The sequence below is a fragment of the Phyllobates terribilis genome, unplaced genomic scaffold (genome assembly GCF_046119375.1).
Source record: "Phyllobates terribilis strain yellow unplaced genomic scaffold, ASM4611937v1 Scaffold_46__1_contigs__length_10046794, whole genome shotgun sequence".
Classification (NCBI taxonomy): domain Eukaryota; kingdom Metazoa; phylum Chordata; class Amphibia; order Anura; family Dendrobatidae; genus Phyllobates; species Phyllobates terribilis.
The window spans coordinates 2,687,314-2,831,492 of record NW_027362806.1 but is presented as its reverse complement, the minus strand read 5'-3'; positions in this window follow the sequence as shown (position 1 = coordinate 2,831,492).

Here is a 144,179-nt window from a genome sequence, read left to right as displayed (position 1 = left end):
TTCTTGCCATAATACAAATTCTAACAGTCTATTTAGTAGGACTATCAGCTGTGTATCCACCAGACTTCTGCACAACACAGCTGATGATCCGAACCCCATTTATAAGGCAAGAACTCCCACTTATTAAACCTGACAGGGCACACCTGTGAAGTGAAAACCATTTCCGGTGACTACCTCTTGAAGCTCATCAAGAGAATGCCAAGAGTGTGCAAAGCAGTCATCAAAGCAAAAGGTGGCTACTTTGAAGAACCTAGAATATAAGACATATTTTCAGTTGTTTCACACTTTTTTTGTTAAGTATATAATTTCACATGTGTTAATTCATAGTTTTGATGCCTTCAGTGTGAATGTACAATTTTCATAGTCATGAAAATACAGAAAAATCTTTGAATGAGAAGGTGTGTCCAAACTTTTGGTCTGTACTGTATATTAGATGATGACCCCACAGACCCTTTACACAGCATTATGTTTCCACAGCTCCTTGTATACAGTATGATTCCCTCATTGTTCCCTAAATACAGTATGATGTGCTCACAGCTCCATATACACCGTATGATGTCTCCACACATGCAGATACACAATATGATACCTATACACAATATGATGCCCCTACATCTCCCTATACACAATATGATGCCCCTACATCTCCCTCCATCTGAACAAGTCTCTCCAGCTTCAGAAAGATTATGGACGCATCACATTTTTTTTTACGGACAGGGAAAAAAGTGCCCTATTTTTATGGACTGTCCAAGAATTTCTGGACAGTTGGCTACCCTGCTATTAGTTCCACTGGGGTGGCAGCCTAGGTGGATGCTGGAAGCACAACCGTCTCTCCCTAAGATTCGGAGAGGGAAGGCCACCGATTCCTGACCCTTGCTGTGGCCTTTTCGTTGAGAGGGATGGTTTATTGAGGGCCCATATATACACACAGTCATGGCCGGAAGTGTTTAGCAACCTTGAGATTGTTCCAGAAAGTGAAGTATTTCTCCCAGAAAATTATTACAATTACACATGTTTTGTTATACATTTGTTATAATATTTATTTCCTTTGTGTGTATTGAAACAGCACAAAAAAATGGGAAAAAAAGGCAAATTGGACATAATTTCACACAAAACTCCAAAAATGGGCCGGACAAAATTGTTGGCACTTTTCCAAAATTGTGGAAAAACAACTTTGCTTCAAGCATGTGATGCTCGTTAAAACTCACCTGTGGCAAGTAACAGTCGTGGGTAATATGAAAGTCATACCTGAGACCAGATAAAAAGTGGAGAAGATAGATAGATATGAGATTGATAGATAGATAGATATGAGATAGATAGATGGATATGTGGCACCCCAGGGGTCTGGTTACCACTGTAATAGAAATATTATGTCTGAGAGCAAGTGGGAGGTTTCCTGGTTCGGAGCCCTTAAACATGCAACACCTCCTGTCCCAGACCAGATAGGGGAGGAACCTGCCCTATATAAACTGGATCTGGGGCGGGGTTAGTGAAGTCAGAGCCTGGAGTTAGTTCCAGACACAGGGAAAGTAACAGCGAGGAGCTCTGTAGGAGCAGGAGCTGAAGACCAGGGACTTGAGCTAAGCGGAGTTCGTCCTGGCAGAAGACTCTGAGAACCGGACACAGGAGTCCGAGGTTGCGGGGACTTATATATACCCAGCAGCAGAAACCCGCCGGCAGGGGATTTCAAGTCCTCTGGCCATAGAAGCCCGGAGGCTCAGTCACGAGCAAGGGACCAGCACTGCAATCGAGGAGCGGGGGCTATCAGAAGGCCCCAAGTCACCAGCCATACAGGTGAGCACCACACGGAACACTCAGGGACGTGGGCTACTTCCACTCGCTTACAGCAAGGTAGCCAGGAAGAGTGCAGATAGTCGGGGAGGCCTACAACTCCACCTGGCCAGGGGAACTCCAGTTTGCTCACAGACTGACCAGGCCTCTTATGCTAGCCAGTACTCCCGGGAGGGTCTGCCTTATCACCATCAGTAAAGACCCTGAACTGCACTGCAAAGCCTCTGAGTCGTTCCTGCTGCGCTCGTGTACCATCACTCCTATCATCCACACTCACTAGCCTGAGGCTATACTCCTCCCGTGGGGAGTTATACTACACTCTGCTGCCCTCACAACATCAGCCTCAGAGGTCTGCTCAGCAGCGGCGGTTCTTATTGACCGCAATCCACGGGTGGCGTAGTCGGACATTGCATTATACTGATACAGAGACTGCCACAATATTGGTCTGGCCACCCTGAGCCACGGGACCAGGTCGCCACAACTACTCCCAGCATTGCCCTGAAGTCCGGTCCCGGGTGCCCCATGGCCCAGGGGGCGCGTCATATAGATAATAGATAGATGATAGATAGTCCTATGATATGAGATAGAGGTCGTTATAGACAGGTTTATACACTCTCTCCCGAAGTCGGTAAAATCCTGGGTTGCCCAGGGAGATCCCTATAATGCTGATGACTTTATGGGGTTGGTGGAAAGATACCAGGCGGTTGAGAGTCCGTTGGGAAAACAAGGGGTCGTAGCCTCTCAATACTGGGGTTCCCAAAAGGTGGCGGACACCCAAAAGAAGGGAGCTAGCGCCACACCTGGGGGGCATCCTAGAGTTCAGGAGGGGTCTGAGTTGCTGCCCAAGGTCCCACCCCATAATATAGTGTGTTGGAGATGTCATACCCCTGGCCATATTGCCTCCCGGTGTCCCATAACCTCTGAACCAATGGACTGTAACATGGGCCGGCGTTGCTCTTATTTTGCCTACCCCGCCTGCAGCGCGGTTCGTCAACATGGCGAGGGCCCTCAGGCATGCTCAGTGTCAGTTAACGGGGCACAAGTCTCTGGACTATTGGTCTCAGGAAGTTTGGTGACCCTGATAAGGGCCACACTCCCTCATCGGCTGGTTTCTGGGAAGGTGGTGGGTGTCCGGTGTATCAATGGGGACGCTAAGAACTATCCTGTGGCCCAGGTGGATGTAAACACAGACTGTGGCACCACATCTCATGAAGTGGCGGTCGTTAAGGACCTATTGCATCCCATAATAATTGGACGTTACTTTGCATTATTCTGGGAAATGTGGGGGAAAGCGGGGACACCTGGTTGCTTGGACGACAGCCAGATCGCCCCTAAGGAAACTTACCCGCAGAACATAGTAGATGAGTTTCCCATGTGTGTGCTGGTGGGCAATGAGGGTGAAGTAGCATCCCCTGAGTCCAATATCCCTGAGCTTTAGGTGTCCGAGGGAAACTTTGGAACTGCCCAACTCAGGGATTTAACTCTGAAAGGGGCCTTTGAAAATGTTACTGTGTTAAATGGGGTGCCTCAGGAACCGGGGGCTGACACTCGGTTCCCTCATTTTGCTGTGAATGGGGATTTGCTGTACAGAATAACCAAGCCAAGGGGTGAGGTAATAGAACAGTTGCTGGTGCCAGGGCCCTATAGACGCAGGGTGTTAGACATGGCTCATTCTCATGTGTTGGGTGGTCACCTGGGTGCAGACAAGATTCAAGAACGGATCCTCCAAAGATTCTACTGGCCAGGTTGCTATAGAGAAATATAGAGTTATTGTCGTTCCTGCCCCACATGCCAGATAACCTCCCCAGTGGCCCACTTCCGCAGTCCCCTAGTGCCACTACCAGTCATCGAGGTTCCATTCGAACGCATAGCAATGGATCTAGTGGGGCCTCTGGTCAAGTCCGCCCAAGTGCATCAGTATATCCTGGTGGTATTAGATTATGCTACATGGTATCTGGAGGCCGTACCACTACGAAACTCCTCCACCAGGTGTATAGCCCGGGAGTTAGACCACATGTTTTCAAGAACTGGGTTGCCTAACGAGATCCTAACAGACCAAGGAACTCCATTTATGTCGAAGGTCATGAGGGAATTGTGCAAGACACTGCAGATTGCACAACTGAGAACCTCCGTGTACTCTCCCCAGACGGACGGACTGGTAGAGAGGTTTAACAAAACCTTGAAAGCAATGTTGAGGAAAGCAGTGGAAAAGGATGGCCGAGACTGGGACTATATGTTGTTCGCCATGAGGGAAGTTCCCAAAGCTTCCACAGGTTTCTCCCCGTTTGAACCACTCTATGGACGACACCCTCAGGACTCCTGGAGGTGGAGAAAGAGTCCTGGGAAGCTGAGACCACTCCCTATAGGAGAGTGGTGGAGCACGTTGCCCAGATGCAAGAGAGGATTGCCCATGTGATGCCCATTGTGAGGGAGCACCTCCTTAAGGCACAAGAGGCACAGTCCAGGGTGTATAATAGGTCGGCCAGGGTGAGATCGTTCAACCCAGGAGATCGAGTGCTTGTGCTAGTCCCACAGTGGAGACAAGTTCATGGCCAAGTGGCAGGGCCCCTATGAGGTGGTAGAGAAAGTGGGGGAAGTCAACTTTAAGATCCACCAACCAGGGAAGAGGAAGCCCTACCAAATTTACCATGTTAACTTGATTAAGCCATGGCAAGATAGAGAGCCTGCGGAAGCTCCCTGTTTAATGGCTGAGGCTGAGGCCGATGTGAAAGAGGTCAAGGTGGCAGAGTCACTGTCACATGCCCAAAAGCAACAGTGCAAAGAGTTGTTACAGCGAAATAAAGACATGTTTTCGGAGTTGCCAGGACTCACTCAGGTCATAGAGCATGAGGTTCTCACAGAGCCTCATGTTCGCGTCAATCTAAAACCATACCGGATCCCCGAAGCCCGCAGAGAGGTGATCTCTAAAGAAGTAAGGCGGATGCTAAACCTGGGAGTCATTGAAGAGTCCAAAAGTGGATGGTCCAGTCCTATAGTCTTAGTGCCGAAACCAGATGGGGAATGGCGGTTTTGCAACGACTATAGGAAGCTGAACGAGGTCTCAAAGTTCGACGCCTACCCAATGCCTAGGGTAGATGAGCTTATCGAAAGGCTAGGACCCGCTCGGTACATCACCACTCTGGACCTCACCAAAGGATATTGGCAAATTCCCCTGTCCAAAGAGGCTAAGGAGAAGACAGCCTTCTCGACGCCAATACGTCAGGATGCCGTTTGGGTTGAAGGGAGCTCCGGCCACCTTCCAGAGAGCCATGGACCGGATCTTAGCACCCCACAAACAGTATGCAGCGGCCTACCTAGATGCCATCGTCATATTTAGCCAGGACTGGGAAAGTCATCTGGACAAAGTTCAAGCCATACTTGATGCCCTAAGGAAGGCGGGCTTTACTATCAACCCGAAGAAATGTGCCATGGGGATGGAGGAAGCCAAGTACCTAGGGTACGTGGTTGGTAGAGGGGAAATAAAACCACAAATAAATAAGGTCGAGGCGATCTTGAACTGGCCACAGCCCCTCTAGAAGAAGCAGGTCATGGCGTTTCTAGGCATTGTGGGCTACTATCGAAGATTTGTCCCTAACTTTGCCCTGATAGCAGCCCCACTGATGGATCTTCTGAAAGGGATGAAGTCAGCTATGGCCAAGTGGTCCCCGGAAGCAGAAGCGACCTGCCAGGAATTGAAACTGGTCCTCTGTAAACAACCAGTCTTGGTGGCACCCAGCTTCTCCAAGGAGTTTGTGGTCCAGATGGATGCATCGGATGTCGGGCTGGGAGCAGTCTTGTCCCAGGAGATTAACGGAGAAGAACACCCTGTAAAATACCTCAGTCTGAAGCTCTCCGCTTGTGAGAAGGACTACTCCATTGTAGAAAAAGAATGTTTGGCCATTAAGTGGGCGTTAAACACTCTGAGGTATTACCTATTAGGTAGAAGGTTCAGGTTAGTGTCAGACCGTGCCCCATTGAGGTGGATGCGAGAAAAGAAGGGAAACAATGCCAGAGTGACTAGGTGGTTCCTGGCTCTACAAGATTTTAGTTTCCGGGTAGAGCATAGGCCTGGGAAACAACATGGGAATGCCGCTGCCTTGTCAAGGGTTTATTGTATGGTGACAGAAGGTGCCAAGCCCTACGGCTTTGGACAGAGGGGGGGTGTATGTAAGGTTGCTGCCGGACAGATCGTGGACGGGAGGTATGTGTCCTCGAAGTGCCATGCTTCGGTGATGTAGGATCCGGAGAAGCAGGCTCCAGCACACATAGTGCTGAGAGGAATTTAATGGGTCCGGATTACAGGGCCGGGTTTTATGAGCAGCTGAAAGAGCACCTGTGGCACCTAACAGGTGTTGGCAATAACTAAATCACACTTGCAGCCAGTTAACATGGATTAAAGTTGACTCAACTTCTGTCCTGTGTCCTTGTGTGTACCACATTGAGCATGGAGAAAAGAAAGAAGACCAAAGAACTGTTTGCGGACTTGTGAAACCAAATTGTGAGGAAGCATGAGCAATCTGAAGGCTACAAGTCCGTCTCCAAAGACCTGAATGTTCCTGTGTCTTCCGTGCGCAGTGTCATCAAGAAGTTTAAAGCCCATGGCACTGTGGCTAACCTCCCTACATGTGGACGGAAAAGAAAAATTGACGAGAGATTTCAACGCAAGATTGTGCGGATGGAGGATAAAGAACCTCGACTAACATCCAAACAAGTTCAAGCTGCCCTGCAGTCCGAGGCTACAACAGTGTCAACCCGTACTATCCGTCGGCGTCTGAATGAAAAGGGACTGTATGGTAGGATACCCAGGAAGACCCCACTTCTTACCCCGAGACATAAAAAAGCCAGGCTGGAGTTTGCCAAAACTTACCTGATAAAGCCTAAAACTGGAAGTGCATTGAGGTGAAGGTGAAGAGGTATTGGGAATCCTGCAGAAAATACCTGTGTGAATTGCGTGAAGAGGTATTGGGAATCCTGCAGAAAATACCTGTGTGAATTGCGTGAAGAGGTATTGGGAATCCTGCAGAAAATACCTGTGTGAATTGCGGTGAGTGCTGCATTGTGATCTGCTGAGTGCTTTTCTACCTGTTTAGATTTATTGGGCTTTTTAAAATCTATTTTCTCACTACAGTTTTAGTTTCTTAGTTTACTACCTGTGTATTTAAGGGTTAACTACATTGCACTAAAATCCTGAGGTGTAGATTTACTCACAAGGGGTTAATTAAGGGGAAGGGGTCATAATTAAGGGTTTATAAGGGGCAGCTGGTTGGGCATAAAGTCCTTTGGAAGTGCATTGAGGTGAAGGGTACATTGCTGGAAAAGGAAAAAAAAAAAAAAAAAACCACTTTAAATCTCTTAGTTTGCGAGTGTGAACGAGCTGCGTGTGTCCGGAGCGTAAGTGCGAACGAAAGTAAGTGTGTGACTTGTTTTTCAGTGAAGAGGTATTGGGAATCCTGCAGAAAATACCTGTGTGAATTGCGGTGAGTGCTGCATTGTGATCTGCTGAGTGCTTTTCTACCTGTTTAGATTTATTGGGCTATTAAAAATCTATTTTCTCACTACAGTTTTAGTTTCTTAGTTTACTACCTGTGTATTTAAGGGTTAACTACATTTCACTAAAATCCTGAGGTGTAGATTTACTCACAAGGGGTTAATTAAGGGGAAGGGGTCATAATTAAGGGTTTATAAGGGGCAGCTGGTTGGGCATCAAGTCCTTTGGAAGTGCATTGAGGTGAAGGGTACATTGCTGGAAAAGGAAAAAAAAAACAACAAAAAAAAAACACTTTAAATCTCTTAGTTTGCGAGTGTGAACGAGCTGCGTGTGTCCGGAGCGTAAGTGCGAACGAAAGTAAGTGTGTGACTTGTTTTTCAGTGACTTTGGATTCAGGGAGTTTGGAAGGGAGGACTTAGGACTGAATTGCTGACTGTATTTCATTCTTTCTTTACTTTACTTTTTACTTAATTAATCCACCTGACCTACTTAGCTGATTCCCCCGTCCATGCTTGATACTTAATTGATCCCCCGTCCATACTTAACTGATCCCCCGCCGATATCTAATTGATACACTTGCACATCCCTAATTGATCCCCGTCCATACACCTATATATAAATAATTGTGTTTTGTACTTGTATATATATACTGACTGTATCCCCATATTTAGAATGACGTCCATGTTGGACGGAGCCGTGCAGTGTACATCTTGCGCAATGTATGCATTCCGTGAGCACCCGCTCGAGGATCCATACTGCTGCGAGAGATGTGAGCATATCGTGCACTTGGAAGCCCAAATTCTGGATCTAAGTGCTCAGATAGCGGTACTGAGGAGCATCGACAACATAGAACGGAGTTTGCTGCTCACCGAGCAGACACTCAATGGGTCAATACTGGGGGTGGAGCATAGAGGGGAAGTGCAGGCTGAACAGGCAGGGAGCTGGATAACAGTAAGGAGGGATAGAGGGAAGAAGTATAGGAAGGCTGGTTCAGAACCGGCATTATTGGAGCACGACAGATCCTCTGACCGCCGGGGGAGTGTATGCTCCAGTAATGAGGGGGAGGGGGGAAGTGTAGGGCAGGCAAGACAGGTTCTGGTAGTGGGTGACTCTATTATTAGGGGGACAGACAGGGCAATCTGTCACAAAGACCGGGATCGCCGAACGGTGTGCTGCCTCCCTGGCGCTCGAGTCCGGCACATCGCGGATCGGGTTGACAGGTTACTGGGTGGGGCTGGCGAAGACCCAGCGGTCATGGTCCACATCGGCACCAATGACAAAGTGAGTGGTAGATGGAGGGTCCTTAAAAATTATTTCAGGGACCTAGGTAGGAAGCTTAGGGCAAGGACCTCCAAGGTAGTTTTCTCAGAAATACTACCAATCCCGCGAGCCACACAGGAGCGCCAACAGGAGGTTAGGGAGGTGAATAAGTGGCTAAAAAGTTGGTGCAAGGCAGAAGGGTTTGGGTTCATGGAGAACTGGGCCGACTTCGCGGTCGGCTACAGGCTCTACCGTAGGGACGGGCTGCACCTCAATGGGGAGGGTGCAGCGGTGCTGGGGAAGAAGATGGCTAATAGGTTGGAGGAGTTTTTAAACTAGAGACGGGGGGGGGAAACCAAGGAAATAGGTGGGATGTGAGGCAAGCAAGGGGGAAGGGGAGAAGTGAATATAATGAGGGTGGAGAGGGGGGTGGGGATAGTACAGTTAGATCGTTAGAGAAGAATAGGATGCTAAATAACCACAAAGTTTTATCTTGCATGCTGACCAACGCAAGAAGCCTGACCAATAAGGCGGATGAGCTGCGGGCGCTTATATGGGAGGAGAGGTATGACATCGTAGGTATAACAGAGACTTGGCTAGACGATAGCTACGACTGGGCGGTAAATTTATTAGATTATAGTTTATTTAGAAGGGACCGGAAACAGGGGAAAGGCGGAGGAGTCTGCTTATATGTAAAGTCATGTCTAAAACCCAGACTAAGGGAAGATATAGGAGAGGGAGAAGAGGGGGTCGAGTCCATGTGGGTAGAGATAGAGGGAACTAAAAATAATAATAAAATATTACTGGGGGTCTGCTATAAGCCACCCAATATAACAGAGGAGAATGAGAAACTGCTATTAGGACAAATAGACAAAGTAGCAAAACATAATGAAGTGATTGTAATGGGGGATTTCAACTACCCGGATATTGACTGGGAAACAGAAACCTGTAGATCTCAGAAAGGAAAAAGGTTCTTGACAAATATTAAGGATAATTATCTCTCCCAACTAGTGCAGGAACCAACGAGAGGGAAGGCCGTGTTAGACTTAATATTGACTAATAGGCCTGATAGAATAACTGAGGTACAGATAGGGGGGCACCTAGGTAATAGCGACCATAATATTATCGACTTCAAAATGCCCTTCAGTAGGGTTATCAATAAGGGAACAACAAAAACATTAAACTTTAGGAGGGCGAAGTTTGATCAGCTGAAAGAAAGCCTTCAACTTATTGACTGGGACAAAGTTCTTAATCAAAGGAATACGAATAGTAAATGGGAAACCTTCAAAAGAATTCTGAATACTCAGTGCGAGAGGTATATACCGTATGGGAATAAAAGGGCCAGAAATAAGAGGAAACCAATATGGTTGAACAAGAACGTAAAAGGGGCGTTAAATAGCAAAAAAGAGGCATTCAAGAGATTAAAACAGGAAAACAGTAAGGAGGCACTAATGTGTTACAAGGAAAAAACGAGAACCTGCAAAAAACAAATAAAAATAGCGAAGGAGGAAACAGAGAGACGTATTGCTAGGGAAAGTAGATCAAATCCCAAACTGTTCTTTACGTATATAAATAGTAAAAGGATTAAATCGGATAATATTGGACCGATAAAAAGTGAGGAAGGCAAAATCATAGAGAAAGATGAGGATAAAGCTAATCTATTAAATAATTTTTTTTCGACAACTTTCACAAAGGAAATCGAACTAACAGGAGAAATGAGAAGTGACAAACTTAATCCTCCACTAAGTATGACAAATCTAACCCAAGCTGGGGTACAGAAACGCCTCAGTAACATTAAAATAAACAAATCACCAGGACCTGATGGCATACACCCACGGGTACTAAGGGAACTAAGTAATGTGATAGACAGACCGTTATATCTTATATTTAAGGACTCTGTTGAGACTGGGTCTGTGCCACTTGATTGGCGACAGGCGAATGTAGTGCCAATATTCAAAAAGGGAGCGAAAAGTGACGCCGGAAACTATCGGCCGGTGAGTCTGACGTCCGTTGTGGGCAAAATTTTTGAAAGCTTCATTAAAGAGGCAATTATGGAGCATCTTGATGCTAATAATCTTTTAATCCCGAACCAACATGGATTCATGAGGAATCGCTCCTGCCAAACAAACCTGATTGACTTCTACGAGGAGGTTAGCTCTCGAGTAGATCAGGGGGAACCAGTGGATGTCGTGTATCTCGACTTCTCAAAAGCTTTCGATAGCGTGCCACATAATAGGTTGGTATACAAAATGAGAATGATGGGGCTGGGGGAAAATGTCTGCAAGTGGGTAGCTAACTGGCTAAGGGATAGAAGGCAGAGGGTGGTTATAAATGGAATATACTCAGATTGGGTAAGCGTCACTAGTGGGGTACCACAGGGGTCTGTACTAGGCCCAATGTTATTTAATATCTTTATTAACGACATAGTCAACGGGATAAATAGTAAAATATCAATATTTGCAGATGACACAAAGTTATGTAAAACAATTAATACAAAAGAGGATAGTGAAGACCTACAGAGGGATTTGGATAAGCTGGGTAGGTGGAGCATTAAATGGCAAATGAGGTTTAACGAGGAGAAATGTAAGGTCATACATATGGGAAGGAAAAATGGAAGTCACCAGTACTCACTGAATGGGAAATCATTGGGGAATTCAGAGATGGAGAAGGACTTGGGCATCTTGATTGATGGCAAACTAAATTGGAGTGCCCAAAGTCAGGCCGCTGCTGTAAGGGCAAACAGGGTAATGGGATGTATCAGAAGAGGTATAGCTGCAAAGGATGAGAACATTGTTCTTCCACTGTACAAAGCACTGGTCAGACCACACTTGGAATACTGTGCTCAGTTATGGGCCCCAATATATAGAAAGGATATAAATGAGCTTGAAAAGGTACAAAGGAGGGCAACAAAATTAATAAAGGGAATGGAGGGACTGCAATACCCAGAGAGGTTGGCAAAACTAGGACTATTCAGCCTGGAAAAGAGAAGGTTGAGGGGGGACATAATAAATGTGTATAAATATGTTAGGGGACAGTATAGAGACCTTGCCAGGGATTTGTTCAAAAGGAGGGATATTACGGTAACAAGAGGGCATTCACTAAGACTGGAAGAGAAAAGGTTTCAGCACCAGCATAGGAAGGGGTTCTTTACGGTAAGAGCAGTGAGAATATGGAATTCACTGAGTGAGGAGACGGTAATGTCAGATTCACTAAACCAGTTCAAGTGGGGACTGGATGCATTTCTAGATACCAGGCAGATTTCAGCATATACTTAAAAATAAAATAAAATAGTAAGTTGATACAGGGATTTATTCTGACTGCTGGTTTCAGAGTCAGGAGGGAATTTTTCCTCAGGTGAAGATTGGCCAAATCATTTGGGGTTTTTGCCCTCCTCTGGATCAACTTTAGCAATTACAGAACTAACAGGTCGAACTTGATGGACGCAAGTCTTTATTCGGCTTTACTAACTATGTTTACAAACTATGTTACTATGTTTTGGAAGAATGTTCTCTGGTCAGATGAGACAAAAGTCGAGCTTTTTGGGAAAAACCATCAACATAGAGTGTACAGGAAAAAAAAAGAGGCATTCAAAGAAAAGAACATGGTCCCTACAGTCAAACATGGCGGAGGTTCCCTGATGTTTTGGGGTTGCTTTGCTGCCTCTGGCACTGGACTGCTTGACCGTGTGCATGGCATTATGAAGTCTGAAGACTACCAACAAATTTTGCAGCATAATGTAGGGCCCAGTGTGAGAAAGCTGGGTCGCCCTTAGAGGTCATGGGTCTTCCAGCAGGACAATGACCCAAAACACACTTCCAAAAGCACTATAAAATGGTTTTAGAGAAAGCACTGGAGACTTCTAAGGTGGCCAGCAATGAGTCCAGACCTGAATCCCATAGAACACCTGTGGAGAGATCACAAAATGGCAGTTTGGAGAAGGCACCCTTCAAATATCAGGGACCTGGAGCAGTTTGCCAAAGAAGAATGGTCTACGATTCCAGCAGAGCATTGTAAGAAACTCATTGATGGTTACCGGAAGCGGTTGTTCGCAGTTATTTTGGCTAAAGGTTGTGCAACCAAGTATTAGGCTGAGGGTGCCAATACTTTTGTCTGGCCCATTTTTGGAGTTTTGTGTGAAATGATCAAGGTTTTGATTTTTGCTTCATTCTCTTTTGTATTTTTTCCTTGCAAGCAAATTAAATGAAGATAATAATACCAAAGAATTTGTGATTGCAATCATTTTCAGGAAGAAACTGAGTATTATCTGTCAGAATTGCAGGGGTGCCAATACTTTTGGCCACCACTGTAATAAGTGAGCTGTCATTTATTCATAAGACGTTCTATTCTTCAGAGCTGAGACTGTAAAATAAAAAGTGAAGAATAAAATATCTGATGACTGTTCTTTCACTGTGAGTAAGAAACAGATAATAAAATTAAAGGAAAAAATAACTGAGGGGAGAACCCTGCAGGTTTATTGTCCTTCTATAGCTGTATGGTGGCAGGATGGTGACACTGCTGGAGTCCTGGTGAGGATCTGCATGATATTCATTTCTGTTGACTTTTTATTGCCAACATATTCTGCAGTGATGTACATATAGTCCCTGCCCACAATGCGGTACACATGAGGGACAATTTCATATTAAGCCAAGTAACCTATGATGTCAAGGTCTCATATTTACAAGGTGCTTATTGGCAATCTGAGCCGGCGAATGGCTCTGTGTCCGTATATTCGCTATATACTGCCCGCAATATCTTGTAGAAAGCTCACAGTGACTAAAATGTATAAATAGTTCTCTTTGGAGAATTTAATTAGATCCATTCATACCTTACCTTATAATGAGGACTTAAAGGGCTTTTATAACTAGGTAAAACAAGCTTTACGGGACTGTCCAGGACTTATATATTAATGACCGATTTTAGGATAAGTCATCAACAGGGAGGGACTGGGCTGGCGGGGTACCCTTCTGCAGAGGAGAGGGGGAGAAGAGAATGAAAAAATAAAAAAACCTGCGGTTTTAAGGGGCACGGGCCTTTTAAAAGCGCAGGCACAGTGTATGCAGGGACGCGCGCACGCGGCGTTCATTACCTGAACCGCCGCGACACACGTCCCACTGAAGCAGCTGAAGCTGCGCGTCTCCCTTCCCCGGCCGGCGTATGACGTCATCGTCATGCGCCTGCAGTGAAGGAGGTGCGCAACTCAGCCGCCGGAGAAGGAGGACACCGCACGGGAGAGCAGGAAGGTAAGAGGTGTCTGTGTGTGTGTCTGTGTGTATATGGGTGGATGCAGAATGGGATGGGCCCCCACAAGGGGGGAGCTGGATGGACACACAAGGGGGAACCCTGGCTGGACCCACAAGGGGGAGCCCTGGCTGGACACACAAGGGGAAGCCCTGACTGGACACACAAGAGGGAACCCTGGCTGGACACACAAGGGGGAACCCTGGCTGGACACACAAGGGGGAACACTGGCTGGACACACAAGGGTGAGAGCCTGGCTGGACACACAAGGGGGAACCCTGGCTGGACACACAAGGGGGGGAGCCTGGCTGGACACATAAGGGGGAGCCTGGCTGGACACATGGGAAAGGGTGGGCAGGATGGCTATATGGTGGGGCAGGCTGGACACATGGAGGCCAGGATGGATATGTGAGGGGGATGGATATATGGGGGGCCGGATATATGGGGGGCGGGGCAGGCTGGACACATGATGGCCAGGATGGATATGTGAGGGGCAGGCTGGACACATGGGGGGCTAGGATAGGTATGTGGGGGGGCAGGCTCGATACACGTGGGCTAGGATAAATATATGGAGGGGCCACGCTGGACATATGGGGGCCAGTATGGATATATGGGGGGGTGTCAGGATGGATATATGCATGGGGGAAGGGCAGGATGGATATATGAGGGGGCAGGCTGGACACATGGAGGCCAGGATGGATATATGGGGGGCAGGCTGGAAACATGGAGGCCAGGATGGATATGTAGGGGGGGCATGCTGGACACATGGAGGCCAGGATGGATATATGGGGGGGCAGGCTTGACACATGGGGCTTTAGGACAGATATATGGGAGGGGGCAGGCTGGACACATGGAGGCCAGGACAGATATATGGGGGGGCAGGCTGGAAACATGGAGGCCAGGATGGATATGTGGGGGGGCAGGCTGGACACATGGAGGCCAGGATGGATATATGGGGGGAACAGGAGGGCCACATGGGGGACTAGGATGGGTATATGGGAGGGGGCAGGCTCGATACACGTGGGCTAGGATAAATATATGGAGGGGTCACACTGGACATATGGGGGCCAGAAGGGATATATGGGGGGTGTCAGGATGGATATATGCAGGGAAGGGGGGGCCAGGATGGATATATGGGGGTGCCAGGCTGAACAAGGGACTTAATTACTGTTTGGTGCCAGATTGAGGAACATACTTTATTAGTTTATGGTGGCCAGTGAGGAACATTATTATTTTAGAGTCCAGTTAGAGACATTATTACTTCTGTAATATAATTTACTTTTTAGGAAATTGTTTTCCATGGGATAGGACAAAAGCGGGCTCCTGTTACTGTGCAGGGCGGCACTATATCGCTTTTTTTCTTCAACTGGTGTAGTGTAGAAGTCGGGGGGTGGAGTGGGAATATTCCCTAGAAGAGATCAGTTATTGATAACTGTGTGTTATTTTCTGCAGAGATGATTCCTGGCTGGAAGAAGTGATGGCCGTCTGTGCCAGATGAAGAAGAAAAGCGAAGATGAAGGACTTCACCTAGAGACGTCACTGGTGAGTCAGTGTATTACATGTGACTCGCCCCCTGGGCCGTGGGGCACTCGGATCCGTGCAATAGGGAGACGATGGGGGTAGTAGTGGCGACCCGGTTCTGTGGCTCAGGGTGGTCAGGCCAATGGTAGTCTGCTATGTTCTGCTGATAATGTCCGACTACGCCACCCGTGGATTGCGGTTATTAGGAACCGCCGCTGCATGCAGACCGCTGGGGCTGATGAGGTGTGCAGCTAGGGTAGTGTGACTCTCCACGGGAAGAGTGCGGCCCCAGGGCAGTATAATGGATGTTGGGAGTGATGGTAGTGGGAGTCCCAGTGCTGATTGTGCTGGAGGAGCAAGGAGCACACAGACAACAGGTTGCAGTCCAGGGTCTTTACTAAACAGGTAAACTGACCCACAAACAGTCCCGGCTAGGAGGGGACCTGGATGTCTGAGAGCAACGGGGAAATTGGCCCTGGTCAGGGTGAGGGTGTAGGCCTACCGTGCTTTCTGCGCTCCTTCTGGCTATCTCCTCCTGATAGGGTAACAGCCCACGTTTCCGAGCTTTCCGTGTTTTCTCGCCTGTATGGCCTGCGACGTGGGTTCCTTTCTGCTCCCAGCCTTATATGGCTTTACTGGTCCCTTCTGTTGTGGCAGGGCCTCCAGGCTTCTTAGGCCAAGGAATATACAGTCCCTTGCGGACTGGTTCTCTGCTGGGGGATGTGGAATCCTTCCAGCCTCAGACACCAAAGTCTGGTAGATTAAGTCTGTTATCTGCCAAGACAGGCTTGCTTCGCCTCTTGTCTCTGGCTTGTGGCTCTCCTCCTGCCACACTTCCTCTTAGGTGCAGTGCAACTGTCTGTCCCTGCTCTGCTGAGACACGTCTCAGTCCTGAGACAGGTCATCTGGGTTCTCTCTAACCCTGCCCCCAGCACCAGCTTTTATAGGGGCAGCCTGCTCCCCCTACTGGCCTGAGACAGGAGGCATTGCATGCTAATGTTCCCCTGACTAGAGAACCTCCCCCCTGCTCTCAGACACAGCTTTAATTACACTTGTGGCATCCAGGCCAGGGTGACACATTCCCCCCTAGTGAAATTTAGTACTCCGGGACTAAACAGTAAACAAAGACAATATGCATAACAATAAAACATTAATAGACAGACGACGCACAAATTGAGTTCTTAAGGTCACAGTGTGGCCTGTGACCGGGTGTCCATATCACCAGCACAACGGGGAGCCTTAACCAGGTGGGGGTCTGTCCTACCCCAAGTCCTTCACAGTCTTAGTTCATTCCTGGGTTAGGCTCTGAACGCAGTCCATACAAGGTCCCGGTTATAAAAAGTCCATAACCTGTGAGTCCTTACGGTAGCTGCAAGAAACTGAAACAGAGTATTACCAAACATGCATGTAACTTTGCAAACAATTCAACATTTGGCAACAGGGTTATTTACAATTTTAGTACACTCTATATTCTCCAGCGAGCGGGTATCTGTCCCTTTGTGCTCCTGGTTGACCTACGTAGCCCACTGTCTGGTGGTGGACTGACTTGGCTTTCCCCACTAGCGTTAGGGGTGCAGCTACCAGCTGGGTGTACAGGTAGGGCAGGCAGCTGTCTGCGGGTCCTTTGGCTTACCGCAGGCATGGCAGGCTCACTGTCAGCAGAGGGTTGACTCTCCTGGGCTGCTGGTACAGGCTCTTCTGCCTCTGGAACTGCTTGCTCCTCTTCACCTTCCGGCTCTGGTGTTGGTTGTTGCTGTGCCGGTTGCAGGAAATGCAGGACAGGTACCACTATGGCATCATTTATGCGAGTCCAGGACTGAGGGAACTCTCCGAGAACGGTGCTGATCATTTCTTCTTTGTCCTCTGCGGGTTCAAGGTCACTCTGATCCTCTTCTGCACTACGGAGTTGCTCAGGGCACCTTTTGAGATGGTCTCTGGAGACGACACTAGTGGTTTCTCCTCCGTCCTTGGTGATTACGCACACCTTTGGGTTGTCGTGGTCAGACTGCAGTACGGTGTAGGGTTCCCTTTCCCACTGGTCGTCCAACTTATGTAGCCTTCTTTTTCGCTTTAGGACTTGCTCACCAGGTTCTAGGGGACTAGCAGGGGCGTGTTGATTGAAGAGTCTTTCTTGCTTCTCTCTCACCTGGGCCAGGCTCTTCTCCACACTCTCCTGTACCTTCTTGTACTGCAGTTGCCTTTCCGTATCCCAGTCCGCATCCGGGGAGGTGTCCTCAGGTATTAGGACTCCCATCTCCAGGTCTACGGGCAGCTTTCCTGGTCTAGCTCGCATCAGGTAAGCCGGGGTGCAGTTTGTAGCATTCACCGGGATATTGTTGTATAGGTCTATCAGGTCCGGCAGTTTTTCTGGCCACAGGCTGCGTTCCTCCAGGGGCAACGTCTTCAGGAGATCAATGACTATATTGTTCATCTTCTCACACATCCCGTTGGTTTGGGGGTGGTAAGGCGTTGTACGAATCTTCTTACAGCCATAGAGGTTGCAGAACTCCTGGAAGATTTCAGCCTCGAACGCTGGACCCTGGTCTGTCAGGACCTGTTCCGGATACCCGTGTGGACGGCAGAAATATTGCTGGAAGGCTCTGGCCGCTGTTTGGGCTGTCAAGTCCTTTACCGGGACCACCACTAGAAAACGGGAATAGTGGTCCACGATTGTCAGGGCATAGATGTATCCTGACCGGCTGGGAGCCAATTTGACGTGGTCCAGAGCTACCAGCTCAAGAGGCTGCGTGGTGACGATGGGCCTCAAGGGTGTCTTCTGGCTGGCACGGTCCTTCCTCCTTAGGTGACAAGGGCCACAGTCTCTGCACCATTTTTCTACAGCTCCTCTCATGCCGACCCAAAAGAATCTTCCTCTTAGTAGGAACTCCAGTTTCTTCCAACCGAAGTGTCCTGCTCTGTCATGGTAAGCCCCCAGGACCATAGCTGCATCCCTCCTTGGGACCACGACTTGCCAGGTCAGCTCGTGCGTCCGGTGGTTGACAATCCTTCTGCACAACTTGCCTTCGTAGAGGAACAGCTTGCTCTTCTCCTTCCATAGCTGCTTGGCTTCCTCTGGGGCATCTGGATCTAAGCGGGCGTCTTCCCGGGTCAGCAGATCTTTCACCAGGCGGACTGCAGGGTCACTATCTTGGGTCTCGGCCCAGCTGTGGTGAGGTAGGGGATTCATCATCACAGTTGTTAGATCCTCCTCCTTCACGCAGTGAGAGTGTTGAGCGGCTCCATACCGGTGAAACGCGGGCAGTTCTACCTCCTCCAGCTCTTCTGGGTCTTCGTCACCTTCAGGTAAGTGAGGCATCCTTGATAGGGCGTCCGCGTTGGCGTTGGTTTTGCCTGCCCGGTACTTGATCACGAAGTCATAGTTGGAGAGACGGGCCATCCACCGCTGTTCCAGGGCACCCAGTCTTGCATTGTCCAGGTGTGTCAACGGGTTGTTGTCCGTGTACACGGTGAACTTTGCGGAGGCCAGGTAATGCTTGAAGCGTTCCGTCACGGCCCACACCACCGCCAAGAATTCTAGCTTGAAGGAGCTGTAATTCTCCGGGTTCCTTTCAGTGGGCCTCAGCTTCCGGCTGGCGTATGCGATCACCTGTTATCTGCCCTGTTGGTTTTGGGACAATACGGCTCCCAGTCCCACATTACTGGCATCTGTGTGGAGAATGAAAGGCTGGCCATAATCAGGGTAGGCCAGGATCTCATCCCCTGTGAGGGCCATCTTTAGCTGGCGGAAGGACTCCTCTTCCGGTTTATCCCACTTGAAGGGCGGCTTTTGCCTCCTGGACTTAGACTGTCCGATCAGGAGGTCCTGCATAGGAGCTGCCATCTTGGTGAACCCGGGGATGAATCTTCGGTAGTAGCCTACCAACCCGAGAAACTGTCTCACCTCTTTGATGTTCGAGGGGCTTGGCCAGCTCTTGATTGCCGTGACCTTGTCAGGGTCGGGGGCCACTCCTTCCGCGCTTACCACGTGCCCTAGGTACTGGACCTTTGGTTTCAGCAGGTGACACTTCGATGGTTTCACCTTCAGGCCATAGCCTGCCAGGGCTTCGAACACCTCGGCCAGGTGCTTCAGATGGTCCTCGTAGGTCTTCGAATAGACGATCACGTCGTCCAGGTAAAGGAGGACCGTCTCGAAGTTTCGGTGCCCTAGGCAGCATTCCATCAGCCGCTGGAAGGTCCCTGGTGCGTTGCAGAGCCCGAAAGGCATGCAGTTGAATTCGCTCAGTCCCATCGGGGTGGTGAAGGCGGTCTTCTCCTTGTCAGCCTCTGCCACAGGAACCTGCCAGTACCCGCTAGTAAGGTCCAAAGTAGAAAAGAAGTTAGCTGATTTTAGTGCGGCTAAAGACTCCTCTATTCTAGGCAGAAGATATGCGTCTTTGTGAGTGATACGGTTGATTTGTCTATAGTCGACGCACATTCTCATGGTGCCGTCTTTCTTTTTGACCAGAACCAAGGGGGCTGCCCAGGGGCTACAGCTGTCTCTAATAACCCCAGCTTCTTTCATCTCTCTTAGCATGCCCCTTGCGTTCTGATAATGTGCAGGGGGTACAGGTCTGTGCCTCTCTTTTATCGGTGGGTGGCTCCCTGTGGGGATGTGGTGTTCTATCCCCTTTACTCTGCCGAAGTCTAGCGGGTGCTTACTAAAGACTCTCTCGTACTCCTGTACCACCCAGTAGACTCCTTGTTTTTGGTGCAGGGGAGTGGAGTCAGCACCCACGTGGAGTTTCTGGCACCAGTCCTCCTTTTGTTTCTGGGAGCCATTACTCTCCGCCTGTGGAGATGGAGGCAAAGGTTCCACGGCCCTGATAGCTTTGTGTTCGACCACAAACAGCTTGGCAAGTGTAGCGTACCTGGGTAAGTGTACCTCCCTCTCCCCAATGTTGAGGATGCGGACGGGCACCCTCCCATGACGGACATCAACCACCCCCCGGGCTGTCAAAATGGTGGGCCTGCTGTCTGAGTACACGGGTTCTACCATGTCTTGGTAGTCTCTACCTCTCAACCTGATTGCAGTCCGACACCAGATCATCATTTCACTTTTGGGAGGCATGGAAATGGGGAATGGGTCACTCAGTCTTACGCTACCGATCTCACCACCAGACAGTTCTACCTGCTGCCGTCTCATCAGGGCCTTTATCTCCTTGTTGAGGATTCTCTGTTGGCTGGAACTAGCATTCACCGCCACCTGTTGTAAGATTACAATTACCTCTGAAAGACAATTTTCAATCACGTTAGTACCCACAGTTATTTTAGGGTGACTTTCATAACGGTCAATGTCCACAATAATCACTCCCTGTGCCGGTAGTTCAACTTTACCAATCTTAATGGTCATCTCCTTTAACCCCATCTGCGGCACGGGTAAGCCATTACTGGCGATGATGCTCAAGTTACCGTCTGGATACCGTGTGATATCAGCATCAGTCCAATACTGCTTAAAAAGTACATAAGGGATAGTGGTTACTTGTGACCCAGTATCCAGCAAGGCGCTCATGGGGATACCGTCCAGCACCACGGGTAAAAGCGGGCGCCCCCCAACGTACTTATTACGCCAATTGTAAGGGCCTGGTGATCTTATGCCTGGGGGTTGGCCCTCTGCCCCAGGTTGGACCCGTTTAAATTACAGTACCTGGAAATGTGTCCGGGCTGGTTGCATCGACGGCAAATGGGCTGTCCATCCTCTGCGTAGCGGTCTGTGGGCCTCCCTCGGAACGACGGGATCCTCCTCTGTCGACGCCATGGGACATTCTCCGGACTTGAAGCCAGCTCGATGGGTCTTGACGGGTCCACTTGCAACGCCTGGACGGTCCTGGTCAACGCCGCGACGCTCCTGGTCAGCTCCTGGACTTGGTGGTGCAGATCTTTCGACGGGGCTTGGTTCAGGGCCTGTGCATCAGCCTCCACGGAGTCCATAGAGGAGGGCGCCGCCTCCTGGTGGTAAGTGATAGCAGGGCGCCGGGGGTTTATAGCGCTACTGGTTGCAGATTCACGGAGCACCCTTATGGCCCTGTCCTTAAATTGGGCAAAGGTCAGGTCGGGGTTCTGAAAGAACATGAGGCGCAGTTGGGCCCTGTGGGCGCTAGACAGCAGACCTTCTATGAATTGTTCTGTTAGCAGCTTATCCGTTTCCTGCACACTGCCAGGGTCAGTTTGTTGAATAGCCCTCAAGGCTTCCTGCAGATTTAGGGCATAGTCTCTGATGCTGTCCTGTGCCCGCTGCTTACATCCATAGAACCTCATTTTAATCTCAGCGGAGGTACGTGTGTCAAAGGTACCCCGCAGCCGGGCCAGAATACCCTTCACAGTCCTTTTCTCCTCAGTGGGCCATGATTTTACCTCCCGCTGGGCTGCGCCAGTTAACTGCCCTGTTAATATGCTGACCTTCTGTTCCTCTGTCAGGGGGTAAACGTGGAACAAACTGTATAGCCTTTCCTTGAAGTCAGTTAGGGCATGGGGCTCCCCTGAGTATTTGGGCAGCCAGGCCGCTCCAGGGATGTAGGGCAAGGAAAAGGGCATCACCGCTGCTGCAGCTGCATTGGTGGTAGTGGGCGCCTCTGTGTCCGTCATCTTCCTCCCCCCCTAGTTACGCGTGGCCTACCTTCCGACGATCCTCTTCTGTAGGCCGCGGCTCCGCTGCTGCTGCTATGGACGAGGACCTGGCGTCGCGTCCTGATGACGTCAGCGTCGCTCTCTCTCCCTTCCAGGACCTTGCGCAGCGTCGGTGCGTGGGGCGGAGCTTCGGATCTCGCGCGGTTTTGACGTCCACGCCCATCTTCTTCCCGCGCGGCGTCCTGAAGATGGCGTCCGATGGCGGGAAGCAGCTGCGGATGGTGGGAAGGCGGCAGAAGACGGCGGGAAACGGTCCAAGATGGCGTCCGATGGCGGGAATCGGCTCCGGATGGCGGGAAACGACTCCGGACGGCGGGAAACTTTGCCACAGGTAAGTTACAAAAGTCTTTTTCAGGCACGCAGTACCCGGTGGTTGCGGGCACGAAATCCTGCCGACTACGCCAAAGCTGACTCGCCCCCTGGGCCGTGGGGCACTCGGATCCGGGCAATAGGGAGACGATGGGGGTAGTAGTGGCGACCCGGTTCCGTGGCTCAGGGTGGTCAGGCCAATGGTAGTCTGCTATGTTCTGCTGATAATGTCCGACTACGCCACCCGTGGATTGCGGTTATTAGGAACCGCCGCTGCATGCAGACCGCTGGGGCTGATGAGGTGTGCATCTAGGGTAGTGTGACTCTCCACGGGAAGAGTGCGGCCCCAGGGCAGCATAATGGATGTTGGGAGTGATGGTAGTGGGAGTCCCAGTGCTGATAGTGCTGGAGGAGCAAGGAGCACACAGACAACAGGTTGCAGTCCAGGGTCTTTACTAAACAGGTAAACTGACCCACAAACAGTCCCGGCTAGGAGGGGACCTGGATGTCTGAGAGCAACGGGGAAATTGGCCCTGGTCAGGGTGAGGGTGTAGGCCTACCGTGCTTTCTGCGCTCCTTCTGGCTATCTCCTCCTGATAGGGTAACAGCCCACGTTTCCGAGCTTTCCGTGTTTTCTCGCCTGTATGGCCTGCGACGTGGGTTCCTTTCTGCTCCCAGCCTTGTATGGCTTTACTGGTCCCTTCTGTTGTTGCAGAGCCTCCAGGCTTCTTAGGCCAAGGAATATACAGTCCCTTGCGGACTGGTTCTCTGCTGGGGGATGTGGAATCCTTCCAGCCTCAGACACCAAACTCTGGTAGATTAAGTCTGTTATCTGCCAAGACAGGCTCTCTTCGCCTCTTGTCTCTGGCTTGTGGCTCTCCTCCTGCCACACTTCCTCTTAGGTGCAGTGCAACTGTCTGTCCCTGCTCTGCTGAGACACGTCTCAGTCCTGAGACAGGTCATCTGGGTTCTCTCTAACCCTGACCTCAGCACCAGCTTTTATAGGGGCAGCCTGCTCCCCCTACTGGCCTGAGACAGGAGGCATTGCATGCTAATGTTCCCCTGACTAGAGAACCTCCCCCCTGCTCTCAGACACAGCTTTAATTACACTTGTGGCATCCAGGCCAGGGTGACACACATGTACACTTACACTACACACGTGGTCAAAACTGTTGGTACCCCTCGTTTAATGAAAGAAAAACCCACAATGGTCACAGAAATAACTTGAATCTGACAAAAGTAATAATAAATTAAAAATCTATGAAAATGAACAAATGAAAGTCAGACATTGCTTTTCTGCTTCCACAGAATAAAAAAAATAAAATAAACTGATGAAACAGGCCTGGACAGAAATGATGGTTCTTCTTAACTTTATATTTTGCTGAACAACCTTTTGAGGCAATCACTGCAATCAAACGACTCCTGTAACTGTCAATGAGACTTCTGCACCTCTCCACAGGTATTTTGGCCACTCCTCATGAGCAAACTGCTCCAGTTGTCTCATGGTTGAAGGTTGCCTTTTCCAGACGGCATGTTTCAGCTCTTTCCAAAGATGCTCAATAGGATTTAGGTCAGGGCTCATAGAAGGTCACTTCAGAATAGTCCAATGTTTTCCTCTTAGCCATTGTTGGGTGTTTTTAGCTGTGTGTTTTGGGTCATAATACTGTTGCAAGACCCATGACCTGCGACTGAGACCACGCTTTCTGACACTGAGCAGCACATTTCTCTCTAGAATCCCTTGATAGTCTTGAGATTTCATTGTACCCTGCACAGATTCAAGACACCCTGTGCCAGATGCGGCAGACCAGCCCCAAAACATAAAAGAGACTCCTCCATGTTTCACAGTAGGGACAGTGTTCTTATCTTGATATGCTTCATTTTTCCATCTGTGAACATAGATCTGATGTGCCTTGCCAAAAACTTCCATTTTTGTCTCATCTGTCCATAGGGCATTCTCCTAAAAGCTTTGTGACTTGTGAACATGTAGTTTGGCAAATTCCAGTCTGGCTTTTTTATGATTTTTTTTCAACAATGGTGTACTCCTTGGTCGTCTCCCATGAAGTCCACTTTAGATCAAACAACGACGGATGGTGCGATCTGACACTGATGTTCCTTGAGCTTGAAGTTCACCTTTAATCTCTTTAGAAGTTTTCCTGGGCTCTTTTGTTACCATTCATATTATTCGTCTCTTTGATTTGTTATCAATTTTCCTCCTGCGGCCACGTCCAGGGAGGTTGGCTACAGTCCCATGGATCTTAAATTTCTGAATAATATGTGCAACTGTAGTTACAGGAACATCAAGCTGCTTGGAGATGGTCTTATAACCTTTACCTTTAACATGCTTGTCTATAATTTTCTTTCTAATCTCCTGAGACAACTCTTTCCTTTGCTTCCTTTGGTCCATGTTGAGTGTGGTACACACCATGTCACCAAACAGCACAGTGAGTATCTGTAGCCCTATATACAGGCCCACTGACTGATTACAAGATTGTAGACACCTGTGATGCTAATTAGTGGACACAACTTGATTTAACATGTCCCTTTTGTCACATTATTTTCAGGGGTACCATCATTTCTGTCCAGGCCTATTTCAAGAGTTTAATTTTTTTTAAATTCTGTGGAAGCAGGGTTGAAAAGCAATGTCTGTCTTTCATTTGTTCATTTTCATCGATTTTTAATTTATTATTACTTTTGTCAGATTCAAGTTTTTTCTGTGACCATTGTGGGTTTTTCTTTCATTAAACGAGGGGTACCAACAATTTTGACCACGTGTGTATATAGTATATACAGAGCTCCTGTGTATGTCACTGGTGATCACTGTATTACCTATACACTATATACAGAGCTCCTGTCTATAATGTCACTGGTGATCACTGTGTTACCTGTACACTGACACTATATACAGAGCTCCTGTGTATAATGTCGCTGGTGGTAATAACAGTGTTATTAATTTTGTGGTTTTGTATTCATGATCAGTACTGTAGTATTTGGTCACCTTGGGGTGGTAATATATGGTCTGGTCATAGTTTGGCCATATTTGTTCCTTGTATGTGGTATTATTCAGTCACTATGTAGTGGTAATATGTGATCTAGTCAAGGTGTGGCGATATTTGTCCCTTTTGTATGTGGTATTATTGGTGTTGATATAGTGGACTGTGCTGTGTATGGCGGTCATTTTGTTCTCGCTGATCTTAACTAGGAAAAGATTTTTTTCCATTAGGCCACAGCCCCACCATCAGTATTTGGTCAGTATTTTTCTCAGGAGTGGGTGCCGAAACCAGGAATGGTTGATAAATGCAGAATTGGTGACTTGTTTCTATTATACCTTTTCTCTGATTGTTCATCACCTGTTTTGGCTCCCACTCCTGAGAAAAAATACTGACTGGATACTGACCGAATACTGATAGTAGGGCCGTGGCCTTAGCGATTAAATACTTGGACCAGAGCGGCAGAGATGCACTTACAGGGGTTCTCCGGTGAAAACAAGTAATCACCTCTCCACAGGATCATTGATAATATTGATTGGTGAGGGTCTGACTGCTTGCACACACCGGCAGAATGTGGAGCTTTTCTCCCCATTAGGCTGGAGCGGCATGTGAGATGCGACCACTGATCCATTCATTCTCTCAGTGGCTGTGAGCGCTGCTCTTTTTTGCAAGTCTCTAAGAGAATGAATAGAGCTGCGGTCAGACGTCCCACCTGCCGCAGCATTTTAAAATAGGGATAAGTGTTCTGTCAGGGATAAAACTTCCCCATTCTTCCGATAGGTGCGTTTTCCAATGTTCGGACACAAATGCTCAATAAGTGATCACCTATCCTGTAGAGCCCATGGATCGGTGATAACTTGTTTTAACTAGTGTTGAGCGAGTATGTTCTGTCCGAGTATGCTCGGCCCGAGCTCCGAGTATTTACAGCTGCTCGGTGATATGGTTGAATCGCTCCCGTGTGCATGATTTGCAACTGTTTAACAGCTTTAACCCCTTAACGACATGTCACGTATTAGTACGCGCATGTCGTTATCCTCCGGTTCAGTGAGGGCTCCGGCGCTGAGCCCGCACTGAACCAAGCACATGTCAGCTGATTCTTACAGCTGACATGTGCCCGCAACAGGCGCGGGTGGAATTGCTATGAGCGCCATCTAGTGGTCGGTGCTCATAGGACAGGACCATTTCTGCTGCATACAGGGGATCTGCTGGTTCCCTGTATGTAGCAGAGGTGATCGGACAGTTGCTGCTTCAAGTCTCCTATGTAGAGTACAGAAGCAAGCAAAAAGTGAAAAAAGTTTTAAAAAATATGAAAAAAAATAAAAAAATTTAAAAGTTTAAATCACCCCCCTTTCGCCCCATTCAAAATAAAATCATAAAATAAACCCCACATACACATATTTGGTATTGCCGCGTTCAGAATCGCCTGATCTATCAATATAAAAATAGAATTAATGCGATCGGTAAATGGCGTAATGAGAAAAAAATTCTAAACGCCAGAATTACGTTTTTTGGTCACCGTGAAATTGCAATAAAATGCAATAACGGACGATCAAAACATCGGATCTACCCCAAAATAGCATCTATAAAAACTTCAGCTCGGTTCACAAAAAATAAGCCCTCACCCTGCCCCAGATCCCGAAAAATGGAGACGCTACGGGTCTCGGAAAATGGCACCATTTTTTTTTTTTTTTTTTTTTTTTACCAAACTTTGGATTTTTTTTTCATCACTTAAATAAAAAAGAACCTATACATGTTTGGTGTCTACGAGCTCTTAATGACATGGAGAATAATAATGGCAGGTCAGTTTTAGCATTCAGTGAACGTGGTAAAAAAAATAAAAAAAAACCTCAGTGGTATTGCACTTTTTTTGCAATTTCACGGCGCTTGGAATTTTTTTCCCGTTTTCACGTACACGGCATGGTAAAACTAGTAATGGCGTTGAAAAGTACAACTCGTCCCGCAAAAAATAAGCCCTAACATGGCCATATTGACCAAAAAATAAAAACGCTATGGCTCTGGGAACAAGGGGAGCAAAAAGCGAAAATGCAAAAACGGAAAATGCTCCGCGGCTTAAGGGGTTAATACATGTGAGGAATGTCTATTTCTTACACATTCCTCACATGTATTAAAACCGTCAAACAGTCGCAAATCATGCACACGGGAGCGATTCAACCATATCACCGAGCAGCTATAAATACTCGGAGCTCGGCCCGAGCATACTCGCCGAAAGGGTTAACAGAACATACTCGCTCAACACTAGTTTTAACCAAAGAAGCCCTTTAATGCAAACATGTCCATCCCAGTTAGAGTGTCGCCCAGTAGATGTGCAGGAGCCGCCAGTCAATGCTCCACTATAACAGCGAGAGCGGATAACAGATATTTGCATCTTGCTGTAGGTGGGCCCCTAGAGTTAATTTCCCCTGTGGGCCCCAGACACCGCAGTCCGACCCTGGTCATCAATATCAGATCAGTGAGGTTCCAACACACGGCCCCCTCACCAATAAGACAGCAGCTGGAAATACTCAGCGTAGAGACCAAACAGCACAGCGCTGTACACTGTGTAGTGGCCGATCTTGGTACTGCAGCTCCTATTGAAATGATTGTGATCTGAGCTGTAGTACCTGAAACCAGCCATTGCACAGTGTGCGGAGCTGTGCTATTCCAGCTCTTAACACTGTGTACATCATCTTGCAGAAGTAGCTGATGTCTGGGGATTTCAGGTGTCAGATCCCCACTAATCACTGTATGAGTTCTGCTCTACTCCTTTATTAAAGGGGTGGTCTTGTGTTCCTCTCATCAGAAGCTGAAGATTTACAGTTCTGGCCGGTGGCTTGGCTGAGCCGCTTGTCTGAATTGTGCCCTCTTGCATTCTGCGGGCAGAGGCGGCTTTGCCTCTGCAGAATGGGACAGGCACAGGGGCGCTGAAGTCCACCAGTCTGCAAGTGAGCGCTTCTTGCCAAGGAGACCGGCCACTTCTCAGGTGGTCAGTAACCATAGCAATGAGCTGTACACTGCAGAATTAAAAATCTTTTCCTTCTTGAGAACAGAGAAGATTTTGAATAAGAAGGAAATTGCAAAGTTTCTTGTTTTTACAAGCTCTTTGCAATCTTAGCCTTTTAATACATTCATTTTATTTAGTTATATATTTATTTTACTCTCTTATATAGCGCCGTTAGATTTCGTAGCACCTTACAGACATTATCATCACTGTCCCCATTGGGGCTCACAATATGAATTCCCTATCAGTATGTCTTTGGAGTGTGGGAGGAAACCGGAGAACCCGGAGGAAACCCACACAAACACGGGGAGAACATACAAACTCCTTGCAGATGTTGTCCTTGCTATTATATGAACCCAGCCCCACAGCGTTAATCATTGACCCACCATGTTGCCCACATTCCTCGGCTTTTTTAAGATTTTCTGCAATGAATAAGAACACTGAAGAAAATCTAGATTGATCAACATTTCCTATCACAAATGCAGTTGCTGCAAAACTTGTCCATAGTCCTGTTCCCAGCTGAAAATTGGATACAATTGTATCTTGTGTAGACAATGCTCTGTGAGCTAAATAGCCGGGATCCACTGCTACAAGGCAGGAAACAGACAGATTCTGCTGATGGGTTCTGCTCCCAGAGCATTATTCAGCCCGGACATCTCAGCTCAGAGCAAAACCAGCTATAAGGCTGTGTGCACACCTAGCAGATTTGATGCAGATTTACATGCGTTTTTTCTGCCAGAGAGAAGCGTTTTCACATGCGTTTTTTCAAGCACTTTTCCAAGCAATTTTGAGCATCACTTGGAAAAGTGCTTGACAAGTTGATCACACAATATAAATCCATGCAACCGACATGGATCTATAATGTGTGAACAACTTAGATGCTTTAAATGCAGCATCTATAGTAAAAAAAAGAATCAAAACGTTAATAAATAAAAAAAAACAACGGTATATTCACCTCTCCGGCGGCCCCCGGTCTGCTCTCCGGTCTCCTCCGGTCTGCTCCCGGCCGCGTCTTCTCTCTTCAGCGTCCCGCAGTGTACGGTCAGGACCTGCGGTGACGTCATTTAGTCAGCTGATGGCCACGCGACCATCACCTGATGCCGACGTCAGCGGTCATGCGACCATCACCTGACTAAATGACGTCAGCGCAGGTCCTGACAGTACAGACAGCAGACCGGAGGAGACCGGAGAGCAGACCGGGGGCCGCCGGAGAGGTGAATATACAGGTTTTGTTTATTTTTAACTTTTTTATTTCTTTTTTTCACCGCGTGGTAGCCGGGATGAAGAGGAGTTGTAGTCTCGTCTTCCTCCCAGATACCACACGCATCGCGAATAAGCTTCAGCGTAATCGCAGTAGAAATGGTCATGCTGCGTTTTGCAAAGTAATGCGAATTCGGCGCGCAAAATAGCGCATCATGTGCACAGCACATCCGAATTCACATGGCTTTGCATGGCAGACTGTTCTACAAACGTTTTCGCGGCCGTAAAAATGCCGCAAAAATGCTACAAAAACGCTACGTGGGCACATGGCCTAAGGCTGTGTGCCCACAATGCGTTTTTTAAGCGTTTCGGCATGGCAAAAACGCTGCAGAAACGCTTAAAAACGCATGTTAGAAGGTCTGCCATGTTCCCCAATGATAGTCCGCATGTGCTGTGCACATGCTGCGGAAATTTCCACTGCGGATTATCATTGCGGAAAAAAACGCAGCACTACCAATTATTTCGCGTAAGCGCTGCTTTTTCGCCGCCATTGACTTGCATTGGAACAAATGGATTCCGCTTCACTAGATAAGCACATGCGGAATACATGCGTTCAATGTGCGGATGGTACCCGCGTGTGGAGGATGGGAGACTCTCCTCCGGACCCGGGTACCATAGAACCTGTCAAAAAAAAGAATAAAATATAAAATAAATGTTATATTTACCTTCTGACGGCCCCCGCTGCGCTCGTCCTCCCATGCCGGCAGCTCGCGATGGACTGAAGGACCTGCGCTGACGTCATAGTCATGTGACAGCAGGTCCTTCAGTGTACCGCGATCTGCCGGCAGCCAGGACGGAGCGAAGCAAGACTGCGGGGGCCATCGGAAGTTAAGTATAGATTTATAGATGGTGGCCTGATTCTAATGCATCGGGTATTCTAGAATATGTATGCGGCAGACCGGGCGCAATCAGCAGAGCGGTGTTTAAATTTGGCGCCAAAATCGCTGATTGGTCGCGGCCAACAACCGCGACCAATCAGCAAAGCGGTGTTGAAATTTGGCGGCTATATCGCTGATTGGTCACGGCCGGCAGTCGCGACTAATCAGCAGGGCGGGGTTTAAATTTTGCGCCAATAATGCTGATTGGTCGCGGCCAGGGAACGTGACCAATCAGCAGAGCGGGGTTTAAATTTTGCGCCAATAATGCTGATTGGTTGCAGCCGCCGGTCGCGACCAATCAGCAAAGCGGTGTTTAAATTTGGCGCCAATAGTGGTGACTGGTCACGGCCACGACCATTCAGCAGAGCGGTGTTTAAATTTGGCGGCAATAATGCTGATTAGTCAAGGCCGGCAATTTGGCGCCAACAATACTGATTAGTCGCGGCCGGCAACCGCGACCAATCAGCAGAGCGGGGTTTAAGTTTGGCGCCAAAATTGCTGATTGGTGGCGGCCGGCTGTCTCGACCAATCAGCAGAGCGGGGTTTAAATTTGGCGCCAATAATGCTGATTGGTCGCAATCGCCGCCCGCGACCAATCAGCAGAGCGGTGTTTAAATTTGGCGCCAAAATCGCTGCTTGGTCGCGGCTGGCCACCGCAACCAATCAGCAGAGCGGTGTTTAAATTTGGCGCCAATACTGCTGATTGGTCGCGGCCGGCAACCGCGACCAATCAGCATAGCGGGGTTTAAATTTGGCGCCAATACTGCTGATTGGTCGCGGACGGCGACCGCGACCAATCAGCAGAGCGGTGTTTACATTTTGCGCCAATATTGCTGATTGGTCGCGGACGGCGACCGCGACTAATCAGCAGAGCGGTGTTTAAATTTGGCGCCAATACTGCTGATTGATCCCGGCCAGCGACCGCGATCAATCAGCAGAGCGGTGTTTAAATTTGGCGCCAGTAATGCTGATTAGTCGCGGCCGGCATCCGCGACCAACTAGCGGAGCGGGTTTAAATTTGGCGCCAAAATCGCTGATTGGTCGCGTCTGGCGTCCGCGACCAATCAGCACAGCAGTGTTTAAATGTGGTGGCAAGATCGGTGATTGGTCGCGGCCGCTATTTAAATGTGGCGCCCAAATCGGTGATTGGTAACGGGCAGCGGCCGCGAGCAATCAGCAGAACGGTGTTTAACTTTAGCGCCAAGATCACTGATTGGTCGCGTGTGGAGAGCGAGACCAATCAGCGAATCGTATTGGTGAGGACCGGGGAGCGGAATCGTATTAGTGAGGACCGGGGAGCGCCGCTGCCTGTGCGGCTACTTCCGCTGCGAGAAGCCGGGAGATGAGCGACTGCTCGCAGCAGAAGTATCCGGACCCGCAGCGCCGCTCCCCGGTCCTCCCTTGACACCCTAGCCGCTGATGTCCCCACAGTATCCGCATGGTGTTACAAAGGTCCGGACATTTGTGTTAAAAATCGGTGATTGGTTGCTGGCGCTGCCCGCGACCAATCACCGATTTGGGCGCCAAATTTAAATATCGGCCGCGACCAATCACCGATCTTGGCTCCACATTTAAACACCGCTGTGCTGATTGGTCGCCGACGCTTGGCGCGACCAATCACCGATTTTGGCGCCACATTTAAATAGCGTCCGCGACCAATCAGTACAGCGGTGTTTAAATGTGGAGCCAAGATCGGTTATTGGTCGCGGCCGATATTTAAATTTGGCGCCCAAATCGGTGATTGGTCGCGGGCAGCGTCCGCGACCAATCAGCACAGTAGTGTTTAACTTTTGCGGCAAGATCAGTGATTGGTCGCGGGCCAAGACCGCGACCAATCACCGATTTGTGCGGCACATTTAAATAGCGGCTGCGACCAATTGGATGTCAGCGCCGCTCCCCGGTCCTCCCTTCACACCCTAGCCGCTGATGTCCCCACAGTATCCGCATGGTGTTACAAAGGTCCGGACAATTGTGTTAAAAATCGCTGATTGGTCGCCGACGCTGGGCGCGACCAATCACCGATTTTGGCGCCACATTTAAATAGCATCGGCGACCAATCAGCGATTTTTAACACAAATGTCCGGACCTTTGTAACACCATGCAGATACTGTGGGGACATCAGCGGCTAGGGTGTGAAGGGAGGACCGGGGAGTGGCGCTGACATCCATGCGGCTAGGGTGTGAAGGGAGGACCGGGGAGCGGCGCTGACATCCATGCGGCTAGGGGGTGAAGGGAGGACCGGGGAGCGGCGCTGACATCCATGCGGCTAGGGTGTGAAGGGAGGACCGGGGAGCGGCGCTGACATCCATGCGGCTAGGGGGTGAAGGGAGGACCGGGGAGCGGCGCTGACATCCAATTGGTCGCGGCCGCTATTTAAATGTGCCGCACAAATCGGTGATTGGTCGCGGTCTTGGCCCGCGACCAATCACTGATCTTGCCGCAAAAGTTAAACACTACTGTACTGATTGGTCGCGGACGCTGCCCGCGACCAATCACCGATTTGGGCGCCAAATTTAAATATCGGCCGCGACCAATCACCGATCTTGGCTACACGATTTTGACTCCCGGCTGCATCTCCGTCCCGCAGATGGGTCCGGCGGTCGATGTCCTTCTGCTGGTACCGGCCGGGAGATGAGCGCCTCGCGGCGCTCATCTCCCGGCTGCATCGCCGCTGAGCTCCGTCCCGCAGATGAGCCGCTAACGGCCGCCATCTTTTTTCAGAAATCCCGCGGCGCTGATTGGCCGCTGCCGGACCAATGAGCGACGCGGGATTTCCAGGACAGACGGACAAACAGACAGACAGACAGATGGGATAAGACAATTATACAGTAGATTTTTTTATTTTTAACCAGTCTTTGGGGTCACACTATATAAATCCATGCCGTTTTCATGGATTTCTATAGTGTGACCAAATTGACAAGCACTTTCCAAGTGATGCTAAAATCGCTTGTAAAGCGCTTGTCAACCCTCATGCGGAAATGTAAGTGAAGAACGCTCCACTTCTGCATGTCCCTGGCAGGAAAAACGCATGTACAATCCGCATGTAAAATCCGCATGTACAATCCGCATGTACAATCCGCATATACAATCCGCATGTACAATCCGCATATACAATCCGTATGTACAATCCGTATGTACAATCCGCATGTACAATCCGCATGTACAATCCGCATATACAATCCGCATGTACAATCCGCATATACAATCCGCATATACAATCCGCATATACAATCCGCATGTACAATCCGCATATACAATCCGCATGTACAATCCGCGTGTACAATCCGCATGTACAATCCGCATATACAATCCGCATGTACAATCCGCATGTACAATCCGCATGTACAATCCGCATATACAATCCGCATGTACAATCCGCATGTACAATCCGCGTGTACAATCCGCATGTACAATCCGCATATACAATCCGCATGTACAATCCGCGTGTACAATCCGCATGTACAATCCGCATATACAATCCGCATGTACAATCCGCATGTACAATCCGCATGTACAATCCGCATATACAATCCGCATGTACAATCCGCATGTACAATCCGCATGTACAATCCGCATGCGTTTTTTCTGCCAGGGAGATGCAGAAACGCTCAGGAAAAATCCGGAGCTTTTGTGCATCGTGGGCGCATAGCCTAAGTCTCTGCATTTGTCTGCTTACACATCAGTACATTTCTGAACACATTCAGGAAAAATTGCAGTACATTTGTTAAAATTGGGCATATAGCATACTACAGGTGCTTCTCACAAAATTAGAATATCATCAAAAAGTTAATTTATTTCAGTTCTTCAATACAAAAAGTAAAACTCATATTATATAGAGTCATTACAGACAGAGTGATCTATTTCAAGTGTTTATTTCTGTTAATGTTATTATCTCAGTAAATTAGAATACTTTATAACACCAGCTTGAAAAATGTTTTTAAAATCTGAAATGTTGTCCTACTGAAATGTATGTTCAGTAAATGCCCTCAATACTTGGCCAGGCTCCTTTTGCATCAATTACTGCATCAATGCGGCAATGTGGCATGGAGGCGATCAGCCTGTGACACTGCTGAGGTGTTATGGAAGCCCAGGTGGCTTTGATAGAAGCCTTCAGCTCGTCTGCATTGTTGGGTCTGGTGTCTCTCATCTTTCTCTTGACAATACCCCATAGATTCTCTATAATAGATTCTCTATGGGGTTAAGGTCAGGTGAGTTTGCTGCCAATCAAGCACAGTGATACTGTTGTGTAAACCAGGTATTGGTACTTTTGGCCGTGTGGACAGGTGCCAAGTCCTGCTGGAAAATGACATTTCCATCTCCATAAAGCTTGTCGGCAGAGGGAAGCATGAAGTGCTCTACAATGTCCTGGTAGACGGGTGCGCTGACTTTGGTCTTGATAAAACACAGTGGACCTACACCAGCAGATGACATGGCTCCCCAAACCATCACCGATTGTGGAAACTTCACACGAGACCTCCAGCAGCTTGGATTGTGGCCTCTCCACTCTTCCTCCAGACTCTGGGACCTTGATTTCCAAATTAAATGCAAAATTTACTTTCATCGGAAAACAACACCTTGGACCACTGAGCAACAGTCCAGGTGTTTTTCTCCTTGGCCCAGGTAAGATGCTTCTGGCGTTGTCTATTGGTGATGAGTGGCTCGACACAAGGAATGTGACACTTGTAGCCCATGTCCTGGATACGTCTGTGTGTGGTGGCTCTTGAAGCAATGACTCCAGCAGCAGTCCACTCCTTGTGAATCTTCCCCAAATGTTTGAATGGCCTTTCCTTAACAATCTTTTCAAGGCTGCGGTTATCCCGGTTGCTTGTGCACCTCTTCCTACCACACTTTTTCTTTCCACTCAACTTTCCATAAATATGCTTGGATACAGCACTCTGTTAACAGCCAGCTTTTTTAGCAATGACCTTTTGTGGTTTACACTCCTTGTGGAGTGTGTCAATGACTGCCTTCTGGACATCTGTCAAGTCAGCAGTCTTCCCCATGATTGTGGAGCCTACTGAAACAGACAAAGGGACCTTTTTAAATGCGTAAGAAGCCTTTGCAGGTGATTTTTGTTAATTATTCTAATTTACTGAGATAATGACTTTGTGTTTTCATTGGCTGTAAGCCATCATTATCAACATTAACAGAAATAAACACTTGAAATAGATCACTCTGTAATGACTCTGTATAATATATGAGTTTCACTTTTTGGATTGAAGAACTGAAATAAATTAACTTTTTGATGATATTCTAATTTTGTGAGAAGCACCTGTATGTTTGATGCATCTCATTAGCTAAGCTCAACCTCTTCCTTGCTTCACCTCAATTTGAGCCATAAATTGTGATATTTCATTTTGGTGCATTTTATGACTCCTTTTTGTCACACTTTTCTCATAACTATTTTTTTTATAACTGAGGGAAAATAACAAAATCTTATTTGTTGTACTCAAGTTTTCACAGAAACATCTGATAAAGTGTTGACTTATTTTTCTGAGTTAAACTCTTCCTTTTGGCCCTCTATATATTTGAGTTTGACAGCCCTGATGTAGATGGATGATGATGTGGCAAGAAGGGGCAGAGGGGCAGAGCCTCCTGGCTCTCAGCTTCGCTCTCCACTGCTCACAGGAGACAGCAGTTACTTCACAAATGTAACTGATAGAAAAGATGTCACGTAAGAGGGGGTCAGGGGAGCGATGTGCTGCAGGAGGGGGAAGATTAGCCAGGGGAGTGGTGTGCTGCAGGGAGAGGAGGATTAGGCAGGGGAGTGATGTAATGCAGGATAGGGAGAATCATGCAGGGAGCGATGTGCTGCAGGAAGAGGAGGATTAGGCAGGGAGCGCTGTGCTGCAGGAAGAGGAGGATTAGGCAGGGGAGTGATGTAATGCAGGAGGGGGAGGCTTAGGCAGGGAAGCGATGTGCTGCAGGAAGAGGTGGCTTATGCAGGGGAGTGATGTAATGCAATAGGAGAGGATTAGGCAGGGAGCGAAATGCTGCAGGAAGTGCAGGATTTGGCAGTGGGCGATGTGGTGCAAGAGGGGATTTGGCAGTGGGTGATGTGGTGCAGGAAGGGGGAGATTTAGAAAGGGCACAATGTGCTGCAAGGAGGGGAGGATTAGACGGGAGCAATGTGCCGCAAGAGGGGGGGGTTTAGACAGGGGAGTGATGTGCTGCAGGAGTGGGAGAATTAAGCGGTGAGAAACATGCTGCAGGACGGGGAGGGTTAGGCAGGGGAGCAATGTGCTGCAGGTGGAAGGAGAATCTGTGACTACAGCCCAGTGTTTAAGGTTTATTGGAGCCTGTCTTTTATATATTTTATTGTTTTTTTTTCTGACAAAACTGCATAACATCTGACATGAAGTCCGCTTAGCAGTCACTGTCCCTGTAGATTGTTACTGTCCAGGTTCACCGCGGTCTCTTTTTGTTTTTAGTGCCAATCTGACAGCAGTGAAGGTTCCGCTGATAATGGCGGTCGGGTTCCGAATAGAATGTTCATGTTTGTTCTCATTGTAGTAACATCACGGAATATGCTAATTTCTTCTGACCACACCCGATGACTGAATAAAGGCGCCTCACCCACTTGTCTATGTCATCACTTTGTGGTGTCACAATGATCTAAGGGGATAAAAAAACGCTCCTGGCAGCTTTACAGTCATTCGTCCCTTCGTGTTAAAGGAGCAGGATGATAGAGCCGCACCATGTCAGCCAGAAGCAAAGAAAGTGGAGCCCTTCAAGATGATGAAGCAAGAAAGCAGACTGTGGAAGGCCATCCAGGACCAAGAGCATCATGAGGGCCTGGTAACGTATACTACACAACTGTTCTGTATATGCTCATGCCATGTAAACCTATGGTGGCCGATTCACCAAGGCTGGTGGATTTCTATACCAGCATTCATGAAGCGCCTATTGGAGGAACGTGCACCAAATTCATTAAAAAGACTAAACCTCTTAATGAACTTGACTCATCCTTAAAGGGGTTGTTCCCTTTCAATAAATGAATGTCCCTAGCTGCAGGTCATTTAATTAAAAAAAAGAGGTTCCACCATCTCAGAGCTGCAGCAGCTCAGTGCGCTCAGCTGGGCAGTCCGTCTGATTACATTTGTTGGCTGCGGCAGTATTGAGGTGATGTCAGTGCCATACACAATCCCAGGAATGGGTCAGGACAGCACAGTTTGATTCTTTATACCTGCAGCCAGGGTCATTCATTTATTGAAATATCCCCTTAAAGCTGACGTACTACACCTCAAGAAATGTACTCCAGTCAAAAGATGGAGTCAATTTCAGTCCTATTTTACACCACTTTTCCAGCCTAATTTGTAATAAGTTTTCAGGTAAAGCTAAGCCACAAGTGGTCCAGATAAGCTCTGTTCACTATTTAAGAAGTTAAAAGAGTGGGTGTAAAAAGGTCAGAGTATTCAAATGTAAGTTGCGCAGGAATTTACTGAGATTCAAACAGTTGTGCAACACATTTCCGGTGAAAACTGCTTGATGAAAAATGTTCCTTGAATAATATAACATTTCAGGTTAGTGGTAATAGATTTTATTATGGGACGTTGATCCAGGGAACTAGTCTGATTGCCATATGTGGAGTCGGGAAGGAATTTTTCCCCTAAAATGGGGCAATTAGCATCTGCCTCATGGGGTTTTTGCCTTCCTCTGGATCAACACATTAGCTTTTAGGTTGAACTTGATGGACTTGTGTCTTTCAACCTTAAAACTATGAAACTGTCCCTGTATTGAGGTTCAAGGGTGAAGCCCAGGGTTCATTTGGAACCATCAGAAATGGTGTGTTTTGCGCCCAGTCTGTCCAAGGAAGCCTGTTTGAGCCAACGGCCTCAGAAATATCCTAATATTTCAGAAAGTAGCAATAGTTAGGGTGGCTGAACCATTCTAGCCTTAAGTTTGCCCCTCCAGTCAGCATCTACTATGTAGATGCAATCAAGGCCATGTAATAAGTCTTTATCGCTGTACAGGGCTGTAAGAGTGAAGGCCAGAGTTCCTTTGGAACCTGTAGGATAGACTGGCTTTTGCCAAGTCTTTCCAAAGAAGCTTTTTTGAGCCATAGGCCTCAGACAGGTCCTAACAAGAAAGTGGCATTAGATAGGTTTTTCTTTAGTTAGGATTGATTCAACTACTCAAGCCTCAAGCGCACTCCTCCGGCCAGCAGCTACTCTGTAGATGCAACCCTGGGCCTATGGTAAGTATCTATCCCTGTACAGGGGTGTAATGGTAAAAACCTGGGTTCCCTTGGGATCTGCAGAATGGAGTAGCTTGCGCCAAGTCTGTCCGAGGAAGTCTGTTTGAGCCAACAGCCTTAAACAGATCCCAGTATTTAGGAAAAAAAAAAGCTTCAGTTAGAGTTGAATCAACCACTATAGCCTCAAGCTCGCTCCTCCGGCCAGCAGCTACTCTGTAGATGCAGCCCTGGGCCTATGGTAAGTATCTATCCATGTACAGGCGTGTAATGGTAAAGGCCAGGGTTCCCTTGGGATCTGCAGAATGGAGTAGCTTGCGCCAAGTCTGTCCGTGAAAGCCTTTTTGAGCTGATGGATTTAAACAAATTTCAACATTTAGGAAAAAAGCATTAATCTATTTCAGTTAGAGTTAATTCAATTACTCTAGCATAAAGATCCTAATTCACTTTGTCTAAAGGAAGTTAGTTGGCAAATTTTTATTGTGTGAGCAATGAGGTTATGGAACTCTCTACCACATGAACTTGAAATACTTAATTTTCTAAAAAAAATTCAAGGAGGGCATATGTGTGCCTTTCTTGAATAATATAAAATTGCAGGTTATCCGTACTAGATTTTGTTATGGGACGTTGATCCAGGGAACTAGTCTGATTGCCATATGTGGAGTCGGGAAGGAATTTTTCCTCTAATATGGGGCAATTAGCATCTGCCTCATGGGGTTTTTGCCTTCCTCTGGATCAACACATTAGCTTTTAGGTTGAACTTGATGGACTTGTGTCTTTCAACCTTAAAACTATGAAACTGTCCATGTATTGAGGTTCAAGGGTGAAGCCCAGGGTTCATTTGGAACCATCAGAAATGGTGTGTTTTGCACCCAGTCTGTCCAAGGAAGCCTGTTTGAGCCAACGGCCTCAGAAATATCCTAACATTTAAGAAAGTAGCAATAGTTAGGGTTGGCTGAACCATTCTAGCCTTAAGTTTGCCCCTCCAGTCAGTATCTACTATGTAGATGCAATCAAGGCCCTGCAATAAGTCTTTATCGCTGTACAGAGCTGAAAGAGTGAAGGCCAGAGTTCCTTTGGAACCTGTAGGATAGACTGGCTTTTGCCAAGTCTTTCCAAAGAAGCTTTTTTGAGCCATAGGCCTCAGACAGGTCCTAACAAGAAAGTGGCATTAGATAGGTTTTTCTTTAGTTAGGATTGATTCAACTACTCAAGCTTCAAGCGCACTCCTCCGGCCAGCAGCTACTGTGTAGATGCAACCCTGGGCCTATGGTAAGTATCTATCCCTGTACAGGGGTGTAATGGTAAAAACCAGGGTTCCCTTGGGATCTGCAGAATGGAGTAGCTTGCGCCAAGTCTGTCCGAGGAAGTCTGTTTGAGCCAACAGCCTTAAACAGATCCCAGTATTTAGGAAAAAAAAGCTTTAGTTAGAGTTGAATCAACCACTATAGCCTCAAGCTCGCTCCTCCGGCCAGCAGCTACTCTGTAGATGCAGCCCTGGGCCTATGGTAAGTATCTATCCCTGTACAGGGGTGTAATGGTAAAGGCCAGGGTTCCCTTGGGATCTGCAGAATGGAGTAGCTTGCGCCAAGTCTGTCCGAGAAAGCCATTTTGAGCTGATGGATTTAAACAAATTTCAACATTTAGGAAAAAAGCATTAATCTATTTCAGTTAGAGTTAATTCAATTACTCTAGCATAAAGATCCTAATTCACTTTGTCTAAAGGAAGTTAGTTGGCAAATTTTTATTGTGTGAGCAATGAGGTTATGAAACTCTCTACCACATGAAATTGAAATAATTAATTTTCTAAAAAAAATTCAAGGAGGGCATGTGTGTGCCTTTCTTAAATAATATAAAATTGCAGGTTATCCGTACTAGATTTTGTTATGGGACGTTGATCCAGGGAACTAGTCTGATTGCCATATGTGGAGTCGGGAAGGAATTTTTCCCCTAATATGGGGCAATTAGCATCTGCCTCATGGGGTTTTGGCCTTCCTCTGGATCAACACATTAGCTTTTAGGTTGAACTTGACAGACTTGTGTCTTTCAAACTTAAAACTATGAAACAGTCCCTGTATAGAGGTTCAAGGGTGAAGCCCAGGGTTCATTTGGAAACATCAGAAATGGTGTGTTTTGCGCCAAGTCTGTCCAAGGAAGCCTGTTTGAGCCAATGGCCTCAGAAATATCCTAACATTTAAGAAAGTAGCAATAGTTAGGGTTGGCTGAACCATTCTAGCCTTAAGTTTGCCCCTCCAGTCAGCATCTACTATGTAGATGCAATCAAGGCCCTGTAATAAGTCTTTATCACTGTACAGGGCTGTAAGAGTGAAGGCCAGAGTTCCTTTGGAACCTGTAGGATAGACTGGCTTTTGCCAAGTCTTTCCAAAGAAGCTTTTTTGAGCCATAGGCCTCAGACAGGTCCTAACAAGAAAGTGTCATTAGATAGGTTTTTCTTTAGTTAGGATTGATTCAACTACTCAAGCCTCAAGCGCACTCCTCCGGCCAGCAGCTACTCTCTAGATGCAACCCTGGGCCTATGATAAGTATCTATCCCTGTACAGGTGTGTAATGGTAAAAACCAGGGTTCCCTTGGGATCTGCAGAATGGAGTAGCTTGCGCCAAGTCTGTCCGAGGAAGTCTGTTTGAGCCAACAGCCTTAAACAGATCCCAGTATTTAGGAAAAAAAAGCTTTAGTTAGAGTTGAATCAACCACTATAGCCTCAAGCTCGCTCCTCCGGCCAGCAGCTACTCTGTAGATGCAGCCCTGGGCCTATGGTAAGTATCTATCCCTGTACAGGGGTGTAATGGTAAAGGCCAGGGTTCCCTTGGGATCTGCAGAATGGAGTAGCTTGCGCCAAGTCTGTCCGAGAAAGCCTTTTTGAGCTGATGGATTTAAACAAATTTCAACATTTAGGAAAAAAGCATTAATCTATTTCAGTTAGAGTTAATTCAATTACTCTAGCATAAAGATCCTAATTCACTTTGTCTAAAGGAAGTTAGTTGGCAAATTTTTATTGTGTGAGCAATGAGGTTATGAAACTCTCTACCACATGAAATTGAAATACTTAATTTTCTAAAAAAAATTCAAAGAGGGCATGTGTGTGCCTTTCTTAAATAATATAAAATTCCAGGTTATCCGTACTAGATTTTGTTATGGGACGTTGATCCAGGGAACTAGTCTGATTGCCATATGTGGAGTCGGGAAGGAATTTTTCCCCTAATATGGGGCAATTAGCATCTGCCTCATGGGGTTTTTGCCTTCCTCTGGATCAACACATTAGCTTTTAGGTTGAACTTGACAGACTTGTGTCTTTCAAACTTAAAACTATGAAACAGTCCCTGTATAGAGGTTCAAGGGTGAAGCCCAGGGTTCATTTGGAAACATCAGAAAAGGTGTGTTTTGCGCCAAGTCTGTCCAAGGAAGCCTGTTTGAGCCAATGGCCTCAGAAATATCCTAACATTTAAGAAAGTAGCAATAGTTAGGGTTGGCTGAACCATTCTAGCCTTAAGTTTGCCCCTCCAGTCAGCATCTACTATGTATATGCAATCAAGGCCCTGTAATAAGTCTTTATCACTGTACAGGGCTGTAAGAGTGAAGGCCAGAGTTCCTTTGGAACCTGTAGGATAGACTGGCTTTTGCCAAGTCTTTCCAAAGAAGCTTTTTTGAGCCATAGGCCTCAGACAGGTCCTAACAAGAAAGTGTCATTAGATAGGTTTTTCTTTAGTTAGGATTGATTCAACTACTCAAGCCTCAAGCGCACTCCTCCGGCCAGCAGCTACTCTCTAGATGCAACCCTGGGCCTATGATAAGTATCTATCCCTGTACAGGTGTGTAATGGTAAAAACCAGGGTTCCCTTGGGATCTGCAGAATGGAGTAGCTTGCGCCAAGTCTGTCCGAGGAAGTCTGTTTGAGCCAACAGCCTTAAACAGATCCCAGTATTTAGGAAAAAAAAGCTTTAGTTAGAGTTGAATCAACCACTATAGCCTCAAGCTCGCTCCTCCGGCCAGCAGCTACTCTGTAGATGCAGCCCTGGGCCTATGGTAAGTATCTATCCCTGTACAGGGGTGTAATGGTAAAGGCCAGGGTTCCCTTGGGATCTGCAGAATGGAGTAGCTTGCGCCAAGTCTGTCCGAGAAAGCCTTTTTGAGCTGATGGATTTAAACAAATTTCAACATTTAGGAAAAAAGCATTAATCTATTTCAGTTAGAGTTAATTCAATTACTCTAGCATAAAGATCCTAATTCACTTTGTCTAAAGGAAGTTAGTTGGCAAATTTTTATTGTGTGAGCAATGAGGTTATGAAACTCTCTACCACATGAAATTGAAATACTTAATTTTCTAAAAAAAATTCAAGGAGGGCATGTGTGTGCCTTTCTTAAATAATATAAAATTCCAGGTTATCCGTACTAGATTTTGTTATGGGACGTTGATCCAGGGAACTAGTCTGATTGCCATATGTGGAGTCGGGAAGGAATTTTTCCCCTAATATGGGGCAATTAGCATCTGCCTCATGGGGTTTTTGCCTTCCTCTGGATCAACACATTAGCTTTTAGGTTGAACTTGACAGACTTGTGTCTTTCAAACTTAAAACTATGAAACAGTCCCTGTATAGAGGTTCAAGGGTGAAGCCCAGGGTTCATTTGGAAACATCAGAAAAGGTGTGTTTTGCGCCAAGTCTGTCCAAGGAAGCCTGTTTGAGCCAATGGCCTCAGAAATATCCTAACATTTAAGAAAGTAGCAATAGTTAGGGTTGGCTGAACCATTCTAGCCTTAAGTTTGCCCCTCCAGTCAGCATCTACTATGTATATGCAATCAAGGCCCTGTAATAAGTCTTTATCACTGTACAGGGCTGTAAGAGTGAAGGCCAGAGTTCCTTTGGAACCTGTAGGATAGACTGGCTTTTGCCAAGTCTTTCCAAAGAAGCTTTTTTGAGCCATAGGCCTCAGACAGGTCCTAACAAGAAAGTGTCATTAGATAGGTTTTTCTTTAGTTAGGATTGATTCAACTACTCAAGCCTCAAGCGCACTCCTCCGGCCAGCAGCTACTCTCTAGATGCAACCCTGGGCCTATGATAAGTATCTATCCCTGTACAGGTGTGTAATGGTAAAAACCAGGGTTCCCTTGGGATCTGCAGAATGGAGTAGCTTGCGCCAAGTCTGTCCGAGGAAGTCTGTTTGAGCCAACAGCCTTAAACAGATCCCAGTATTTAGGAAAAAAAAGCTTTAGTTAGAGTTGAATCAACCACTATAGCCTCAAGCTCGCTCCTCCGGCCAGCAGCTACTCTGTAGATGCAGCCCTGGGCCTATGGTAAGTATCTATCCCTGTACAGGGGTGTAATGGTAAAGGCCAGGGTTCCCTTGGGATCTGCAGAATGGAGTAGCTTGCGCCAAGTCTGTCCGAGAAAGCCTTTTTGAGCTGATGGATTTAAACAAATTTCAACATTTAGGAAAAAAGCATTAATCTATTTCAGTTAGAGTTAATTCAATTACTCTAGCATAAAGATCCTAATTCACTTTGTCTAAAGGAAGTTAGTTGGCAAATTTTTATTGTGTGAGCAATGAGGTTATGAAACTCTCTACCACATGAAATTGAAATACTTAATTTTCTAAAAAAAATTCAAGGAGGGCATGTGTGTGCCTTTCTTGAATAATATAAAATTGCAGGTTATCCGTACTAGATTTTGTTATGGGACGTTGATCCAGAGAACTAGTCTGATTGCCATATGTGGAGTCGGGAAGGAATTTTTCCCCTAATATGGGGCAATTAGCATCTGCCTCATGCGGTTTTTGCCTTCCTCTGGATCAACACATTAGCTTTTAGGTTGAACTTGATGGACTTGTGTCTTTCAACCTTAAAACTATGAAACGGTCCCTGTATAGAGGTTCAAGGGTGAAGCCCAGGGTTCATTTGGAAACATCAGAAATGGTGTGTTTTGCGCCAAGTCTGTCCAAGGAAGCCTGTTTGAGCCAACGGCCTCAGAAATATCCTAACATTTAAGAAAGTAGCAATAGTTAGGGTTGGCTGAACCATTCTAACCTTAAGTTTGCCCCTCCAGTCAGCATCTACTATGTAGATGCAATCAAGGCCCTGTAATAAGTCTTTATCACTGTACAGGGCTGTAAGAGTGAAGGTCAGAGTTCCTTTGGAACCTGTAGGATAGACTGGCTTTTGCCAAGTTTTTCCAAAGAAGCTTTTTTGAGCCATAGGCCTCAGACAGGTCCTAACAAGAAAGTGTCATTAGATAGGTTTTTCTTTAGTTAGGATTGACTCAACTACTCAAGCCTCAAGCGCACTCCTTCGGCCAGCAGCTACTCTGTAGATGCAACCCTGGGCCTATGGTAAGTATCTATCCCTGTACAGGGGTGTAATGGTAAAAACCAGGGTTCCCTTGGGATCTGCAGAATGGAGTAGCTTGCGCCAAGTCTGTCCGAGGAAGTCTGTTTGAGCCAACAGCCTTAAACAGATCCCAGTATTTAGGAAAAAAAAGCTTTAGTTAGAGTTGAATCAACCACTATAGCCTCAAGCTCGCTCCTCCGGCCAGCAGCTGCTCTGTAGATGCAACCCTGGGCCTATGGTAAGTATCTATCCCTGTACAGGGGTGTAATGGTAAAGGCCAGGGTTCCCTTGGGATCTGCAGAATGGAGTAGCTTGCGCCAAGTCTGTCCGAGGAAGCCTTTTTGAGCCAATGGCCTTAGACAGAACCCATCATTTAGTAATAAAAAAACTTTAGTTAGAGTTATAGCCTCAAGCTCGCTCATCTGGCCAGCAGCTACTCTGTAGATGCAACCCTGAGCATGTGGTAAGTCTCCATTCCTGTAAAGGGGTGTAATGGTAAAGATCAGGGTTCCTTTTGACCTGCTTATGCCAAGTCTGTCAAAGGAAGCCTTTTTGAGCTGATGGCTCTACACAGATCCTAATGTTTAGGAAAAAAGCTTATGTGTATTTCAGTTAGATTAAAAGTAAAGCCAACAAAAGAGAATTTAACTTTCCCCAAAAAATCAATTATTAATATAGCATTTACCTGCCCAGATCTCAGAACTAATGCACTATTAGGATGTAGCAATCCCATATAATTTTGTGTGCAGTTTTAATACTATGTAATCACCCCCCTCCATTAATTGGTAATATGTGAGTGGTTGTCACATCAGTATTTTGCACCTGTATTGCTGTCATCGTTATTATATGGTATGATTAGTACTGAGACCTAGGCAGGTAAACACTGTTGCCCTTTTTTCCTGTGTTAATTCTTGAATTTTGGTGGGAATTTAAATTTGTCTTTGCTTTTAATGTTAGTGTAGGGACTCGCAAGTATGAGGACCCTTGACGCGGGTTGCGAGCTTGTGTATTTTGGCCAAAATATTTACTAATACCTCATATATATCATATATATTTTTTGCACGTTATTTTTATTCAGGGTGCAGCCAGACCCATCAATGTTGGCCTTGTAAACTAGGGTGTCTGTCTTCATGGGGTGTACTTAAAAAGTGCTGGGCAGCCCGCCTAATCTAATAGTTTGGGCTTCACTAATAGGCTGTAAGCCAGACATTGTGCACTACCTGTGTGTGACCAGTGCCCTATACAAGGCTTATTTGTGTGCAGTTTTAATACTGAGCAATCACCCGCTCCATGAATTGGTAGGTTGTGAGTGGTTGTCTCATCAATATTTTGCACCTGTGTTGCTGACTTCTTCATTATATGGGTTTGCTGCATCCTTGTAATTATTGTTGCTGTATTTGCTGTGTTAATTCTTGAATTTTGGTGGGAACTTTAATTCCTTGTTTTTGTGACTTTGCTTTTAATGTTAGTGTAGGGACTCGCAAGTATGAGGACCCTTGAGCAGGTTGCGAGCTTGTATATTTTGGCCAAAATATCGACCAATACCTCATATATATCATATATATTTTTTACATGCTATTTTTATTCAGGGTGCAGCCAAGCCCATCTACAGGTGCATCTCACAAAATTAGAATATCACCAGAAAAGTTAATTTATTTCAGTTCTTCAATACAAAATGTGAAACTCATATATTATATAGAGCCATTACACACAGAGTGATCTATTTCACGTGTTTATTTCTGTTAATGTTGATGATTATGGCTTACAGCCAATGAAAACTCAAAAGTCATTATTTCAATTAATTAGAATACCTTATAACAACAGCTTGAAAAATGTTTTCAAAATCCAAAATGTTATCCTACTGAAATGTATGTTCAATAAATGCCCTCAATACTTGGCCAGGCTCCTTTTACATCAATTACTGCATCAATGCGGCAATGTGGCATGGAGGGATCAGCCTGTGGCACTGCTGAGGGGTTATGGAAGCCCAGGTGGCTTTGATAGAAGCCTTCAGGTCGTCTGCATTGTTGGGTCTGGTGTCTCTCATTTTCCTCTTGACAATACCCCATAGATTCTTTATGGGGTTAAGGTCAGGTGAGTTTGCTGCCAATCAAGCACAGTGATACTGTTGTTTTAAACCAGGTATTAGTACTTTTGTCAGTGTGGACAGGGGCCAAGTCCTGCTGGAGAATGAAATTTCCATCTCCAAAAAGCTTGGCGTAGCTAAGGTTTTGGTTCAGGGGGCCGAAACTTCTGAGTGGGCCTCTAACCAGGTAACCCTGATTACAACTATAGCGGCGCACCCAGATAGTTGATGTAGGAAAACCTCAGCAGATGACCGCGCTGTTACTAAAAATAATCTCTATACAAAGACCAGCACTGATATTACCGCCATATGGTGACATATATTGATAGATGCCAGTCCTGCAAAACATATAAGAGATCACAGCTCAGTTATATATAGTACCTTACAGCTGACGTTCTTTCTGATTAAATTGTTCAGTTTTCCCGTCTTTTCCATCTGGCCCAGACCGACACGACAACTTCTCCAGCCAGGACTCAGAGTCTCAGGTATGCAGAGATCACAACAAAGACACATTTGACTCCTTACATTTCAGGCACTGACCAGATCTATCCCCAACCTGCACAAACTTCTCATTCTGCTGATACCCCAATACTGAGCCTCTGCTGCAAAATGTGTCCCTATTACTGCACCTACTGTGTGCCCTCTAGATGGTAAAACAAACCTCTAAAATAAAGTAATGCCGTGTGCAAGTGTCCTAGAAAACAGTGCCCACATTGTGCCCCCTAGAAAGTAATAGTGCCCCTTCGACAGTCACGATAACCTGAGTTCCCCTATAACAATAAGTGCCCACCTAAGATTTAATAATGTCCTGAGTCTCCCCCCATGTAGAGCTCCGCTCTAACCAGTATGATGTTCTCCTATTCACGATATAATTCCCCCTCACTGTATAGTACCCCCACAAAGTATACTGACCCCTTAGTAGCCCCCAAGCTGATGGCTCCAACACTGTATGATGGCCTCCACACTATACAAAGACCCCACATTATCTCCCACACTGTATGATGGCCCCCACGCTGTTCAAAGAACCCACATTATCTCCCACACTGTATAAATAGCCTACATATAGTATAATGCACCAGATAGTCCTCAATATAGTATAATGCACTCCCCATAGTCCTTCGTATAGTATAATGCGCCCCTATAGGCAGAGTCTGTAGTAAAATGCTCCCCCCATTGACAGAGTCTGTAGTATAAAGCTCCCCCCCATAGGCAGAGTCTGTAGTATAATGCTCCCCCCCTCCTCATAGGCAGAGTCTGTGGTATAATGCCCCCCCATAGGCAGAGTCTGCAGTATAATGCCCCCCCCATAGGCAGAGTCTGTAGTATAATGCTCCCCCCTCCTCATAGGCAGAGTCTGTGGTATAATGCCCCCCCATAGGCAGAGTCTGTAGTATAATGCTCCCCCCTCCTCATAGGCAGAGTCTGTAGTATAATGCCCCCCCCCTCCTCATAGGCAGAATCTGTAGTATAATGCCCCCCCCCATCTCATAGGCAGAGTCTGTAGTGTAATGTGCCCCCCCTCCTCATAGGCAGAGTCTGTGGTATAATGCCCCCCCCATCTCATAGGCAGCGTCTGTAGTATAATGCCCCACCTATAGGCAGAGTCTGTAGTAAAATGCACCCCCCATAGGCAGAGTCTGTAGTATAATGCTCCCCCTCTTATAGGCAGAGTCTGTAGTACAATGTCCCCCCCATAGGCAGAGTCTGTAGTATAATGCTCCCCCCCTCCTCATAGGCAGAGTCTGTAGTATAATGCCCCCCCATAGGCAGAGTCTGCAGTATAATGCCCCCCCATAGGCAAAGTCTGTAGTATAATGCTCCCCCCTCCTCATAGTCAGAGTCTGTAGTATAATCCCCCCCCCCTCCTCATAGTCAGAATCTGTAGTATATTGCCCCCCCATCTCATAGGCAGAGTCTGTAGTATAATGTGCCCCCCCTCCTCATAGGCAGAGTCTGTGATATAATGCCCCCCCATCTCATAGGCAGCGTCTGTAGTATAATGCCCCACCTATAGGCAGAGTCTGTAGTAAAATGCACCCCCCATAGGCAGAGTCTGTAGTATAATGCTCCCCCTCTTATAGGCAGAGTCTGTAGTACAATGTCCCCCCATAGGCAGAGTCTGTAGTCTACTGCTCTCCCCTGCTCATAAACAGAGTCTGTAGTATAATGCCCCCCATAGGCAGAGTCTGTAGTAGAATGCCCCCCCATAGACAGAGGCTTTAGTATAATGCTCCCCCCCTCCCCATAGACAGTCTGTAGTATAATGCCCCCCCTCCCCATAGGCAGAGTCTTTAGTATAATGCCCCCCCTCTCTGTGGGCAGAGTCTTTAGGATAATGCTCCCCCATAGGCAGAGTCTGTAGTATAATGCACCTCCCCCTTCCCATAGGCAGAGTCTGTAATATAATGCCGCCCCCCACCCGGCAAAAAATAAATAAACAGTACTCATCTCTCCTCCTGGTTCCCTCGCTGCTCAGAGCACCCAGCACGCACACATCTTCAGCACAGCGGGCTGGGCGCCAAGTGATGATGTCAGAGACGTCAGTCACAGAAGGGACTAATGGGAGAGAGATCCGCGCTCCCTCTCTCATCAGTAAACTTGCGGCGGTGGCGGGCAGTGGGGCCCGATGCTGGCACCAGGGGCATGCTAGATACAGTTACACTGGCGTAGCCCTGGATGGGCCCCCTAAGAGCGAGGGGCCCGGGGCCACCGCCCCCTTTGCCCCCCTGGTAGCTTGATACTGTGGCAGAGGGAAGCATGAAGTGCTCTAAAATTTCCTGGTAGACGGCTGCGCTGACTTTGGTGTTGAAAAAACACAGTGGACCTACACCAGCAGATGACACGGCTCCCCAAACCATCACTGATTGTGGAAACTTCACACTAGACCTCAAGCAGCTTGGATTGTGGCCTCTCCACTCTTCTTCCAGACTCTGGGACCTTGATTTCAAATGAAAATTGGAACTCTGGACATCTGTCAAGTCAGCAGTCTTCACCATGATTGTCATGATTGTGGAGCCTACTAAAACAGACTAAGGGACCTTTTTAAATGCTTAGGAAGTCTTTGCAGGTGTTTTTTGTTAATTATTTTAATTTACTGAGTTAATGACTTTTGTGTTTTCATTGGCTATAAGCCATAATCATCAACATTAACAGAAATAAACACTTGAAATAGATCACTGTGTTTGTAATGACTCTATATAATATATGAGGTTCACTTTTTGCATTGAAGAACTGAAATAAATTAACTTTTTGATGATATTCTAATTTTGTGAGATGCACCTATATGTTATGGCCTTGTAAATTAGAGTGTCTATCTTCATGGGGTGCACTTAAATAGTGCTGGGCAGCCCGTGTTCTGGCCTCAGCAGCGAATTTAGCTATCCAGGGAATCTAGTCACTTTATGTGTATATCAGTTCTGACATTATGTTGCTTGCATTTGAATCCTGTCTCTTTTTTATTGTTTGATAACTGCACTGTCTGCTAGTGATTTAATGTATTTGCTCTAGTTTCAATTTGCAATGCATTATGGGAAAGTTCCAAGAGCATTGTGAGACAGTTCTTGTTGCATTGTGGTCCTGTTCTTGTCACAGTTTGGGCAGCGACCATTATTTCCTCTTCTCTTCTGATGGAGAAGTTCCCTTATCACTCATCTTGTAAAGTGGCACAGAGCGGTAGTCGTGACTGAACGTCGGTCTGATTTCGCTCTGGCACTTTACAGACAATGGGTGTCCCAGTCCCAGTGTGCTCTAGGGTGTGGGGTGCAGCACATTCTCTTGTAGGCCGCAGGCCTCCACTGCCTTCAGGCTTCTGTCCTCAGAAGCCGCCGCACACAATTTAGGGGACACGAAGTTCTTTGTAACAGTCAAACATATACTTGACAGTTCAAGTTCATCAGGTGGGTACAGATGGGATAAGGCACAGCAATTCACATTATCCTCCTTCTTAGCATAACTCCTCTTCAGCCCTGTTGCTAGCTCATCCTGAATTTCTCGTCCACCTCTGCAGTGCACCCGGGACTGGCCTTCAACTTCCATCTATGCAGGTCCCTGTCCATCTTCCTTTGTACTTCAGAGCACACAAAATGTCCGGCAGCTCCTATGCCAGACCTTAGGCTCTGGACGTGACTGGAGCGACTGCTCTGGATCCCAGTAATGCCTCCCACTGCCTGGAACATTGAGTACTATATACAGTGGGTACGGAAAGCATTCAGACCCCTTTACATCTTTCACTCTTTGTTTCATTGCAGCCATTTGGTAAATTCTAAAAAGTTCTTTTTTTTTTCTCATTAAAGTCCACTGTGCACCCCATCTTGACTGAAAAACAGAAATGTAGAAATTTTTGCAAATTTATTAAAAAAGGAAAACTGAAATATCACATGGTCATAAGTATTCAGACCCTTTGCTCATATTTAAGTCACATGCTGTCCATTTCCTTGTGATCCTCCTTGAGATGGTTCTACTCTTTCATTGGAGTCCAGCTGTGTTTAATTAAACTGATAGGACTTGATTTGGAAAGGCACACACCTGTCTATATAAGACCTCACAGCTCACAGTGCATGTCAGACCAAATGAGAATCATGAGCTCAAAGGAACTGCCTGTTACGATGTTAGTAGATACCCTGAAGTCCAATGGCGTGGGCCAAAAGCAGAGACTGAGACAAGAGTAGTGTGAAAGTCTATTTTAAACTCAAGTGCAAAAGATCACAGCAAACAGTTTATGAAGGTAAGTTCATTCCAAACAACACTTCTTAGAACCTAATCTGTAAGGCACGGCCTTCATTACTATTAGGGTATGTAAACGTTAACGATAGTCCAAGTTTACTTAGGTACAGTAATATGCAAACAGAAATAAGGATAGTAAGCAGACGTAGGCATTCCTCAGTTGATTGTGGACTCACGTAGTGCAGAAGAGAAGACAAACTGGAATATGGATCTGGATATTGAAGAATGCAGGAGGTGCAGCGGAGGAAACAGCGATGTCTTAAGCAGAGCTGGAGCCGGGTATTTAAACACAGAGCAAGATGGTGACTATACCATAGGTGTAGAGATCCAGGAGAAGTTTTCTTCAGGAAGACAAAAGTTCAGAGATCCCAGCGTGAGTGAACAACAGCCAGCGGTTCCTTTCAGCAGAAGTCCCCTTAGCAGAGGATTCAGGCAGCAATCCTTTCAGCGGATGACTAGGAGTAAACACAAGGTCAGCAAGACTCTATTCAGAGGGCTAGCACAGGTGAGTAGAAAGCTAAAAGCACACAATACTCAGGCAAGGCATGATTGCAACACATGCAGTTTAAGTAGGTCCACAGGCAGCAAACACATGACCCCAGTGAGGCAATGGAAGCCATCTTGGCTAAGGGAAAAACTACTGGCAAAGTAAAATTAAACCTGGCATCCTGACACTGCCCAAGGAGCTTAGAGACAGAATTGTGGCAAGGCACAGATCTGGCCAAGTTTACAAAAGAATTTCTGCATTAGTCAAGGGTCCTAAGAACACAGTGGCCTCCATAATCCTTAAGTGGAAGAAGTTTGGGACCACCAGAAGTCTTCTTAGACCTGGCCGTCCAGCTAAACTGAGCAATCGTGGGAGAAGAGCCTTGGTGAGAGAGGTAAAGATGAACCCCAAGATCACTGTGGCTCAGCTCCAAAGATGCAGTAGGGAGATGGGAGAAAGTTGCATAAAGTCAACTATCACTGCAGCCCTCCACAAGTCGAGCCTTTATGGCAGAGTGGCCCAACGGAAGCCTCTCCTCAGTGCAAGACATATGAAAGCCTGCACAGAGTTTGCTTAAAAACACATGAAGGACTCCCAGTCTATGAGAAATAAGATTCTTTGGTCTGATGAGACTAAGATAGAACTTTTTGGTGATAATTCTAAGGGGTATGTGTGGAAAAAACCAGGCACTGCTCATCACCTGCCCAATACAATCCCAACAGTGAAACATGGTGGTGGCAGCATCATGGGGGTGTTTTTCAGCTGCAGGGACAGGACGACTGGTTGGAATTGAAAGAAACATGAATGCGGCCAAGTACACAGATATCCTGGATGAAAACCTCTTCCAGAGTGCTCTGGACCTCAGACTTGGCCGAAGGTTCACCTTCCAACAAGACAATGACCCTAAGCACACAGTTAAAATAACAAAGGAGTGGCTTCAGAACAACTCTGTGACCATTCTAGACTGGCCCAGCCAGAGCCCTGACCTAAACCCAATTGAACATCTCTGGAGAGACCTGAAAATGGCTGTCCACCAACGTTCACCATCCAACCTGACAGAACTGGAGAGGATCTGCAAGGAAGAATGGCAGAGGAACCCCAAATCCAGGTGTGAAAAACTTGTTGCATCATTCCCAAGAAGACTCATGGATGCACTAGCTCAAAAGGGGGCTTCTACTCAATACTGGTCATTTGGTCTGACATGCACTGTGAGCTGTGAGGTCTTACATAGATAGGTGTGTGCCTTTCCAAATCAAGTCCTATCAGTTTAATTAAACACAGCTGGACTCCAATGAAAGAGTAGAACCATCTCAAGGAGGATCACAAGGAAATGGACAGCATGTGACTTAAATATGAGCAAAGGGTCTGAATACTTATGACCATGTGATATTTCAGTTTTCCTTTTTTAATAAATTTGCAAAAATTTCTACATTTCTGTTTTTTTCAGTCAACATGGGGTGCAGAGTGTACTTTAATGAGAAAAAAAATGAACTTTTTAGAATTTACCAAATGGCTGCAATGAAACAAAGAGTGAAAAATTTAAAGGGGTCTGAATACTTTCCGTACCCACTGTACTTCAATAAAACTCACCCTATAGATACCCTAGCCTGAACCTGCATGTCAACGGAGATGGGCATCCTACATATAGATGACAATGGCACCCTTGCTGAACGGCAGCTGCCCCTAGACCCTAAAAGTCCCTTATTCGTACTTACATAGACCAAAGATCTGACAGTCTACCAGAAACTGGTACAGATATCACATCAAACAATCAATCCTCAGTGTGTACTAAATGATTAAAGTGACAACAGTGAATAAAGTGACAATGTGCAAATTTATAAAAACACCCAAGAACGTTCCTAATATCTTTGGACCTCCAAGCCAAAGGATACATTCGGGCATCCAAACAAAGGCTACAATCAGCCCTGTTCAACACCCTAGATGCTGATTACCTGCCTTATAGTGGAGGGTGACACCCTAGTTAATGTTGACACTGTGGCGCCCCGCTCCACGGCGGCTATCCCTGGATAACCCTAGCCAGCCCTGGAATTAATCACCCATAGAGGTATCAATGACATAAATGATCACAAGACTAAACAATAAAAGGAACTTATCTTGATAAAGTGCAATACTGATGCGGATCATCTTTATGCCGCATGTCCTGATTTTAAAGAGATTTAATAAAATTTGTATTTTAGGGTTTATGTTATACTTATGTCTTATGGTATCCTAAGCTTATCTTATGCTATACTCACATTATGCATTAACACTTCACATGCTGTTACATCACCATTATACATTACATAAGACACATATCACTTTTACATATAAAACCGCAAGAGAGTGTTCACATGAGGTGTTTGTTCTCTTCAGGGGCAGGAACAGGGTAAGACAGTCCACATCCCTACAGTTTTGTATCTTGGGCTCTGTGCACACAGCCTGCTCCAAGCTTAGCCGGTAAGAGCCCTATCTATGTGGTACAATACTGGGGTTCATCGTATGTTTTCCGCATCTACTGTATGGAGGTTTCTCTACTATCAATAAAGAGAAGGTTTTTCGCAGCCTTATTCTTAAGAAGACAGGGGGTTTAGCTCCATGTCACACTACACACCGTGGTAAGGTGTATGAGGGGAGCATAGCCCGCCTAATCTAATAGTATGGGCGTCACTAATAGGCTGTAAACCAGACACTGTGCGTGACCAGCGCCAAAATATCTACCAGTACCTCATATATAGATTTTGCACGTTATTTTTATTCAGGGTTCAGACAAGCCCATCAATGCTGGATTTGTAAACTAGGGGGTCTGTCCTCATGGGGTGCACTTAGATAGTGCTTTGCAGCCTGCCTAATCTAACAGTATGAGGGTCACTAATAGGCTGTAAGCCCTATATTGAGCACTATCTGTGTTAGGCGTCAGGTGTTTTCTGGATCCGAAATGGGTTCAGAATCATCAGTGGATTCTGTGGTCTCCCATTCCGGTCCAGATGCTTCTCAGCATCGTCATCGGTCCCAACGCCTAGCTGGTGCACGAGATGTACAAGCTGTCTCTCGGGTCTTTGTTCCTAGCAACATGAAGGATAGGTTGCGGAGGGAAACAGGGCTGTTACAGCCTAAGTCCAGGATACACTGCACTGAGCATGCCCGTGACATGGCGGACCGTGATTGGTGGTTTGGGAGTCAGCTGATCCGGTGACCTGGCACCGCCTGATTGGTCGCGGGTGACATCACCAATAATGTGACGATGGGCAGGGCTTAATATTTAAATAGCACGCCCACAAACATGGCGGCGCACTCTGATCATTGAGCTGAGTTGGTGTTATTGTGTGGACGCTTGGTCGTTTCGGCTCCACGTGTGCTTTTGCTGTTATAGCTTCTGACAGGCAGGTTTAGCAGGGGATAGACAGCCTTAGATGGAGGGAGGCAGGTAGCTTCGTCTGACAGTCTGGCTCCAACAAGGGGGTCGCTATACACCCCGAGCAGACTGCGGACTCCGTATTCCCGGCACCGCCTGTTAGCCACGTGGAGAGATACTCCTCAGTCCGGTAGCAAGCCGGCTGGGAGCACGTATAAGCCGGCGTGAATCACACACGCATCCTAGCGCCTGCTGCGTAGCCTCTGTGCAGTTAACAGGGCTACGGCTACATTATGTGTCGCACATCTCTCGTGCAGTTAACGGAGATAGTGCGAATCCCTATTCCCGTTCCGGTGTGCAGTAACACGGGGGGGATTGTTATTTCAGTTGGTTGTTTTACCTTCTTACCCGGAAGGTGTTCGTCCGCAGTCCTCCAGGCTGCATCACGGACCCCGGGTTCGTTTGCTTTCCATTTTTTAATAAAGTTGTTTGCAACCATTCCCCTAACAATCTGTGTGTGACCAGTGACCTATACAAGCCATTTTTTGTGTGCAGTTTTAATACTAAGCAATGACCCCCTCCAAGAATTGGTAGGTTAATGAGTTGGTTGTCTCATCAGTATTTTGCACCTGTGCTGCCCCTGCCTTTATTATATGGTTTGCTTCATCCTGATTAGTGCATTAGTTTTGAGACCTGGGCTGGAGAATAAATACTGTTCCTCTTTTTTGCTGTGTTAATAATTTTTTTCAGTTTTAATTCAACTACTCTAGCATCAAGCTCCTAATTCGCTTTGTCTAAAGGAAGTTAGATGGCAATGTTTTATTGTGTGAGGTATGGAACTCTCTACCACATGACCTTGTAATACTTAATTCTCTAAAAAAAAGTTCAAGGAGGTCCTGTGTGACTTTCTTGAATAACATTACAGGTTATTCATACTAGATTTTGTTATGGGACGTTGATCCAAGCAACTAGTCTGATTGCCATATGTGGAGTCAGGAAGGAATTTTTCCCTTAATTTTGGGCAAGCAGCATCTGCCTCATGGTTTTTTTTTACTTCCTCTGGATCAACACATAAGCTTTTCACAGGTCTCTATATATAGTGTGATGGCTCCCACAGCTCTTTATATACAGTACTAGATGGTGGCCCGATTCTAACGCATCGGGTATTCTAGAATCTGTATGCGGCCGACCAGGCGCAATCAACAGAGTGGTGTTTAAATGTGGCGCCAAAATCGCTGATTGGTCGCGGCCGCCGGCCACGACCAATCAGCAGAGCGGTGTTTAAATTTGGCGCCAGTATCGCTGATTGGTCGCGGCGCCAATATCGCTGATTCCGACCAATCAGCGAATCGTATTACTGAGGACCGGGCAGCGACGCTACCTGTGCGGGTACTTCCGCTGCAAGGAACCGGGAGATGGCCGGCTGCTCACAGCCGAAGTATCCAGACTGGCGGCGCCGCTCCCCGGTCCTCGCTTCACACTTGCCGTCGGGAGATCAGCGGCCCTAGCCATTGATCTCCCGACGGTAGCCGCATGGAGGTCAGCGGCGCCGCCGGTCGCAGTACTTCTGCTGCGAGCAGCCGGGAGATGAGCGGCTAGCGCCGGTCATCTCCCGGCTGCATCGCCGCTGACCTCCGTGCAGCAGATGAGCTGCTAACGGCCGCCATCTTTTTCTGAAATCCCGCGTCGCTGATTGGCCGCGGCTGGACCAATCAGCGACGCAGGATTTCCTGGACAGAAGGACAGACAGACAGACGGGATAAGACGATTATATACAGTACAGACCAAAAGTTTGGACACACCTTCTCATTTCAAGATTTTTCTGTATTTTCATGACTATGAATATTGTACATTCACACTGAAGGCATCAAAACTATGAATTAACACATGTGGAATTATATACTTAACAAAAAAGTGTGAAACAACTGAAAATATGTCTTATATTCTAGGTTCTTCAAAGTAGCCACCTTTTGCTTTGATGACTGCTTTGCACACTCTTGGCATTCTCTTGATGAGCTTCAAGAGGTAGTCAATGGAAATGGTCTTCCAACAATCTTGAAGGAGTTCCCAGAGATGCTTAGCACTTGTTGGCCCTTTTGCCTTCACTCTGCGGTCCAGCTCACCCCAAATCATCTCGATTGGGTTCAGGTCTGGTGACTGTGGAGGCCAGGTCATCTGGCGTAGCACCCCATCATTCTCCTTCTTGGTCAAATAGCCCTTACACAGCCTGGAGGTGTGTTTGGGGTCATTGTCCTGTTGAAAAATAAATGATGGTCCAACTAAACGCAAACCGGATGGAATAGCATGCCGCTGCAAGATGCTGTTGTAGCCATGCTGGTTCAGTATGCCTTCAATTTTGAATAAATCCCCAACAGTGTCACCAGCAAAGCACCCCTACACCATCACACCTCCTCCTCCATGCTTCTCGGTGGGAACCAGACATGTAGAGTCCATCCGTTCACCTTTTCTGCATCGCACAAAGACACGGTGGTTGGAACCAAAGATCTCAAATTTAGACTCATCAGACCAAAGCACAGATTTCCACTGGTCTAATGTCCATTCCTTGTGTTCTTTAGCCCAAATAAGTCTCTTCTGCTTGTTGCCTGTCCTTAGCAGTGGTTTCCTAGCAGCTATTTTACCATGAAGGCCTGCTGCACAAAGTCTCCTCTTAACAGTTGTTGAAGAGATGTGTCTGCTGCTAGAACTCTGTGTGGCATTGACCTGGTCTTTAATCTGAGCTGCTGTTAACCTGCGATTTCTGAGGCTGGTGACTCGGATAAACTTATCCTCAGAAGCAGAGGTGACTCTTGGTCTTCCTTTCCTGGGGCAGTCCTCATGTGAGCCAGTTTCTTGCAGCGCTTGATGGTTTTTGCATCTGCACTTGGGGACACTTTCAAAGTTTTACCAATTTTTTGCATTGACTGACCTTCATTTCTTAAAGTAATGATGGCCACTCATTTTTCTTTACTTAGCTGCTTTTTTCTTGCCATAATACAAATTCTAACAGTCTATTTAGTAGGACTATCAGCTGTGTATCCACCAGACTTCTGCACAACACAGCTGATGATCCGAACCCCATTTATAAGGCAAGAACTCCCACTTATTAAACCTGACAGGGCACACCTGTGAAGTGAAAACCATTTCCGGTGACTACCTCTTGAAGCTCATCAAGAGAATGCCAAGAGTGTGCAAAGCAGTCATCAAAGCAAAAGGTGGCTACTTTGAAGAACCTAGAATATAAGACATATTTTCAGTTGTTTCACACTTTTTTTGTTAAGTATATAATTCCACATGTGTTAATTCATAGTTTTGATGCCTTCAGTGTGAATGTACAATTTTCATAGTCATGAAAATACAGAAAAATCTTTAAATGAGAAGGTGTGTCCAAACTTTTGGTCTGTACTGTATATTAGATGATGACCCCACAGACCCTTTACACAGCATTATGTTTCCACAGCTCCTTGTATACAGTATGATTCCCTCATTGTTCCCTAAATACAGTATGATGTGCTCACAGCTCCATATACACCGTATGATGTCCCCACACATGCAGATACACAATATGATACCTATACACAATATGATGCCCCTACATCTCCCTATACACAATATGATGCCCCTACATCTCCCTCCATCTGAACAAGTCTCTCCAGCTTCAGAAAGATTATGGACGCATCACATTTTTTTTTACGGACAGGGAAAAAAGTGCCCTATTTTTATGGACTGTCCAAGAATTTCTGGACAGTTGGCAACCCTGCTATTAGTTCCACTGGGGTGGCAGCCTAGGTGGATGCTGGAAGCACAACCGTCTCTCCCTAAGATTCGGAGAGGGAAGGCCACCGATTCCTGACCCTTGCTGTGGCCTTTTCGTTGAGAGGGATGGTTTATTGAGGGCCCATATATACACACAGTCATGGCCGGAAGTGTTTAGCAACCTTGAGATTGTTCCAGAAAGTGAAGTATTTCTCCCAGAAAATTATTACAATTACACATGTTTTGTTATACATTTGTTATAATATTTATTTCCTTTGTGTGTATTGAAACAGCACAAAAAAATGGGAAAAAAAGGCAAATTGGACATAATTTCACACAAAACTCCAAAAATGGGCCGGACAAAATTGTTGGCACTTTTCCAAAATTGTGGAAAAACAACTTTGCTTCAAGCATGTGATGCTCGTTAAAACTCACCTGTGGCAAGTAACAGTCGTGGGTAATATGAAAGTCATACCTGAGACCAGATAAAAAGTGGAGAAGATAGATAGATATGAGATTGATAGATAGATAGATATGAGATAGATAGATGGATATTTGGCACCCCAGGGTCTGGTTACCACTGTAATAGAAATATTATGTCTGAGAGCAAGTGGGAGGTTTCCTGGTTCGGAGCCCTTAAACATGCAACACCTCCTGTCCCAGACCAGATAGGGGAGGAACCTGCCCTATATAAACTGGATCTGGGGCGGGGTTAGTGAAGTCAGAGCCTGGAGTTAGTTCCAGACACAGGGAAAGTAACAGCGAGGAGCTCTGTAGGAGCAGGAGCTGAAGACCAGGGACTTGAGCTAAGCGGAGTTCGTCCTGGCAGAAGACTCTGAGAACCGGACACAGGAGTCCGAGGTTGCGGGGACTTATATATACCCAGCAGCAGAAACCCGCCGGCAGGGGATTTCAAGTCCTCTGGCCATAGAAGCCCGGAGGCTCAGTCACGAGCAAGGGACCAGCACTGCAATCGAGGAGCGTGGGCTATCAGAAGGCCCCAAGTCACCAGCCATACAGGTGAGCACCACACGGAACACTCAGGGACGTGGGCTACTTCCACTCGCTTACAGCAAGGTAGCCAGGAAGAGTGCAGATAGTCGGGGAGGCCTACAACTCCACCTGGCCAGGGGAACTCCAGTTTGCTCACAGACTGACCAGGCCTCTTATGCTAGCCAGTACTCCCGGGAGGGTCTGCCTTATCACCATCAGTAAAGACCCTGAACTGCACTGCAAAGCCTCTGAGTCGTTCCTGCTGCGCTCGTGCACCATCACTCCTATCATCCACACTCACTAGCCTGAGGCTATACTCCTCCCGTGGGGAGTTATACTACACTCTGCTGCCCTCACAACATCAGCCTCAGAGGTCTGCTCAGCAGCGGCGGTTCTTATTGACCGCAATCCACGGGTGGCGTAGTCGGACATTGCATTATACTGATACAGAGACTGCCACAATATTGGTCTGGCCACCCTGAGCCACGGGACCGGGTCGCCACTACTACTCCCAGCATTGCCCTGAAGTCCGGTCCCGGGTGCCCCATGGCCCAGGGGGCGCGTCATATAGATAATAGATAGATGATAGATAGTCCTATGATATGAGATAGAGGTCGTTATAGACAGGTTTATACACTCTCTCCCGAAGTCAGTAAAATCCTGGGTTGCCCAGGGAGATCCCTATACTGCTGATGACTTGGTGGGGTTGGTGGAAAGATACCAGGCGGTTGAGAGTCCGTTGGGAAAACAAGGGGTCGTAGCCTCTCAATACTGGGGTTCCCAAAAGGTGGCGGACACCCAAAAGAAGCGAGCTAGCGCCACACCTGGGGGGCATCCTAGAGTTCAGGAGGGGTCTGAGTTGCTGCCCAAGGTCCCACCCCATAATATAGTGTGTTGGAGATGTCATACCCCTGGCCATATTGCCTCCCGGTGTCCCATAACCTCTGAACCAATGGACTGTAACATGGGCCGGCGTTGCTCTTATTTTGCCTACCCCGCCTGCAGCGCGGTTCGTCAACATGGCGAGGGCCCTCAGGCATGCTCAGTGTCAGTTAACGGGGCACAAGTCTCTGGACTATTGGTCTCAGGAAGTTTGGTGACCCTGATAAGGGCCACACTCCCTCATCGGCTGGGAAGGTGGTGGATGTCCGGTGTATCCATGGGGACGCTAAGAACTATCCTGTGGCCCAGGTGGATGTAAACACAGACTGTGGCACCACATCTCATGAAGTGGCGGTCGTTAAGGACCTATTGCATCCCATAATAATTGGACGTTACTTTGTATTATTCTGGGAAATGTGGGGGAAAGCGGGGACACCTGGTTGCTTGGACGACAGCCAGATCGCCCCTAAGGAAACTTACCCGCAGAACATAGTAGATGAGTTTCCCATGTGTGTGCTGGTGGGCAATGAGGATGAAGTAGCATCCCCTGAGTCCAATATCCCTGAGCTGGAGGTGTCCGAGGGAAACTTTGGAACTGCCCAATTCAGGGATTTAACTCTGAAAGGGGCCTTTGAAAATGTTACTGTGTTAAATGGGGTGCCTCAGGAACCGGTGGCTGACACTCGGTTCCCTCATTTTGCTGTGAATGGGGATTTGCTGTACAGAATAACCAAGCCAAGGGGTGAGGTAATAGAACAGTTGCTGGTGCCAGGGCCCTATAGACGCAGGGTGTTAGACATGGCTCATTCTCATGTGTTGGGTGGTCACCTGGGTGCAGACAAGATTCAAGAACGGATCCTCCAAAGATTCTACTGGCCAGGTTGCTATAGAGAAATATAGAGTTATTGTCGTTCCTGCCCCACATGCCAGATAACCTCCCCAGTGGCCCACTTCCGCAGTCCCCTAGTGCCACTACCAGTCATCGAGGTTCCATTCGAACGCATAGCAATGGATCTAGTGGGGCCTCTGGTCAAGTCCGCCCAAGGGCATCAGTATATCCTGGTGGTATTAGATTATGCTACATGGTATCTGGAGGCCGTACCACTACGAAACTCCTCCACCAGGTGTATAGCCCGGGAGTTAGTCCACATGTTTTCAAGAACCGGGTTGCCTAACGAGATCCTAACAGACCAAGGAACTCCATTTATGTCGAAGGTCATGAGGGAATTGTGCAAGACACTGCAGATTGCACAACTGAGAACCTCCGTGTACTCTCCCCAGACGGACGGACTGGTAGAGAGGTTTAACAAAACCTTGAAAGCAATGTTGAGGAAAGCAGTGGAAAAGGATGGCCGAGACTGGGACTATATGTTGTTCGCCATGAGGGAAGTTCCCAAAGCTTCCACAGGTTTCTCCCCGTTTGAACCACTCTATGGACGACACCCTCAGGACTCCTGGAGGTGGAGAAAGAGTCCTGGGAAGCTGAGACCACTCCCTATAGGAGAGTGGTGGAGCACGTTGCCCAGATGCAAGAGAGGATTGCCCATGTGATGCCCATTGTGAGGGAGCACCTCCTCAAGGCACAAGAGGCACAGTCCAGGGTGTATAATAGGTCGGCCAGGGTGAGATCGTTCAACCCAGGAGATCGAGTGCTTGTGCTAGTCCCACAGTGGAGAGCAAGTTCATGGCCAAGTGGCAGGGCCCCTATGAGGTGGTAGAGAAAGTGGGGGAAGTCAACTTTAAGATCCACCAACCAGGGAAGAGGAAGCCCTACCAAATTTACCATGTTAACTTGATTAAGCCATGGCAAGATAGAGAGCCTGCGGAAGCTCCCTGTTTAGTGGCTGAGGCTGAGGCCGATGTGAAAGAGGTCAAGGTGGCAGAGTCACTGTCACATGCCCAAAAGCAACAGTGCAAAGAGTTGTTACAGCGAAATAAAGACATGTTTTCGGAGTTGCCAGGACTCACTCAGGTCATAGAGCATGAGGTTCTCACAGAGCCTCATGTTCGCGTCAATCTAAAACCATACCGGATCCCCGAAGCCCGCAGAGAGGTGATCTCTAAAGAAGTAAGGCGGATGCTAAACCTGGGAGTCATTGAAGAGTCCAAAAGTGGATGGTCCAGTCCTATAGTCTTAGTGCCGAAACCAGATGGGGAATGGCGGTTTTGCAACGACTATAGGAAGCTGAAGGAGGTCTCAAAGTTCGACGCCTACCCAATGCCTAGGGTAGATGAGCTTATCGAAAGGCTAGGACCCGCTCGGTACATCACCACTCTGGACCTCACCAAAGGATATTGGCAAATTCCCCTGTCCAAAGAGGCTAAGGAGAAGACAGCCTTCTCGACGCCAATACGTCAGGATGCCGTTTGGGTTGAAGGGAGCTCCGGCCACCTTCCAGAGAGCCATGGACCGGATCTTAGCACCCCACAAACAGTATGCAGCGGCCTACCTAGATGCTATCGTCATATTTAGCCAGGACTGGGAAAGTCATCTGGACAAAGTTCAAGCCATACTTGATGCCCTAAGGAAGGCGGGCTTTACTATCAACCCGAAGAAATGTGCCATGGGGATGGAGGAAGCCAAGTACCTAGGGTACGTGGTTGGTAGAGGGGAAATAAAACCACAAATAAATAAGGTCGAGGCGATCTTGAACTGGCCACAGCCCCTCTCGAAGAAGCAGGTCAGGGCGTTTCTAGGCATTGTGGGCTACTATCGAAGATTTGTCCCTAACTTTGCCCTGATAGCAGCCCCACTGATGGATCTTCTGAAAGGGATGAAGTCAGCTATGGCCAAGTGGTCCCCGGAAGCAGAAGCGACCTGCCAGGAATTGAAACTGGTCCTCTGTAAACAGCCAGTCTTGGTGGCACCCAGCTTCTCCAAGGAGTTTGTGGTCCAGATGGATGCATCGGATGTCGGGCTGGGAGCAGTCTTGTCCCAGGAGATTAACGGAGAAGAACACCCTGTAAAATACCTCAGTCTGAAGCTCTCCGCTTGTGAGAAGGACTACTCCATTGTAGAAAAAGAATGTTTGGCCATTAAGTGGGCGTTAGACACTCTGAGGTATTACCTATTAGGTAGAAGGTTCAGGTTAGTGTCAGACCATGCCCCATTGAGGTGGATGCGAGAAAAGAAGGGAAACAATGCTAGAGTGACTAGGTGGTTCCTGGCTCTACAAGATTTTAGTTTCCGGGTAGAGCATAGGCCTGGGAAACAACATGGGAATGCCGCTGCCTTGTCAAGGATTTATTGTATGGTGACAGAAGGTGCCAAGCCCTACGGCTTTGGACAGAGGGGGGGTGTATGTAAGGTTGCTGCCGGACAGATCGTGGACGGGAGGTATGTGTCCTCGAAGTGCCATGCTTCGGTGATGTAGGATCCGGAGAAGCAGGCTCCAGCACACATAGTGCTGAGAGGAATTTAATGGGTCCGGATTACAGGGCCGGGTTTTATGAGCAGCTGAAAGAGCTGGGGGGAACAGCTGCTCACTTACCTCCAGTCCAGGTCTTGGAAGGCTAATTTAAGACAGCTGCGCCTGTCTCTGTCTGTCTGTGTTTGCTGGGCAAGGTGAGCAGACCTTGCAGGTGCTTCTTAGACTCTGCAGGAGGCAGAGAAAAGCACCTTGTTTAAACGGCTGAAGCCGTGCTGCATGGACTTGTTATTTTGAGCTTTGTTCTGTTATTCCTTTTTGTGCCAGGAAAAGGCTGTAACTTTTGTTTCTTAACTGGTGTATGGACACTAAAATAAGCCACCAGTTTGTTTGAACCCGTGGACTGCATCACTGTGTGAACCTGTGCCTACCTCCAACGCGGCTCAGTGAGTACAAATCCCTACACTATCTATCTATCTATTTATCTATCTATCCATCTATCTATCCATCTATTTATTCATCTATCCATCTATCTATCCATCCATCATACATGGATAGATAGAAAGATAGATAGATACATATATGGATAGATAGATGGATAGATAGATATGAAATAGAGTATATAAGGATAGATAGATGATAGATAATCCTATGATATGATAGGTTTGATCGTGCATTTCCAATGTCTCTTACCACTGCTGCCATGATAGAGCATTTTCTACACTTTCTCGGTTCCCTCTTCCATTGCTGGAGGCTAACTTCTGCCGCATGAAATACAGTGGTGGCCAAAAGTATTGGCACCCCGGCAATTCTGTCAGATAATACTCAGTTTCTTCCTGAAAATGATTGCAATCACAAATTCTTTGGTATTATTATCTTCATTTAATTTGTCTTCAATGAAAAAACACAAATAGAATTGTCCTAAAGCCAAATTGCATATAATTCCACATCAAACCTAAAAAAGGGGATGGACAAAAGTATTGGCACTGTTTGAAAAATCATGTGATGCTTCTCTAATTCGTGTAATTAACAGCACCTGTAACTTACCTGTGGCACCTAACAGGTGTTGGCAATAACTAAATCATACTTGCAGCCAGTTAACATGGATTAAAGTTGACTCAACCTCTGTCCTGTGTCCTTGTGTATACCACATTGAGCATGGAGAAAAGAAAGAAGACCAAAGAATTGTCTGAGGACTTGTGAAACCAAATTGTGAGGAAGTGACGCGCCCCCTGGGACATATTCCTTTTTGAGGGGAATACCCGGCTCCGGATCAGATGGGGGGTTGTAGTCTCCGAGCGGCTGTGACCCGGTCCCGTGCCCAGGGCGTCAAGCTAAGTGTTATGTGGCAGCTTTACAGATGTTACTAAAGTTCTTTTGTGTCGACTACGCCACCCGTTGTGATGCGGTCACTGTGGCCGCCGCTGCTGCAGGGTCCGCTGAGGCTGATGGTGGGTGCGCAGCTTGGTGAGATAACCCCCAACGGGAGGGGTATAGCCTCAGAGGGGACAGGCGCAGAGGATGGGGGTTGTGGTGGTGCGATGCAGCCGGCAATGAAGACAGACTCGGGTTGTGCAGTTAAGGGTGTTTACTTACTGCTGATGTTGTACTGGTCACTCCAGCTGCTAGTGACCACCCGAGCCGTGCTGCGTCCACCAGGTCCTGGATCCAGCCAACCCCCAAACAAGTCCAGAGCGTGGCCCTGAGCTCTCCCTCTGTCCTTTCTTCAGCCGTCCCCACCAGTGATTCACCTAGGTCCAGCTCCCTCGGGCCTTCTTTTGGGACACCCTTGGCCCTGGGTTCCCTGACCCTTCATGTGGTGTGCCTTCGGGGTGAATGTGGTGGGTGACCGTGACAGACACTGCCCACGGTCTCCGGTCTCTGGCTGGGGAATGTCTTTGCCCCCACCAGCTTGGGTTCCGGTACCCTCTTGCTGACTCCTCACCTGGTGCTCTAATTTGGGTTCTTGGGTCCCTTCAGTCTTCCCCCTCTGGGTCTTTCTCGGCTCCACTCTCTCTCTCTCCAGGGCTGCTGTTTCCTTCTCTCTCCTCTCCAACTGACTTGTTCTCAGCGTCTGACCCTGATCTAAGTTGGTGCCCTCCTTATATATCCCTCTATGTGTGAGCTCAGGTGACCAGCACCCAATGAGCTCCTATCACTACCCAGACTGCTCCCCCTATCTGCCCCTACACTACATGGGATGTACCACCCCCCTCCCACTCCAGCCAGGAACAGGCTCGGTTGTACCTGCACATTTCTAAGTGGGAGTACCGTCGGCCTGCTCCTCTGGAATGGGATGTATGTAGTGCATGCAGTCTATCTGAGCTCAGTTCCACACTCCTTCCTTACCCGGGAGTGGAATATCACACCTCTGGGTTGAGGTGCAATACCCCTGTAGCAGCCGAATCCTCAGGGTGCTACATTCCCCCCTGGTAAATCACAGCACGTCCTCGGGCTGTAAAGACATAAAACACCAAAACATACAATTTTTTTTCATATAAACATATAAAACATATAAAACATTATATAAATAACATATCTTAGCAGATAAAACTTTCTCGTCGTCTCTTGTTTCTGGTTCCTCCTCCGGACGCTGTGCAACGTGTGTCCGGGAAAAGTGCGACAGTCTCTTAGAAAAACTGGTTTTCTATAAAACCGGTAGGGGGCGCTTTAGGAAGCGCAACTATATACAGGGGAAGTTGGAAGTTGGCCGCTCTCAGTCCTCGGCCAGGTAAGGAGGGAAGGGGAATGGCTGCTCACAGTCCTCAGCCTGTAGGATGAAGGGGTTAACGGGTAAACAGTTCCCTGGTCCCAACGGGGACTATTTTAGCAGCAACAGTTTCAGTTTCTATATACCCCGATTGGGTAACTATTTACAGCTCCTGCTCTGCCGCACTCAATGGCGTCTTCCTCCTGCTCTTTCTTGATATGATGTTTCTTCAGACCCGTCCGGGTCCTCTGGCTCCTCCTCTCCGTACCGCAACTCCTCCTCCGTCAAGCGGTGTACGTGGAGGGCGTAAGGTCCTTTGGCACACTTGTGCCGGGTGAAAGTGACCTCGTCTCCGACGTAGAGGTCACGGCCTTTGTGACCTTCCGGCAGGTGGGACTCGACGTCTCTGCGGGTCACAAAAACGTCACCGCGGTTGTTACGGTCCCGAATAAAGCCCCACCCATGCTGCGGGTTGAACTTTATCACTGTCCCGATGGTGCGGGGACAGTGCGCTGCACGGGGGTTCCTCCTAGTCCGGCTCTTTTGCTCCGCGCTCTGGATTTGGGCCTGTTGTTCTCTGACCCGCCTCTCCTCCCGTTCTCTCTTAAACTCTGCCAGCTGTTGACGGCAACACTCTGTACGTTCAGCTGCGGCTGCCCGAGTTTCTCCGGTGAACCCCATCAAATCTTCTCCCGTGAGGTCCCACACGAATTGGGCTTCTGCTAGAGGAGGCGAGACCCGAGCCACGGGCTTCGGAGCCGGGATTAGGGGCTCACACAAGGGCCCTAGTCTTTGCTGCCGCTCCAGCTCAGGGTACCCTTCGGGCCAGATGAAGGGCCGCCCGTCCGGCCATGTGAGCTGGCCGAAGAGGTCCTCCCCCAGGTGTGACACCCTAGGTATTGCGGGCGCGGGCGCGGTGGTGGTGGCGCCCGGGTTGCCCAGGCCTTGCGGCCAGGCCTGGGGCACCTGGAAGGTGAAGGGCACCGTTAGGACGGCGGCGCCCTGGGCTACCTGGCCTTGCGGCCAGGCCGGAGGCTCCGCGGAGGTAGGGGGCGCTGTTGGTGGTGCGGCGCCCGGGGGTACTAGGCCTTGCGACCAGGCTGGTGGTAATTCCTGCTTTGTCACGCTCCGGGTCGGGGCGCGTGACGTCACAGGGGTCGCTGCAGCGGCTTCCGGTCGGGGCCTAGTCCATGGCGGTGACCTGGCGGCTACGGGCACAGCAGGGGGACTTTCGGGCTCTGCGACGGGGAGCTGGGGCAGGTAAGCGGTGTCACGGCTTGGGGTATAGGCGTCCCCTTTACCTGCCTCCATGCGTTCGGCTCCCTCCTCGGCGCCGTCTCCGGCCTTGGGTCCTCCTGCGCCATCCTCAGAGGCGGTCTGCTTCCTCTTCCAGGGTAGCGTGCCCCGTTGACTGGTCTCTGCTTGCTGGGTCATCTCCCGGCTCCACTCCGCCAGTATCTCGCGCTGTACCCGGGCCATCCTCCTTGCGAGGCCCTCCAGGGCAGTTTGTGCACACTCCCGGTCTCGGGGGAGCTGCGCTAGGATCTCCGCTAGACCTAGCGGGGTTGTGGACTCTAGCAGGCTCCTGACCATCGGGTCGGTGCTGCTCTGCTCGGCTTCCGGCAGGCTCCTGGCCAGCGGGCCGGTGCTGCTCTGCCCTCCTTCCTCGGTCTCTAGCAGACTCCTGGCCTGCGGGCCGGTGCTGTTCTGCTTTCTTTCCATCTCCGGGTGAGCTCCTCCGCTACTCCTCGTTAGACCTCTTGCCTCCGGGTGCGCTCGCTCCAGACTGCTCCAAGCGACACCCATCTTTTCTCTTCCCTTTCGTCTCCTCCCACTTCGAGGGCGGTCCCGGGGCAACTCGGTGACTGTCAGCTCCAGGGGGAGTTCTTTCACGCTGACAGACACCTCCAGCATCACAGTCTCTGTTGGTGGGGGCGGTTTCCACTTTTGGCGCCATTTTCTGTCCCGGCCCACGATGGGATGTGGCCTCTTGCCCTCCTTTGGCACGCCCATAATGGCGTCCGCTGCTCTTCCAAGGCGGGAAATCTGCGGTTTTGGCGGGAAGCGTCGCCCAGTGGCGGGAAACTCTGCAGATGGCGGGAACAAGCTGGAAATGGCGGACAATCGGCGGGAAACGACTGGTGATGGAGTCCGATGGCGTGGACCCTCCGGAACCGGCAGGAGACTTCTTTCTGAGGTAAACTTGCACTTTTCTTCAGGCACGCAGTACCCGGGTGTTGCGGGCACGTAATCCTGCCGACTACGCCAAAGTTGACGCGCCCCCTGGGACATATTCCTTTTTGAGGGGAATACCCGGCTCCGGATCAGATGGGGGGTTGTAGTCTCCGAGCGGCTGTGACCCGGTCCCGTGCCCAGGGCGTCAAGCTAAGTGTTATGTGGCAGCTTTACAGATGTTACTAAAGTTCTTTTGTGTCGACTACGCCACCCGTTGTGATGCGGTCACTGTGGCCGCCGCTGCTGCAGGGTCCGCTGAGGCTGATGGTGGGTGCGCAGCTTGGTGAGATAACCCCCAACGGGAGGGGTATAGCCTCAGAGGGGACAGGCGCAGAGGATGGGGGTTGTGGTGGTGCGATGCAGCCGGCAATGAAGACAGACTCGGGTTGTGCAGTTAAGGGTGTTTACTTACTGCTGATGTTGTACTGGTCACTCCAGCTGCTAGTGACCACCCGAGCCGTGCTGCGTCCACCAGGTCCTGGATCCAGCCAACCCCCAAACAAGTCCAGAGCGTGGCCCTGAGCTCTCCCTCTGTCCTTTCTTCAGCCGTCCCCACCAGTGATTCACCTAGGTCCAGCTCCCTCGGGCCTTCTTTTGGGACACCCTTGGCCCTGGGTTCCCTGACCCTTCATGTGGTGTGCCTTCGGGGTGAATGTGGTGGGTGACCGTGACAGACACTGCCCACGGTCTCCGGTCTCTGGCTGGGGAATGTCTTTGCCCCCACCAGCTTGGGTTCCGGTACCCTCTTGCTGACTCCTCACCCGGTGCTCTAATTTGGGTTCTTGGGTCCCTTCAGTCTTCCCCCTCTGGGTCTTTCTCGGCTCCACTCTCTCTCTCTCCAGGGCTGCTGTTTCCTTCTCTCTCCTCTCCAACTGACTTGTTCTCAGCGTCTGACCCTGATCTAAGTTGGTGCCCTCCTTATATATCCCTCTATGTGTGAGCTCAGGTGACCAGCACCCAATGAGCTCCTATCACTACCCAGACTGCTCCCCCTATCTGCCCCTACACTACATGGGATGTACCACCCCCCTCCCACTCCAGCCAGGAACAGGCTCGGTTGTACCTGCACATTTCTAAGTGGGAGTACCGTCGGCCTGCTCCTCTGGAATGGGATGTATGTAGTGCATGCAGTCTATCTGAGCTCAGTTCCACACTCCTTCCTTACCCGGGAGTGGAATATCACACCTCTGGGTTGAGGTGCAATACCCCTGTAGCAGCCGAATCCTCAGGGTGCTACAGAAGCATGAGCAATCTGAAGGCTACAAGTCCGTCTCCAAAGACCTGAATGTTCCTGTGTCTTCCGTGCGCAGTGTCATCAAGAAATTTAAAGCCCATGGCACTGTGGCTAACCTCCCTACATGTGGACGGAAAAGAAAAATTGACGAGAGATTTCAACGCAAGATTGTGCGGATGGTGGATAAAGAACCTCGACTAACATCCAAACAAGTTCAAGCTGCCCTGCAGTCTGAGGGTACAACAGTGTCAACCCGTACTATCCGTCGGCGTCTGAATGAAAAGGGACTGTATGGTAGGATACCCAGGAAGACCCCACTTCTTACACCGAGACATAAAAAAGCCAGGCTGGAGTTTGCCAAAACTTACCTGATAAAGCCTAGAACTGGAAGTGCATTGAGGTGAAGGTGAAGAGGTATTGGGAATCCTGCAGAAAATACCTGTGTGAATTGCGTGAAAAGGTATTGGGAATCCTGCAGAAAATACCTGTGTGAATTGCGTGAAGAGGTATTGGGAATCCTGCAGAAAATACCTGTGTGAATTGCGTGAAGAGGTATTGGGAATCCTGCAGAAAATACCTGTGTGAATTGCGGTGAGTGCTGCATTGTGATCTGCTGAGTGCTTTTCTACCTGTTTAGATTTATTGGGCTTTTTAAAATCTATTTTCTCACTACAGTTTTAGTTTCTTAGTTTACTACCTGTGTATTTAAAGGTTAACTACATTGCACTAAAATCCTGAGGTGTAGATTTACTCACAAGGGGTTAATTAAGGGGAAGGGGTCATAATTAAGGGTTTATAAGGGGCAGCTGGTTGGGCATAAAGTCCTTTGGAAGTGCATTGAGGTGAAGGGTACATTGCTGGAAAAGGAAAAAAAAAAAAAAACACTTTAAATCTCTTAGTTTGCGAGTGTGAACGAGCTGCGTGTGTCCGGAGCGTAAGTGCGAACGAAAGTAAGTGTGTGACTTGTTTTTCAGTGACTTTGGATTCAGGGAGTTTGGAAGGGAGGACTTAGGACTGAATTGCTGACTGTATTTCATTCTTTCTTTACTTTACTTTTTACTTAATTAATCCACCTGACCTACTTAGCTGATTCCCCCGTCCATACTTGATACTTAATTGATCCCCCGTCCATACTTAACTGATCCCCTGCCAATATCTAATTGATACACTTGCACATCCCTAATTGATCCCCGTCCATACACCTATATATAAATAATTGTGTTTTGTACTTGTATATATATACTGACTGTATCCCCATATTTAGAATGACGTCCATGTTGGACGGAGCCGTGCAGTGTACATCTTGCGCAATGTATGCATTCCGTGAGCACCCACTCGAGGATCCATACTGCTGCGAGAGATGTGAGCATATCGTGCACTTGGAAGCCCAAATTCTGGATCTAAGTGCTCAGATAGCGGTACTGAGGAGCATCGACAACATAGAACGGAGTTTGCTGCTCACCGAGCAGACACTCAATGGGTCAATACTGGGGGTGGAGCATAGAGGGGAAGTGCAGGCTGAACAGGCAGGGAGCTGGATAACAGTAAGGAGGGATAGAGGGAAGAAGTATAGGAAGGCTGGTTCAGAACCGGCATTATTGGAGCATGACAGATCCTCTGACCGCCGGGGGAGTGTATGCTCCAGTAATGAGGGGGAGGGGGGAAGTGTAGGGCAGGCAAGACAGGTTCTGGTAGTGGGTGACTCTATTATTAGGGGGACAGACAGGGCAATCTGTCACAAAGACCGGGATCGCCGAACGGTGTGCTGCCTCCCTGGCGCTCGAGTCCGGCACATCGCGGATCGGGTTGACAGGTTACTGGGTGGGGCTGGCGAAGACCCAGCGGTCATGGTCCACATCGGCACCAATGACAAAGTGAGTGGTAGATGGAGGGTCCTTAAAAATGATTTCAGGGACCTAGGTAGGAAGCTTAGGGCAAGGACCTCCAAGGTAGTTTTCTCAGAAATACTACCAATCCCGCGAGCCACACAGGAGCGCCAACAGGAAGTTAGGGAGGTGAATAAGTGGCTAAAGAGTTGGTGCAAGGCAGAAGGGTTTGGGTTCATGGAGAACTGGGCCGACTTCGCGGTCATATACAGGCTCTACCGTAGGGACGGGCTGCACCTCAATGGGGAGGGTGCAGCGGTGCTGGGGAAGAAGATAGCTAATAGGTTGGAGGAGTTTTTAAACTAGAGACGGGGGGGGAAACCAAGGAAATAGGTGGGATGTGAGGCAAGCAAGGGGGAAGGGGAGAAGTGAATATAATGAGGGTGGAGAGGGGGGTGGGGATAGTACAGTTAGATCGTTAGAGAAGAATAGGATGCTAAATAACCCCAAAGTTTTATCTTGCATGCTGACCAACGCAAGAAGCCTGACCAATAAGGCGGATGAGCTGCGGGCGCTTATATGGGAGGAGAGGTATGACATCGTAGGTATAACAGAGACTTGGCTAGACGATAGCTACGACTGGGCGGTAAATTTATTAGATTATAGTTTATTTAGAAGGGACCGGAAACAGGGGAAAGGCGGAGGAGTCTGCTTATATGTAAAGTCATGTCTAAAACCCAGACTAAGGGAAGATATAGGAGAGGGAGAAGAGGGGGTCGAGTCCATGTGGGTAGAGATAGAGGGAACTAAAAATAATAATAAAATATTACTGGGGGTCTGCTATAAGCCACCCAATATAACAGAGGAGAATGAGAATCTGCTATTAGGACAAATAGACAAAGTAGCAAAACATAATGAAGTGATTGTAATGGGGGATTTCAACTACCCGGATATTGACTGGGAAACAGAAACCTGTAGATCTCAGAAAGGAAAAAGGTTCTTGACAAATATTAAGGATAATTATCTCTCCCAACTAGTGCAGGAACCAACGAGAGGGAAGGCCGTGTTGGACTTAATATTGACTAATAGGCCTGATAGAATAACTGAGGTACAGATAGGGGGGCACCTAGGTAATAGCGACCATAATATTATCGACTTCAAAATGCCCTTCAGTAGGGTTATCAATAAGGGAACAACAAAAACATTAAACTTTAGGAGGGCGAAGTTTGATCAGCTGAAAGAAAGCCTTCAACTTATTGACTGGGACAAAGTTCTTAATCAAAGGAATACGAATAGTAAATGGGAAACCTTCAAAAGAATTCTGAATACTCAGTGCGAGAGGTATATACCGTATGGGAATAAAAGGGCCAGAAATAAGAGGAAACCAATATGGTTGAACAAGAACGTAAAAGGGGCGTTAAATAGCAAAAAAGAGGCATTCAAGAGATTAAAACAGGAAAACAGTAAGGAGGCACTAATGTGTTACAAGGAAAAAACGAGAACCTGTAAAAAACAAATAAAAATAGCGAAGGAGGAAACAGAGAGACGTATTGCTAGGGAAAGTAGATCAAATCCCAAACTGTTCTTTACGTATATAAATAGTAAAAGGATTAAATCGGATAATATTGGACCAATAAAAAGTGAGGAAGGCAAAATCATAGAGAAAGATGAGGATAAAGCTAATCTATTAAATAATTTTTTTTTGACAACTTTCACAAAGGAAATCAAACTAACAGGAGAAATGAGAAGTGACAAGCTTAATCCTCCACTAAGTATGACAAATCTAACCCAAGCTGGGGTACAGAAACGCCTGAGTAACATTAAAATAAACAAATCACCAGAACCTGATGGCATACACCCACGGGTACTAAGGGAACTAAGTAATGTGATAGACAGACCGTTATATCTTATATTTAAGGACTCTGTTGAGACTGGGTCTGTGCCACTTGATTGGCGACAGGCGAATGTAGTGCCAATATTCAAAAAGGGAGCGAAAAGTGACGCCGGAAACTATCGGCCGGTGAGTCTGACGTCCGTTGTGGGCAAAATTTTTGAACGCTTCATTAAAGAGGCAATTACGGAGCATCTTGATGCTAATAATCTTTTAATCCCGAACCAACATGGATTCATGAGGAATCGCTCCTGCCAAACAAACCTGATTGACTTCTACGAGGAGGTTAGCTCTCGAGTAGATCAGGGGGAACCAGTGGATGTCGTGTATCTCGACTTCTCAAAAGCTTTCGATAGCGTGCCACATAATAGGTTGGTATACAAAATGAGAATGATGGGGCTGGGGGAAAATGCCTGCAAGTGGGTAGCTAACTGGCTAAGGGATAGAAGGCAGAGGGTGGTTATAAATGGAATATACTCAGATTGGGTAAGCGTCACTAGAGGGGTTCTTTACGGTAAGAGCAGTGAGAATATGGAATTCACAGAGTGAGGAGACGGTGATGTCAGATTCACTACACCAGTTCAAGCGGGGACTGGATGCATTTCTAGATACCAGGCAGATTTCAGCATATACTTAAAAATAAAATAAAATAGTAAGTTGATACAGGGATTTATTCTGACTGCTGGTTTCAGAGTCAGGAGGGAATTTTTCCTCAGGTGAAGATTGGCCAAATCATTTGGGGTTTTTGCCCTCCTCTGGATCAACTTTACCAATTACAGAACTAACAGGTCGAACTTGATGGACGCAAGTCTTTATTCGGCTTTACTAACTATGTTTACAAACTATGTTACTATGTTTTGGAAGAATGTTCTCTGGTCAGATGAGACAAAAGTCGAGCTTTTTGGGAAAAACCATCAACATAGAGTGTACAGGAAAAAAAAAGAGGCATTCAAAGAAAAGAACATGGTCCCTACAGTCAAACATGGCGGAGGTTCCCTGATGTTTTGGGGTTGCTTTGCTGCCTCTGGCACTGGACTGCTTGACAGTGTGCATGGCATTATGAAGTCTGAAGACTACCAACAAATTTTGCAGCATAATGTAGGGCCCAGTGTGAGAAAGCTGGGTCGCCCTTAGAGGTCATGGGTCTTCCAGCAGGACAATGACCCAAAACACACTTCCAAAAGCACTATAAAATGGTTTTAGAGAAAGCACTGGAGACTTCTAAGGTGGCCAGCAATGAGTCCAGACCTGAATCCCATAGAACACCTGTGGAGAGATCACAAAATGGCAGTTTGGAGAAGGCACCCTTCAAATATCAGGGACCTGGAGCAGTTTGCCAAAGAAGAATGGTCTACAATTCCAGCAGAGCATTGTAAGAAACTCATTGATGGTTACCGGAAGTGGCTGTTCGCAGTTATTTTGGCTAAAGGTTGTGCAACCAAGTATTAGGCTGAGGGTGCCAATACTTTTGTCTGGCCCATTTTTGGAGTTTTGTGTGAAATGATCAATGATTTGATTTTTGCTTCATTCTCTTTTGTGTTTTTTCCTTGCAAGCAAATTAAATGAAGATAATAATACCAAAGAATTTGTGATTGCAATCATTTTCAGGAAGAAACTGAGTATTATCTGTCAGAATTGCAGGGGTGCCAATACTTTTGGCCACCACTGTAATAAGTGAGCTGTCATTTATTCATAAGACGTTCTATTCTTCAGAGCTGAGACTGTAAAATAAAAAGTGAACAATAAAATATCTGATGACTGTTCTTTCACTGTGAGTAAGAAACAGATAATAAAATTAAAGGAAAAATAACTGAGGGGAGAACCCTGCAGGTTTATTGTCCTTCTATAGCTGTATGGTGGCAGGATGGTGACACTGCTGGAGTCCTGGTGAGGATCTGCATGATATTCATTTCTGTTGACTTTTTATTGCCAACATATTCTGCAGTGATGTACATATAGTCCCTGCCCACAATGCGGTACACATGAGGGACAATTTCATATTAAGCCAAGTAACCTATGATGTCAAGGTCTCATATTTACAAGGTGCTTATTGGCAATCTGAGCCGGCGAATGGCTCTGTGTCCGTATATTCGCTATATACTGCCCGCAATATCTTGTAGAAAGCTCACAGTGACTAAAATGTATAAATAGTTCTCTTTGGAGAATTTAATTAGATCCATTCATACCTTACCTTATAATGAGGACTTAAAGGGCTTTTATAACTAGGTAAAACAAGCTTAACGGGACTGTCCAGGACTTATATATTAATGACCGATTTTAGGATAAGTCATCAACAGGGTGGGACTGGGCTGGCGGGGTACCCTTCTGCAGAGGAGAGGGGGAGAAGAGAATGAAAAAATAAAAAAACCTGCGGTTTTAAGGGGCACGGGCCCTTTAAAAGCGCAGGCACAGTGTATGCAGTGACGCGCACGCGGCGTTCATTACCTGAACCGCCGCGACACACGTCCCAGTGAAGCAGCTGAAGCTGCGCGTCTCCCTTCCCCGGCCGGCGTATGACGTCACCGGAGAAGGAGGACACCGCACGGGAGAGCAGGAAGGTAAGAGGTGTCTGTGTGTGTGTCTGTGTGTATATGAGTGGATGCAGAATGGGATGGGCCCCTGGCTGGACACACAAGGGGGGGCCCGGCTAGACACACAAGGGGGGACCCTGGCTGGACACACAAGGGGGGGCCCGGATGGACACACAAGGGGGGCCTTGCTGGACACACAAGGGGGAGCCCTGGCTGGACACACAAGGGGGAGCCCTGGCTGGACACACAAGGGGAAGCCCTGGCTGGACACACGAGGGGGAGCCCTGACTGGACACACAAGGGGGAGCCCTGACTGGACACACAAGGGGGAGCCCTGACTGGACACACAAGAGGGAACCCTGGCTGGACACACAAGGGGGAGCCCTGGCTGGACACACAAGGGGGAGCCCTGACTGGACACACAAGGGGGAGCCCTGGCAGGACACACAAGGGGGGAGCTGGATGGACACACAAGGGGGAACCCTGGCTGGACCCACAAGGGGGAGCCCGGATGGACACACAAGGGGGGCCTTGCTGGACACACAAGGGGGAGCCCTGGCTGGACACACAAGGGGGAGCCCTGGCTGGACACACAAGGGGAAGCCCTGGCTGGACACACGAGGGGGAGCCCTGACTGGACACACAAGGGGGAGCCCTGACTGGACACACAAGGGGGAGCCCTGACTGGACACACAAGAGGGAACCCTGGCTGGACACACAAGGGGGAGCCCTGGCTGGACACACGAGGGGAAGCCCTGGCTGGACACACGAGGGGGAGCCCTGACTGGACACACAAGGGGGAGCCCTGACTGGACACACAAGGGGGAGCCCTGACTGAACACACAAGAGGGAACCCTGGCTGGACACACAAGGGGGAGCCCTGGCTGGACACACAAGGGGGAGCCATGACTGGACACACAAGGGGGAGCCCTGGCTGGACACACAAGGGGGGAGCTGGATGGACACACAAGGCGGAACCCTGGCTGGACCCACAAGGGGGAGCCCTGGCTGGACACACAAGGGGAAGCCCTGACTGGACACACAAGAGGGAACCCTGGCTGGACACACAAGGGGGAACCCTGGCTGGACACACAAGGGGGAACACTGGCTGGACACACAAGGGTGAGAGCCTGGCTGGACACACAAGGGGGAACCCTGGCTGGACACACAAGGGGGGGAGCCTGGCTGGACACATAAGGGGGAGCCTGGCTGGACACATGGGAAAGGGTGGGCAGGATGGCTATATGGTGGGGCAGGCTGGACACATGGAGGCCAGGATGGATATGTGAGGGGGATGGATATATGGGGGGCCGGATATATGGGGGGCGGGGCAGGCTGGACACATGATGGCCAGGATGGATATGTGGGGGGCAGGCTGGACACATGGGGGGCTAGGATAGGTATGTGGGGGGGCAGGCTCGATACACGTGGGCTAGGATAAATATATGGAGGGGCCACGCTGGACATATGGGGGCCAGTATGGATATATGGGGGGGTGTCAGGATGGATATATGCAGGGGGGAAGGGCAGGATGGATATATGAGGGGGCAGGCTGGACACATGGAGGCCAGGATGGATATATGGGGGGCAGGCTGGAAACATGGAGGCCAGGATGGATAAATTGTGGGGGGCAAGCAGGACACATGGAGGCCAGGAAGGATATGTAGGAGGGGCATGCTGGACACATGGAGGCCAGGATGGATATATGGGGGGCAGGCTTGACACATGGGGCTTTAGGACAGATATATGGGAGGGGGCAGGCTGGACACATGGAGGCCAGGACAGATATATGGGGGGGCAGGCTGGAAACATGGAGGCCAGGATGGATATGTGGGGGGGCAGGCTGGACACATGGAGGCCAGGATGGATATATGGGGGGAACAGGAGGGCCACATGGGGGACTAGGATGGGTATATGGGAGGGGGCAGGCTCGATACACGTGGGCTAGGATAAATATATGGAGGGGTCACACTGGACATATGGGGGCCAGAAGGGATATATGGGGGGTGTCAGGATGGATATATGCAGGGAAGGGGGGGCCAGGATGGATATATGGGGGTGCCAGGCTGAACAAGGGACTTAATTACTGTTTGGGGCCAGATTGAGGAACATACTTTATTAGTTTATGGTGGCCAGTGAGGAACATTATTATTTTAGAGTCCAATTAGAGACATTATTACTTCTGTAATATAATTTACTTTTTAGGAAATTGTTTTCCATGGGATAGGACAAAAGCGGGCTCCTGTTACTGTGCAGGGCGGCACTATATCGCTTTTTTTCTTCAACTGGTGTAGTGTAGAAGTCGGGGGGTGGAGTGGGAATATTCCCTAGAAGAGATCAGTTATTGATAACTGTGTGTTATTTTCTGCAGAGATGATTCCTGGCTGGAAAAAGTGATGGCCGTCTGTGCCAGATGAAGAAGAAAAGCGAAGATGAAGGACTTCACCTAGAGACGTCACTGGTGAGTCAGTGTATTACATGTGACTCGCCCCCTGGGCCGTGGGGCACTCGGATCCGGGCAATAGGGAGACGATGGGGGTAGTAGTGGCGACCCGGTTCCGTGGCTCAGGGTGGTCAGGCCAATGGTAGTCTGCTATGTTCTGCTGATAATGTCCGACTACGCCACCCGTGGATTGCGGTTATTAGGAACCGCCGCTGCATGCAGACCGCTGGGGCTGATGAGGTGTGCAGCTAGGGTAGTGTGACTCTCCACGGGAAGAGTGCGGCCCCAGGGCAGTATAATGGATGTTGGGAGTGATGGTAGTGGGAGTCCCAGTGCTGATAGTGCTGGAGGAGCAAGGAGCACACAGACAACAGGTTGCAGTCCAGGGTCTTTACTAAACAGGTAAACTGACCCACAAACAGTCCCGGCTAGGAGGGGACCTGGATGTCTGAGAGCAGCGGGGAAATTGGCCCTGGTCAGGGTGAGGGTGTAGGCCTACCGTGCTTTCTGCGCTCCTTCTGGCTATCTCCTCCTGATAGGGTAACAGCCCACGTTTCCGAGCTTTCCGTGTTTTCTCGCCTGTATGGCCTGCGACGTGGGTTCCGTTCTGCTCCCAGCCTTGTATGGCTTTACTGGTCCCTTCTGTTGTGGCAGGGCCTCCAGGCTTCTTAGGCCAAGGAATATACAGTCCCTTGCGGACTGGTTCTCTGCTGGGGGATGTGGAATCCTTCCAGCCTCAGACACCAAAGTCTGGTAGATTAAGTCTGTTATCTGCCAAGACAGGCTTGCTTCACCTCTTGTCTCTGGCTTGTGGCTCTCCTCCTGCCACACTTCCTCTTAGGTGCAGTGCAACTGTCTGTCCCTGCTCTGCTGAGACACGTCTCAGTCCTGAGACAGGTCATCTGGGTTCTCTCTAACCCTGCCCCCAGCACCAGCTTTTATAGGGGCAGCCTGCTCCCCCTACTGGCCTGAGACAGGAGGCATTGCATGCTAATGTTCCCCTGACTAGAGAACCTCCCCCCTGCTCTCAGACACAGCTTTAATTACACTTGTGGCATCCAGGCCAGGGTGACACATTTCCCCCTAGTGAAATTTAGTACTCCGGGACTAAACAGTAAACAAAGACAATATGCATAACAATAAAACATTAATAGACAGACGACGCACAAATTGAGTTCTTAAGGTCACAGTGTGGCCTGTGACCGGGTGTCCATATCACCAGCACAACGGGGAGCCTTAACCAGGTGGGGGTCTGTCCTACCCCAAGTCCTTCACAGTCTTAGTTCATTCCTGGGTTAGGCTCTGAACGCAGTCCATACAAGGTCCCGGTTATAAAAAGTCCATAACCTGTGAGTCCTTACGGTAGCTGCAAGAAACTGAAACAGAGTATTACCAAACATGCATGTAACTTTGCAAACAATTCAACATTTGGCAACAGGGTTATTTACAATTTTAGTACACTCTATATTCTCCAGCGAGCGGGTATCTGTCCCTTTGTGCTCCTGGTTGACCTACGTAGCCCACTGTCTGGTGGTGGACTGACTTGGCTTTCCCCACTAGCGTTAGGGGTGCAGCTAACAGCTGGGTGTACAGGTAGGGCAGGCAGCTGTCTGCGGGTCCTTTGGCTTACCGCAGGCATGGCAGGCTCACTGTCAGCAGAGGGTTGACTCTCCTGGGCTGCTGGTACAGGCTCTTCTGCCTCTGGAACTGCTTGCTCCTCTTCACCTTCCGGCTCTGGTGTTGGTTGTTGCTGTGCCGGTTGCAGGAAATGCAGGACAGGTACCACTATGGCATCATTTATGCGAGTCCAGGACTGAGGGAACTCTCCGAGAACGGTGCTGATCATTTCTTCTTTGTCCTCTGCGGGTTCAAGGTCACTCTGATCCTCTTCTGCACTACGGAGTTGCTCAGGGCACCTTTTGAGATGGTCTCTGGAGACGACACTAGTGGTTTCTCCTCCGTCCTTGGTGATTACGCACACCTTTGGGTTGTCGTGGTCAGACTGCAGTACGGTGTAGGGTTCCCTTTCCCACTGGTCGTCCAACTTATGTAGCCTTCTTTTTCGCTTTAGGACTTGCTCACCAGGTTCTAGGGGACTAGCAGGGGCGTGTTGATTGAAGAGTCTTTCTTGCTTCTCTCTCACCTGGGCCAGGCTCTTCTCCACACTCTCCTGTACCTTCTTGTACTGCAGTTGCCTTTCCGTATCCCAGTCCGCATCCGGGGAGGTGTCCTCAGGTATTAGGACTCCCATCTCCAGGTCTACGGGCAGCTTTCCTGGTCTAGCTCGCATCAGGTAAGCCGGGGTGCAGTTTGTAGCATTCACCGGGATATTGTTGTATAGGTCTATCAGGTCCGGCAGTTTTTCTGGCCACAGGCTGCGTTCCTCCAGGGGCAACGTCTTCAGGAGATCAATGACTATATTGTTCATCTTCTCACACATCCCGTTGGTTTGGGGGTGGTAAGGCGTTGTACGAATCTTCTTACAGCCATAGAGGTTGCAGAACTCCTGGAAGATTTCAGCCTCGAACGCTGGACCCTGGTCTGTCAGGACCTGTTCCGGATACCCGTGTGGACGGCAGAAATATTGCTGGAAGGCTCTGGCCGCTGTTTGGGCTGTCAAGTCCTTTACCGGGACCACCACTAGAAAACGGGAATAGTGGTCCACGATTGTCAGGGCATAGATGTATCCTGACCGGCTGGGAGCCAATTTGACATGGTCCAGAGCTACCAGCTCAAGAGGCTGCGTGGTGATGATGGGCCTCAAGGGTGTCTTCTGGCTGGCACGGTCCTTCCTCCTTAGGTGACAAGGGCCACAGTCTCTGCACCATTTTTCTACAGCTCCTCTCATGCCGACCCAAAAGAATCTTCCTCTTAGTAGGAACTCCAGTTTCTTCCAACCGAAGTGTCCCGCTCTGTCATGGTAAGCCCCCAGGACCATAGCTGCATCCCTCCTTGGGACCACGACTTGCCAGGTCAGCTCGTGCGTCCGGTGGTTGACAATCCTTCTGCACAACTTGCCTTCGTAGAGGAACAGCTTGCTCTTCTCCTTCCATAGCTGCTTGGCTTCCTCTGGGGCATCTGGATCTAAGCGGGCGTCTTCCCGGGTCAGCAGATCTTTCACCAGGCGGACTGCAGGGTCACTATCTTGGGTCTCGGCCCAGCTGTGGTGAGGTAGGGGATTCATCATCACAGTTGTTAGATCCTCCTCCTTCACGCGGTGAGAGTGTTGAGCGGCTCCATACCGGTGAAACGCGGGGAGTTCTACCTCCTCCAGCTCTTCTGGGTCTTCGTCACCTTCAGGTAAGTGAGGCATCCTTGATAGGGCGTCCGCGTTGGAGTTGGTTTTGCCTGCCCGGTACTTGATCACGAAGTCATAGTTGGAGAGACGGGCCATCCACCGCTGTTCCAGGGCACCCAGTCTTGCATTGTCCAGGTGTGTCAACGGGTTGTTGTCCGTGTACACGGTGAACTTTGCGGAGGCCAGGTAATGCTTGAAGCGTTCCGTCACGGCCCACACCACCGCCAAGAATTCTAGCTTGAAGGAGCTGTAATTCTCCGGGTTCCTCTCGGTGGGCCTCAGCTTCCGGCTGGCGTATGCGATCACCCGTTCTCTGCCCTGTTGGTTTTGGGACAATACGGCTCCCAGTCCCACATTACTGGCATCTGTGTGGAGAATGAAAGGCTGGCCATAATCAGGGTAGGCCAGGATCTCATCCCCTGTGAGGGCTATCTTTAGCTGGCGGAAGGACTCCTCTTCCGGTTTATCCCACTTGAAGGGCGGTTTTTGCCTCCTGGACTTAGACTGTCCGATCAGGAGGTCCTGCATAGGAGCTGCCATCTTGGTGAACCCAGGGATGAATCTTCGGTAGTAGCCTACCAACCCGAGAAACTGTCTCACCTCTTTGATGTTCGAGGGGCTTGGCCAGCTCTTGATTGCCGTGACCTTGTCAGGGTCGGGGGCCACTCCTTCTGCGCTTACCACGTGCCCTAGGTACTGGACCTTTGGTTTCAGCAGGTGACACTTCGTTGGTTTCACCTTCAGGCCATAGCCTGCCAGGGCTTCGAACACCTCGGCCAGGTGCTTCAGATGGTCCTCGTAGGTCTTCGAATAGACGATCACGTCGTCCAGGTAAAGGAGGACCGTCTCGAAGTTTCGGTGCCCTAGACAGCATTCCATCAGCCGCTGGAGGGTCCCTGGTGCGTTGCAGAGCCCGAAAGGCATGCAGTTGAATTCGCTCAGTCCCATCGGGGTGGTGAAGGCGGTCTTCTCCTTGTCAGCCTCTGCCACAGGAACCTGCCAGTACCCGCTAGTAAGGTCCAAAGTAGAAAAGAAGTTAGCTGATTTTAGTGCGGCTAAAGACTCCTCTATTCTAGGCAGCGGATATGCGTCTTTGTGAGTGATACGGTTGATTTGTCTATAGTCAACGCACATTCTCATGGTGCCGTCTTTCTTTTTGACCAGAACCAAGGGGGCTTCCCAGGGGCTACAGCTGTCTCTAATAACCCCAGCTTCTTTCATCTCTCTTAGCATGCCCCTTGCGTTCTGATAATGTGCAGGGGGTACAGGTCTGTGCCTCTCTTTTATCGGTGGGTGGCTCCCTGTGGGGATGTGGTGTTCTATCCCCTTTACTCTGCCGAAGTCTAGCGGGTGCTTACTAAAGACTCTCTCGTACTCCTGTACCACCCGGTAGACTCCTTGTTTTTGGTGCAGGGGAGTGGAGTCAGCACCCACGTGGAGTTTCTGGCACCAGTCCTCCTTTTGTTTCTGGGAGCCATTACCCTCCGCCTGAGGAGATGGAGGCAAGGGTTCCACGGCCCTGATAGCTTTGTGTTCGACCACAAACAGCTTGGCGAGTGTAGCGTACCTGGGTAAGTGTACCTCCCTCTCCCCAATGTTGAGGATGCGGACGGGCACCCTCCCATGACGGACATCAACCACCCCCCGGGCTGTCAAAATGGTGGGCCTGCTGTCTGAGTACACGGGTTCTACCATGGCTTGGTAGTCTCTACCTCTCAACCCGATTGCAGTCCGACACCAGATCATCATTTCACTTTTGGGAGGCATGGAAATGGGGAATGGGTCACTCAGTCTTACGCTACCGATCTCACCACCAGACAGTTCTACCTGCTGCCGTCTCATCAGGGCCTTTATCTCCTTGTTGAGAACTCTCTGTTGGCTGGAACTAGCATTCACCGCCACCTGTTGTAAGATTACAATTACCTCTGAAAGACAATTTTCAATTACATTAGTACCCACAGTTATTTTAGGGTGACTTTCACGACGGTCAATGTCCACAATAATCACTCCCTGTGCCGGTAGTTCAACTTTACCAATCTTAATGGTCATCTCCTTGAACCCCATCTGCGGCACGGGTAAGCCATTACTGGCGATGATGCTCAAGTTACCGTCTGGATACCGTGTGATATCAGCATCAGTCCAATACTGCTTAAAAAGTACATAAGGGATAGTGGTTACTTGTGACCCAGTATCCAGCAAGGCGCTCATGGGGATACCGTCCAGCACCACGGGTAAAACCGGGCGCCCCCCAACGTACTTATTACGCCAATTGTAAGGGCCTGGTGATCTTATGCCTGGGGGTTGGCCCTCTGCCCCAGGTTGAACCCGTTTAAATTACAGTACCTGGAAATGTGTCCGGGCTGGTTGCATCGACGGCAAATGGGCTGTCCATCCTCTGCGTAGCGGTCTGTGGGCCTCCCTCGGAACGACGGGATCCTCCTCTGTCGACGCCATGGGACATCCTCCGGACTTGAAGCCAGCTCGATGGGTCTTGACGGGTCCACTTGCAACGCCTGGACGGTCCTGGTCAACGCCGCGACGCTCCTGGTCAGCTCCTGGACTTGTTGGTGCAGATCTTTCGACGGGGCTTGGTTCAGGGCCTGTGCATCAGCCTCCACGGAGTCCATAGAGGAGGGCGCCGCCTCCTGGTGGTAAGTGATAGCAGGGCGCCGGGGGTTTATAGCGCCACTGGTTGCAGATTCACGGAGCACCCTTATGGCCCTGTCCTTAAATTGGGCAAAGGTCAGGTCGAGGTTCTGAAAGAACATGAGGCGCAGTTGGGCCCTGTGGGCGCTAGACAGCAGACCTTCTATGAATTGTTCTGTTAGCAGCTTATCCGTTTCCTGCACACTGCCAGGGTCAGTTTGTTGAATAGCCCTCAAGGCTTCCTGCAGATTTAGGGCATAGTCTCTGATGCTGTCCTGTGCCCGCTGCTTACATCCATAGAACCTCATTTTAATCTCAGCGGAGGTACGTGTGTCAAAGGTACCCCGCAGCCGGGCCAGAATACCCTTCACAGTCCTTTTCTCCTCAGTGGGCCATGATTTTACCTCCCGCTGGGCTGCGCCAGTTAACTGCCCTGTTAATATGCTGACCTTCTGTTCCTCTGTCAGGGGGTAAACGTGGAACAAACTGTATAGCCTTTCCTTGAAGTCAGTTAGGGCATGGGGCTCCCCTGAGTATTTGGGCAGCCAGGCCGCTCCAGGGATGTAGGGCAAGGAAAAGGGCATCACCGCTGCTGCAGTTGCGTTGGTGGTAGTGGGCGCCTCTGTGTCCGTCAACTTCCTCCCCCCCTAGTTACGCGTGGCCTACCTTCCGACGATCCTCTTCTGTAGGCCGCGGCTCCGCTGCTGCTGCTATGGACGAGGACCTGGCGTCGCGTCCTGATGACGTCAGTGTCGCTCTCTCTCCCTTCCAGGACCTTGCGCAGCGTCGGTGCGTGGGGCGGAGCTTCGGATCTTGCGCGGTTTTGACGTCCACGCCCCTCTTCTTCCCGCGCGGCGTCCTGAAGATGGCGTCCGATGGCGGGAAGCAGCTGCGGATGGCGGGAAGGCGGCAGAAGATGGCGGGAAACGGTGCAAGATGGCGTCCGATGGCGGGAATCGGCTCCGGATGGCGGGAAAAGACTCCGGACCGCGGGAAACTTTGCCACAGGTAAGTTACAAAAGTCTTTTTCAGGCACGCAGTACCCGGTGGTTGCGGGCACGAAATCCTGCCGACTACGCCAAAGCTGACTCGCCCCCTGGGCCGTGCGGCACTCGGATCCGGGCAATAGGGAGACGATGGGGGTAGTAGTGGCGACCCGGTTCCGTGGCTCAGGGTGGTCAGGCCAATGGTAGTCTGCTATGTTCTGCTGATAATGTCCGACTACGCCACCCATGGATTGCGGTTATTAGGAACCGCCGCTGCATGCAGACCGCTGGGGCTGATGAGGTGTGCAGCTAGGGTAGTGTGACTCTCCACGGGAAGAGTGTGGCCCCAGGGCAGTATAATGGATGTTGGGAGTGATGGTAGTGGGAGTCCCAGTGCTGATAGTGCTGGAGGAGCAAGGAGCACACAGACAACAGGTTGCAGTCTAGGGTCTTTACTAAACAGGTAAACTGACCCACAAACAGTCCCGGCTAGGAGGGGACCTGGATGTCTGAGAGCAACGGGGAAATTGGCCCTGGTCAGGGTGAGGGTGTAGGCCTACCGTGCTTTCTGCGCTCCTTCTGGCTATCTCCTCCTGATAGGGTAACAGCCCACGTTTCCGAGCTTTCCATGTTTTCTCGCCTGTATGGCCTGCGACGTGGGTTCCTTTCTGCTCCCAGCCTTGTATGGCTTTACTGGTCCCTTCTGTTGTGGCAGGGCCTCCAGGCTTCTTAGGCCAAGGAATATACAGTCCCTTGCGGACTGGTTCTCTGCTGGGGGATGTGGAATCCTTCCAGCCTCAGACACCAAAGTCTGGTAGATTAAGTCTGTTATCTGCCAAGACAGGCTCTCTTCGCCTCTTGTCTCTGGCTTGTGGCTCTCCTCCTGCCACACTTCCTCTTAGGTGCAGTGCAACTGTCTGTCCCTGCTCTGCTGAGACACGTCTCAGTCCTGAGACAGGTCATCTGGGTTCTCTCTAACCCTGACCTCAGCACCAGCTTTTATAGGGGCAGCCTGCTCCCCCTACTGGCCTGAGACAGGAGGCATTGCATGCTAATGTTCCCCTGACTAGAGAACCTCCCCCCTGCTCTCAGACACAGCTTTAATTACACTTGTGGCATCCAGGCCAGGGTGACACACATGTACACTTACACTACACACGTGGTCAAAACTGTTGGTACCCCTCGTTTAATGAAAGAAAAACCCACAATGGTCACAGAAAAAACTTGAATCTGACAAAAGTAATAATAAATTAAAAATCTATGAAAATGAACAAATGAAAGTCAGACATTGCTTTTCTGCTTCCACAGAATAAAAAAAAATAAATAAACTGATGAAACAGGCCTGGACAGAAATGATGGTTCTTCTTAACTTTATATTTTGCTGAACAACCTTTTGAGGCAATCACTGCAATCAAACGACTCCTGTAACTGTCAATGAGACTTCTGCACCTCTCCACAGGTATTTTGGCCACTCCTCATGAGCAAACTGCTCCAGTTGTCTCATGGTTGAAGGTTGCCTTTTCCAGACGGCATGTTTCAGCTCTTTCCAAAGATGCTCAATAGGATTTAGGTCAGGGCTCATAGAAGGTCACTTCAGAATAGTCCAATGTTTTCCTCTTAGCCATTGTTGGGTGTTTTTAGCTGTGTGTTTTGGGTCATAATACTGTTGCAAGACCCATGACCTGCGACTGAGACCACGCTTTCTGACACTGGGCAGCACATTTCTCTCTAGAATCCCTTGATAGTCTTGAGATTTCATTGTACCCTGCACAGATTCAAGACACCCTGTGCCAGATGCGGCAGACCAGCCCCAAAACATAAAAGAGACTCCTCCATGTTTCACAGTAGGGACAGTGTTCTTATCTTGATATGCTTCATTTTTCCATCTGTGAACATAGATCTGATGTGCCTTGCCAAAAACTTCCATTTTTGTCTCATCTGTCCATAGGGCATTCTCCTAAAAGCTTTGTGACTTGTGAACATGTAGTTTGGCAAATTCCAGTCTGGCTTTTTTATGATTTTTTTTCAACAATGGTGTACTCGTTGGTCGTCTCCCATGAAGTCCACTTTAGATCAAACAACGACGGATGGTGCGATCTGACACTGATGTTCCTTGAGCTTGAAGTTCACCTTTAAGCTCTTTAGAAGTTTTCCTGGGCTCTTTTGTTACCATTCATATTATTCGTCTCTTTGATTTGTTATCAATTTTCCTCCTGCGGCCACGTCCAGGGAGGTTGGCTACAGTCCCATGGATCTTAAATTTCTGAATAATATGTGCAACTGTAGTTACAGGAACATCAAGCTGCTTGGAGATGGTCTTATAACCTTTACCTTTAACATGCTTGTCTATAATTTTCTTTCTAATCTCCTGAGACAACTCTTTCCTTTGCTTCCTTTGGTCCATGTTGAGTGTGGTACACACCATGTCACCAAACAGCACAGTGAGTATCTGTAGCCCTATATACAGGCCCACTGACTGATTACAAGATTGTCGACACCTGTGATGCTAATTAGTGGACACAACTTGATTTAACATGTCCCTTTTGTCACATTATTTTCAGGGGTACCATCATTTCTGTCCAGGCCTATTTCAAGAGTTTAATTTTTTTTTAAATTCTGTGGAAGCAGGGTTGAAAAGCAATGTCTGTCTTTCATTTGTTCATTTTCATCGATTTTTAATTTATTATTACTTTTGTCAGATTCAAGTTTTTTCTGTGACCATTGTGGGTTTTTCTTTCATTAAACGAGGGGTACCAACAATTTTGACCACGTGTGTATATAGTATATACAGAGCTCCTGTGTATGTCACCGGTGATCACTGTATTACCTATACACTATATACAGAGCTCCTGTCTATAATGTCACTGGTGATCACTGTGTTACCTGTACACTGACACTATATACAGAGCTCCTGTGTATAATGTTGCTGGTGGTAATAACAGTGTTGTTAGTATTGTGGTTTTGTATTCATGATCAGTATTGTAGTATTTGGTCACCTTGGGGTGGTAATATATGGTCTGGTCATAGTTTGGCCATATTTGTTCCTTGTATGTGGTATTATTCGGTCACTATGTAGTGGTAATATGTGATCTAGTCAAGGTGTGGCGATATTTGTCCCTTTTGTATGTGGTATTATTGGTGTTGATATAGTGGACTGTGTTGTGTATGGCGGTCATTTTATTCTCGCTGATCTTAACTAGGAAAAGATTTTTTTCTATTAGGCCACAGCCCCACCATCAGTATTTGTTCAGTATTTTTCTCAGGAGTGGCTGCCGAAACCAGGAATGGTTGATTAATGCAGAATTGGTGACTTGTTTCTATTATACCTTTTCTCTGATTGTTCATCACCTGTTTTGGCTCCCACTCCTGAGAAAAAATACTGACTGGACACTGACCGAATACTGATAGTAGGGCCGTGGCCTTAGCGATTAAATACTTGGACCAGAGCGGCAGAGATGCACTTACAGGGGTTCTCCGGTGAAAACAAGTAATCACCTCTCCACAGGATCATTGATAATATTGATTGGTGAGGGTCTGACTGCTTGCACACACCGGCAGAATGTGGAGCTTTTCTCCCCATTAGACTGGAGCGGCATGTGAGATGCGACCACTGATCCATTCATTCTCTCAGTGGCTGTGAGCGCTGCTCTTTTTTGCAAGTCTCTAAGAGAATGAATAGAGCTGCGGTCAGACGTCCCACCTGCCGCAGCATTTTAAAATAGGGATAAGTGTTCTGTCAGGGATAAAACTTCCCCATTCTTCCGATAGGTGCGTTTTCCAATGTTCGGACACAAATGCTCAATAAGTGATCACCTATCCTGTAGAGCCCATGGATCGGTGATAACTTGTTTTAACTAGTGTTGAGCGAGTATGTTCTGTCCGAGTATGCTCGGGCCGAGCGCCGAGTATTTACAGCTGCTCGGTGATATGGTTGAATCGCTCCCGTGTGCATGATTTGCAACTGTTTGACAGCTTTAACCCCTTAACGACATGTCACGTATTAGTACGCGCATGTCGTTATCCTCCGGTTCAGTGAGGGCTCCGGCGCTGAGCCCGCACTGAACCAAGCACATGTCAGCTGATTATTACAGCTGACATGTGCCCGCAACAGGCGCGGGTGGAATCGCGATCCACCAGCGGCTGTTAACATATTAAATGCCGCTGTCAATCTCCGACAGCGGCATTTAATGCGCGCTTCCTGGAAGCGCGTCACTTACCCCGCCCATCGGCGACCCCGTCACATGATCGCGGGTCGGCGATGTGTGGTCATGACAACCCTGGGTCTGCAGCAGACACCAGTGGTTGTAATGATCCTGTCGCTATGAGCGCCATCTAGTGGTCGGCGCTCATAGGACAGGACCATTTCTGCTGCATACAGGGGAACTGCTGGTCCCCTGTATGTAGCAGAGGCGATCGGACAGTTGCTGCTTCAAGTCTCCTATGGAGACTACAGAAGCAAGCAAAAAGTGAAAAAAAAAAGTTTTAAAAAATATGAAAAAAAATAAAAAAATGTAAAAGTTTAAATCACCCCCTAAAATCATAAAATAAACCCCACATACACATATTTGGCATTGCCGCGTTCAGAATCGCCTGATCTATCAATATAAAAATAGAATTAATGCGATCGGTAAATGGCGTAATGAGAAAAAAATTCTAAACGCCAGAATTACGTTTTTTGGTCACCGTAAAATTGCAATAAAATGCAATAACGGGCGATCAAAACATCGGATCTACCCCAAAATAGCATCTATAAAAACTTCAGCTCGGTTCACAAAAAATAAGCCCTCACCCTGCCCCAGATCCCGAAAAATGGAGACGCTACGGGTCTCGGAAAATGGCACAATTTTTTTTTTTTTTACCAAACTTTGGAATTTTTTTTCATCACTTAAATAAAAAAGAACCTATACATGTTTGGTGTCTACGAACTCGTAATGACCTGGAGAATAATAATGGCAGGTCAGTTTTAGCATTCAGTGAACGTGGTAAAAAAAAAAAAAAAAAACCTCAGTGGTATTGCACTTTTTTTTCAATTTCACGGCGCTTGGAATTTTTTTCCCGTTTTCCCGTACACGGCATGGTAAAACTAGTAATGGCGTTAAAAAGTACAACTCGTCCCGCAAAAAATAAGCCCTAACATGGCCATATTGACTAAAAAATAAAAACGCTATGGCTCTGGGAACAAGTGGAGCAAAAAGCGAAAATGCAAAAACGGAAAATGCTCCGCGGCTTAAGGGGTTAATACATGTGAGGAATGTCTATTTCTTACACATTCCTCACATGTATTAAAACCGTCAAACAGTCGCAAATCATGCACATGGGAGCGATTCAACCATATCACCGAGCAGCTATAAATACTCAGAGCTCGGCCCGAGCATACTCGCCGAAAGGGTTAACAGAACATACTCGCTCAACACTAGTTTTAACCAAAGAAGCCCTTTAATGCAAACATGTCCATCCCAGTTAGAGTGTCGCCCAGTAGATGTGCAGGAGCCGCCAGTCAATGCTCCACTATAACAGCGAGAGCGGATAACAGATATTTGCATCTTGCTGTAGGTGGGCCCCTAGAGTTAATTTCCCCTGTGGGCCCCAGACACCGCAGTCCGACCCTGGTCATCAATATCAGATCAGTGAGGTTCCAACACACGGCCCCCTCACCAATAAGACAGCAGCTGGAAATACTCAGCGTAGAGAGCCCAAACAGCACAGCGCTGTACACTGTGTAGTGGCCGATCTTGGTACTGCAGCTCCTATTGAAATGATTGTGATCTGAGCTGTAGTACCTGAAACCAGCCATTGCACAGTGTGTGGAGCTGTGCTATTCCAGCTCTTAACACTGTGTACATCATCTTGCAGAAGTAGCTGATGTCTGGGGATTTCAGGTGTCAGACCCCCACTAATCACTGTATGAGTTCTGCTCTACTCCTTTATTAAAGGGGTGGTCTTGTGTTCCTCTCATCAGAAGCTGAAGATTTACAGTTCTGGCCGGTGGCTTGGCTGAGCCGCTTGTCTGAATTGTGCCCTCTTGCATTCTGCGGGCAGAGGCGGCTTTGCCTCTGCAGAATGGGACAGGCACAGGGGCGCTGAAGTCCACCAGTCTGCAAGTGAGCGCTTCTTGCCAAGGAGACCGGCCACTTCTCAGGTGGTCAGTAACCATAGCAATGAGCTGTACACTGCAGAATTAAAAATCTTTTCCTTCTTGAGAACAGAGAAGATTTTGAATAAGAAGGAAATTGCAAAGTTTCTTGTTTTTACAAGCTCTTTGCAATCTTAGCCTTTTAATACATTCATTTTATTTAGTTATATATTTATTTTACTCTCTTATATAGCGCCGTTAGATTTTGTAGCACCTTACAGACATTATCATCACTGTCCCCATTGGGGCTCACAATATGAATTCCCTATCAGTATGTCTTTGGAGTGTGGGAGGAAACCGGAGAACCCGGAGGAAACCCACACAAACACGGGGAGAACATACAAACTCCTTGCAGATGTTGTCCTTGCTATTATATGAACCCAGCCCCACAGCGTTAATCATTGACCCACCATGTTGCCCACATTCCTCGGCTTTTTTAAGATTTTCTGCAATGAATAAGAACACTGAAGAAAATCTAGATTGATCAACATTTCCTATCACAAATGCAGTTGCTGCAAAACTTGTCCATAGTCCTGTTCCCAGCTGAAAATTGGATACAATTGTATCTTGTGTAGACAATGCTCTGTGAGCTAAATAGCCGGGATCCACTGCTACAAGGCAGGAAACAGACAGATTCTGCTGATGGGTTCTGCTCCCAGAACATTATTCAGCCCGGACATCTCAGCTCAGAGCAAAACCAGCTATAAGGCTGTGTGCACACCTAGCAGATTTGATGCAGATTTACATGCGTTTTTTCTGCCAGAGAGAAGCGTTTTCACATGCCTTTTTTCAAGCACTTTTCCAAGCAATTTTGAGCATCACTTGGAAAAGTGCTTGACAAGTTGATCACACAATATAAATCCATGCAACCGACATGGATCTATAATGTGTGAACAACTTAGATGCTTTAAATGCAGCATCTATAGTAAAAAAAAGAATCAAAACGTTAATAAATAAAAAAAAACAACGGTATATTCACCTCTCCGGCGGCCCCCGGTCTGCTCTCCGGTCTCCTCCGGTCTGCTCCCGGCCGCGTCTTCTCTCTTCAGCGTCCCGCAGTGTACGGTCAGGACCTGCGGTGACGTCATTTAGTCAGCTGATGGCCACGCGACCATCACCTGATGCCGACGTCAGCGGTCATGCGACCATCACCTGACTAAATGACGTCAGCGCAGGTCCTGACAGTACAGACAGCAGACCGGAGGAGACCGGAGAGCAGACCGGGGGCCGCCGGAGAGGTGAATATACAGGTTTTGTTTGTTTTTAACTTTTTTATTTCTTTTTTTCACCGCGTGGTAGCCGGGATGAAGAGGAGTTGTAGTCTCGTCTTCCTCCCAGATACCACACGCATCGCGAATAAGCTTCAGCGTAATCGCAGTAGAAATGGTCATGCTGCGTTTTGCAAAGTAATGCGAATTCGGCGCGCAAATTAGCGCATCATGTGCACAGCACATCCGAATTCACATGGCTTTGCATGGCAGACTGTTCTACAAACGTTTTCGCGGCCGTAAAAATGCCGCAAAAATGCTACAAAAACGCTACGTGGGCACATGGCCTAAGGCTGTGTGCCCACAATGCGTTTTTTAAGCGTTTCGGCATGGCAAAAACGCTGCAGAAATGCTTAAAAACGCATGTTAGAAGGTCTGCCATGTTCCCCAATGATAGTCCGCATGTGCTGTGCACATGCTGCGGAAATTTCCACTGCGGATTATCATTGCGGAAAAAAACGCAGCACTACCAATTATTTCGCGTAAGCGCTGCTTTTTCGCCGCCATTGACTTGCATTGGAACAAATGGATTCCGCTTCACTAGATAAGCACATGCGGAATACATGCGTTCAATGTGCGGATGGTACCCGCGTGTGGAGGATGGGAGACTCTCCTCCGGACCCGGGTACCATAGAACCTGTCAAAAAAAAGAATAAAATATAAAATAAATGTTATATTTACCTTCTGACGGCCCCCGCTGCGCTCGTCCTCCCATGCCGGCAGCTCGCGATGGACTGAAGGACCTGCGCTGACGTCATAGTCATGTGACAGCAGGTCCTTCAGTGTACCGCGATCTGCCGGCAGCCAGGACGGAGCGAAGCAAGACTGCGGGGGCCATCGGAAGTTAAGTATAGATTTATAGATGGTGGCCTGATTCTAATGCATCGGGTATTCTAGAATATGTATGTGTGGCACCCCAGGGGTCTGGTTTTCCACAGTAATGTAATGTTATGTCTGAGAGCAGGTGGGAGGTCCTTTGGTCAGGGATCCTGTGCATGCCACACCTCCTGCCCAGTCTTGGGAGGGGAAGAACTTCCCCTGTATAAACCCTGGGCTGAGGCAGGGTTAGTCAGTCAAGGAGAGTAGAGACAAGAAACAGTCACAGGAAGAAACAGCAGAAGCTCAGTGGGAGCAATACTACTACAAGTCAGGGGCTGGCAGCTGCAGAGCTCGCCCTGACTGAGAAGCTTTCTTACCGGACCCGGCGTCCGAGGCTGTGGGGACTAACTCTTACCCAGCAGCAGAAGCCGACCGGCAGGGGATTTCAGGTCCTCATGCCCAGAAACCCGAAGGCACGGTCACACGCGTGGGACCAGCACCGCCATCGTGGAGCTGAAGCCATTAGAAGGCCCCGAGTCACCGGCCATACGGGTGAGCACCACACGGTACACTCAGGGACGTGGGCTACTTATATCCGCTTCTAGCAAGGTAGCCAGAAGAGTGCAGTCAGTTTGGGAGGCCTACAACTCCGCCTGGCCAGGGGAGATCCCATCTGCTCAAGGACTGACCAGGCCCCGTTCACTAGCAAGTACTCCGGGAGGGTCTATCGTTATTACCAGTAAAGACCCTGAATTACACCGCACCGTCTCTGAGTGGTTCCTGCTACCCCCATCATCCATCTGCTGCCCTGAGGCCATACCCCTCCCGTTGGGGGTTATACCATCTACGCTGCACCATCCATCCACCGGCCTCAGCGGACTGTCCTACAGCGGCAGCTCCATAGCTGCATTCAACGGGTGGCGTAGTCGTCCTACATCTACCGCTGTTACATCGCCGCTCAGTTTGACTCCCTGGGCACGGACCGGGTCACCGCCACGAGACTACAACCCTCAAGAGATCCGGCTCCGGGTAAGCTCCCGCGTGCGCAACGCAGCGCGACACAGGCCCAGGGGCGCGTCAACTTTGGCGTAGTCGGCAGGATTTCGTGCCCGCAACCACCGGGTACTGCGTGCCTGAAAAAGAGAATTTTCAAACTTACCTGTGGTGAAGATTCCCGCCATCCGGCGCCATCTTCAGCCTTCTTCCCGCCATCGGTGAAGTTTCCCGCCATCCGGCGCCATCTTCTGCCTTCTTCCCGCCATCCGTGGAGTTTTCCCGCCATTGGACGCCATCTTGAGGACGCCGCGCGGGAAGAAGAGGGGCGTGGACTCCGAAAGCGCGCGAGAACTGAAGCCCCGCCTCACGTCCGGACGTTGCGTAAGGTCCTGGAAGGAGCCCAGCAGACGCCGACGTCACAGGAGCGCGACGGAAGGTCCTCAACCCTGACGATCCACTGCGGAGCCGCGGCCTACGGAACAGGATCATCGCAAGGTAGGCCACGGTCCACTAGGGGGGAGGAAGATGTCGGATACGGAGGAGAGCTTCACTGCCTCAACCCCCGCCAGCGCTACCGCTGCTGCAGTTATGCCCTTCACCATGCCCTATATCCCGGGAGCAGCCTGGCTACCCCAGTACTCAGGGGAGTCACATACCCTGCATGACTTTAGAGAAAAGCTGGATAGCCTCTTCCAGGTGTACCCCCTCACAGAAGAGCAAAAAGTGAGCATCCTGGTGGCCCAACTAACCGGGGCAGCCAAAAGAGAAGTAAAATCCTGGCCACCTGGGAGGAAGACTGTCGCAGGGATACTAACCCGGCTGAAGGACACCTTTGATACCCGCACCTCAGCCGAGATTAAGCTTAGATTCTACGGGTGCAAGCAGCGAGCGCATGAGAGTATAAGGGACTATGCACTAAACCTACAAGAGGCCCTGAGGGCCATTAAGCAGACCGACCCTGATGGAGTGGGAAACGAGGACAGGCTGTTGACCGAACAGTTTATAGAGGGACTGTATTGTAATACCCACCGAACCCAGTTGCGGGCAATGGCCTTACAGGATCCCCATCTGGGCTTTGCACAGTTCAAGGACAGAGCCATCCGGGTGCTCCGAGAACCGGCACCGGGTGGCGTTGTGACCCACAAGCGCCCTGCTATCACTTACCACCAGGAGGCGGCGCCCTTGTCGGCAGGGCCTGTGGGAGCTGATGCGCAGGCTTTGGACAATGACCCGGCTCCAGACCTACACCATCAGGTCCAAGAGCTAGCTAAGAGCGTTGCTGCGCTAACCCGAACTGTGCAGTCTTTACAGGCTTCCACCCCAGGGAAGATCCAGCTGGCATCCGGACCGGAGGACATCCCGTGGCGTCGACCAAGGAGGACCCCACCGGCCAGAGGAAGACCCAGTGACCGATACAGCGAGGACGGACGACCCATCTGCTGCCGCTGCAATCAACCTGGACATATGGCAAGGTACTGTTCTTTAAACGGGCACAACCTGGGGTAGAGGGCCAACCCCCAGGAAAAAGATCACCAGGCCCATCGAACTGGCGCGACAGATATGTGGGAGGACGTCCAGTCTTGCCTGTGGTACTGGATGGCATTCCCATGAGTGCCCTACTGGACACCGGGTCACAGGTCACCACCATCCCGTACGTGCTCTTTAAGCAGTACTGGAATGACTCGGATATTACCCGCTACCCTGACGACGACTTGAGTATCATCGCCAGCAATGGCCAGCCCGTGCCACAGATCGGATTTAAAGAGGTGACCATCAAAATCGGTAGAGTCGAACTGGCAGCACAGGGACTGATCATTGTAGATATTGACAAACATGAGAGTCACCCAAAAATAACTCTAGGAACTAATGTAATTGAAAATTGTCTTGCAGAGGTGATTTTCCTTTTACAGCAGGTTGCCAAGAACGCCAGCTCCGGCGAGCAGCGGGTGCTCCAGAAAGAGATCCGGGCACTGATGCGACGGCAACAGGTGGAACTCTCCGGCGGTGAGATTGGTAGCGTAAGAATGTGTGACCCTTTTCCTATTGCCATGCCCCCAAAAAGTGAAATGATGATTTGGTGCCGGGCAGCTATTGGTCTGAGAGGTAGAGATTACCAGGCAATGGTAGAACCAGTTTACTCAGACAGTAGGCCCACCATTTTGACAGCACGGGGGGTGGTCAGTGTACGCCATGGGAGGGTGCCCGTTCGCATAATCAATATCGGGGAGAGGGAAGTGTACCTGCCCCGGTATGCCACGCTAGCCAAATTATATACCATTAACCAAAATGCTATACAATCTGTGGAACCCTTGCCTCCATCTCACCCGGAGGAAGGTAACGGCTCTAAGAAAACAAAGGAGGACTGGTGTCAGCAACTACATTTGGGTACTGACTCCACTCCCTCACATCAGAAACAGGGAGTCTATCGGGTGGTTCAAGAGTACGAGAGAGTGTTTAGTAAACACCCGTTAGACTTCGGGCGAGTCAAGGGGGTAGAACACCACATCCCCACGGGAGACCATCCTCCCATAAAAGAGAGGTATCGACCCGTACCCCCTGCACACTACCAACACGCCAAGGGGATGCTTAGAGACATGAAGGAGGCTGGGGTGATCAGGGATAGCTGTAGCCCCTGGGCAGCTCCACTAGTCTTAGTCCGAAAGAAAGACAACACCATGAGGATGTGTGTAGATTACCGGAAAATCAACCGTATCACACACAAGGATGCGTACCCCTTACCAAGGATAGAGGAGTCATTGGCTGCTTTAAGATCTGCTAACTTCTTCTCTACCTTGGATCTCACTAGCGGGTACTGGCAGGTTCCTGTAGCAGAGGCAGACCGGGAGAAGACCGCATTCACCACCCCGATGGGACTTAGCGAGTTCACCTGCATGCCGTTCGGACTCTGCAACGCACCAGGAACCTTCCAACGACTAATGGAGTGTTGTCTGGGCCACAGAAACTTCGAGACGGTCCTGTTGTACCTGGACGATGTCATCGTATATTCCAAGACGTATGAGGACCACCTGAAACACCTGGCGGAAGTGTTCGAAGCTCTGGCGAGTTACGGCCTAAAGGTGAAACCCTCCAAGTGTCACCTCCTGAAACCAAAGGTGCAGTACCTGGGACACGTGGTGAGCGCTGACGGAGTGGCTCCCGACCCTGATAAGATCACTGCAATTAAGGAATGGCCAAGACCCTCCAGCGTAAAAGAAGTGCGGCAGTTCCTCGGGTTGGTAGGCTACTACCGAAGGTTTATTCCCGGTTTCACCAAGAAGGCAGCACCTATGCAGGACCTCCTGATAGGCCAGTCCCGGAAGGCCAAGAACCAGAAGCCGCCCTTCAAATGGGAGGAGCTGGAAGAAGAGTCCTTCCGCCAGCTGAAGATGGCCCTCACGGGGGACGAAATCCTGGCGTACCCGGATTATAGCCAGCCCTTTATCCTCTACACCGACGCCAGTAACATCGGGCTAGGAGCCGTACTGTCCCAGATCCAGCAGGGGAAGGAACGAGTAATCGCCTACGCCAGCCGAAAACTGCGACCCACCGAAAGGAACCCCGAGAATTACAGCTCATTTAAGCTGGAGTTCCTGGCCGTAGTATGGGCAGTCACCGAGCGCTTTAAGCATTACCTCGCTTCTTCCCGGTTCACCGTGTACACGGATAACAACCCGTTGACACACCTGGACACGGCAAGACTCGGTGCCCTGGAGCAGAGGTGGATGGCCCGTCTGTCCAACTACGAGTTCACAATCAAATACCGGGCAGGACGCTCCAATACCAACGCGGACGCCCTGTCCAGGATGCCCAACCTGCCAGACGGAGGAGAAGATCCGGAGGGACTGGAAGAAGTTGAACTCCCTGCGTTCCACCGTCATGGGACTATTCAGTATTCCCACCAGGTAAGGAGTAAGCAGACTGCTACGTTGAACCCCTTACCCCACTACAACTGGGCGGAAACGCAAGACAGCGACCCTGCCGTCCGACTGGTGAAGGAGATGCTGACTCGGCCGGAGGCTCGCCTTGAACCAGACGCTCCGGAGGAAGCCAAACAACTATGGGCAGAGAAGAGTCGACTGTTCCTTTACAAAGGGAAGTTGTGCCGCAGAATGGTTAACTCCCGGACGCATGAATTACTCTGGCAAGTAGTGGTGCCACGAAGGGACGCAGCCATGGTGATGGAGGCATACCACGACGGAGCTGGGCACTTCGGGTGGAAGAAGCTGGAGTTCCTGCTGCGCGAGCGGTTCCACTGGGTAGGCATGAGGGGAACCATTGAGAAGTGGTGCAGAGACTGTGGCCCGTGCAACCTGAGAAGGAAGGACCGTGCCAGCCAGAAGACTCCCCTGCAGTCCATCGTCACCCGGCAACCGTTGGAACTGGTAGCCTTGGATCATGTAAAACTGACCCCAAGCAGAAGTGGCTACGTCTACGCGTTAACCATCGTGGATCATTACTCCCGGTTTCTGGTTGTCGTCCCCGTCAAGGACTTAACGGCTCAAACAGCAGCTAGAGCCTTCCAGCAGCACTTTTGCCGTCCACACGGGTACCCGGACCAAGTGCTGACGGACCAGGGACCTGCCTTTGAAGCGGAGGTCTTCCAGAAATTCTGCAATCTATATGGCTGCCGGAAGATAAGGACGACACCCTGCCATCCGCAAACTAATGGACTTTGTGAGAAAATGAACCAGGTGGTAATGGATCTTCTAAAAACGTTGCCCCTGGAAGAACGCAGTCTGTGGCCTGAGAAGTTGCCCGATCTGGTGGACCTATACAACCACATCCCGGTAGGTTCCACCAACTGTACCCCGGCTTACCTAATGAGGGCAAGACCTGGTAAGTTACCTGTTGACCTGGAAATGGGAGTCCTGACACCCGAGGACACTTCACCAGAAACAGACTGGGACACAGAGAGGCAGCAGCAGTACCGGAGAGTACAGGAGAGCGTGGAGCGAAGTCTCTGTCAGGCTAGGGAAAGACAAGAGAAAACTTACAACCAGTATGCTCCCGCTGTTCCCCTGGTACCCGGAGAGCAGGTCTTGAAGAGGAAGAGACGGCTCCACAAGTTGGATGACCAGTGGGAGAAGGACCCGTACACCGTACTGCCCTCAAGCCACGAGAACCCGAAGGTTTGTACCATCAGACGGAGGGGAAACCACAGCCATTGTATCCCGGGACCACCTGAAGAAGTGTCCCGAACAACTGAGGAACCCTGAAGAGGAACAAGAAGACCATCGACCCGTAGAGGAAAGGGAAGATATGGTTAGTACTGTGCTCGGGGACTTCCCTCGGTCTTGGACTCAAGTCAATGGTGCAGTTGTGGTACCCGTACTCACCTTCCTCCAACCAGCATCCCAAGCACCTACGGAGCAACAGGTAGAGCTGGAAGAACAGCCGGTCCAGGAGGCAGAAGACTCCACACAAGCAGAACAGGAGGATCAACCCTCTGCTTATAGTGAGCCTGCCGTACCCCTAGTGAGACAAAGAGCCGGTAGACAGCTGCCCAGTTTACCCTTGACAGCTCCTACACCCTGTAGTTCAGGGCCAGACAGTCAGCTCCGTAGGTCCACTAGGGCCACTAGAGGCCAGTTACCCGCACGCTGGAGGATTTGAAGTGTATAAATTGTTTTATTTATGTTTATCTGTGTATTGTTGCTTGTGTATAATTTTGTGTTTCCAGTTATTTTTAGGAATCCTTGGTGGATTTACCGGGAATCCTTGTACATAGTTGGAGCGTAACCCAGGATGGACTAGAGACTGTTAAGGACTCGGGGTAGGACAGACCCCTACCTGGTTACGTCTCCCTGTTTTGGTGAAATGGACACCTTGCTTTCTTCAAAGACTACACCCGGTTACGGACATGCCGTGACCACCTTTATGTGTTTCTTCTTATTGTACTATTATTGTTGTTATATCTTGTTATGTTTTTTCTAAAATATGTTTAGTCCCGGAGTCCTAAATTTCACTAGGGGGGAATGTGGCACCCCAGGGGTCTGGTTTTCCACAGTAATGTAATGTTATGTCTGAGAGCAGGTGGGAGGTCCTTTGGTCAGGGATCCTGTGCATGCCACACCTCCTGCCCAGTCTTGGGAGGGGAAGAACTTCCCCTGTATAAACCCTGGGCTGAGGCAGGGTTAGTCAGTCAAGGAGAGTAGAGACAAGAAACAGTCACAGGAAGAAACAGCAGAAGCTCAGTGGGAGCAATACTACTACAAGTCAGGGGCTGGCAGCTGCAGAGCTCGCCCTGACTGAGAAGCTTTCTTACCGGACCCGGCGTCCGAGGCTGTGGGGACTAACTCTTACCCAGCAGCAGAAGCCGACCGGCAGGGGATTTCAGGTCCTCAGGCCCAGAAACCCGAAGGCACGGTCACACGCGTGGGACCAGCACCGCCATCGTGGAGCGGAAGCCATTAGAAGGCCCCGAGTCACCGGCCATACGGGTGAGCACCACACGGTACACTCAGGGACGTGGGCTACTTATATCCGCTTCTAGCAAGGTAGCCAGAAGAGTGCAGTCAGTTTGGGAGGCCTACAACTCCGCCTGGCCAGGGGAGATCCCATCTGCTCAAGGACTGACCAGGCCCCGTTCACTAGCAAGTACTCCGGGAGGGTCTATCGTTATTACCAGTAAAGACCCTGAATTACACCGCACCGTCTCTGAGTGGTTCCTGCTACCCCCATCATCCATCTGCTGCCCTGAGGCCATACCCCTCCCGTTGGGGGTTATACCATCTACGCTGCACCATCCATCCACCGGCCTCAGCGGACTGTCCTACAGCGGCAGCTCCATAGCTGCATTCAACGGGTGGCGTAGTCGTCCTACATCTACCGCTGTTACATCGCCGCTCAGTTTGACTCCCTGGGCACGGACCGGGTCACCGCCACGAGACTACAACCCTCAAGAGATCCGGCTCCGGGTAAGCTCCCGCGTGCGCAACGCAGCGCGACACAGGCCCAGGGGCGCGTCATATGCGGCAGACCGGGCGCAATCAGCAAAGCGGTGTTGAAATTTGGCGGCTATATCGCTGATTGGTCACGGCCGGCAGTTGCGACTAATCAGCAGGGCGGGGTTTAAATTTTGCGCCAATAATGCTGATTGGTCGCGACCAGCGAACGTGACCAATCAGCAGAGCGGGGTTTAAATTTTGCGCCAATAATGCTGATTGGTTGCAGCCGCCGGTCGCGACCAATCAGCAAAGCGGTGTTTAAATTTGGCGCCAATAGTGGTGACTGGTCACGGCCACGACCATTCAGCAGAGCGGTGTTTAAATTTGGCGGCAATAATGCTGATTAGTCAAGGCCGGCAATTTGGCGCCAACAATACTGATTAGTCGCGGCCGGCAACCGCGACCAATCAGCAGAGCGGGGTTTAAGTTTGGCGCCAAAATTGCTAATTGGTGGCGGCCGGCTGTCTCGACCAATCAGCAGAGCGGGGTTTAAATTTGGCGCCAATAATGCTGATTGGTCGCAATCGCCGCCCGCGACCAATCAGCAGAGCGGTGTTTAAATTTGGCGCCAAAATCGCTGATTGGTCGCGGCTGGCCACCGCGACCAATCAGCAGAGCGGTGTTTAAATTTGGCGCCAATACTGCTGATTGGTCGCGGCCGGCAACCGCGACCAATCAGCATAGCGGGGTTTAAATTTGGCGCCAATACTGCTGATTGGTCGCGGACGGCGACCGCGACGAATCAGCAGAGCGGTGTTTAAATTTTGCGCCAATATTGCTGATTGGTCGCGGACGGCGACCGCGACTAATCAGCAGAGCGGTGTTTAAATTTGGCGCCAATACTGCTGATTGATCCCGGCCAGCGACCGCGATCAATCAGCAGAGCGGTGTTTAAATTTGGCGCCAGTAATGCTGATTAGTCGCGGCCGGCATCCGCGACCAACTAGCGGAGCGGGTTTAAATTTGGCGCCAAAATCGCTGATTGGTCGCGTCTGGCGTCCGCGACCAATCAGCACAGCAGTGTTTAAATGTGGTGGCAAGATCGGTGATTGGTCGCGGCCGCTATTTAAATGTGGCGCCCAAATCGGTGATTGGTCACGGGCAGCGGCCGCGACCAATCAGCAGAACGGTGTTTAACTTTAGCGCCAAGATCACTGATTGGTCGCGTGTGGAGAGCGAGACCAATCAGCGAATCGTATTGGTGAGGACCGGGGAGCGGAATCGTATTAGTGAGGACCGGGGAGCGCCGCTGCCTGTGCGGCTACTTCCGCTGCGAGAAGCCGGGAGATGAGCGACTGCTCGCAGCAGAAGTATCCGGACCCGCAGCGCCGCTCCCCGGTCCTCCCTTGACACCCTAGCCGCTGATGTCCCCACAGTATCCGCATGGTGTTACAAAGGTCCGGACATTTGTGTTAAAAATCGGTGATTGGTCGCTGGCGCTGCCCGCGACCAATCACCGATTTGGGCGCCAAATTTAAATATCGGCCGCGACCAATCACCGATCTTGGCTCCACATTTAAACACCGCTGTGCTGATTGGTCGCCGACGCTTGGCGCGACCAATCACCGATTTTGGCGCCACATTTAAATAGCGTCCGCGACCAATCAGTACAGCGGTGTTTAAATGTGGAGCCAAGATCGGTGATTGGTCGCGGCCGATATTTAAATTTGGCGCCCAAATCGGTGATTGGTCGCGGGCAGCGTCCGCGACCAATCAGCACAGTAGTGTTTAACTTTTGCGGCAAGATCAGTGATTGGTCGCGGGCCAAGACCGCGACCAATCACCGATTTGTGCGGCACATTTAAATAGCGGCTGCGATCAATTGGATGTCAGCGCCGCTCCCCGGTCCTCCCTTCACACCCTAGCCGCTGATGTCCCCACAGTATCCGCATGGTGTTACAAAGGTCCGGACAATTGTGTTAAAAATCGCTGATTGGTCGCCGACGCTGGGCGCGACCAATCACCGATTTTGGCGCCACATTTAAATAGCATCGGCGACCAATCAGCGATTTTTAACACAAATGTCCGGACCTTTGTAACACCATGCAGATACTGTGGGGACATCAGCGGCTAGGGTGTGAAGGGAGGACCGGGGAGCGGCGCTGACATCCATGCGGCTAGGGTGTGAAGGGAGGACCGGGGAGCGGCGCTGACATCCATGCGGCTAGGGGGTGAAGGGAGGACCGGGGAGCGGCGCTGACATCCATGCGGCTAGGGTGTGAAGGGAGGACCGGAGAGCGGCGCTGACATCCATGCGGCTAGGGGGTGAAGGGAGGACCGGGGAGCGGCGCTGACATCCAATTGGTCGCGGCCGCTATTTAAATGTGCCGCACAAATCGGTGATTGGTCGCGGTCTTGGCCCGCGACCAATCACTGATCTTGCCGCAAAAGTTAAACACTACTGTACTGATTGGTCGCGGACGCTGCCCGCGCCCAATCACCGATTTGGGCGCCAAATTTAAATATCGGCCGCGACCAATCACCGATCTTGGCTACACGATTTTGACTCCCGGCTGCATCTCCGTCCCGCAGATGGGTCCGGCGGTCGATGTCCTTCTGCTGGTACCGGCCGGGAGATGAGCGCCTCGCGGCGCTCATCTCCCGGCTGCATCGCCGCTGAGCTCCGTCCCGCAGATGAGCCGCTAACGGCCGCCATCTTTTTTCAGAAATCCCACGGCGCTGATTGGCCGCTGCCGGACCAATGAGCGACGCGGGATTTCCAGGACAGACGGACAAACAGACAGACAGACAGATGGGATAAGACAATTATACAGTAGATTTTTTTATTTTTAACCAGTCTTTGGGGTCACACTATATAAATCCATGCCGTTTTCATGGATTTCTATAGTGTGACCAAATTGACAAGCACTTTCCAAGTGATGCTAAAATCGCTTGTAAAGCGCTTGTCAACCCGCATGTGGAAATGCATGTGAAGAACGCTTCACTTCTGCATGTCCCTGGCAGGAAAAACGCATGTACAATCCGCATGTACAATCCGCATGTACAATCCGCATGTACAATCCGCATGTACAATCCGCATATACAATCCGCATGTACAATCCGCATATACAATCCGCATGTACAATCCGCATGTACAATCCGCATGTACAATCCGCATATACAATCCGCATGTACAATCCGCATGTACAATCCGCATATACAATCCGCATATACAATCCGCATATACAATCCGCATGTACAATCCGCATATACAATCCGCATGTACAATCCGCGTGTACAATCCGCATGTACAATCCGCATATACAATCCGCATATACAATCCGCATGTACAATCCGCATGTACAATCCGCATGTACAATCCGCATATACAATCCGCATGCACAATCCGCATGTACAATCCGCATGTACAATCCGCATGCGTTTTTTCTGCCAGGGAGATGCAGAAACGCTCAGGAAAAATCCGGAGCATTTCTGCATCGTGGGCACATAGCCTAAGTCTCTGCATTTGTCTGCTTACACATCTGTACATTTCTGAACACATTCAGGAAAAATTGCAGTACATTTGTTAAAATTGGGCATATAGCATACTATAGGTGCTTCTCACAAAATTAGAATATCATCAAAAAGTTAATTTATTTCAGTTCTTCAATACAAAAAGTAAAACTCATATTATATAGAGTCATTACAGACAGAGTGATCTATTTTAAGTGTTTATTTCTGTTAATGCTATTATCTCAGTAAATTAGAATACTTTATAACACCAGCTTGAAAAATGTTTTTAAAATCTGAAATGTTGTCCTACTGAAATGTATGTTCAGTAAATGCCCTCAATACTTGGCCAGGCTCCTTTTGCATCAATTACTGCATCAATGCGGCAATGTGGCATGGAGGCGATCAGCCTGTGACACTGCTGAGGGGTTATGGAAGCCCAGGTGGCTTTGATAGAAGCCTTCAGCTCGTCTGCATTGTTGGGTCTGGTGTCTCTCATCTTTCTCTTGACAATACCCCATAGATTCTCTATAATAGATTCTCTATGGGGTTAAGGTCAGGTGAGTTTACTGCCAATCAAGCACAGTGATACTGTTGTGTAAACCAGGTATTGGTACTTTTGGCCGTGTGGACAGGGGCCAAGTCCTGCTGGAAAATGACATTTCCATCTCCATAAAGCTTGTCGGCAGAGGGAAGCATGAAGTGCTCTACAATGTCCTGGTAGACGGGTGCGCTGACTTTGGTCTTGATAAAACACAGTGGACCTACACCAGCAGATGACATGGCTCCCCAAACCATCACCGATTGTGGAAACTTCACACGAGACCTCCAGCAGCTTGTATTGTGGCCTCTCCACTCTTCCTCCAGACTCTGGGACCTTGATTTCCAAATTAAATGCAAAATTTACTTTCATCGGAAAACAACACCTTGGACCACTGAGCAACAGTCCAGGTGTTTTTCTCCTTGGCCCAGGTAAGATGCTTCTGGCGTTGTCTATTGGTGATGAGTGGCTCGACACAAGGAATGTGACACTTGTAGCCCATGTCCTGGATACGTCTGTGTGTGGTGGCTCTTGAAGCAATGACTCCAGCAGCAGTCCACTCCTTGTGAATCTTCCCCAAATGTTTGAATGGCCTTTCCTTAATAATCTTTTCAAGGCTGCGGTTATCCCGGTTGCTTGTGCACCTCTTCCTACCACACTTTTTCTTTCCACTCAACTTTCCATAAATATGCTTGGATACAGCACTCTGTTAACAGCCAGCTTTTTTAGCAATGACCTTTTGTGGTTTACACTCCTTGTGGAGTGTGTCAATGACTGCCTTCTGGACATCTGTCAAGTCAGCAGTCTTCCCCATGATTGTGGAGCCTACTGAAACAGACAAAGGGACCTTTTTAAATGCGTAAGAAGCCTTTGCAGGTGTTTTTTGTTAATTATTCTAATTTACTGAGATAATGACTTTTGTGTTTTCATTGGCTGTAAGCCATCATTATCAACATTAACAGAAATAAACACTTGAAATAGATCACTCTGTAATGACTCTGTATAATATATGAGTTTCACTTTTTGGATTGAAGAACTGAAATAAATAAACTTTTTGATGATATTCTAATTTTGTGAGAAGCACCTGTATGTTTGATGCATCTCATTAGCTAAGCTCAACCTCTTCCTTGCTTCACCTCAATTTGAGCCATAAATTGTGATATTTCATTTTGGTGCATTTTATGACTCCTTTTTGTCACACTTTTCTCATAACTATTTTTTTTATAACTGAGGGAAAATAACAAAATCTTATTTGTTGTACTCAAGTTTTCACAGAAACATCTGATAAAGTGTTGACTTATTTTTCTGAGTTAAACTCTTCCTTTTGGCCCTCTATATATTTGAGTTTGACAGCCCTGATGTAGATGGATGATGATGTGGCAAGAAGGGGCAGAGGGGCAGAGCCTCCTGGCTCTCAGCTTCGCTCTCCACTGCTCACAGGAGACAGCAGTTACTTCACAAATGTAACTGATAGAAAAGATGTCACGTAAGAGGGGGTCAGGGGAGCGATGTGCTGCAGGAGGGGGAAGATTAGCCAGAGGAGTGGTGTGCTGCAGGAAGGGGAGGGGATTAGGCAGGGGTGCGATGTGCTGCAGGAGGGGGAAGATTAGCCAGGGGAGTGGTGTGCTGCAGGGAGAGGAGGATTATGCAGGGGAGTGATGTAATGCAGGATAGGGAGAATCATGCAGGGAGCGATGTGCTGCAGGAAGAGGAGGATTAGGCAGGGAGCGCTGTGCTGCAGGAAGAGGAGGATTAGGCAGGGGAGTGATGTAATGCAGGAGGGGGAGGCTTAGGCAGGGAAGCGATGTGCTGCAGGAAGAGGTGGCTTATGCAGGGGAGTGATGTAATGCAATAGGAGAGGATTAGGCAGGGAGCGATATGCTGCAGGAAGTGCAGGATTTGTCAGTGGGCGATGTGGTGCAAGAGGGGATTTGGCAGTGGGTGATGTGGTGCAGGAAGGGGGAGATTTAGAAAGGGCACAATGTGCTGCAAGGAGGGGAGGATTAGACGGGAGCAATGTGCCGCAAGAGGGGGAGGTTTAGACAGGGGAGTGATGTGCTGCAGGAGTGGGAGAATTAAGCGGTGAGAAACATGCTGCAGGACGGGGAGGGTTAGGCAGGGGAGCAATGTGCTGCAGGTGGAAGGAGAATCTGTGACTACAGCCCAGTGTTTAAGGTTTATTGGAGCCTGTCTTTTATATATTTTATTGTTTTTTTTTCTGACAAAACTGCATAACATCTGACATGAAGTCCGCTTAGCAGTCACTGTCCCTGTAGATTGTTACTGTCCAGGTTCACCGCGGTCTCTTTTTGTTTTTAGTGCCAATCTGACAGCAGTGAAGGTTCCGCTGATAATGGCGGTCGGGTTCCGAATAGAATGTTCATGTCTGTTCTCATTGTAGTAACATCACGGAATATGCTAATTTCTTCTGACCACACCCGATGACTGAATAAAGGCGCCTCACCCACTTGTCTATGTCATCACTTTGTGGTGTCACAATGATCTAAGGGGATAAAAAAACGCTCCTGGCAGCTTTACAGTCATTCGTCCCTTCGTGTTAAAGGAGCAGGATGATAGAGCCGCACCATGCCAGCCAGAAGAAAAGAAAGTGGAGCCCTTCAAGATGATGAAGCAAGAAAGCAGACTGTGGAAGGCCATCCAGGACCAAGAGCATCATGAGGGCCTGGTAACGTATACTACACAACTGTTCTGTATATGCTCATGCCATGTAAACCTATGGTGGCCGATTCATCAAGGCTGGTGGATTTCTATACCAGCATTCATGAAGCGCCTATTGGAGGAACGTGCACCAAATTCATTAAAAAGACTAAACCTCTTAATGAACTTGACTCATCCTTAAAGGGGTTGTTCCCTTTCAATAAATGAATGTCCCTAGCTGCAGGTCATTTAATTAAAAAAAAGAGGTTCCACCATCTCAGAGCTGCAGCAGCTCAGTGCGCTCAGCTGGGCAGTCCGTCTGATTACATTTGTTGGCTGCGGCAGTATTGAGGTGATGTCAGTGCCATACACAATCCCAGGAATAGGTCAGGACAGCACAGTTTGATTCTTTATACCTGCAGCCAGGGTCATTCATTTATTGAAATATCCCCTTAAAGCTGACGTACTACACCTCAAGAAATGTACTCCAGTCAAAAGATGGAGTCAATTTCAGTCCTAATTTACACCACTTTTCCAGCCTAATTTGTAATAAGTTTTCAGGTAAAGCTAAGCCACAAGCGGTCCAGATAAGCTCTGTTCACTATTTAAGAAGTTAAAAGAGTGGGTGTAAAAAGGTCAGAGTATTTAAATGTAAGTTGCGCAGGAATTTACTGAGATTCAAACAGTTGTGCAACACATTTCCGGTGAAAACTGCTTGATGAAAAATGTTCCTTGAATAATATAACATTTCAGGTTAGTGGTAATAGATTTTATTATGGGACGTTGATCCAGGGAACTAGTCTGATTGCCATATGTGGAGTTGGGAAGGAATTTTTCCCCTAAAATGGGGCAATTAGCATCTGCCTCATGGGGTTTTTGCCTTCCTCTGGATCAACACATTAGCTTTTAGGTTGAACTTGATGGACTTGTGTCTTTCAACCTTAAAACTATGAAACTGTCCCTGTATTGAGGTTCAAGGGTGAAGCCCAGGGTTCATTTGGAACCATCAGAAATGGTGTGTTTTGCGCCCAGTCTGTCCAAGGAAGCCTGTTTGAGCCAACGGCCTCAGAAATATCCTAATATTTCAGAAAGTAGCAATAGTTAGGGTGGCTGAACCATTCTAGCCTTAAGTTTGCCCCTCCAGTCAGCATCTACTATGTAGATGCAATCAAGGCCATGTAATAAGTCTTTATCGCTGTACAGGGCTGTAAGAGTGAAGGCCAGAGTTCCTTTGGAACCTGTAGGATAGACTGGCTTTTGCCAAGTCTTTCCAAAGAAGCTTTTTTGAGCCATAGGCCTCAGACAGGTCCTAACAAGAAAGTGGCATTAGATAGGTTTTTCTTTAGTTAGGATTGATTCAACTACTCAAGCCTCAAGCGCACTCCTCCGGCCAGCAGCTACTCTGTAGATGCAACCCTGGGCCTATGGTAAGTATCTATCCCTGTACAGGGGTGTAATGGTAAAAACCTGGGTTCCCTTGGGATCTGCAGAATGGAGTAGCTTGCGCCAAGTCTGTCCGAGGAAGTCTGTTTGAGCCAACAGCCTTAAATAGATCCCAGTATTTAGGAAAAAAAAAAGCTTCAGTTAGAGTTGAATCAACCACTATAGCCTCAAGCTCGCTCCTCCGGCCAGCAGCTACTCTGTAGATGCAGCCCTGGGCCTATGGTAAGTATCTATCCATGTACAGGCGTGTAATGGTAAAGGCCAGGGTTCCCTTGGGATCTGCAGAATGGAGTAGCTTGCGCCAAGTCTGTCCGAGAAAGCCTTTTTGAGCTGATGGATTTAAACAAATTTCAACATTTAGGAAAAAAGCATTAATCTATTTCAGTTAGAGTTAATTCAATTACTCTAGCATAAAGATCCTAATTCACTTTGTCTATAGGAAGTTAGTTAGCAAATTTTTATTGTGTGAGCAATGAGGTTATGGAACTCTCTACCACATGAACTTGAAATACTTAATTTTCTAAAAAAAATTCAAGGAGGGCATGTGTGTGCCTTTCTTGAATAATATAAAATTGCAGGTTATCCGTACTAGATTTTGTTATGGGAAGTTGATCCAGGGAACTAGTCTGATTGCCATATGTGGAGTCGGGAAGGAATTTTTCCTCTAATATGGGGCAATTAGCATCTGCCTCATGGGGTTTTTGCCTTCCTCTGGATCAACACATTAGCTTTTAGGTTGAACTTGATGGACTTGTGTCTTTCAACCTTAAAACTATGAAACTGTCCATGTATTGAGGTTCAAGGGTGAAGCCCAGGGTTCATTTGGAACCATCAGAAATGGTGTGTTTTGCACCCAGTCTGTCCAAGGAAGCCTGTTTGAGCCAACGGCCTCAGAAATATCCTAACATTTAAGAAAGTAGCAATAGTTAGGGTTGGCTGAACCATTCTAGCCTTAAGTTTGCCCCTCCAGTCAGTATCTACTATGTAGATGCAATCAAGGCCCTGCAATAAGTCTTTATCGCTGTACAGAGCTGAAAGAGTGAAGGCCAGAGTTCCTTTGGAACCTGTAGGATAGACTGGCTTTTGCCAAGTCTTTCCAAAGAAGCTTTTTTGAGCCATAGGCCTCAGACAGGTCCTAACAAGAAAGTGGCATTAGATAGGTTTTTCTTTAGTTAGGATTGATTCAACTACTCAAGCTTCAAGCGCACTCCTCCGGCCAGCAGCTACTCTGTAGATGCAACCCTGGGCCTATGGTAAGTATCTATCCCTGTACAGGGGTGTAATGGTAAAAACCAGGGTTCCCTTGGGATCTGCAGAATGGAGTAGCTTGCGCCAAGTTTGTCCGAGGAAGTCTGTTTGAGCCAACAGCCTTAAACAGATCCCAGTATTTAGGAAAAAAAAGCTTTAGTTAGAGTTGAATCAACCACTATAGCCTCAAGCTCGCTCCTCCGGCCAGCAGCTACTCTGTAGATGCAGCCCTGGGCCTATGGTAAGTATCTATCCCTGTACAGGGGTGTAATAGTAAAGGCCAGGGTTCCCTTGGGATCTGCAGAATGGAGTAGCTTGCGCCAAGTCTGTCCGAGAAAGCCTTTTTGAGCTGATGGATTTAAACAAATTTCAACATTTAGGAAAAAAGCATTAATCTATTTCAGTTAGAGTTAATTCAATTACTCTAGCATAAAGATCCTAATTCACTTTGTCTAAAGGAAGTTAGTTGGCAAATTTTTATTGTGTGAGCAATGAGGTTATGAAACTCTCTACCACATGAAATTGAAATACTTAATTTTCTAAAAAAAATTCAAGGAGGGCATGTGTGTGCCTTTCTTGAATAATATAAAATTGCAGGTTATCCGTACTAGATTTTGTTATGGGACGTTGATCCAGGGAACTAGTCTGATTGCCATATGTGGAGTCGGGAAGGAATTTTTCCCCTAATATGGGGCAATTAGCATCTGCCTCATGGGGTTTTTGCCTTCCTCTGGATCAACACATTAGCTTTTAGGTTGAACTTGATGGACTTGTGTCTTTCAACCTTAAAACTATGAAACGGTCACTGTATAGAGGTTCAAGGGTGAAGCCCAGGGTTCATTTGGAAACATCAGAAATGGTGTGTTTTGCGCCCAGTCTGTCCAAGGAAGCCTGTTTGAGCCAACGGCCTCAGAAATATCTTAACATTTAAGAAAGTAGCAATAGTTAGGGTTGGCTGAACCATTCTAGCCTTAAGTTTGCCCCTCCAGTCAGCATCTACTATGTAGATGCAATCAAGGCCCTGTAATAAGTCTTTATCGCTGTACAGGGCTGTAAGAGTGAAGGCCAGAGTTCCTTTGGAACCTGTAGGATAGACTGGCTTTTGCCAAGTCTTTCCAAAGAAGCTTTTTTGAGCCATAGGCCTCAGACAGGTCCTAACAAGAAAGTGGCATTAGATAGGTTTTTCTTTAGTTAGGATTGATTCAACTACTCAAGCCTCAAGCGCACTCCTTCGGCCAGCAGCTACTCTGTAGATGCAACCCTGGGCCTATGGTAAGTATCTATCCCTGTACAGGGGTGTAATGGTAAAAACCAGGGTTCCCTTGGGATCTGCAGAATGGAGTAGCTTGCGCCAAGTCTGTCCGAGGAAGTCTGTTTGAGCCAACAGCCTTAAACAGATCCCAGTATTTAGGAAAAAAAAGCTTTAGTTAGAGTTGAATCAACCACTATAGCCTCAAGCTCGCTCCTCCGGCCAGCAGCTACTCTGTAGATGCAGCCCTGGGCCTATGGTAAGTATCTATCCCTGTACAGGGGTGTAATGATAAAGGCCAGGGTTCCCTTGGGATCTGCAGAATGGAGTAGCTTGCGCCAAGTCTGTCCGAGAAAGCCATTTTGAGCTGATGGATTTAAACAAATTTGAACATTTAGGAAAAAAGCATTAATCTATTTCAGTTAGAGTTAATTCAATTACTCTAGCATAAAGATCCTAATTCACTTTGTCTAAAGGAAGTTAGTTGGCAAATTTTTATTGTGTGAGCAATGAGGTTATGAAACTCTCTACCACATGAAATTGAAATACTTAATTTTCTAAAAAAAATTCAAGGAGGGCATGTGTGTGCCTTTCTTAAATAATATAAAATTGCAGGTTATCCGTACTAGATTTTGTTATGGGACGTTGATCCAGGGAACTAGTCTGATTGCCATATGTGGAGTCGGGAAGGAATTTTTCCCCTAATATGGGGCAATTAGCATCTGCCTCATGGGGTTTTTGCCTTCCTCTGGATCAACACATTAGCTTTTAGGTTGAACTTGACAGACTTGTGTCTTTCAACCTTAAAACTATGAAACAGTCCCTGTATAGAGGTTCAAGGGTGAAGCCCAGGGTTCATTTGGAAACATCAGAAATGGTGTGTTTTGCGCCAAGTCTGTCCAAGGAAGCCTGTTTGAGCCAATGGACTCAGAAATATCCTAACATTTAAGAAAGTAGCAATAGTTAGGGTTGGCTGAACCATTCTAGCCTTAAGTTTGCCCCTCCAGTCAGCATCTACTATGTAGATGCAATCAAGGCCCTGTAATAAGTCTTTATCACTGTACAGGGCTGTAAGAGTGAAGGCCAGAGTTCCTTTGGAACCTGTAGGATAGACTGGCTTTTGCCAAGTCTTTCCAAAGAAGCTTTTTTGAGCCATAGGCCTCAGACAGGTCCTAACAAGAAAGTGTCATTAGATAGGTTTTTCTTTAGTTAGGATTGATTCAACTACTCAAGCCTCAAGCGCACTCCTCCGGCCAGCAGCTACTCTGTAGATGCAACCCTGGGCCTATGATAAGTATCTATCCCTGTACAGGTGTGTAATGGTAAAAACCAGGGTTCCCTTGGGATCTGCAGAATGGAGTAGCTTGCGCCAAGTCTGTCCGAGGAAGTCTGTTTGAGCCAACAGCCTTAAACAGATCCCAGTATTTAGGAAAAAAAAGCTTTAGTTAGAGTTGAATCAACCACTATAGCCTCAAGCACGCTCCTCCGGCCAGCAGCTACTCTGTAGATGCAGCCCTGGGCCTATGGTAAGTATCTATCCCTGTACAGGGGTGTAATGGTAAAGGCCAGGGTTCCCTTGGGATCTGCAGAATGGAGTAGCTTGCGCCAAGTCTGTCCGAGAAAGCCTTTTTGAGCTGATGGATTTAAACAAATTTCAACATTTAGGAAAAAAGCATTAATCTATTTCAGTTAGAGTTAATTCAATTACTCTAGCATAAAGATCCTAATTCACTTTGTCTAAAGGAAGTTAGTTGGCAAATTTTTATTGTGTGAGCAATGAGGTTATGAAACTCTCTACCACATGAAATTGAAATACTTAATTTTCTAAAAAAATTCAAGGAGGGCATGTGTGTGCCTTTCTTAAATAATATAAAATTGCAGGTTATCCGTACTAGATTTTGTTATGGGACGTTGATCCAGAAACTAGTCTGATTGCCATATGTGGAGTCGGGAAGGAATTTTTCCCCTAATATGGGGCAATTAGCATCTGCCTCATGCGGTTTTTGCCTTCCTCTGGATCAACACATTAGCTTTTAGGTTGAACTTGATGGACTTGTGTCTTTCAACCTTAAAACTATGAAACGGTCCCTGTATAGAGGTTCAAGGGTGAAGCCCAGGGTTCATTTGGAAACATCAGAAATGGTGTGTTTTGCGCCAAGTCTGTCCAAGGAAGCCTGTTTGAGCCAACGGCCTCAGAAATATCCTAACATTTAAGAAAGTAGCAATAGTTAGGGTTGGCTGAACCATTCTAACCTTAAGTTTGCCCCTCCAGTCAGCATCTACTATGTAGATGCAATCAAGGCCCTGTAATAAGTCTTTATCACTGTACAGGGCTGTAAGAGTGAAGGTCAGAGTTCCTTTGGAACCTGTAGGATAGACTGGCTTTTGCCAAGTTTTTCCAAAGAAGCTTTTTTGAGCCATAGGCCTCAGACAGGTCCTAACAAGAAAGTGTCATTAGATAGGTTTTTCTTTAGTTAGGATTGACTCAACTACTCAAGCCTCAAGCGCACTCCTTCGGCCAGCAGCTACTCTGTAGATGCAACCCTGGGCCTATGGTAAGTATCTATCCCTGTACAGGGGTGTAATGGTAAAAACCAGGGTTCCCTTGGGATCTGCAGAATGGAGTAGCTTGCGCCAAGTCTGTCCGAGGAAGTCTGTTTGAGCCAACAGCCTTAAACAGATCCCAGTATTTAGGAAAAAAAAGCTTTAGTTAGAGTTGAATCAACCACTATAGCCTCAAGCTCGCTCCTCCGGCCAGCAGCTACTCTGTAGATGCAACCCTGGGCCTATGGTAAGTATCTATCCCTGTACAGGGGTGTAATGGTAAAGGCCAGGGTTCCCTTGGGATCTGCAGAATGGAGTAGCTTGCGCCAAGTCTGTCCGAGGAAGCCTTTTTGAGCCAATGGCCTTAGACAGAACCCATCATTTAGTAATAAAAAAACTTTAGTTAGAGTTATAGCCTCAAGCTCGCTCCTCTGGCCAGCAGCTACTCTGTAGATGCAACCCTGAGCATGTGGTAAGTCTCCATTCCTGTAAAGGGGTGTAATGGTAAAGATCAGGGTTCCTTTTGACCTGCTTATGCCAAGTCTGTCAAAGGAAGCCTTTTTGAGCTGATGGCTCTACACAGATCCTAATGTTTAGGAAAAAAGCTTATGTGTATTTTAGTTAGATTAAAAGTAAAGCCAACAAAAGAGAATTTAACTTTCCCCAAAAAATCAATTATTAATATAGCATTTACCTGCCCAGATCTCAGAACTAATGCACTATTAGGATGTAGCAATCCCATATAATTTTGTGTGCAGTTTTAATACTATGTAATCACCCCCCTCCATTAATTGGTAATATGTGAGTGGTTGTCACATCAGTATTTTGCACCTGTATTGCTGTCATCGTTATTATATGGTATGATTAGTACTGAGACCTAGGCACGTAAACACTGTTGCCCTTTTTTCCTGTGTTAATTCTTGAATTTTGGTGGGAATTTAAATTTATCTTTGCTTTAATGTTAGTGTAGGGACTCGCAAGTATGAGGACCCTTGACGCGGGTTGCGAGCTTGTGTATTTTGGCCAAAATATTTACTAATACCTCATATATATCATATATATTTTTTGCACGTTATTTTTATTCAGGGTGCAGCCAGACCCATCAATGTTGGCCTTGTAAACTAGGGTGTCTGTCTTCATGGGGTGTACTTAAAAAGTGCTGGGCAGCCCGCCTAATCTAATAGTTTGGGCTTCACTAATAGGCTGTAAGCCAGACATTGTGCACTACCTATGTGTGACCAGTGCCCTATACAAGGCTTATTTGTGTGCAGTTTTAATACTAAGCAATCACCCCCTCCATGAATTGGTAGGTTGTGAGTGGTTGTCTCATCAATATTTTGCACCTGTGTTGCTGACTTCTTCATTATATGGGTTTGCTGCATCCTTGTAATTATTGTTGCTGTATTTGCTGTGTTAATTCTTGAATTTTGGTGGGAACTTTAATTCCTTGTTTTTGTGACTTTGCTTTTAATGTTAGTGTAGGGACTCGCAAGTATGAGGACCCTTGAGCAGGTTGCGAGCTTGTATATTTTGGCCAAAATATCGACCAATACCTCATATATATCATATATATTTTTTACATGCTATTTTTATTCAGGGTGCAGCCAAGCCCATCTACAGGTGCATCTCACAAAATTAGAATATCACCAGAAAAGTTAATTTATTTCAGTTCTTCAATACAAAACGTGAAACTCATATATTATATAGAGCCATTACACACAGAGTGATCTATTTCACGTGTTTATTTCTGTTAATATTGATGATTATGGCTTACAGCCAAGGAAAACTCAAAAGTCATTATTTCAATTAATTAGAATACCTTATAACAACAGCTTGAAAAATGTTTTCAAAATCCAAAATGTTATCCTACTGAAATGTATGTTCAATAAATGCCCTCAATACTTGGTCGGGGATCCTTTTACATCAATTACTGCATCAATGCGGCAATGTGGCATGGAGGCGATCAGCCTGTGGCACTGCTGAGGGGTTATGGAAGCCCAGGTGGCTTTGATAGAAGCCTTCAGCTCGTCTGCATTGTTGGGTCTGGTGTCTCTCATTTTCCTCTTGACAATACCCCATAGATTCTTTATGGGGTTAAGGTCAGGTGAGTTTGCTGCCAATCAAGCACAGTGATACTGTTGTGTGTAAACCAGGTATTAGTACTTTTGTCAGTGTGGACAGGGGCCAAGTCCTGCTGGAGAATGAAATTTCCATCTCCAAAAAGCTTGGCGTAGCTAAGGTTTTGGTTCAGGGGGCCGAAACTTCTGAGTGGGCCTCTAACCAGGTAACCCTGATTCCAACTATAGCGGCGCACCCAGATAGTTGATGTAGGAAAACCTCAGCAGATGACCGCGCTGTTACTAAAAATAATCTCTATACAAAGACCAGCACTGATATTACCGCCATATGGTGACATATATTGATAGATGCCAGTCCTGCAAAACATATAAGAGATCACAGCTCAGTTATATATAGTACCTTACAGCTGACGTTCTTTCTGATTAAATTGTTCACTTTTCCCGTCTTTTCCATCTGGCCCAGACCGACACGACTACTTCTCCAGCCAGGGCTCAGAGTCTCAGGTCTGCAGAGATCACAACAAAGACACATTTGACTCCTTACATTTCAGGCACTGACCACATCTATCCCCAACCTGCACAAACTTCTCATCCTGCTGATACCCCAATACTGAGCCTCTGCTGCAAAATGTGTCCCTATTACTGCACCTACTGTGTGCCCTCTAGATGGTAAAACAAACCTCTAAAATAAAGTAATGCCGTGTGCAAGTGTCCTAGAAAACAGTGCCCACATTGTGCCCCCTAGAAAGTAATAGTGCCCCTTCGACAGTCATGATAACCTGAGTTCCCCTATAACAATAAGTGCCCACCTAAGATTTAATAATGTCCTGAGTCTCCCCCCATGTAGAGCTCCGCTCTAACCAGTATGATGTTCTCCTATTCACGATATAATTCCCCCTCACTGTATAGTACCCCCACAAAGTATACTGACCCCTTAGTAGCCCCCAAGCTGATGGCTCCAACACTGTATGATGGCCTCCACACTATACAAAGACCCCACATTATCTCCCACACTGTATGATGGCCCCCACGCTGTTCAAAGAACCCACATTATCTCCCACACTGTATAAATAGCCTACATATAGTATAATGCACCAGATAGTCCTCAATATAGTATAATGCACTCCCCATAGTCCTTTGTATAGTATAATGCGCCCCTATAGGCAGAGTCTGTAGTAAAATGCTCCCCCCATTGACAGAGTCTGTAGTATAAAGCTCCCCCCCATAGGCAGAGTCTGTAGTATAATGCTCCCCCCCTCCTCATAGGCAGAGTCTGTGGTATAATGCCCCCCCATAGGCAGAGTCTGCAGTATAATGCCCCCCCCATAGGCAGAGTCTGTAGTATAATGCTCCCCCCTCCTCATAGGCAGAGTCTGTAGTATAATGCCCCCCCCTCCTCATAGGCAGAATCTGTAGTATAATGCCCCCCCCCCATCTCATAGGCAGAGTCTGTAGTGTAATGTGCCCCCCCTCCTCATAGGCAGAGTCTGTGGTATAATGCCCCCCCATCTCATAGGCAGCGCCTGTAGTATAATGCCCCACCTATAGGCAGAGTCTGTAGTAAAATGCACCCCCCATAGGCAGAGTCTGTAGTATAATGCTCCCCCTCTTATAGGCAGAGTCTGTAGTACAATGTCCCCCCATAGGCAGAGTCTGTAGTCTACTGCTCTCCCCTGCTCATAAACAGAGTCTGTAGTATAATGCCCCCCATAGGCAGAGTCTGTAGTAGAATGCCCCCCCCATAGACAGAGGCTTTAGTATAATGCTCCCCCCCTCCCCATAGACAGTCTGTAGTATAATGCCCCCCTCCCCATAGGCAGAGTCTTTAGTATAATGCCCCCCCTCTCTGTGGGCAGAGTCTTTAGGATAATGCTCCCCCATAGGCAGAGTCTGTAGTATAATGCACCTCCCCCTTCCCATAGGCAGAGTCTGTAATATAATGCCGCCCCCCACCTGGCAAAAAATAAATAAACAGTACTCATCTCTCCTCCTGGTTCCCTCGCTGCTCAGAGCACCCAGCACGCACACATCTTCAGCACAGCGGGCTGGGCGCCAAGTGATGATGTCAGAGACGTCAGTCACAGAAGGGACTAATGGGAGAGAGATCCGCGCTCCCTCTCTCATCAGTAAACTTGCGGCGGTGGCGGGCAGTGGGGCCCGATGCTGGCACCAGGGGCATGCTAGATACAGTTACACTGGCGTAGCCCTGGATGGGCCCCCTAAGAGCGAGGGGCCCGGGGCCACCGCCCCCTTTGCCCCCCTGGTAGCTTGATACTGTGGCAGAGGGAAGCATGAAGTGCTCTAAAATTTCCTGGTAGACGGCTGCGCTGACTTTGGTGTTGAAAAAACACAGTGGACCTACACCAGCAGATGACACGGCTCCCCAAACCATCACTGATTGTGGAAACTTCACACTAGACCTCAAGCAGCTTGGATTGTGGCCTCTCCACTCTTCTTCCAGACTCTGGGACCTTGATTTCAAATGAAAATTGGAACTCTGGACATCTGTCAAGTCAGCAGTCTTCACCATGATTGTCATGATTGTGGAGCCTACTAAAACAGACTAAGGGACCTTTTTAAATGCTTAGGAAGTCTTTGCAGGTGTTTTTTGTTAATTATTTTAATTTACTGAGTTAATGACTTTTGTGTTTTCATTGGCTATAAGCCATAATCATCAACATTAACAGAAATAAACACTTGAAATAGATCACTGTGTTTGTAATGACTCTATATAATATATGAGGTTCACTTTTTGCATTGAAGAACTGAAATAAATTAACTTTTTGATGATATTCTAATTTTGTGAGATGCACCTATATGTTATGGCCTTGTAAATTAGAGTGTCTATCTTCATGGGGTGCACTTAAATAGTGCTGGGCAGCCCGTGTTCTTGCCTCAGCAGCGAATTTAGCTATCCAGGGAATCTAGTCACTTTATGTGTATATCAGTTCTGACATTATGTTGCTTGCATTTGAATCCTGTCTCTTTTTTATTGTTTGATAACTGCACTGTCTGCTAGTGATTTAATGTATTTGCTCTAGTTTCAATTTGCAATGCATTATGGGAAAGTTCCAAGAGCATTGTGAGACAGTTCTTGTTGCATTGTGGTCCTGTTCTTGTCACAGTTTGGGCAGCGACCATTATTTCCTCTTCTCTTCTGATGGAGAAGTTCCCTTATCACTCATCTTGTAAAGTGGCACAGAGCGGTAGTCGTGACTGAACGTCGGTCTGATTTCGCTCTGGCACTTTACAGACAATGGGTGTCCCAGTCCCAGTGTGCTCTAGGGTGTGGGGTGCAGCACACTCTCTTGTAGGCCGCAGGCCTCCACTGCCTTCAGGCTTCTGTCCTCAGAAGCCGCCGCTCACAATTTAGGGAACACGAAGTTCTTTGTAACAGTCAAACATATACTTGACAGTTCAAGTTCATCAGGTGGGTACAGATGGGATAAGGCACAGCAATTCACATTATCCTCCTTCTTAGCATAACTCCTCTTCAGCCCTGTTGCTAGCTCATCCTGTATTTCTCGTCCACCTCTGCAGTGCACCCGGGACTGGCCTTCAACTTCCATCTATGCAGGTCCCTGTCCATCTTCCTTTGTACTTCAGAGCACACAAAGTGTCCGGCAGCTCCTATGCCAGACCTTAGGCTCTGGACGTGACTGGAGCGACTGCTCTGGATCCCAGTAATGCCTCCCACTGCCTGGAACATTGAGTACTATATACAGTGGGTACGGAAAGCATTCAGACCCCTTTACATCTTTCACTCTTTGTTTCATTGCAGCCATTTGGTAAATTCTAAAAAGTTCATTTTTTTTCTCATTAAAGTACACTGTGCACCCCATCTTGACTGAAAAAAAACAGAAATGTAGAAATTTTTGCAAATTTATTAAAAAAGGAAAACTGAAATATCACATGGTCATAAGTATTCAGACCCTTTGCTCATATTTAAGTCACATGCTGTCTATTTCCTTGTGATCCTCCTTGAGATGGTTCTACTCTTTCATTGGAGTCCAGCTGTGTTTAATTAAACTGATAGGACTTGATTTGGAAAGGCACACACCTGTCTATATAAGACCTCACAGCTCACAGTGCATGTCAGACCAAATGAGAATCATGAGCTCAAAGGAACTGCCTGTTACGATGTTAGTAGATACCCTGAAGTCCAATGGCGTGGGCCAAAAGCAGAGACTGAGACAAGAGTAGTGTGAAAGTCTATTTTAAACTCAAGTGCAAAAGATCACAGCAAACAGTTTATGAAGGTAAGTTCATTCCAAACAATACTTCTTAGAACCTAATCTGTAAGGCACGGCCTTCATTACTATTAGGGTATGTAAACGTTAACCATAGTTCAAGTTTACTTAGGTACAGTAATATGCAAACAGAAATAAGGATAGTAAGCAGACGTAGGTATTCCTCAGTTGATTGTGGACTCACGTAGTGCAGAAGAGAAGACAAACTGGAATATGGATCTGGATATTGAAGAATGCAGGAGGTGCAGCGGAGGAAACAGCGATGTCTTAAGCAGAGCAGGAGCCGGGTATTTAAACACAGAGCAAGATGGTGACTATACCAGAGGTGTAGAGATCCAGGAGAAGTTTTCTTCAGGAAGACAAAAGTTCAGAGATCCCAGCGTGAGTGAACAACAGCCAGCGGTTCCTTTCAGCAGAAGTCCCCTTAGCAGAGGATTCAGGCAGCAATCCTTTCAGCGGATGACTAGGAGTAAACACAAAGTCAGCAAGACTCTATTCAGAGGGCTAGCACAGGTGAGTAGAAAGCTAAAAGCACACAATACTCAGGCAAGGCATGATTGCAACACATGCAGTTTAAGTAGGTCCACAGGCAGGAAACACATGACCCCAGTGAGGCAATGGAAGCCATCTTGGCTAAGGGAAAAACTACTGGCAAAGTAAAATTAAACCTGGCATCCTGACACTGCCAAAGGAGCTTAGAGACAGAATTGTGGCAAGGCACAGATCTGGCCAAGTTTACAAAAGAATTTCTGCATTAGTCAAGGGTCCTAAGAACACAGTGGCCTCCATAATCCTTAAGTGGAAAAAGTTTGGGACCACCAGAAGTCTTCCTAGACCTGGCCGTCCAGCTCAACTGAGCAATCGTGGGAGAAGAGCCTTGGTGAGAGAGGTAAAGATGAACCCCAAGATCACTGTGGCTGAGCTCCAAAGATGCAGTAGGGAGATGGGAGAAAGTTGCATAAAGTCAACTATCACTGCAGCCCTCCACAAGTCGAGCCTTTATGGCAGAGTGGCCCAACGGAAGCCTCTCCTCAGTGCAAGACATATGAAAGCCTGCACAGAGTTTGCTTAAAAACACATGAAGGACTCCCAGTCTATGAGAAATAAGATTCTTTGGTCTGATGAGACTAAGATAGAACTTTTTGGTGATAATTCTAAGGGGTATGTGTGGAGAAAACCAGGCACTGCTCATCACCTGCCCAATACAATCCCAACAGTGAAACATGGTGGTGGCAGCATCATGGGGGTGTTTTTCAGCTGCAGGGACAGGACGACTGGTTGGAATTGAAAGAAACATGAATGCGGCCAAGTACACAGATATCCTGGATGAAAACCTCTTCCAGAGTGCTCTGGACCTCAGACTTGGCCGAAGGTTCACCTTCCAACAAGACAATGACCCTATGCACACAGTTAAAATAACAAAGGAGTGGCTTCAGAACAACTCTGTGACCATTCTAGACTGGCCCAGCCAGAGCCCTGACCTAAACCCAATTGAACATCTCTGGAGAGACCTGAAAATGGCTGTCCACCAACGTTCACCATCCAACCTGACAGAACTGGAGAGGATCTGCAAGGAAGAATGGCAGAGGAACCCCAAATCCAGGTGTGAAAAACTTGTTGCATCATTCCCAAGAAGACTCATGGATGCACTAGCTCAAAAGGGGGCTTCTACTCAATACTGGTCATTTGGTCTGACATGCACTGTGAGCTGTGAGGTCTTATATAGACAGGTGTGTGCCTTTCCAAATCAAGTCCTATCAGTTTAATTAAACACAGCTGGACTCCAATGAAAGAGTAGAACCATCTCAAGGAGGATCACAAGGAAATGGACAGCATGTGACTTAAATATGAGCAAAGGGTCTGAATACTTATGACCATGTGATATTTCAGTTTTCCTTTTTTAATAAATTTGCAAAAATTTCTACATTTCTGTTTTTTTCAGTCAACATGGGGTGCACAGTGTACTTTAATGAGAAAAAAATGAACTTTTTAGAATTTACCAAATGGCTGCAATGAAACAAAGAGTGAAAAATTTAAATGGGTCTGAATGCTTTCCGTACCCACTGTACTTCAATAAAACTCACCCTATAGATACCCTAGCCTGAACCTGCATGTCAATGGAGATGGGCATCCTACATATAGATGACAATGGCACCCTTGCTGAACGGCAGCTGCCCCTAGACCCTAAAAGTCCCTTATTCGTACTTACATAGACCAAAGATCTGACAGTCTACCAGAAACTGGTACAGATATCACATCAAACAATCAATCCTCAGTGTGTACTAAATGATTAAAGTGACAACAGTGAATAAAGTGACAATGTGCAAATTTATAAAAACACCCAAGAACGTTCCTAATATCTTTGGACCTCCAAGCCAAAGGATACATTCGGGCATCCAAACAAAGGCTACAATCAGCCCTGTTCAACACCCTAGATGCTGATTACCTGCCTTATAGTGGAGGGTGACACCCTAGTTAATGTTGACACTGTGGCGCCCCGCTCCACGGCGGCTATCCCTGGATAACCCTAGCCAGCCCTGGAATTAATCACCCATAGAGGTATCAATGACATAAATGATCACAAGACTAAACAATAAAAGGAACTTATCTTGATAAAGTGCAATACTGATGCGGATCATCTTTATGCCGCATGTCCCGATTTTAAAGAGATTTAATAAAATTTGTATTTTAGGGTTTATGTTATACTTATGTCTTATGGTATCCTAAGCTTATCTTATGCTATACTCACATTATGCATTAACACTTCACATGCTGTTACATCACCATTATACATTACATAAGACACATATCACTTTTAGATATAAAACCGCAAGACAGTATTCACATGACGCGTTTGTTGTCTTCAGGGGCAGGAACAGGGTAAGACAGTCCACATCCCTACAGTTTTGTATCTTGGGCTCTGTGCACACAGCCTGCTCCAAGCTTAGCCGGTAAGAGCCCTATCTATGTGGTACAATACTGGGGTTCATCGTATGTTTTCCGCATCTACTGTATGGAGGTTTCTCTACTATCAATAAAGAGAAGGTTTTTCGCAGCCTTATTCTTAAGAAGACAGGGGGTTTAGCTCCATGTCACACTACACACCGTGGTAAGGTGTATGAGGGGAGCATAGCCCGCCTAATCTAATAGTATGGGCGTCACTAATAGGCTGTAAACCAGACACTGTGCGGGACCAGCGCCAAAATATCTACCAGAACCTCATATATAGATTTTGCATGTTATTTTTATTCAGGGTTCAGACAAGCCCATCAATGCTGGATTTGTAAACTAGGGGGTCTGTCCTCATGGGGTGCACTTAGATAGTGCTTTGCAGCCCACCTAATCTAACAGTATGAGGGTCACTAATAGGCTGTAAGCCCTATATTGAGCACTATATTGAGCACTATCTGGGTTAGGTGTCAGGTGTTTTCTGGATCTGAAATGGGTTCAGAATCATCAGTGGATTCTGTGGTCTCCCATTCCAGTCCAGCCAGGGCAGATGCTGCTCAGCATCATCATTGGTCCCAACGCCTAGCTGGTGCACGAGATGTACAAGCTGTCTCTTGGGTCTTTGTTCCTAGCAACATGAAGGATAGGTTGCGGAGGGAAACAGGGCTGTTACAGCCTAAGTCCAGGATACACTGCACTGAGCATGCCCGTGACATGGCGGACCGTGATTAGTGGTTTGGGAGTCAGCTGATCCGGTGACCTGGCACCGCCTGATTGGTCGCGGGTGACGTCACCAATAATGTGACGGTGGGCAGGGCTTAATATTTAAATAGCACGCCCACAAACATGGCGGCGCGCTCTGATCATTGAGCTGAGTTGGTGTTATTGTGTGGACGCTTGGTCGCTTCGACTCCACGTGTACTTTTGCTGTTATAGTTTCTGACAGGCAGGTTTAGCAGGGGATAGACAGCCTTAGATGGAGGGAGGCAGGTAGCTTCGTCTGACAGTCTGGCTCCAACAAGGGGGTCGCTATACACCCCGAGCAGACTGCGGACTCCGTATTCCCGGCACCGCCTGTTAGCCACGTGGAGAGATACTCCTCAGTCCGGTAGCACGCCGGCTGGGAGCATGTATACGCCTGCGTGAATCACACACGCATCCTAGCGCCTGCTGCGTAGCCTCTGTGCAGTTAACAGGGCTACAGCTACATTATGTGTCGCACATCTCTCGTGCAGTTAACGGAGATAGTGCGAATCCCTATTCCCGTTCCGGTGTGCAGTAACACGGGGGGGATTGTTATTTCAGTTGGTTGTTTTACCTTCTTACCCGGAAGGTGTTCGGCCGCAGTCCTCCAGGCTGCATCGCGGACCCCGGGTTCGTTTGCTTTCCATTATTTAATAAAGTTGTTTGCAACCATTCCCCTAACAATCTGTGTGTGACCAGTGACCTATACAAGCCATTTTTTGTGTGCAGTTTTAATACTAAGCAATGACCCCCTCCAAGAATTGGTAGGTTATGAGTTGGTTGTCTCATCAGTATTTTGCACCTGTGCTGCCCCTGCGTTTATTATATGGTTTGCTTCATCCTGATTAGTGCATTCGTTTTGAGACCTGGGCAGGTGAATAAATACTGTTCCTCTTTTTTGCTGTGTTAATAATTTTTTTCAGTTTTAATTCAACTACTCTAGCATCAAGCTCCTAATTCGCTTTGTCTAAAGGAAGTTAGATGGCAATGTTTTATTGTGTGAGGTATGGAACTCTCTACCACATGACCTTGTAATACTTAATTCTCTAAAAAAAAGTTCAAGGAGGTCCTGTGTGACTTTCTTGAATAATATTACAGGTTATTCATACTAGATTTTGTTATGGGACGTTGATCCAAGCAACTAGTCTGATTGCCATATGTGGAGTCGGGAAGGAATTTTTCCCCTAATTTTGGGCAAGCAGCATCTGCCTCATGGGGTTTTTTGACTTCCTCTGGATCAACACATTAGCTTTTCACAGGTCTCTATATATAGTGTGATGGCTCCCACAGCTCTTTATATACAGTACTAGATGGTGTCCCGATTCTAACGCATCGGGTATTCTAGAATCTGTATGCGGCCGACCAGGCGCAATCAACAGAGTGGTGTTTAAATGTGGCGCCAAAATCGCTGATTAGTCGCGGCCGCCGGCCACGACCAATCAGCAGAGCGGTGTTTAAATTTGGCGCCAATATCGCTGATTCCGACCAATCAGCGAATCGTATTACTGAGGACCGGGCAGCGACGCTACCTGTGCGGGTACTTCCGCTGCGAGGAATCGGGAGATGGCCGGCTGCTCACAGCCGAAGTATCCCGACTGGCGGCGCCGCTCCCCGGTCCTCGCTTCACACTTGCCGTCGGGAGATCAGTGGCCCTAGCCATTGATCTCCCGACGGTAGCCGCATGGAGGTCAGCAGCGCCGCCGGTCGCGGTACTTCTGCTGCGAGCAGCCGGGAGATGAGCGGCTAGCGCCGGTCATCTCCCGGCTGCATCGCCGCTGACCTCCGTGCGGCAGATGAGCTGCTAACGGCCGCCATCTTTTTCTGAAATCGCGCGTCGCTGATTGGCCGCGGCTGGACCAATCAGCGACGCAGGATTTCCTGGACAGAAGGACAGACAGACAGACGGGATTAGACGATTATATACAGTACAGACCAAAAGTTTGGACACACCTTCTCATTTCAAGATTTTTCTGTATTTTCATGACTATGAAAATTGTACATTCACACTGAAGGCATCAAAACTATGAATTAACACATGTGGAATTATATACTTAACAAAAAAGTGTGAAACAACTGAAAATATGTCTTATATTCTAGGTTCTTCAAAGTAGCCACCTTTTGCTTTGATGACTGCTTTGCACACTCTTGGCATTCTCTTGATGAGCTTCAAGAGGTAGTCAATGGAAATGGTCTTCCAACAATCTTGAAGGAGTTCCCAGAGATGCTTAGCACTTGTTGGCCCTTTTGCCTTCACTCTGCGGTCCAGCTCACCCCAAATCATCTCGATTGGGTTCAGGTCTGGTGACTGTGGAGGCCAGGTCATCTGGCGTAGCACCCCATCATTCTCCTTCTTGGTCAAATAGCCCTTACACAGCCTGGAGGTGTGTTTGGGGTCATTGTCCTGTTGAAAAATAAATGATGGTCCAACTAAACGCAAACCGGATGGAATAGCATGCCGCTGCAAGATGCTGTTGTAGCCATGCTGGTTCAGTATGCCTTCAATTTTGAATAAATCTCCAACAGTGTCACCAGCAAAGCACCCCCACACCATCACACCTCCTCCTCCATGCTTCTCGGTGGGAACCAGACATGTAGAGTCCATCCGTTCACCTTTTCTGCATCGCACAAAGACACGGTGGTTGGAACCAAAGATCTCAAATTTAGACTCATCAGACCAAAGCACAGATTTCCACTGGTCTAATGTCCATTCCTTGTGTTCTTTAGCCCAAATAAGTCTCTTCTGCTTGTTGTCTGTCCTTAGCAGTGGTTTCCTAGCAGCTATTTTACCATGAAGGCCTGCTGCACAAAGTCTCCTCTTAACAGTTGTTGAAGAGATGTGTCTGCTGCTAGAACTCTGTGTGGCATTGACCTGGTCTCTAATCTGAGCTGCTGTTAACCTGCGATTTCTGAGGCTGGTGACTCGGATAAACTTATCCTCAGAAGCAGAGGTGACTCTTGGTCTTCCTTTCCTGGGGAAGTCCTCATGTGAGCCAGTTTCTTGCAGCGCTTGATGGTTTTTGCATCTGCACTTGGGGACACTTTCAAAGTTTTACCAATTTTTTGCATTGACTGACCTTCATTTCTTAAAGTAATGATGGCCACTCATTTTTCTTTACTTAGCTGCTTTTTTCTTGCCATAATACAAATTCTAACAGTCTATTTAGTAGGACTATCAGCTGTGTATCCACCAGACTTCTGCACAACACAGCTGATGATCCGAACCCCATTTATAAGGCAAGAACTCCCACTTATTAAACCTGACAGGGCACACCTGTGAAGTGAAAACCATTTCCGGTGACTACCTCTTGAAGCTCATCAAGAGAATGCCAAGAGTGTGCAAAGCAGTCATCAAAGCAAAAGGTGGCTACTTTGAAGAACCTAGAATATAAGACATATTTTCAGTTGTTTCACACTTTTTTTGTTAAGTATATAATTTCACATGTGTTAATTCATAGTTTTGATGCCTTCAGTGTGAATGTACAATTTTCATAGTCATGAAAATACAGAAAAATCTTTAAATGAGAAGGTGTGTCCAAACTTTTGGTCTGTACTGTATATTAGATGATGACCCCACAGACCCTTTACACAGCATTATGTTTCCACAGCTCCTTGTATATGACGCGCCCCTGGGCCTGTGTCGCGCTGCGTTGCGCACGCGGGAGCCTACCCGGAGCCGGATCTGTTAAGGGTTGTAGTCTCGTGGCGGTGATCCGGTCCGTGCCCAGGGAGTCAGACTAAGCGGCGATGTTTTAGCAGTAGATGTTAGATGACTACGCCACCCGTTGAGTTCAGCCAGGGAGCTGCTGCTGCAGGGCAGACCGCTGAGGCCGGTGGTAGGATTGTGCAGCGTGATAGTATAACTCCCAACGGGAGGGGTATGGCCTCAGGGCAGCCGACGTGGATGATGGGGGTAGCAGGAACCACTCGGAGACGGTACTGTGTAGTTCAGGGTCTTTACTGGTGACAAGGATAGACCCTCCCGGAGTACTGGCTAGCGATTGGGGCCTGGTCAGTCCTTGAGCAGATGGGATCTCCCCTGGCCAGGCGGAGTTGTAGGCCTCCCAAACTAACTGTACTCTTCTGGCTACCTTGCTAGAGGCGGATAAAAGTAGCCCACGTCCCTGAGTGTGCCGTGTGGTGCTCACCCGTATGGCCGGTGACTCGGGGCCTTCTAGTAGCTTCCGCTCCACGATGGCGGTGCTGGTCCCATGCGTGTGACCGTGCCTTCAGGTTTCTTGGCCAGAGGACCTGGAATCCCCTGCCTGACGGATTCTGCTGCTGGGTAGGAGTTAGTCCCCACAGCCTCGGACTCCGGGTCCGGTAAGAAATCTTCTCAGTCAGGGCGAGCTCTGCAGCTGCCAGCCCCTGACTCCTTGTAACACTGCTCCCACAGAGCTCCTGTTGTTTCTTCCTATATTTGCTTCTTTTCTCTGCTTCTTCTCTACTCACTAACCCTGCCTCAGCCCCAGGTTTATATAGGGGAAGTTCTTCCCCTCCCAGGACTGGGCAGGAGGTGTGGCATGCATAGGATCCCTGACCAAGAGACCTCCCACCTGCTCTCAGACGTAATATCTCTATCACTGTGGCAACCAGACCCCTGGGGTGTCACATATACAGTATGATTCCCTCATTGTTCCCTAAATACAGTATGATGTGCTCACAGCTCCATATACACCGTATGATGTCCCCACACATGCAGATACACAATATGATACCTATACACAATATGATGCCCCTACATCTCCCTATACACAATATGATGCCCCTACATCTCCCTCCATCTAAACAAGTCTCTCCAACTTCAGAAAGATTATGGACGCATCACATTTTTTTTTACGGACAGGGAAAAAAGTGCCCTATTTTTATGGACTGTCAAGAATTTCTGGACAGTTGGCTACCCTGCTATTAGTTCCACTGGGGTGGCAGCCTAGGTGGATGCTGGAAGCACAACCGTCTCTCCCTAAGATTCGGAGAGGGAAGGCCACCGATTCCTGACCCTTGCTGTGGCCTTTTCGTTGAGAGGGATGGTTTATTGAGGGCCCATATATACACACAGTCATGGCCGGAAGTGTTTAGCAACCTTGAGATTGTTCCAGAAAGTGAAGTATTTCTCCCAGAAAATTATTACAATTACACATGTTTTGTTATACATTTGTTATAATATTTATTTCCTTTGTGTGTATTGAAACAGCACAAAAAAATGGGAAAAAAAGGCAAATTGGACATAATTTCACACAAAACTCCAAAAATGGGCCGGACAAAATTGTTGGCACTTTTCCAAAATTGTGGAAAAACAACTTTGCTTCAAGCATGTGATGCTCGTTAAAACTCACCTGTGGCAAGTAACAGTCGTGGGTAATATGAAAGTCATACCTGAGACCAGATAAAAAGTGGAGAAGATAGATAGATATGAGATTGATAGATAGATAGATATGAGATAGATAGATGGATATGTGGCACCCCAGGGGTCTGGTTACCACTGTAATAGAAATATTATGTCTGAGAGCAAGTGGGAGGTTTCCTGGTTCGGAGCCCTTAAACATGCAACACCTCCTGTCCCAGACCAGATAGGGGAGGAACCTGCCCTATATAAACTGGATCTGGGGCGGGGTTAGTGAAGTCAGAGCCTGGAGTTAGTTCCAGACACAGGGAAAGTAACAGCGAGGAGCTCTGTAGGAGCAGGAGCTGAAGACCAGGGACTTGAGCTAAGCGGAGTTCGTCCTGGCAGAAGACTCTGAGAACCGGACACAGGAGTCCGAGGTTGCGGGGACTTATATATACCCAGCAGCAGAAACCCGCCGGCAGGGGATTTCAAGTCCTCTGGCCATAGAAGCCCGGAGGCTCAGTCACGAGCAAGGGACCAGCACTGCAATCGAGGAGCGGGGGCTATCAGAAGGCCCCAAGTCACCAGCCATACAGGTGAGCACCACACGGAACACTCAGGGACGTGGGCTACTTCCACTCGCTTACAGCAAGGTAGCCAGGAAGAGTGCAGATAGTCGGGGAGGCCTACAACTCCACCTGGCCAGGGGAACTCCAGTTTGCTCACAGACTGACCAGGCCTCTTATGCTAGCCAGTACTCCCGTGAGGGTCTGCCTTATCACCATCAGTAAAGACCCTGAACTGCACTGCAAAGCCTCTGAGTCGTTCCTGCTGCGCTCGTGTACCATCACTCCTATCATCCACACTCACTAGCCTGAGGCTATACTCCTCCCGTGGGGAGTTATACTACACTCTGCTGCCCTCACAACATCAGCCTCAGAGGTCTGCTCAGCAGCGGCGGTTCTTATTGACCGCAATTCACGGGTGGCGTAGTCGGACATTGCATTATACTGATACAGAGACTGCCACAATATTGGTCTGGCCACCCTGAGCCACGGGACCAGGTCGCCACAACTACTCCCAGCATTGCCCTGAAGTCCGGTCCCGGGTGCCCCATGGCCCAGGGGGCGCGTCATATAGATAATAGATAGATGATAGATAGTCCTATGATATGAGATAGAGGTCGTTATAGACAGGTTTATACACTCTCTCCCGAAGTCGGTAAAATCCTGGGTTGCCCAGGGAGATCCCTATAATGCTGATGACTTGGTGGGGTTGGTGGAAAGATAGCAGGTGGTTGAGAGTCCGTTGGGAAAACAAGGGGTCGTAGCCTCTCAATACTGGGGTTCCCAAAAGGTGGCGGACACCCAAAAGAAGGGAGCTAGCGCCACACCTGGGGGGCATCCTAGAGTTCAGGAGGGGTCTGAGTTGCTGCCCAAGGTCCCACCCCATAATATAGTGTGTTGGAGATGTCATACCCCTGGCCATATTGCCTCCCGGTGTCCCATAACCTCTGAACCAATGGACTGTAACATGGGCCGGCGTTGCTCTTATTTTGCCTACCCCGCCTGCAGCGCGGTTCGTCAACATGGCGAGGGCCCTCAGGCATGCTCAGTGTCAGTTAACGGGGCACAAGTCTCTGGACTATTGGTCTCAGGAAGTTTGGTGACCCTGATAAGGGCCACACTCCCTCATCGGCTGGTTTCTGGGAAGGTGGTGGGTGTCCGGTGTATCAATGGGGACGCTAAGAACTATCCTGTGGCCCAGGTGGATGTAAACACAGACTGTGGCACCACATCTCATGAAGTGGCGGTCGTTAAGGACCTATTGCATCCCATAATAATTGGACGTTATTTTGCATTATTCTGGGAAATGTGGGGGAAAGCGGGGACACCTGGTTGCTTGGACGACAGCCAGATCGCCCCTAAGGAAACTTACCCGCAGAACATAGTAGATGAGTTTCCCATGTGTGTGCTGGTGGGCAATGAGGCTGAAGTAGCATCCCCTGAGTCCAATATCCCTGAGCTTTAGGTGTCCGAGGGAAACTTTGGAACTGCCCAACTCAGGGATTTAACTCTGAAAGGGGCCTTTGAAAATGTTACTGTGTTAAATGGGGTGCCTCAGGAACCGGGAGCTGACACTCGGTTCCCTCATTTTGCTGTGAATGGGGATTTGCTGTACAGAATAACCAAGCCAAGGGGTGAGGTAATAGAACAGTTGCTGGTGCCAGGGCCCTATAGACGCAGGGTGTTAGACATGGCTCATTCTCATGTGTTGGGTGGTCACCTGGGTGCAGACAAGATTCAAGAACGGATCCTCCAAAGATTCTACTGGCCAGGTTGCTATAGAGAAATATAGAGTTATTGTCGTTCCTGCCCCACATGCCAGATAACCTCCCCAGTGGCCCACTTCCGCAGTCCCCTAGTGCCACTACCAGTCATCGAGGTTCCATTCGAACGCATAGCAATGGATCTAGTGGGGCCTCTGGTCAAGTCCGCCCAAGTGCATCAGTATATCCTGGTGGTATTAGATTATGCTACATGGTATCTGGAGGCCGTACCACTACGAAACTCCTCCACCAGGTGTATAGCCCGGGAGTTAGTCCACATGTTTTCAAGAACCGGGTTGCCTAACGAGTTCCTAACAGACCAAGGAACTCCATTTATGTCGAAGGTCATGAGGGAATTGTGCAAGACACTGCAGATTGCACAACTGAGAACCTCCGTGTACTCTCCCCAGACGGACGGACTGGTAGAGAGGTTTAACAAAACCTTGAAAGCAATGTTGAGGAAAGCAGTGGAAAAGGATGGCCGAGACTGGGACTATATGTTGTTCGCCATGAGGGAAGTTCCCAAAGCTTCCACAGGTTTCTCCCCGTTTGAACCACTCTATGGACGACACCCTCAGGACTCCTGGAGGTGGAGAAAGAGTCCTGGGAAGCTGAGACCACTCCCTATAGGAGAGTGGTGGAGCACGTTGCCCAGATGCAAGAGAGGATTGCCCATGTGATGCCCATTGTGAGGGAGCACCTCCTTAAGGCACAAGAGGCACAGTCCAGGGTGTATAATAGGTCGGCCAGGGTGAGATCGTTCAACCCAGGAGATCGAGTGCTTGTGCTAGTCCCACAGTGGAGACAAGTTCATGGCCAAGTGGCAGGGCCCCTATGAGGTGGTAGAGAAAGTGGGGGAAGTCAACTTTAAGATCCACCAACCAGGGAAGAGGAAGCCCTACCAAATTTACCATGTTAACTTGATTAAGCCATGGCAAGATAGAGAGCCTGCGGAAGTTCCCTGTTTAATGGCTGAGGCTGAGGCCGATGTGAAAGAGGTCAAGGTGGCAGAGTCACTGTCACATGCCCAAAAGCAACAGTGCAAAGAGTTGTTACAGCGAAATAAAGACATGTTTTCGGAGTTGCCAGGACTCACTCAGGTCATAGAGCATGAGGTTCTCACAGAGCCTCATGTTCGCGTCAATCTAAAACCATACCGGATCCCCGAAGCCCGCAGAGAGGTGATCTCTAAAGAAGTAAGGCGGATGCTAAACCTGGGAGTCATTGAAGAGTCCAAAAGTGGATGGTCCAGTCCTATAGTCTTAGTGCCGAAACCAGATGGGGAATGGCGGTTTTGCAACGACTATAGGAAGCTGAACGAGGTCTCAAAGTTCGACGCCTACCCAATGCCTAGGGTAGATGAGCTTATCGAAAGGCTAGGACCCGCTCGGTACATCACCACTCTGGACCTCACCAAAGGATATTGGCAAATTCCCCTGTCCAAAGAGGCTAAGGAGAAGACAGCCTTCTCAACGCCAATACGTCAGGATGCCGTTTGGGTTGAAGGGAGCTCCGGCCACCTTCCAGAGAGCCATGGACCGGATCTTAGTGTAGCACCCTGAGGATTCGGCTGCTACAGGGGTATTGCACCTCAACCCAGAGGTGTGATATTCCACTCCCGGGTAAGGATGGAGTGTGGAACTGAGCTAGTAGGCTGCATGCACTACACACATCCCATTTCCGGGGAACAGACCGATGGTACTCCCACTAGAGAAATGTGCAGGTACGACAGTGTCTGTTCCTGGCTGGAGTGGGAGGGGGGTGGAACATCCCAGTAGTGTAGGGGCAGATAGGGGGAGCAGCCTGGGTAAAGCTAGGAGCTCATTGGGTGCTGGTCACCTGAGCTCACACATAGAGGGAGTATATAAGGTGGGCACCATCTTAGATCAGGGTCAGTCAGTTGTCAGTCAGTCAGTCAGTCTGTCAGAGTGTAACCTGAGAAGCAGAGCAGAGGAGAAGAGAGAGAGACCCAGAGGCGCAGAGGGGACCCCAAGAGCCCATAAGAGAGCTAATAGGGTGAAGGGTCGGCAACAGGGTACCGGATCCCAAGCTGGCAGAGGCTACAGCACACCTTAGCCAGGAACCGGAGGTCGTGGGCAGGATCTGCCACGATCACCCACTAAATCCACCCGGAAGGCAGACCAAGAATAGGGTCAGGGAGCCCAGAGGAGGCTTGACCAACAAGAGGCCCGAGGGAGCCGGACTTAGGTGGATCCCTGGTGGGAACGGCCAGAAGAAGGGAGAGACAGAAAGGAGCTCAGGACCACACTCCGGAGTTGCCTGGGAGTTGACCGAGTCCAGGACCTGGTGGACGCAGCACGGCTTGGGTGGTCACTGCTGTACACAGTGACCCGAGCAACACCAGTAAGTAAAACCCTGGAACTGCATTTTATGCCTCTGAGTCTCCTTGCTGCACCTTCACAACCACCATCCTCCACGGCTGACCCCCTGAGGCTATACCCCTCCCGTTGGGGATTATACTACCTAAGCTGCACTCACATCATCAGCCTCAGTGGACCCTGCTGCAGCGGCGGCCGTATTGACCGCAAATCAACGGGTGGCGTAGTCGACACAAAAGAACATCTATTAACATCATAAGGACTGCCACACACTGAGCTTGACACCCTGGGCACGGACCGGGTCACAGCCACTCGGAGACTACAAACCCCATCTGATCCGGCTCCGGGTATCCCTAACAGCACTGGCCCAGGGGGCGCGTCAACTTTGGCGTAGTCGGCAGGATAACGTGCCCGCAACAACTGGGTACTGAGTGCCTGAAGAAAAGTTCATCGTTACCTTAAAAAGAAGTCTCCTGCCGGTTCCGGAGGGTCCCCGCCATCGGGCCCCATCACAGGTCGTTTCCCGCCGGTTGTCCGCCATTTGCAGCTTTTTCCCGCCATCCATGGAGTTTCCCGCCACTGGGAGACGATTCCCGCCATTTCCGAAGATTTCCCGCCTTGGAAGAGCGGACGCCATTATGGGCGTGCCAGAGGGTGGCAAGAGGCCACCTCCCATCGTGGGCCAGGTTGAAGAATGGCGCCAAAAGCGGAAACCGCGCCCACCAACAGAGACTGTGATGCTGGAAGTGTCCATCAGCGTGAGAGAACTGCCCCTGGAACTGACAATCACAAAGTTGCCCCGGGACCACCCTCAATGTGGGCGGAGACAGAACAAGAGAGCAAAGATGGGTGTCGCCTGGAGCAGTCTGGAGAGAGCGCACCCGGAGACAAGAAGTCTGGAGAGGAGTCCAGAGAAAGCCTACCCGGAGATGGAGGGAGAGTCAGGCAGCACCGACCCAGTGGTCAGGAGCCTGTTGCAGGTCGCCACTCCAGAAGGCCTGCTGGAGATCCTAGCACAGCTCCCCCGAGACCGGGAGTGTGCACAGACCGCGTTGGAGGGCCTCGCACGGAGGATGGCCCGGGTGCAGCGAGAGACGTTGGCGGAGTGGAGCCGAGAGATGGCCCAGCAGACCGAAACCCGTCAGCGGAGCACGCCACCTGAGACGAGGAGACAGACCGCCTCTGAGGATGGTGCAGGAGAACTGAAGGCCGGAGACGGCGCCGAGAAGGGAGCTGAACGGACGGAGGCAGGTAAAGGGGATGTCTCTACCCCGAGCCGGGAAACCGCGTGCCTGCCCCAGCTCCCCGTCGCAGAGCCCGAAGTTCCCCCTGCCGTGCCCGTCGCTGCATCGTCACCGCCGCAGACTAGGCCTCAACCGGAAACCGCGGCCGCGACCCCTGTGACGTCACGCGCTTCGACCCTGAGCGCGGCAAAGCAGGAAATACCACCGGCCTGGTCGCAAGGCCTAGTACCCCCGGGCGCCGCAATTCCAACAGCGCCCCCTACCTCCGCGGAGCCACCGGCCTGGTCGCAGGGCCGAATAACCCAGGGCGCCGCCGTTCTTACGGTGCCCTTTGCCTTTAAGGTGCCCCAGGCCTGGTCGCAAGGCCTGGTTAACCCGGGCGCCGCTACCATCAACGCGCCCTCAACATCTAGAGTGCCGCACCTGGGTGAAAATCTATTTGCCCAGCATACGTGCCCGGATGGGCAGCCCTTCATATGGCCCCAGGAGTACATTCAGCTGGAACTCCAGAGAGCAAGGCCCATGTGCGAGCCCCTGATTCCGGCTCCGAAGCCCGTAGCGAGGACCTCGCCCCCGCTGGAGGAGGCACAGTTCGAGTGGGACCCCACTGGAGAAGACCTCATGGGGTTCACTCAGGAGACTCGGGCGGCCGCAGCGGAGCGTGCAGAGTGCTGCCGCCAGCAGCTCGAAGTCTTCGAGAGGGAGCGGAGAGAGAGGCGGGTCCGGGAACAGCAGATGCAGATAAGAAGCGCGGAGCAGAAGAGCCGGACCAGGAGGAAACCCCGTGCAGCTCATGGTCCCCGTGCCACCGGGACTGTGATAAAATTCAATATGCAGCACGGATGGGGCTTTATCAGAGACCATCAGACCCCCGGCGACGTCTTTGTAACTCGCAGAGACGTAGAAAGCCATCTGCCGGAGGGACACAGAGGTCGTGACCTGTATGTAGGGGACGAGGTCACCTTCACCCGGCACAAGTGTGCCAAAGGACCCTACGCCCTTCATGTGCATCGCCTGACGGAGGAGGAGCTGCGGTGTGAGGAGGAGCAAGAGGACCCGGACGGGTCTGAAGAATCTAAAGAAGGAGCAGGAGGACGCCGTCGTTGAAGTACGGTAGAGAGAGACTGTACATAGTTACCCGTCAGGGTATAAGAACTGTTCTAGTTAAAATATAGTCCCCGTTGGGACCAGCCAATTGAACTGATGCCCGTGTGTCCCTAGTTCCTAATACCTGGCCGAGGACTGAGAGCGGCCATATCCCCTTGTATATAGTTGCGCTTCCTAAAGCGCCCCCTACCGGTTTTATAGGAAACTGTTTTCTTCAAGAGACTGTCGCACTTTACCCGGTCACAAGTTGCACCGTGACCGGAGGAACCAGAAATAAGAATGTTATATATGAAAAGTTTATTGCTGCTGATGATGTATATGATGTTTTATATGTTTTATATGTTTATGTTTATGAAAAAAAAAATTTGTATGTTTTGGATGTTTATATTTTACAGCCCGAGGACGTGCTGTGATTTACCAGGGGGGAATGTAGCACCCTGAGGATTCGGCTGCTACAGGGGTATTGCACCTCAACCCAGAGGTGTGATATTCCACTCCCGGGTAAGGATGGAGTGTGGAACTGAGCTAGTAGGCTGCATGCACTACACACATCCCATTTCCGGGGAACAGACCGATGGTACTCCCACTAGAGAAATGTGCAGGTACGACAGTGTCTGTTCCTGGCTGGAGTGGGAGGGGGGTGGAACATCCCAGTAGTGTAGGGGCAGATAGGGGGAGCAGCCTGGGTAAAGCTAGGAGCTCATTGGGTGCTGGTCACCTGAGCTCACACATAGAGGGAGTATATAAGGTGGGCACCATCTTAGATCAGGGTCAGTCAGTTGTCAGTCAGTCAGTCAGTCAGTCTGTCAGAGTGTAACCTGAGAAGCAGAGCAGAGGAGAAGAGAGAGAGACCCAGAGGCGCAGAGGGGACCCCAAGAGCCCATAAGAGAGCTAATAGGGTGAAGGGTCGGCAACAGGGTACCGGATCCCAAGCTGGCAGAGGCTACAGCACACCTTAGCCAGGAACCGGAGGTCGTGGGCAGGATCTGCCATGATCACCCACTAAATCCACCCGGAAGGCAGACCAAGAATAGGGTCAGGGAGCCCAGAGGAGGCTTGACCAACAAGAGGCCCGAGGGAGCCGGACTTAGGTGGATCCCTGGTGGGAACGGCCAGAAGAAGGGAGAGACAGAAAGGAGCTCAGGACCACACTCCGGAGTTGCCTGGGAGTTGACCGAGTCCAGGACCTGGTGGACGCAGCACGGCTTGGGTGGTCACTGCTGTACACAGTGACCCGAGCAACACCAGTAAGTAAAACCCTGGAACTGCATTTTATGCCTCTGAGTCTCCTTGCTGCACCTTCACAACCACCATCCTCCACGGCTGACCCCCTGAGGCTATACCCCTCCCGTTGGGGGTTATACTACCTAAGCTGCACTCACATCATCAGCCTCAGTGGACCCTGCTGCAGCGGCGGCCGTATTGACCGCAAATTAACGGGTGGCGTAGTCGACACAAAAGAACATCTAGTAACATCATAAGGACTGCCACACACTGAGCTTGACACCCTGGGCACGGACCGGGTTACAGCCACTCGGAGACTACAAACCCCATCTGATCCGGCTCCGGGTATCCCTAACAGCACTGGCCCAGGGGGCGCGTCATTAGCACCCCACAAACAGTATGCAGCGGCCTACCTAGATGCCATCGTCATATTTAGCCAGGACTGGGAAAGTCATCTGGACAAAGTTCAAGCCATACTTGATGCCCTAAGGAAGGCGGGCTTTACTATCAACCCGAAGAAATGTGCCATGGGGATGGAGGAAGCCAAGTACCTAGGGTACGTGGTTGGTAGAGGGGAAATAAAACCACAAATAAATAAGGTCGAGGCGATCTTGAACTGGCCACAGCCCCTCTCGAAGAAGCAGGTCATGGCGTTTCTAGGCATTGTGGGCTACTATCGAAGATTTGTCCCTAACTTTGCCCTGATAGCAGCCCCACTGATGGATCTTCTGAAAGGGATGAAGTCAGCTATGGCCAAGTGGTCCCCGGAAGCAGAAGCGACCTGCCAGGAATTGAAACTGGTCCTCTGTAAACAACCAGTCTTGGTGGCACCCAGCTTCTCCAAGGAGTTTGTGGTCCAGATGGATGCATCGGATGTCAGGCTGGGAGCAGTCTTGTCCCAGGAGATTAACGGAGAAGAACACCCTGTAAAATACCTCAGTCTGAAGCTCTCCGCTTGTGAGAAGGACTACTCCATTGTAGAAAAAGAATGTTTGGCCATTAAGTGGGCGTTAAACACTCTGAGGTATTACCTATTAGGTAGAAGGTTCAGGTTAGTGTCAGACCATGCCCCATTGAGGTGGATGCGAGAAAAGAAGGGAAACAATGCCAGAGTGACTAGGTGGTTCCTGGCTCTACAAGATTTTAGTTTCCGGGTAGAGCATAGGCCTGGGAAACAACATGGGAATGCCGCTGCCTTGTCAAGGGTTTATTGTATGGTGACAGAAGGTGCCAAGCCCTACGGCTTTGGACAGAGGGGGGGTGTATGTAAGGTTGCTGCCGGACAGATCGTGGACGGGAGGTATGTGTCCTCGAAGTGCCATGCTTTGGTGATGTAGGATCCGGAGAAGCAGGCTCCAGCACACATAGTGCTGAGAGGAATTTAATGGGTCCGGATTACAGGGCCGGGTTTTATGAGCAGCTGAAAGAGCACCTGTGGCACCTAACAGGTGTTGGCAATAACTAAATCACACTTGCAGCCAGTTAACATGGATTAAAGTTGACTCAACTTCTGTCCTGTGTCCTTGTGTGTACCACATTGAGCATGGAGAAAAGAAAGAAGACCAAAGAACTGTCTGAGGACTTGTGAAACCAAATTGTGAGGAAGCATGAGCAATCTGAAGGCTACAAGTCCGTCTCCAAAGACCTGAATGTTCCTGTGTCTTCCGTGCGCAGTGTCATCAAGAAGTTTAAAGCCCATGGCACTGTGGCTAACCTCCCTACATGTGGACGGAAAAGAAAAATTGACGAGAGATTTCAACGCAAGATTGTGCGGATGGTGGATAAAGAACCTCGACTAACATCCAAACAAGTTTAAGCTGCCCTGCAGTCCGAGGCTACAACAGTGTCAACCCGTACTATCCGTCGGCGTCTGAATGAAAAGGGACTGTATGGTAGGATACCCAGGAAGACCCCACTTCTTACCCCGAGACATAAAAAAGCCAGGCTGGAGTTTGCCAAAACTTACCTGATAAAGCCTAAAACTGGAAGTGCATTGAGGTGAAGGTGAAGAGGTATTGGGAATCCTGCAGAAAATACCTGTGTGAATTGCGTGAAGAGGTATTGGGAATCCTGCAGAAAATACCTGTGTGAATTGCGTGAAGAGGTATTGGGAATCCTGCAGAAAATACCTGTGTGAATTGCGGTGAGTGCTGCATTGTGATCTGCTGAGTGCTTTTCTACCTGTTTAGATTTATTGGGCTTTTTAAAATCTATTTTCTCACTACAGTTTTAGTTTCTTAGTTTACTACCTGTGTATTTAAGGGTTAACTACATTGCACTAAAATCCTGAGGTGTAGATTTACTCACAAGGGGTTAATTAAGGGGAAGGGGTCATAATTAAGGGTTTATAAGGGGCAGCTGGTTGGGCATAAAGTCCTTTGGAAGTGCATTGAGGTGAAGGGTACATTGCTGGAAAAGGAAAAAAAAAAAAAAAAAAACACTTTAAATCTCTTAGTTTGCGAGTGTGAACGAGCTGCGTGTGTCCGGAGCGTAAGTGCGAACGAAAGTAAGTGTGTGACTTGTTTTTCAGTGAAGAGGTATTGGGAATCCTGCAGAAAATACCTGTGTGAATTGCGGTGAGTGCTGCATTGTGATCTGCTGAGTGCTTTTCTACCTGTTTAGATTTATTGGGCTATTAAAAATCTATTTTCTCACTACAGTTTTAGTTTCTTAGTTTACTACCTGTGTATTTAAGGGTTAACTACATTGCACTAAAATCCTGAGGTGTAGATTTACTCACAAGGGGTTAATTAAGGGGAAGGGGTCATAATTAAGGGTTTATAAGGGGCAGCTGGTTGGGCATCAAGTCCTTTGGAAGTGCATTGAGGTGAAGGGTACATTGCTGGAAAAGGAAAAAAAAAGCAAAAAAAAAAAAACACTTTAAATCTCTTAGTTTGCGAGTGTGAACGAGCTGCGTGTGTCCGGAGCGTAAGTGCGAACGAAAGTAAGTGTGTGACTTGTTTTTCAGTGACTTTGGATTCAGGGAGTTTGGAAGGGAGGACTTAGGACTGAATTGCTGACTGTATTTCATTCTTTCTTTACTTTACTTTTTACTTAATTAATCCACCTGACCTACTTAGCTGATTCCCCCGTCCATACTTGATACTTAATTGATCCCCCGTCCATACTTAACTGATCCCCCGCCGATATCTAATTGATACACTTGCACATCCCTAATTGATCCCCGTCCATACACCTATATATAAATAATTGTGTTTTGTACTTGTATATATATACTGACTGTATCCCCATATTTAGAATGACGTCCATGTTGGACGGAACCGTGCAGTGTACATCTTGCGCAATGTATGCATTCCGTGAGCACCCGCTCGAGGATCCATACTGCTGCGAGAGATGTGAGCATATCGTGCACTTGGAAGCCCAAATTCTGGATCTAAGTGCTCAGATAGCGGTACCGAGGAGCATCGACAACATAGAACGGAGTTTGCTGCTCACCGAGCAGACACTCAATGGGTCAATACTGGGGGTGGAGCATAGAGGGGAAGTGCAGGCTGAACAGGCAGGGAGCTGGATAACAGTAAGGAGGGATAGAGGGAAGAAGTATAGGAAGGCTGGTTCAGAACCGGCATTATTGGAGCACGACAGATCCTCTGACCGCCGGGGGAGTGTATGCTCCAGTAATGAGGGGGAGGGGGGAAGTGTAGGGCAGGCAAGACAGGTTCTGGTAGTGGGTGACTCTATTATTAGGGGGACAGACAGGGCAATCTGTCACAAAGACCGGGATCGCCGAACGGTGTGCTGCCTCCCTGGCGCTCGAGTCCGGCACATCGCGGATCGGGTTGACAGGTTACTGGGTGGGGCTGGCGAAGACCCAGCGGTCATGGTCCACATCGGCACCAATGACAAAGTGAGTGGTAGATGGAGGGTCCTTAAAAATGATTTCAGGGACCTAGGTAGGAAGCTTAGGGCAAGGACCTCCAAGGTAGTTTTCTCAGAAATACTACCAATCCCGTGAGCCACACAGGAGCGCCAACAGGAGGTTAGGGAGGTGAATAAGTGGCTAAAGAGTTGGTGCAAGGCAGAAGGTTTTGGGTTCATGGAGAACTGGGCCGACTTCGCGGTCGGCTACAGGCTCTACCGTAGGGACGGGCTGCACCTCAATGGGGAGGGTGCAGCGGTGCTGGGGAAGAAGATGGCTAATAGGTTGGAGGAGTTTTTAAACTAGAGACGGGGGGGGGAAACCAAGGAAATAGGTGGGATGTGAGGCAAGCAAGGGGGAAGGGGAGAAGTGAATATAATGAGGGTGGAGAGGGGGGTGGGGATAGTACAGTTAGATCGTTAGAGAAGAATAGGATGCTAAATAACCACAAAGTTTTATCTTGCATGCTGACCAACGCAAGAAGCCTGACCAATAAGGCGGATGAGCTGCGCGCGCTTATATGGGAGGAGAGGTATGACATCGTAGGTATAACAGAGACTTGGCTAGACGATAGCTACGACTGGGCGGTAAATTTATTAGATTATAGTTTATTTAGAAGGGACCGGAAACAGGGGAAAGGCGGAGGAGTCTGCTTATATGTAAAGTCATGTCTAAAACCCAGACTAAGGGAAGATATAGGAGAGGGAGAAGAGGGGGTCGAGTCCATGTGGGTAGAGATAGAGGGAACTAAAAATAATAATAAAATATTACTGGGGGTCTGCTATAAGCCACCCAATATAACAGAGGAGAATGAGAAACTGCTATTAGGACAAATAGACAAAGTAGCAAAACATAATGAAGTGATTGTAATGGGGGATTTCAACTACCCGGATATTGACTGGGAAACAGAAACCTGTAGATCTCAGAAAGGAAAAAGGTTCTTGACAAATATTAAGGATAATTATCTCTCCCAACTAGTGCAGGAACCAACGAGAGGGAAGGCCGTGTTAGACTTAATATTGACTAATAGGCCTGATAGAATAACTGAGGTACAGATAGGGGGGCACATAGGTAATAGCGACCATAA